This window comes from Dipodomys spectabilis, unplaced genomic scaffold, assembly GCF_019054845.1.
Source record: "Dipodomys spectabilis isolate Male_0828 unplaced genomic scaffold, ASM1905484v1 ptg000024l, whole genome shotgun sequence".
Classification (NCBI taxonomy): Eukaryota; Metazoa; Chordata; class Mammalia; order Rodentia; family Heteromyidae; genus Dipodomys; species Dipodomys spectabilis.
In genome coordinates, this window is record NW_024870701.1 from 12,422,069 (window position 1) to 12,566,247 (window position 144,179).

The 144,179-nt window shown below is 38.6% G+C and overlaps 1 protein-coding gene and 1 non-coding gene across 3 annotated transcripts; both read right to left on the minus strand.

The window, feature by feature from the left end:
• Positions 1–9,250: 9,250 nt before the first annotated feature.
• Trappc8 (trafficking protein particle complex subunit 8) lies at positions 9,251–88,647 on the minus strand. Of its 2 annotated transcripts, XM_042675083.1 has the most exons (30): positions 88,115–88,647; positions 80,634–80,828; positions 73,835–73,918; positions 70,023–70,112; positions 67,497–67,671; positions 63,471–63,624; positions 61,652–61,745; positions 59,147–59,403; positions 58,403–58,518; positions 57,685–57,835; positions 56,122–56,222; positions 54,245–54,350; positions 46,757–46,888; positions 43,145–43,369; positions 41,917–42,025; positions 39,225–39,419; positions 38,711–38,841; positions 37,379–37,453; positions 36,525–36,651; positions 33,873–34,027; positions 28,924–29,366; positions 26,993–27,140; positions 24,841–24,937; positions 22,882–22,944; positions 22,733–22,791; positions 20,915–21,088; positions 15,699–15,800; positions 12,755–12,900; positions 11,449–11,538; positions 9,251–10,649 (listed from the first exon to the last, which is right to left on the minus strand). In XM_042675083.1, the coding sequence occupies exons 1-30, from the start codon at positions 88,269–88,271 to the stop codon at positions 10,415–10,417; spliced, it is 4,386 nt and encodes a 1,461-aa protein (XP_042531017.1). In that variant the 5' UTR covers positions 88,272–88,647; the 3' UTR covers positions 9,251–10,414. The 2 variants fall into 2 exon arrangements, with proteins under 2 accessions (XP_042531017.1, XP_042531019.1); XM_042675085.1 differs by lacking the exon at positions 73,835–73,918 and having other exon boundaries at positions 88,115–88,646.
• Positions 88,648–133,551: 44,904 nt separating this feature from the next.
• On the minus strand, positions 133,552–133,659 carry LOC122104483. The gene has a single exon (XR_006146943.1). It is a non-coding gene; the product is annotated as a small nucleolar RNA U13 (small nucleolar RNA).
• Positions 133,660–144,179: the final 10,520 nt, after the last annotated feature.

Genomic DNA, 144,179 nt, shown 5'->3' on the forward strand with positions numbered 1-144,179 from the left:
AGTGGACCTAACTTGGTTAGCTACCGACAACTTGTGTGACCATGAACATTTAGTTAATAATAATAGAATAACAAAAAATAGCTACCAAATTAGCTTAATATATACCTAAGTCTATATTGAATACCTTGAATGTTATTAATACATGCAAATAAAATATAAGAAATAACTAATTCTTATAGCAATCCCAACGAAATCTAATGCATCCATTTTTATTCTCACAATACTTATTTTTGCTAGAACAAATGAAAACTTTAGCTCTATCTGCTTTATGAGCGTTTTTGGAGAAATTTAAAATCCTCAAGTATCTCATTTTAGGCAATAAAATATAACACATAAATGCCAGGACTAGAAATATCTCAGAATAGCATAAGATTTCCTCACATAAATTAATGTTTCACCTATTAGTATAGATGAACTCAAGTAAATATAATACAAAAGAAGCATCTTAGGAAACTGGAACAGGGTTTGACTTGTGACAGAGACTATAAGAATATATTTTACTTCATTAAAGGGAGAAAAAGAGAGAAATATTAAAATCTTAATGTAATATGCAGAAGTATTGGGGTCTCCAATAGCACAACATCGTCTCTAAAATTAAGTATTTATTCTTTTCATTTTGCCAGCAAATCAATGTTGTCATGGTTTCCCAGAATACAGAAATAAAGTTAACCTTTGAAAATTCCATTAAACCCCATCATTATATATAAGTCCAACCTGCTTTACAATAAATGGCAAAGCTCTAGCTGTAGACATTTTTATTTAAATGAGGGGTTGAAGATGTAGAGGCAGAAAGATGTTACCCAATGTAAGAATCACCACTGACAGTCCTATAAAACTACATAGGTTAGGGGCTGGGAAGGTGGTTCAGGGGTAGAGTGCTTGCCTTGCATGCATGAGGCCCGGGATTCGATTCCTCAGCACCACATACACAAAAAAAGCTGGAAGTGGGTACTATGGCTCAAGTGGTAGTGTTAGCCTTGAGCTGAAGAGCTCAGGACAGTGCCCAGACCCAGAGTTCAAGCTTCACGACCAGCAAAAAAAAAAAAAAAACTACATAGGTTAGTGAGAGAAAAGCATGACAAACACAATCAAAGGTTTACATAGCACAGGAGTCTTCAGAAGTGCAGAGAAAAGACCCAGAAAAACCTCTAGTCTTATGCTTTGGTTGGACAGCCATATAGTAAGGTCATTGGGCAGAGTCTTATCTAACTGTAAAAGACTGACAGGTACCCAGCAAGACTTGTCTGTTCAGATTCTTCTGGTCTCACCGGGTAGCATCTCTTCTTCCAGGCATAGAACAGGACACCTGTCAATGAGGATCTTTAAGGGAGAAACTCAAAGAGTAAAAGTTTTAGGCTTTACAAGTTCATGCTTGTATGCCCTGCCTTTGCTGAGGGGATCACTTCTGGGGAGAAAGAGGAGAAGGAGAAGGTCTGAAAGGTCTTGCTTAAATGTCCTTCCAGTCTCCCTCAGCACAAAGAACTCAGCACTGTAGGCCTCAAGGGCATACAGCAAAGAATATGTCCATCCAGAGAATCAGGATATAGTTTATGGAAACATTTTACCAAAAAAGTTGGAAATTAAGCATAGATATGTTGCTGTATAATTGGCTATATGAATTCCACACACTCAATGATAAAAATTTAAGCAAACTAATTAGTCAGTGCGTATCCTATGAAACTCCTGAAGGGAGGGGTTGGGTTTGGAGGGATGCAGGAGAGGAATGAAAAGGGTAACATCATTATACTTCAAACTGATTTGCTGAATGGTAACCCTTTTGTACACCTACTTAGAAATAATAACACAATTTAAAATTTTTACATAAACTACAGTGGGTGAGAGAATCAGTTCAATGTTATAATATTGTCTGTCCACATGCTTTAGGAAGGAAGCTGAGGAAGCTTGTGTGAATGGATCTAGAACAAGTGGAACAGATTGGATCTGGGTTCATGAAGTTTCTTCCTCCTTAAGCATAGGGAAAAAAATCATTTCACTTAAACCCAAATCTAAATAAAACTATCCCTGTTCATGAGGGCCCTGATTGTAATGGGCTAGCCAAATGCTACTTTTGAAAGAATATGAGGTTATATCTAGATTTAGTACATGTTGTTCGATGAGTGCAAGGTCTATAGTGGTGGCTCATGTGTTCTGCACAGTGGATTCTGTATCCATGGGGCCTGAGTCAGTGGATTAAATACATTGTGGATGATAAAGTGTGTCCATGCTAAACATATGACATTGGGGTGTTATTAGTCCCTAAAAAGCAATTATTCACATAGCACTTACCTTACCTTGTGTTGGTTATTATAGTAGCCTGAAGATGATTTACCTGCACAGGAGAATGCATATCAGTTATTTGTAAATACTACACTATGTAATATAAGAGACTTGAGTAATGCATATGTTGGTATCCACAAAGGTGATAGCATTGGAGGCTTAAATTATATGTCTGACCTCCTGCTCGGCAGTGTGACTCAAGTGGTAGAGTACCTGCCTAGTAAATATGCTATCATCACCTAAAAATTAACATAAAATTCATGCTTTAATTTCTTTAGTTAAGGTCAGATTTTTTTTCTTTTCTTTTCTTTTTTTTTTGCTGGTTGTGGGGCTTGAACTCTGGGCCTGGGCACTGTCCCTCAGCTCTTTAGCTCAAGGCTAGTGCTCTACCAATTGAGCCACAGAGCCACTTCCAGTTTTCTGGTGGTTTATTGGAGGTAAGAGTCTCACGGACTTTCCTGCCTGGGCTAGCTTTGAGCTGTGATCCTCAGATCTTAGCCTATTGAGTAGCTGAGACTGCAGGTGTGAGCCACTGGTGCCAAGTTTCTCTTTCATTTTGAAACTGCATCTTTACTGTGTTTTTTCATTCCATTCCAGAAAAAAAAAAAAGTGTTAAAGATCCTACAAACCAGTCTAGGTATATAACTGTAACAGTAGAGTATGTGTTAGCGTGTGTGAACCCTCTGCACACTTCCCTCCCCAGATCTATAAAACAGGAAAGTTGTCTTATACAGCTACTTAACTTGGTAAGCGTTTAAAATCATCAATAATATCACCCAATTTCATATGAGGAAAGAGTTACACTAAATATAGAACATTTCGAATGCATGCAAAGCCAAAATGGTGATGAAGAAGAGGAAATAAAAAGCTGTGAACTGGTGACAGCCTCTTCAAATAGAAAAGTGTGAATATTTGGAATCCTAGAATTGCTTTATCAGTCATTTGAGGACATATGGACTACCAAACATTTTCTTTCTTTTTTTTTTTTTTTTTGGTGATACTAAGATTTGAACTCAATTTAGGACCTTACACTTGCCAGGGAGGCATTCTACCCAGGCCATCCTGGATTCCCACGCTCCTCTTTGTGTTTTCCTGAGGCACTGGGATGTTAGACGGACCACTCTACCCAGCCATTGTGCTTCTCCTGTGGCTGGGGTGATAGGTACATGCCACCATGCCCAGCCATTGGTGGAAATGGAATCTCAAAAACCTTTTGCCCAGGCTGGCCTCAATCATTGATCTCATGCCTCAAAAGCTGCAAATTACAACTTTGAGCCATCACACCAGGCTTCCAAACAATTTCCCTTATTTGCAAAGACTTTCTGATTATCATCATATAATTGTGATGAAATACCAACAAATCATTGCCTAGCACTAACGTTCGGTTTATGATGTTCCACTGAAGTACATAAAGATGGTTTCTAAGGCTACCCTTATTCCTCGGTTCTTGGCCAGCAATCTTAACAATTGTGTAACATAACATTCTTTTTTTTTCTCTTTAAGATCATACTCTAAGAGTAATTTCTCAGTAAGGTCTTCTAAAAGTTTTTTTGCAACACATTACTCAAGACAGCTTCGCAAATGTCCAGGGGTATCCTCAAGGGACACTATGGCTACTTTCTAGTAAGGGAAAATGTCTCCATTGTTCTCTTGCCTTTTTACAGGCCATGTAAACTAGAAGCATTATCCATGCCTTTGTTTCAGAGTAGCTTTTCCTGATTGCTTGTGTTGTGATCAGCCCTGGAAATGAGAAATCTGTCTCTCTGGCAACAAGAGCTGATTGCTTCCAAGCTACAACAAAGCTGGTGTCTCCCACTATAGAGAAGGTTCCTCAGGGTTGCTTGTAGTCCTTATAAAGATATCTCATAATTATTTTACAAACCATAGTTCAATCTACGTGATCCCACAACTAGTGCAAGCCTGATAACAGGGTCCATGAAATAGGACTTTAGTTTAAATTTGGAGCTATAACATGAGCAATTTCACTCCATATTGTTTTTGTCGACTGCAAATCTTCACTTAAGCCTTGTTCATTGTTACAGTAATGGCAGTTTGGGGGCCACAAAAAAAAATTTTGGCTGACTTGGTCCAATGTTGGACCATCATGCCACATTCAAGCTGAAGCTTAAAGCCTGTTCCCTGCTCAAAAATGTCCAAAGATGGGCTGGGAAGGTGGCTCAGTGGTAGAGCGCTTGCCTTGCATGCTCAAGGTCCTGGGTTCGATTCCTCAGCACCGCATAAGCAAAAAGAAAAAAGCCGGAAGTGGCACTGTGGCTCAAGTGGTAGTGCGCTAGCCTTGAGCTGAAGAGCTGAGGGACAGCGCCCAGGCCCCGAGTTCAGGCCCCACGACCGGACCCCAAAAAAAAAAAAAAAATGTCCAAAGATGACCCAGATGACAGAACACAACCCAGATGACCCAGAACAGCCTGCCTAGTTGGGTAACTGGCTGGATGCTAATGGCTCATGCCTGCAATTCTAGCTGCTCAGGAGGCTGATATCTAAGGACTGAGATTTGAAACCAGCCAGAGCAGTGAAGTCCATGAGACTTATCTTCGGTTAACTGGGGGAAAAAAATCCAACGAGGAGCCAGTGGCCCACGCCTGTAATCCTACATCCGAGGGTCATGGTTCAAAGCCAGCCTGGGCAGGAATGTCCATGTGACTTTTTTTTTTTTTTTTGGTCTGTTGTGGGGCTTGAACTCTGGGCCTGGGTGCTGTCCCTAGCTCTTCAGCTCAAGGCTGGCGCTCTATTGCTTGAGCCACAGCACTAGTTTTCTAGTGGTTTTTATTGAAGTCTCACAGCCTTTCCTGCTTGGGCTGGCTTTGAACTGCGGTCCTCAGATTCTCAGCCTCCTGAGTAGCTAGGATTACAAGCGTGAGCCACCAGCACCCACCTGTGAGACTCTTATCTCCAATAAACCACTCAGAAAACTGGAAGTGGTGCTGTGGCTCAAGTGGTAGAGCGCTAGCCTTGAGCTGAAGAGCCGAGGGACAGTGCTCAGGCCCAGAGTTCAAGCCCCACAACCAACCCTCCCAAAAAAAAGGTCAGGGGCAGCACCAAGATCCCAAGTTAAAGCATTCTCCCACCTCCCCTCCCAGGATAATTATCATTGAAGGTGGTAAAGGAAACCTGGTCAAAAACTAGGTTTTAAAAATTGTGACTCTGGGAGGTGGAAAATTCAGCAATGTTAAAACCCAGTCAAAGATATGGTAGACTCAAGGGAGATCTCAAATAGTGTGTAATTCCTTAGAAAGGTAAGTAAAATCAAAGTTCAGCAAAATATGAACAGTACTCAAGAGGGGTGGAATGGGGTGGGGTGAGGGATAGACAAACGAAGAAGAGGGAGAGAATGCAGTCAAGAATCCAAATCTATATCCTACAACATTAAGAAGTGTGAGGAAAGAGTGGGGGTAGGGGAGGGATGAGTGAAAATGTTGAAAGGGGTGACATTGATCAAGATATATTCATAATCTGCTTTGTTAAATGGCAATTTCTTTGTACTAAAAGTTTTTTTTTTAATGATGGATAGAAAGAAAAAAAGGTAAATTCCTTCACTCTTAGGATATTTGACTGTCAAGTCAAAACATCATTCTTACAGTCATGCATTGTTTCCTGAAATTTAGATACAAATGACCACATCTTACTGGAGTCCCTGACAAGCTATCTACCGACACATAGACAGAGTTCTATCATGGGAAAGATGACAAACAGGGATGGTGGGTGACTAGCAACCCCAGTCAGGAAACATATAAACACTGCAGCAAAATAAAGTCCCAAACCTACCTGAGTTACAGAGGCTTTGGGAGACTGAACCAGAATTCTAAAGGACAACCAGGCATTGTTTTAAAGATGTGTTGAGGAACACAATCCAAGTAGAGGGAAGTTTAAGCAAATTAAGGATTAAGGGATTAAGGGAAAATATGAGCTTTGGAGAGGAAAATGTTGTTTTCAAAAACCAGGCATAGAGCACCAGGTTGAGTATGATAGATGAATTGAGGGGCTGGGAAGGTAGCTCAGTGGTAGAGTGTTTGCCTTGCATGCCTGAGGCCCTGGGTTGGATTCCTCAGCACCACATAAGCAAAAAGAAAAAAGCCGGAAGTGGCGCTGTGGCTCAAGTGGTAGAGTGCTAGCCTTGAACTGAAGAGCTGAGGGACAGCGCTTAGGCCCAGAGTTCAGGCCCCACGACTGGACCCCCCCTCCCAAAAAAAAGATGAATTGAAACACCAAGCTAAGATTTACAACGAAAAGCTCAGCAGTAAGTTTAGATTTTCCTTGAGAAAAAAGACAGTTCAAACATGGGAATTAAATTGATCAGATGTGCACTTTAGAAGAATTCTCTGGCTCTAATTTGGAAGCTAGATTGGAGGCACAAAGGGATTACACTTAGATAAAATTTGTAGTAAACTGATGAGTAATAACAGAAAGTAGCATACTGATAATAGCAACGGAAAAAGAGAAAAGACCTATTCAAATGACAGGCGAGACTGTCAATAGAACATAGAGGTTAATTAGAAGTGAATGAGAATTTACAGATGGGTCTCAAGTCTTGGCTTTGGTGTGAAGCTGAATGGCAAAACCACATACAGAGATACGGAAAATAACAAGGACAGCTAACAGGCAACAGAGAAAGAGCTTACAGCTCCAACCTAGGCTTTCATGGGGGAAGAATCAGAAGCTTCAACCACAAGGTAAGTGAGGCAGCTCTGGTGACAGTGAATTGGCAGTAGTAGCCACAGAAGAAACGCATGGTACTCACAACCCTTTCATCTGGACTGGGGACTTGGTGTGGCAGGACCTCCTCCCATATAGCAGTAGAATAAAACAATTGGACATTGGGCCAGGAGATGGCGTATGCATTTTTGTCCATTAGTTCTATATGAAACGACATAAAAGTATTGGTGAGGTCTGAGAATACGCCAGCTCCTTGTTTTTAGGGGTACCTGATCCAAAAATGACAGTTAGAGGCAAAAACTGCATTTTTGTGAATCTCCCTCCTCCCCCAATTTCATTAAGCACTCATGCTACTTTCAACACTTGAAAGGCGTATGTTAGGGACACCCACTATTGACACAGAAGTGCACTCAGTGCCCTCTAGTGGGTACAGTTGGTTTCAAGAATCACTTACTTGGCCTCTGAACCCTTGCAAGCTAAGTGCCATGGTACCATCTACCCTGTCCTTCCTCCTGTCCAATCGCAACTCTACAGAAATTTAGGTTATCTACAGCCGTCTGTTCTACTGTCTAGTTTCCAGTCTTTTGGAATTCCTGCCTTCCCTACCTTACTCTCTACAATGGCTTGCACTACAAGTTTGAGATAGCCCATCACATTTTAGGTTTTTTTCTACTGATGAAAAACTTGTAGAAATATTTTCAAGCATATTGGCCAAAAGCACATATTGCATTTCGGTTCATTTGCTCTTATTATTGACTGGTGTTATTTGGAGATAAATGGTTAGAATTAGGTTTGGACAGCTTACCACATTATCCTAAGGGTAACTACAAGTGAATTCTCTGGTTTTGTCTTAAAATTATGTTTTACTCTCTTTTTTTTTTTTGGCTGGTCATGGGCTTGAACTCTGGGCCTGGGCGCTGCCCCTCAGCTCTTCAGCTCAAGGCTAGCGCTCTACCACTTGAGCCACAGCTCCACTTCTGGCTTTTTCTGTTTATATGGTGCTGAGGAATCGAACACAGGACCTCATGCATGTGAGGCAAGCACTCTACCACTGAGCCACCTTCCCAGCCCCTCCACTCCTTTTTTGAAGTTTATTTTCAGTTTGGAACCATGGCTTAGCAATGATTTCCCTTCAACATGGGAAGGGAAATAATTCTAGCTTGTCTTCTGGCTTCCATTATTGTATTTCTTGTTGGTTGTATGGCTTTAACTCAGGGACTAGACACTGCCCTTGAGCCTTTGTGCTCAAGGCTAGTGCTCTACACTTTAGCCAGTGCCGCTTCCAATTTCTGAGTGGTAATTGGAGATAAGAACCTCATGGGGGGGCTGGGAAGGTGGCTCAGTGGTAGAGCACAGGCCTTGCATGCCTGAGGCCCTGGGTTCGATTCCTCAGCACCACATAAGCAAAAAGAAAAAAGTCAGAAGTGGCGCTGTGGCTCAAGTGGTAGAGCGCTAGCCTTGAGCTGAAGAGCTGAGGGACAGTGCCCAGGCCCAGAGTTCAGGCCCCACAACCGGAACCCCCTCTCAAAAAAAAAAAAAAAAAAGAATCTCATGGGGAGTTTTCTGCCCAGGCTGGCTTCGAATCATGATCCTCAGATCTCAACCTCCTAAGTAACTAGGATTACAGGAGTGAGCCACCAGCATCTGGCTCTTCCATTATTTTTATGTCACTTATCAGTTGAATCAGTGCTAAGTAACTAAGCATAGAACATTTGCTTAGAAGTATAAAGCTCTGAGTTTGGTCCGTAGAACAGGAAAAAAAGTTTGTCTGCATTCAAGATAGCTTCTTTTCACTATCTTTCTTGTGGGCTTACTAAACTTCTTAAATCTATAATGATATTCATTTTAGAAAATGCTTTAAGACTTTCTTACTGAGTCCAGAAGTTTTCTTACTCCCCCCCTCCATCTTCTTCCTTTTTCTCTCCTTGCTTCTATTTAGATCAATTTTCCATGGCATATGTTTTTGTTTTTTTTTGTTTTTGCCAGTTGTGGGGCCTGACCTCTGGGCCTGGGCACTGTCCCTCAGCTCTTCAGCTCAAGGCTAGTGCTCTACCACTTGAGCCACTGCGCCACTTCTGGATTTTTCTGCTTATGTGGTGCTGAGGAATCAAACCCAGGGCCTTATGCATACAAGGCAAGCACTCTACCAGAGCCACCTTCCCAGCCCAGCATATGCTTTTTAACTTGAAAGCACATCAAAGCTGTAGGCTGCTTTATCCCAACTGAGTAAAGCCAGAGAAGTCCCAGATACTGCTCACTAATTGACAGATTATATTGATAATTCTTTGTTTTTAGGAAGATGTTTTCTCACACTTTGTTCACACTTTTGACTTCTCTTAATCAGGAAGGCAAACTACCCAGTCTGCCATAACCAGTATCAGAGTCTACAATGCAGTTATACACAACAGGCTCACTCAGCTCTGAGCTTCCTTTCAATTATGATTACTGGTATCAGAAATGATTTTTTGAAACACAAAGTTATTGCTCATGCATAACAAGACCAGAGACCTCTAAAACCAGATTCTGCTTCATATTTGGAAACAATGACGATAAAGCTTTCACAGGAAACTTCTGGTGCCTGCTACATATGGTTGGCATTTATTTTAAAATAAAGAATATATTAAGTACTCAGAAAACCAGATTTTAAAAAAGGCATCTAAATAAATTTATACAGTGAATAGCATGTCTTTATTCTATTTACAGTACATTTGTTATAAATATAATACATTTTTGAAAAGCTTATTTTTAATTAACTGGAGTAGATTTATATTTTAAACAGATCAACTCAATTATTAAAGTTATATAATAAAGAATATGATTTTAATGACAAAAATCACATATTGTGAAGTAGTGGGATGAACGTGAGATGACTGAGGGAAAAAAAGTTAAATTTCCTTTCAAAGCATCAGAAAAAAAATGTTTTCTTTTTACAAACATATGTATAAGCCATAGGGATTACCAATAGTGGAATATGAAGATTTTGCAGCCAAAGTTCAAAATGGGTTTTAAAGAACTGCAGAGTAAGACAGGAAAATCTGTATATAACACTCTAGAACTTCACAGTAAAGCTGGAGTTTATAGACTATTGGCTTAACGGGAGTACTGCTGACAAGGCCTTCCTTCCCCCAAATCATCTCCATTCTTAATGTTCATATACCATTTGATAAGTGTAACAGCAGACTTAGATGGTTTTTAAGACGGGACTTAATAAGGTGCATGGATATGCTGAAATTCTGTATTATGAACATGTAAATTATTACCAGATTTGGTTTAAGAGAAAAAAAAATGTGAGTACTCTCACTCTGATGTGCTTTGCATCATCAACCAAATGACAAATCAAAGTATTCTGCAGTGATGAGACAGCATCCTCCCTCCAAGAGCAGGTAGGCATTTCAAACACTGCCACAAAGCTAACTCAACCAAGTTTAACTGATTCTTGTGAATTTCAGTATCAGCTTGCAGGATGTCAGATATTATTGATGATGATCAGGGCAGGCATGGAGTTCTGCTGACTTGTTTCAAACACTGTAACTTGGTCCGATAACTTGGCAAATACCCTAGGAGTTCCAAGGTTATAAACACCTGTATGAACAAAGCATGCTTTCAGTTGCAAACTGTGAATCTCCTGGCTTTTAAGCTGAAGTTTATATTGTGTCTGTCCAAGCCATGTGAATGATCCATGGGTTTCCAGTGCTTCTGGACTAAAGAGGGAAGGACAATGATGATAAGTTGCAAGATTTTCTCTTTGTAACTTTTCCCTCAAGTCCTATTACCATATTTCTTTCATCCAATACTTCTAGGAATTACAGAGCCAATTGTTCCTTAATAATAAAAACATATTACCCATTGTTAATCTATTGTTACTATTTACTCATGTCAACAGTTAATCACATATTAACAGGTACTATTTTCTAGGAACAAGGCTAAGAGTGAATTATTTCATTTAATGCCCACAATAGCAGCTAATAAATGATGGTGCCTAACTTGAAACTTGAGCTTTTACCTTTTTGGTTATTTATAGATATGTGTAAGCAAAAATACTTAATGGAAAAAGAAAAAGCGATACAATATCAACCAATAAGGTATTAGTTTATGATATACATAATCATAATAATAAACAATATACACATTATATACATAGATGTATCATAATCATATCTATATTATGCTTGGATTTCAGACAAATACCTGGGTATCATGTAATAATATCCAATATATTCATCAAATTATTTTTCTAAGAATCAAAAAATTTCAGAGTGCCAAAAAACATTTGACTCTAGGAGTAGCAGGTTTGGCAGTATCGATCTGGATTTTTTTGGTTATATATTACTTTATAATCAAGGAAAAAAACTAATATTTAGTAACACCACATGAAAAATTTGGGCATATATAAGTATTCATGTTAGACAATTACTAACACAATATGAAAAGCATTAAATTGTTCTCAAAGCACTAAAAATCTTAAATTTCAAAATAGCTTCTTACTGCATAATTCTTTACCTTGTTGTTTTATGCCGAAGGTCAACTATCACATCTACGTCAGCCTTAGAACAGTTAGAAAGTAAAAGGGTGACTGGAACTAAGCAAAGGCTATAGGAGAAAAATTAAGAAGGTCAGCTGTGTATTTTTTTCCTTAGAAATAATTTTTTGGAAAATAACAGTTATGAATCTCTACAAGAATAAAAGTGCCTTAAAAACAAATTCAAGTATGGAAAAAATAAGAGTTCTAAAGCCATTCATTATACTTTCCTTATTTTGTAAATAAAAGTATTATACCTTGTTTTCAGATACTTCCATGTTCAGTCCTGATTCTGTCCAACTGCTATACTTTAGGTCTGATCAATCCTGACTCACTTCACATAATTTCCTATGTCTAGATCCTATGGTGCTTTCTAACCCCAATAGAATAATGGGAGGAGCTTGTACATATCCCAGCTTCTAAAGTCCAGTCAAGGTTTTAACCACTAAGGTTGAAAATAAGAACCATGGAATCAAGGAAATTCATGAAGTACTTGCTTGATAAGACAAGTATGATAAATATGGATGAAGCAGAAAAGTGAATTAAAATGAAATGTCATGAAACCAAACATGCGCATGAAAGTATGTAAAGTCAAGACAGGTTCAATAAGGGAAAAAAAAACCACAAAAACATCCCCTCCCCAAATGTGGCTGCACATTATATATACCTGGATCTCTTCAGAAAATTCAGATGCATTGCTTTCTTATTGTCAGACGCAATGAATACTTTGGTCCAGCTACTATTTAACCTTTAACTTGACTACTTATCTCTCTTGAACGTTCTCACTCAACCTTTGATGTACTACTTTCTTTTTGTTAGTCTTTCCTAATTCTTTAACTGTTTCTTTCTGGCCAGACTTCCCCTGGTCTCCTCCTTCCCTAGTCATCTCTCAAAGGTCATTTTATTCACCACCTCTTATTGGTCTATCCCTACTGTGCCTATCCTAAGTAAATCTGCCAGTCATGACCTGGATTGTCTCATACAGTCTGGTTCCAGTGAGATTTCCCTCAATCTTATCCTGTATCTTCAAAGTGACCACCTTTGGAACGTCACTTATTGAAGACTTTATTTTTAGAACTTAAGTACTCTTTCCCTAGTTTTTAACTTAATGATAAACCTACTCCTCAAAAGGAAAGTTGGCAATGCAGAGATGGCTCAGGCAATATCCATCCTTAACCACAACTACAATATCTACTGTAACTTGTAGTAAAAGGTAAACTACTTAATATTTGGGTTAATGCCATATCTAAAAATAAAAATAAAAAGATAGATAAATAAACCTCAAACCTTTTTTGGTGAAATGGATGATTAAATGATTCTGGGTAGTGAAGACTTGTTTTAATAATATTAGAAAGCTGGTCTACTGATGGTCTTGAGGAAACCGTAGAATTTTCTGGCCTGAAAAACTTTAATAGTTCCATTTCTGGTGGCTCCTGAGAAAAGACAAGAAAAGGTTCATGACAATAATAATACTTTCTTGCTTTGCTTTTTTATAGTATAAACCAACAAAAGAAATTATAACTAGTAGATTAAAAAAAATTGAGTACAAAAGTTCAATCTCCCATTAGCAAGGCTAACTGGAGATTCTGATTTCCAATTAACCAGCAAAACTTGGAAGTGGAGCTGTAGCTCAAGTGGTAGAGAATTAGCCTTAAGCACAGAAGTTCAGGGATAGTGCCCAACCCCAAGACTGGTACACTCACACATACACACATAAATTAAATTTTTAAAAATCTTCAATTAACCAACATGAACTAGACGCAGAGGTATGCCTCTACTGATATAACACTAGTTACAAGTGCCAGCTGTAAGAATAAAAACAAAAGTAAGAGACCATGAGGCCCTAACTTCAAACCCTGATACCAGTACAGGGGATTAACAACAGCAAAAAACAACCAGTACTTTTCCTGTTATTATTTAAACAGTTCAATATATACTCTATGATAGATACCATGATCTGAAATTATTTAAGCATTTTCCACTGTAGTATAGGAATTAGAATTCAGGTTCTAGCAATTTAACATACCAGTTTTGTGATCTTAAGTTGCTTAATACTGTAAGACAATTTCTTTATAATTTTCCCTTATAATTTCCTCATTAAATGGGGTTGATAACTGGTAATTTCAAATTGTTGATGTGATTATTATCCATTAAATTACTCAGGACTTATGTTGTAGATATTCAATTGTTATACATCTGTTTTAGTTGAAGATCTAAAATTGACTTTAAATTCCATTTTGAAAATGCAATGAGATTACCTATATTAGCTTGAGATAAATATGCCTGTACAAATTCAGTCAAGAGGGAAATGGCAGTTAAGTAACATTGCCAAATAATCTCTCCTCATAGGAACACCAACTTGAACAACTATTCTCACACCAGACTACCACCAGAAGAGCTAAGGAAATCAGGACTGGTGGCACCACGGACTTGTTCACACCAGCATTATTACAAACAGGCTGGCAGGTATAGAACAAGGATGGAGTTGGGAAACAGAGGGGGGAAAGTATGTGGCAGGTATAGCTGCAGTCGTGGGAATTCCTGAGGCAAATAGGAATCTTTCAGCCAACTGGATCATACCACTATCTAACAGAAACTCCCAACTGCAGTCAAAAGATAAGCCCAACCCTGCCACACCCTCAGGTGTGTCTTGGAAATCTTGGCATAGACTTTAACTGTGTGGGTCATGCAATGTTAGAAAAACCAGAACCCTGCACTGCATCACTGGTTTGAGAACTATATTGATTGAGAAAACAGCAGCCTGTTGGGAGGCAGGAAGACCTGAAGGGCATTGCAACTCAACTGAGGCCAGGAGAGGGTGAGGGGGGTGAAACAGAGTCTGGGAGGTTAGGAGGGCAGTGCCTGGGTGCCATCAGAGGAATTTGTAAATTTGAAGCTACTTTCCTGTCTAGGGTTCCTGCTCAGACTTATAGGAATTGAGTGGCCAATTTGCTATTGAACTATACCTCTAATACATAGTCCTTACTGGCTTAACTGGCTCAGACTTAAAAAGAAAAAAATGTGCTTCAAGGAAGAGAGCCCACTCTTCTCCTTCACAACAACAAAAAAATATAAACTATTTGCTTGACAAATAAATGCAGTGGATGATACTGAATAATGCTGGATAGAAAAAAAGCAAATGGTTACAGGATATAATTGAGATATCTGATCACACAATAGTACTGCATCGATGCCAAACTTCCTAAATGTGATTATGGCTATTTCACATTATGTAAGAAACTGTCTTTGTTGGTAGGAAATACTCAATGAAGTATTTAGGAGCATATGTTAGCAGCTTTCTTGAGAATAACTGATTGAGATGGACTGGGGGAAGAAATTAGAACGTAAAAGTCTAAAATAAATAATGTTAACATTGGTGAACCTAAGTAAAAAGTATAATGGTAGACACATCTATATTACTTTGTAACTTTTTCTGTAAGTTTGACAATTATTGCAAAATAAATGTTGCCAAAATTAATGTCAGCATCACAAAAATTATTCATAAAAACATTATAGTATTACTGTTTGAATAAATGTTATTGAATTTTGTTCCAGTATACTTTGAGAATCAGCACAATTAAATAGTATTTTAGGAAAAATAAGAAATTATATCAAGCACAACTCCAGAGGCAACCCTTTACATTTTATAATATGCCCTTTCGAATTTTGCAATGGGATGGTCCTGTTACAACAAATAAGAAAATAGTTTCCTTCTCAAGTAAATTTAATGCTTTGAAATTATGAATCCTTGATTTTATATAGAATATACCTTCAGAAGCCCCAAGGTCATAAATACATCTTCATACAGTTACAGAGGTAATAATTTTTTTATTTTTTTATTTTTATTTTTCGTCACTCGAGGGGCCTGAACTCTGGGCCTGGGCGCTGTCCCTCAGCTCTTCAGCTGTAGACTAGTACTCTACCACTTGAGCCTCAGCCCCGCTTCGGGCTTTTTCTGCTTATGTGGTGCTGAAGAATCGAACTCAGGGCCTCATGCATACAAGGCAAGCACTCTAACACTGAGCCACCTTCCCAGCCCAGAGTTAATAATTTTTAAAACAATTTCAACTCAGTTCTGTATCTAATTTTGCCACCAATGTCTTCCCCAATTCCCAATATAAAAGCCTGAATCAAACAGGAACATTTGAAACTACAATAATCATCCCAACAGCTCTCCACATATAAAACAACCCCTCCAAGTCCACAGCAAAAGCCCAATCTATGTTATTACCTGTTTCTGACGATATGAAAAGGCTTCTTTTCCTATAGTATGAAGAATAACATGATGCTGACCTTCCAAAATAAGCTGCTTACTGTCTTCTACAACATATGCCTAGAAAATACAAATCCAAGAAATGTTACTCTGCTTGGTGATACCCTAAAAAGTAACCAACTCAACCTCTGATGAAAGACAGAAATATAAAGGTTAAGATCTATCAATTGTCACTATTGGCTATAGCAACATTTCAACTTCATTTATTAATTTAATCATGTATTTAAAAAAAATCTATTTTGACTCACCGTAATTCAGTTGGCCTAAATTTAAAAAGACAAACTTGAAATCTTTCTTAATCTCTTCCAAATTCTTATGAAACCACTTCAAAAGAATTGTACGGGGGCTGGGAAGGTGGCTCAGTGGTAGCGCTTCCCTTGCATGCATGGGCCCTAGGTTCGATTCCTTAGCACAACATAAACAGAAAAAGTTGGGTTGGAAGTGCCTCAAGTGGTAGAGTGCTCGCCTTGAGCTGAAGAGCTGTGGGACAGCACCCAGGCCCAGAGTTCAAGCCCCATGACCGACAAAAAAAAAAAAACAAGAATTGTGTAAGGGCCCAGCTATTTTTCTTTACTGGTCTGCAAATATAAAAGCAGAAGGTTTATTCTTATATTCTTTGGTTTTTGCTTTTAAGCAGTACAGATGTTTGAATTTATGCCTTCACATTTGCTATGCAGGTGGCCTACCAGTTGAGCTACATCTCCAATACACTTTTAATATTCTTCTAAAATGCCTCAGGGTTAATTACATAGCAAAGAAAAATTAGTGAGTATAATCATAAGTTCTATGAGTGAAAATATCAAATCCTTGTGGGACCTTAAACATATAAACATATGCTTTTAGTTTTTGATTTTTTGAGACGAGGTCTTAATATACAAGCCCAAGCTGTGATGGAACTGGTCATGTTCTTGTCTCTGCCTCCCAAGTACTGAGATTACATGGATCATCATGCCCAGACTAAATCAAATACTTTTTTTTCTTGCAATATATAGTGAACCAATTTCATCTATACTAAAATGCTTGTTCTAGTTAATAAATCTTCTCCATTTTGAATTGCTTTTGTTCCTTAGAAAGATACCTGCAAATTGGCTGGGCATTGGTGGCTCACACCTGTAATCCTAGCTACTCAGGAGGCTGAGAGAGATCTGAGGATCACGGTTCAAAGCCAGCCTGGGCAGGAAAATCCATGGATTCTTATCTCTAATAAAACCACCAGAAAACTGGAAGTGGTACTGTGGCTCAAGTGGTAAAGTGCTCGCCTTGAGCTAAAGACAGCGCCCAGACCCAGAGTTCAAGCCCCATGACCAACAAAGAAAAAAAAGAAAAAAGAGAAAAGAAGAAGAAAAATATCTGCAAATGGACTTAGTTTTTGTCATATATAACAAAACAAGGCAATATAAGGCTTAGTTTAATGAGCTCAATTTATTTACATGATTAGATGCAATAGACAAAAATTACTAGACAAAATAGCTTCTCCATTCTTGCTCACTTTCAATTTCTGTACTTCTGGACTAGTAAAAGCTTACCATCTAAACATGTACTTGAGTAGTGATACACTAAGACCTAGGATAACACAGGGCCTACTCAGATCCATTGTGTAGAACTCAGAAATAAGAGACTTACACAGCTCTTGCATGACCTTTAATCAGGAGGGGAAGGAAGTTGATAAATAAGGTCAAGGGATGACAGACATATTTCCCAACAATCCCATAAAAGGTTTAGATTTTTTTTTAAAAAAAGATTCTTCTTTTTACCCAACACTAAGAGTTGCACTATAATGTTTTTTGTTGTTATTGTTAACCATGTTGTCCACTTCTGTATTTTATTCCAACAATTAAAATATGGTGGCTTCAAGTCTTTAATATAGGTACTAGTAGCTACCAATTTTTATACTCCATTTTGCAATTCACTCAAGATCTTGCTTGGCAGCCAAGGAACATTACTATCATAGTTTTCTTCTTCATGTGATCAGTAACAATAGTTATGGGTGAGAGTCACTATTTAAAAGATAAACCTTTTCTTCCCAACAGCATTATTGTGCATTTAATGAACACAGCATACATTTCTCAAAAATCTGGTTTTTTTGTGGGTCATGGGGCTCGAACTCAGCCTGGGCACTGTCCCTCAGCTCTTCAGCACAAGGACAGTGTTCTGCCACTTGAGCCAGAGTGTCACTTCCAATTTTCTGGTATTTTTTTGGAAATAAAAGAGTCTCACTGACTTTCCTGCCTGGGCTGGCTTTGAACCGTGATCCTCAGATCTCCGCCTCCTGAGTAGCTAAGATTACAGGCATGAGCCACCAGTGCCCAACCTTCAAAATCTGTTCTTAAAAAAAAAAGTAAAGTAGGAAAAAAATGAGGGAAGGGGGGTAGCAAGTTTGTTACTGTAACCCCTCCATACATCACCTTGAGAATAAAAAAAGTTACATTCAAAAAAATAAGTACCAACATTAATATGGCATGAACTATTGGTAACAGCCAAGAATCTATTGCCCTTATGTAAAGGCTAGCGGTTTACATTAGGTGCACTGCTGTTGAAGCATTTAAGCATTTAACTCCACACTTAATATTTTTAACATAAAGTATTTCCTATAATACAAGTGTCAATTTATATAAGTAGTATTTCATTTGAAATTCATGCAAAGCCAATATTGTTTCAAAAAGTTTATTTGTATCTCTAATTTTGTTTTTCTTTTTCCTGTACTATGGATAAAACCCAGGTCTTCTTTTACTAGACAATACTGTTATCACTGAGCTAATCCTCAGAAGAAAAAAAAAAAGCTTAATTTGAAACAGAGTTTGATAAAAGAAATGCTTTAGAAATATCTGAATCAATTTAAGACACAAATACTGATCATCTATTACGGGTATACTGTACTGACTTTTGTACCAGATGACACAAAGTTAAAAACCTCTCAGAATTGAGGTGAATATTCACGGACAACCACCTTAATTTCACTGTATTGTCATATTTTAAAAAACAGTTAACAAGGCTGGCAATGCGGCTTATTGGTAGAGTGCTTGCCTACCATGCATGAAACCCTGGGTTCGATTCCTCAGTACCACATAAACAGAAAAGGCAGGAAGTGGTGCTGTGGCTCAAGTGGTAGAGTGCTAGCCTTGAGCAAAGAGATACTCAGGGACAGTGCTCCAGGCCCTCAGTTCAAGCCCCAAGATTGGGGAAAAAAAAGTCAGCAATGAATAAATACAAAGCTCCTCTGGTCAGCCTCAAAACTTGCATTCTGAGCCTTTTTTTTAAGGGTCCTGGGCTTAACTCAGGGCCTAGGCACTGTCCCTGAGCTTCTTTTGTCCAAGGCTAGAGCTCTACCACTTGAGCCATAGCTATACCACTGGCTTCCTCTTTTTGGTAGTTTATTAGAGATGGAGTTTCACAGACTTTCCTGCTAAGGCTGGTTTCAAACCATAATCCTAAAATCTCAGATTGCTGAGTAGCTAGAATTACAGACATGAACCACCAGCACCTGGCTTGATCTACCTTTTCTTTTAAATGGTAAAATTGTATTTCCATATAACTGGGGGAAATGAGCAAAAACTAACAATTTCAGAATTATTTAAGAATTATGAATAATTTATCCGGGAGGTACAATAATACCATGGAGTTATATTAGATGAAGTAGCTACAGCTCAGTGGTAGAATACTCACTTTACATGTCTGATATCCTAGACTCAATTCTCAACACTGAAGAAATAACAACAATTAAAAAACCTCCTGTATCTCAAAGTTTTTACTCTGCTAGAAGTACATATAGAAGCATTCAGATAAAAGTACATATAAAAGCATTCAGATAAAAACGTCATAAAAATGCATTTAACATGTAAAGGCCCTGGGTTCTATCTGACACATTACAGAAAAAAACAGAAACAAAACAGAAAGCTGAGGTTATAGCTTAGTAAGAAAAACAATGAGTACTTAGGATTCATGAGGCAAAAGAAAACAACAATAAAAATCTACAGCAGGAAGTGACGCTGTGACTCAAGTGGTAGAGCACTACTAGCCTTGAGCTGAAGAGCTCAGGGACAGTGCCTAGGCCCAGAGTTCAAGCCCCATGACTGACAAAAAAAAAAAAAGGAGTTTGAGGCAAGCCTGGAATAGCTAGACCCTCTGTCAAAAAATCTACAGCAAACAATAATGCCAAAAATGGGAGGGGGGGAGAGGAAGAGGCAAATAAATAGAAAACACATGAATACAACAAATTAATGGCTGTTGGAACCAGAAGGCCCTGGAACTTATTAAGGTACATAGGAGTTTATGGTGCTGTTACCTTAAGGCTTTGGAATATTTGGAAATGCTCAAAATAATAATACTTTCTTTCATGGAGCTTTCTCTGCCCATAATATAGTCAATAGCACATAGAAATAACAGTAGTACATAGAAGAATGTCATCCAATTTGAATGAATTATTTTCTTAGGAAAAACTAAAAATAAACATCATTATATGACTGTTAAAAAGTTATAAAACAATTTCAGTGTTGAAACAAAATTGAAGCAAAATATAAACAGCAGTATACTTTTTTAAACTTAAATATCAAATATCTAAGCCAGGAGTAATGTCACATACCTGTAATCCCAGCACTTGGGAAGGCAAAGGCAATACCAAGAATATGATGGCAGTATGTATAAGTCAGCAAGGCCCAACCCGTCTTGAAAAATAATTAAAGCCAGAATGTGGTAGCTCATGCTTGTACTCCTTAGTGAAATAGTAGACTGGGATCTGAGGATCACAATTTGAAGCTAGCCCAGGCAGGAAAGAAACTTGAGACTCTTACCTCTAATTGATTAGCAAAAAGCTAGAAGTGGAGCTACGGCTCAAGTGGTAGAACATTTACCCTGTGCAAAAAAGCTCAGAGACAGCACCCAGGCTCTGAGTTCAAGCCCTAGGACCAATACCAGTACCAAATAAATAAGTAAATAATTTTTAAGTAAACAAGCAGAGCATTCACTGGTGGTTACTCTTGTAATACTAGACAGCACATACAAAAAAGTTTGCTAGACTCCACCCCAAATAAAACAGCAAAAGACAAGGCTGGAGATGTGGCTCAAGTGGTAGAATGCTAGCTTAGCAAACCTAAGGCCTAAACTTAAATCCCACAACTGCAAAAACAAAGGAAATCATTTATTAGTGAAACTTACTCGAATAATGTAGCAGCACATACCTTCCATAATATGACAATATTCAAATCCACCTCACTGCACTTTTGAATCATCCTCATAGCCTCCTCTGCTGAATGTTTTCCTGTATTCACAGACTGTTGAGTTTGTGGTTTTTTCAATTCAGAGGATAAACTTCGAAAAAAGAAATCTGCACATGGACTTGTTGAACTTATTATCTGTTAAGAAAAGCACATGTCTACATAAATGTTTTACATGTAATCTTATATTAAATTAAATACATTTCCTGCCACAATTCATAATTCTCTAATTTATATATCTCCAAGTCAACATTTCTCAATAACTATTGTGACTGAGTATGGAAGGTCATTTGAATGTATAAGAAATTTGGTAAAACTTTCTGAGTATCTTAAAAGCTGTCACCCCAAATTAATCTACACCCCTGTGACCTATCAAGTATCCAGGAAGGATAAATAAAAAAATACAGAACATAAATAAGTTACTATTAAAATAACAGTAGTATTTCTCATTCAAATACTTTTAGAATACCACATAATACACAATGAAACAATGCAAACAGTTGCAATAGTTGTTTTCATACATTAAATTGACATATAAGATATTCAAACTGTAGAATTTCCTTTAAGAGAATATTTAATCTCAATAAAATCTCTATACTTACAATCTTATAAATTACAAGGTACATATTATATATATAATACCCTGTATATTTTAAAATGTATTATATAAATATATATATATATATAAATAAACAAGTAAATAACAAATGTTAACAAATATATACACGGACATTTTTTTGTTGATGCTTGCCCTTGGCCTTTAACTCTGGGCCTGGGCAACTAACTGTCCCTAAGCTCCTTTTGCTCAAGACTAGCAAGCACTCTACCACTTGAGCTACAGCACCACTTCTGGCTTTTTCTGTGATTAACTGAAGATAAGAATCTCATGAACTTTTCTGCCCAGGTTGGCTTCGAACTGAGATCTTCAGATCTCAGCCTCCTGAGTAGCTAGGATTACAAGTGTAAACCATCGCCATGCAGCTATATATGGACTCTTCAATTAAAAAGCAAAAAGCCAAAACTAAGAGATGTAGCTTCAGTGGTAGAGTACCTACCAGCTTTGAGTAAAAAAGCCAAGTGAGAATGCAAGGCCCTGAGTTCAAGTCTCAATGATGACACACACAAATAACCAAAATAAAGAAAAACCACCCCACTGCTTAGGTGATTCTCATGCATAATGATGGTAAGAATACTTTGGCCTTAGACAATATTTTTAAAGTTACAAGATGCCCTTATATATCTAACTTATTATTTGCATGTTAGAACCATCTGAAATGCTATAATCTAAGAAATTAAAATCTATATATTCCACTGTGGATATTTCCTAAAAGAAAGGTTTCCTCATTTAATTTTATCCTCAAAAAATTTTAAATCCCATGGTCTATACTTATTTCATTTGATATATTTTTTAAAGTTAATTTGAAATAACAAAACTAGCGCAATTTAGGAGCCAGCTATGGTAGCACACACCTGTAATAAATACAAGCACATAGGGAAGAGGATCAACAGTTTGAGGCCATTAAATGATATATTTTTGGTTTATTTTGGAGACTGAAGGCAAAACTGAGATGTTTATCCTCCAAAGGATTAATAAAGAATCCTCCAAAGAAGTAATAGCTAATAAAAGAAATGGTTTTTTCTTTTTTTCATATATTTTTGTAACTTTACTCAAAAGAAGTAAATTATACAGAATCCAGCTGAGATTTACACCATTCTGGTAAAAATAGGTTGGTATATCAGAACTAAAACTTTAAAATCAAATGCTATTGTTTATTTTTATACCTGTTCATTTCCAAAGATGATATCTGCAAAGGTATATTTTTCTGCAGACTGTGTAGCAGCTAAAACACAAAAGAAAACAAACTAATCATATCATTGCCATAAAATATAACATGAACAATCATGAAAGTGGGAAGTTAAAATGGATTTACCTTCTTTACATTTTACTGCCTTGAAACAAAACTTTCCCTTCTCTCTACTAGCAAGTTTGGCATCTAGGAATAAACAAGAAAGGTTCAAAGATTATTCTCAATTTATGACGTAGTAAAGCCTAAATCATTATTCAGATCTCTTTAGGCAAATTAGAAAACTATTCAAATTATAAATATTTAATTAAAAAAAAAACTTCGCATTCATTTCAGCGAAATAAATCTTCACTGAACTCTTTAAAAGAATAAAAGTCAGAGGAAGTGGCGCTGTGGCTCAAGTGGAAGAGTGCTCACCTTGAGCTGAAGAGCTGAGGAACAGCGCCTAGGCCCAGAGTTCAAGACCCACTACCGGGGGGTGGAGGGGGAAAGTTTTGGGCTACGAAGGTGGCTCAGTGGTAGAGCGCTTGCCTTGAATGCATGAGGATGCATGAGGCCCTGGATTCAATTCCTCAGCACCACATAAGCAGAAAAAAGCCAGAAGTGGCGCTGTGGTTCAAGTGGCAGGGCACTAGTCTTGAGCTAAAGAGCTGAGGGATAATGCCCAGACCCAGAGTTCAGGCCCCACGACTGAAGAAAAAAAAAAAAAAAAGAATAAAAGCCTTGCACGCATGAGGCCCTGGGTTCGATTCTTCAGCACACATAAGCAAAAAGAAAAAAAGCCGGAAGTGGCGCTGTGGCTCAAGTGGTAGAGCGCTAGCCTTGAGCTGAAGAGCTGAGGGGCAGCGCCCAGGTCCAGAGTTCAGGCCCCACCACTGGAACCAAAAATAAACAAACAAACAAGCAAGCAAGCCCTTAAATTCTCAAAATAAAGATTAATATGAAGCTAAGGGTTTAAATGTTTTTAGGTCTCTTGAAATGTATTGTATAATTCATACTAGTAATAGCCAATATCACTTTGCCAGCTTCACATCAATCTAGGTATTCTCGTATCACTGACAGGATGATAAACTAATAAAAATGTCCTAGAAAACAATTTGTCAGTATATATAACAAGAATGTATATTCTTTTGTTTCAAGTATGGAAAAAATTCTTTTGTGTAGGTATGAAAATAATAAAGCTAGTTGGAACATAAGTTTAGCTACAATTGAAAACGCAACCAGCAAATGGTAATGTCTATATATTTCTAATTTGGTTTGGATTTTTAAGAGTGATCATGTACTCAGGCATTGATTTTACAAATGGCAAAAAAAGAAAAAATACAAGTACAAAATATGATAACCAGAATTTTTTTTTTTTTGGTCCAGTCATGGGCCTGGGCGCTGTACCTCAGCTCTTCAGCTCAAGGTTAGCGTTTTACCACTTGAGCCACAGCACCACTTCTGGCTTTTTTTTCTGCTAAGTGGTGCTTAGGAATCAAACCCAAGGCCTCATGCATGCAAGGCAAGTGCTCTACCACTGAGCCACCTTCCCAGCCCGATAACCAGAATTTTTAAAAATGGAAGACTATATAAAAATAGGTAACGATTTACAGACACATAAACTATTAAAAACACAACTGAAGGCTTAAAAACATTTAATTCCAAGCTGCACACAGGAAGCTCATGCCTGTAATTTTAGCTAACCAGGAAGCTGAGACCAGTTCAAAGGCAGTCCAAGCAGAAAAAGTCTAAGAAACTCCATCTATCTCAAAAACAGCAAAAAACTGGGCTGGAGCTTGGTTCAAAGAATACCAGCTGTGAACAAAAAAGATGAACAAGTAAAGCCCTAAGGTCAAACCTAGTAGTAGAAATAATAATAGGAAGAAGAAGGAAGATGGAAGGAGGAGGAAAGGAGGAAGGAGGGAGGAATGGAGCAAGGGAGGGAGGGAGGGAAGGAAGGAGGAGGGAGGGAGGGTAAAAGGAGGAGGAGAAGGAGAAGGGTTATAAGAAAGGAACCAATAATTTTATAGCCTGGTACTAATTCTGCAAAGTCAAGCAATGACAATATCAGAATTTATTATGAAAAGAGGAAAAGGCACAAACCTTTGTTTTCAGAGAGATTTACAGATTTCTGTAGGCTCCAGTGCTTGCTACTACTTGATACTTGAGCTATATGGAACTCCTTAACACCTGCTTCACTCTGTCAGAAAGAGAAAAGTTTTCAGGATTTTTGAGCACTAACAAAGTATTTCAATAAGAATAAAATTCAGATGCTACAAAGTCACTAACATTAGATGAAATTTTAATTTTTAAATTCCTCTATAACATTTCAAAACAGAGAAGTCAACATTTTACTCAAGAAGTATTTTTTTTTGGGGGGGGGGGGTCCGGTCGTGGGGCCTGAACTCTGGGCCTGGGCACTGTACCTCAGCTCTTCAGCTCAAGGCTAGCGCTCTACCACTTGAGCCACAGTGCCACTTCCAGCTTTTTTTTTTTTTGCTCATGTGGTGCTGAGGAATCGAACCCAGGGCCTCATGCATGCAAGGCAAGCGCTCTACCACTGAGCCACCTTCCCAGCTCAAAGAAGTATTTTTAACTATTATGTACACCCGGTGGTAAATTTTAAAACACCGCACTCCATGACTGAAATACATACAAGTGATTAGCAGTAGTTAATAGCGCAAAAGTTATTTCCAAATGATGGTGTTTTTTTATTTCCTTTGATGGTTCTGAGAGATAAATTTTTTTTTTTTTTTGGCCAGTCCTGAGGCTTGAACTCAGGGCTCAGGTACTGTCCCTAAGCTTCTTTTGCTTAAGGATAGGACTCTGCCACTTGAGTCACAATGCCACTTCTTGCCTTTTCTGTATATGTGGTACTGAGGAATTGAACCCAGGACTTTATGTACACTAGGCAAGCACTCTACCACTAAGCCACCTTCCCAGGCCAGATAATTCATTCTTAGTAAATTAAAAAAATAAGAAACTTTCCAGATATCATGGCATACCCAGTACTTCTTAGAAGGCTGAGAGGTTCAAGGCTAACACATGCTATTTAGTAAGACCTTGTCTTCTTCTAAAAAATTAAAAACCTCATAGAAGAGAGCCAAAGAATACAGTCAATGCACATAAAGTTACTTAAACAGTGTATAACTTTTATTCTTCTAAATAGTTTGACATTAGAAATTACTGAGGTACTCTTGACTAACAACTTTGATCTCCTGGAAGCATGAGCCCTATAATTTCAATTATCCTTTAAAAAGTGACTTACAAATTTATAAAATTAAAACAAGTATATAACAGAAGTAATAAGTAACACTTCAAATAAGTTGAATCAATCTGAGGCTAAGGTCCTATACTTATGAAACCACATTCTCTTTTTTGGGAATATTAATTTTGGTATTTCGAGGTCACGAACATACATGACTTTTATAGATCACTATTCAAAGCCTGAGGCAGGAAAGTCTATGAAACTCTTATCTCCAATTAACTACCAAAAACCAGGAAGTGGAGCTGCTGTTCAAAGTGGTAGAGTGCTAGCCTTGAGCAAAAATGCCTAGGAACTGTGCCTAGGCCCTGAGATCAACCTCCACCAATGACAAAAAAAGAAAGGAAGGAAGAAGGAAGGAAGGTAGGAAAGAAGGAAAGAAGGAAAGAAGGAAGGAAGGAAGGAAGCAAGCAAGCAAGCAAGCAAGGAAGCAAGCAAGGAAGCAAGAAGAGAAATGAAAAATAGTAGTGCCATAAATATATATGTTTAGATTACTAAGTTAAATACAGGATATGAAATCCTAACAGTACCTCATAAATTTAATCAGATAAGTAGAACATTATTGATTGTGAGACTAGAAAGTACTTTAATCTGTTTTAGATTGTATTATTGGCATCTGAGATTATACATATGAACTTATACTTTCATTTGGAAAGAGACTAATAAGAGAAGGGTGTAACTCAAGTGGTACAGTCACTTGCCTACCAAGTAAACCCAGGATCCTGAGTTCAATCCCCAATACCACAAAACAAAACAACACTTCCATGAAGAAAACTTGAATGATTTTTTAAAATAAAACCACAAAGCTGATGGAAAATTAAGAGGTTTTATACATGAACATTCCTAACTTATTAGCTTATTAGATCTGGTAAAGAAGGAGAGGACCCAAACTTTTACTAAAAACAAGGCATATTAAAAAAATAAAAAAAAACAAGACATATGCATTTAATATAATTTAAAAAAACAAAATTCAGCTCTGAAATAACTTACAGTATTAGTATTTTCCACATCCACAAAGACTAGCATATTGCCTCCTCTGCCTTCTTCATCTTCAAGTGAATTACTTCGGCACACAGTGGCTCTAATATTCAAAGATCGACTAGTACAAATAACTGCAGTGTGTCTTAATATTCTGTGTCTGAAGAAGAAAAATATGCAGATTTAATCTAAAAGCCTCTCCTAATATTATGATTCCCTTAATTCAAATAAAAAATATAAAACTGATAACTCAGGATTCATTCAGAACTCTATAAAAATCTTTCTTTTCAATTAGGAAGGACCTGTTAAGTTTCCTTGACTCCTGGTTTTTCCCTTGGTCATAAAACTCATCTATGTAATATATGAAAATAACTTTCATGTAGAATGTCTTGATTATGCATTTTTATTTGAGTACAGTGTTAAAGTTGCTGAAATGCGACAAGGAAAAATATAAACTTAAACTTGATATTCATAGCTCTCAAGCACTTAATTTTACATTCCAAAGATACAATTCCCCTTACTTCTTTCACACAAAATTTACCTTGTGGCTGAACTCAATGTTCAGCTCATAATAACTTTCAAACCTTAGTTTATAAGTAGAGCTACTTTCTGTAATAGCTAAGCCCTGCGTACTTTATAGTACATCCTGTAGTCCTCATTGTCCTTGGTAGCTCATTTCATCACTTACCATACTCCATGAAGCTTTCTTGGTCAGAGTACTCTTGTCTATTATCTTAAAAATTAATATTTAGCTGGGTGCCAGTGGCTCACACCTATAATCCTAGCTACTCAGGAAGCTGAGATCTGTGGATCATGGTTCAAAGCAAGCCAGGGCAGGAAGTCTGTGAGACTCTTATCTCCAATAAACCATCAGAAAACTGGAGTGGCACTGTGGCTCAAGAGGAAGAGTACTTGCCTTGAGCTACAGAGCTCAGGGACAATACCCAGGCCCAGAGTTCAAGCTGAATTGTCATGACTGACAACAACAACAACAACAAATTTAATGAGACCTAAAAGGTATCCATACTTACAAATACTATTTTTTTCTTCACATTGTTTCACAAAAAAATACTTATTTTATTGAAGAAAATAAATGTAGCAGAAATATTCCTGGTTAACTTTATATAGTTTTTTTTTTGGAGGGGAGCAGTATTAGCACTAGAACTCAGAGCCTTGTGCTTGCTAGGCAGACACTATCACATGAGCCATGTCCTCAAACTTCCCAGTTAATTTTGTAGACAATGTGAAAGTGACAATGGCACTATCATAAATAAAATGTTCTGCCATGCAATGTGAACTTCTGGCTTTAGTCATAGTCACTGCCTACTCTATCGCCCACCACTCTAAGTTATCTGTCCCCAAAACAGATACATGCATTGTTTTCCACACATTCTGCATAGAAACCTAAGGTAAACAAAATAATTTACTATGAAAGGACAGCTGCAGGTAGGTTGGTTCATATACAAATGATATCATTTTAATTGATGGTACCTATTAATTTCATTAGATGGTAACTTTGGCCATAGTAATTAATTATATCAAAGAAAAATGGAGTCAGATGCAACGGAAAAGTTTAACTTTTTCCGCTCTTGGTTGTCTAAATTTTAGTTGTGTTTGGGACTTTAGATGTAAACATTATACATAATCTTGAAGAGGGTAATTTCTTAACAATGATGTATGAGTATCCAATTATACAGACTAAATTAAGCAGTGTATGTAAAGCTTAAATTTTATTTTTTAATTATTTTTTAAATTTTATTTTATTGTAAAAATGCTGTACAAAGGAGTTATAGTTACATGAGTAAGGTAATGAGTGCATTTCTTTTCAAGGATTATTACCCCCTCCTTTGTTGTTCTCCCACTTTCCCCTACCTCCCCCACCTCTCTCCATCCTCCCTCCCCCAAAGGTAAAGGTTAAATTTTAAAAGATTTATAATACTCACTGTATTTTAGGTTGCTTTTTAACACTTTCATAGTAAAACAAAAAGTTGATTTCATGGACACCTTCTTCATCTGGCCCACGTAACCACATTGGTAGCTGGACTGAAGCTCCAGGTAGAAGAATGGTGTCAGGAAGGGGTACAGGAATCACTTCTGGTTGACTTCCTATGCCAATGCCAAAGTCTACAGAAGAAGCTGATGATATGAGGGCTGTACACACAGAGGTAGAGTCTGTCACAACAGTCTTATAAGCACTACAGTTTTCAGAGGCAGAGGGGCTCAGTGGTGTTAGAACAGCGGTATTACCACCAAAAGTAAAGAACTCTGGACGCTTAGAAACAACTTTCAATCCTGTAAGAGGGCATTTGCTGACATTGACAAATTCCACATATGCTTTTCGGATTTCTCCACAGAGGAGCCCTGTAGGAAAATGTATAAAGAACACCTGCATTGGAGGAAAAAAATATTATTATATTGTCTGTCAAAAATTATGGACCTCTTATAAGTAACACTTTTAAGATGCTATTATTGGGGCTGGGAAGGTGGCTCAGTGGTAGAGCGCATGCCTTGCATGCCAGAGGCCCTGGGTTCGATTCCTCAGCACCACATAAAGCAAAAAGAAAAAAGCCGGAAATGGCGCTGTGGCTCAAGTGGTAGAGCGCTAGCCTTGAGCTGAAGAGCTGAGGGACAGTGCCCAGGCCCAGAGTTCAGGCTCCATGACCGGACCCAAAAAAACAAACAAAAGATTCTATTATTTCTTTAACTAAATAGAAGTTTACAATATTTCACTGCCTTTCATACCTTTTTAGATACATAGAAATTAACAATCCCATTTTAGAAAATAGAATGAACAGACACCAATATTACTTTGCCACTCAGATTTTGAGTTATGAATTAAAGTTAAAATATCAGCAACAGAAAGGCTAATATGTCAACACTTTCACAACTTTGTAGATTACAGACAAGTAAAACATGGCTACGTAAATTCAATAATAAACTCTCTCATAAACCTTATTACTGTTGACTTAAAAGAATGACCCAAGTTATACACTAATAAGATGAAAAGATTTGCAATGACTCATGAAGACAATGAATATACAAATCCAGGAGCCTATATTCCTAATTTTAAAATCCAAAAATTCCAAATAGCCTCAGGCTTTTTGTAACTCATGTAGTGGCCAAACTTTGTCTAACTATTGAAAGCTTTCTTTTTTAATGCTAGTCCTAGGGCTTGAACTCAAGAACACAGGCACTGACCTTGAGATTTTGTGCTCAAGGCTAGTGCTCTATCACTTGATCTATCACAGTACTACTACTGGCTTTTTGTTAGTTAATCTGAGATAAGAGTTTCAAAGACTTTCCTAACCAGATTGGCTTCAAACCTTGATCCTAAGTTTTCAGCCAGAGTAGCTAGGATTACAGGTGTGAGCCACAGAAGCTTTTTCATTGTGAATAAAAACTAAACATACATTATATTTAAAACTATTTTGACAATTGTCTTTAGATCCTCACACTAATGATTTATAAATGCAGTTGAGTATAAAACAATATAGAGCTTGTACTAAAAAAAAATCCATCCTAGCACTCACAAAAAAAAAAAAAGGGTTGTCGGTCTTAAAATTCACCTCTACCACCACCCCTCACAAACAGTTCATAAAAGTATATTCATATGCTTTAAATTAAGATAAAGTGTTTAGGTCAAATTGATTTATTTATTCTTCACTATACAAGCATTTTTATTTAATCAACCAAACACTAGTTTTTATCACGTAAACTAAGAAGTTAACTACTCTAAAATACCCTCTTCAAAAAGAACTACAAAGTTAAACACAAAATAAAGACTACAAAAAACAAAATTAATGTAAATGCAAAGACTGCCAATTTTTAGAGCAAGCTAGTATGGCACAGGAAGATCTCAAGTTCCAGGCCATCCTGTGCTTTGTGGTGAGTTACAGGTCAACATGGACTACGCAGCAAAAGTGAATAAATAATAAATAAACATACAATATAAATAATTATTAATTAATTAATTAAACATACAAAAACCAGTTGGGCACTTGTGGTTCACATCTATAATCCTAACTACTCAGGAGGGTTAGATCTGAGGATAGTGGTTGAAAGCCAGGAATAGTGTCGAGGCCCTAGGACAGGCACACAGGCACACACAGGAACATGTACTGCGCACACACGCGCACACATACACACATATACACATACACACACAAAGGTACCATTTGGAATATAGATATGCTATTTTAAAATTTTGCTTGCATTTTTCACTTTCTGATAATCTATTGCTTCTGAAAATAAGAATGAGTAAGTTTTACTTTCTTCCTTAAAAAAATATTTAAGGTGGGGAATGTGGCTCAGTGGTAGAGTGCTTGCCTTGCATGCATGAAGCCCTAGGTTTGAGTCCTCACTACCACATACACAGAAAAATCCGAAGTGGCACTGTGGCTCAAGTGGTAGAGCATTAGCCTTGAGCTGAAGAGCTGAGGGACAGTGTCTAGACCCAGAGTTCAAGCTCCAGGACTGCCCCCTCAAAAAAATTATAATTAAAAAAAGGTGGCTGGGAAGGTGGTTTAGTGTAGAGTGCTTCCTAGCATGCATGAAGCCCTGGATTCCTCAACACTATATAAACAGAAAAGGCTGGAGTAGTGCTGTGGCTCTAGGGGTAGAGTGCTAGTTTGGAGCCAAAAGAAGCTCATGAACTGGGCCCAGAACCTGAGTTCAAGCCCCAGGACTGGCAAAAAAAATAATTTTTTTTTTAAAAAGATACTATCTGGCCCAACTTTTCTCATGCTGTCAGTGAAAATTTTCCTAGACCAAATAATCTGCCTAAAATACTTAAAAACATATGATTTGAGCATTGCTCTGAAAAAATTAGCTCTGAAAAACATTATTAATTCTAATAATAAAAAATACATTAAAATAGTTTAATAAAAATTACAAACTAGGAGAATAGGTAACAATTCATATTTTCCTGTCTTCTATTATTTTAACAGTTTTTCCCTGCCGTGATTATAATACTCTCATTTAAATATATATTCTTATAATTCCTACCTACACAATTTCAAATACATTACAAATGTTTGAAGCTATCTCAGGCAGAAAAGCCCATTAACCAGCAAAATTCCAGAAGCAAAGCTGTGGCTCAAGTAGTAGAGTGCTAACACTGAGCAAAAAAAGCTAAGAGAGAGGGCTGCGAAGGTGGCTCAGAGGTAAAGTGCTTGCCATGCATGCATGAGGCCCCGGGTACGATTCCTCAGCACCACATAAACAGAAAAAGCGATTCCTCAGCACCACATAAACAGAAAAAGCGGGAAGTGGAGCTGTGGCTCACGTGGTAGAGCACTAGCCTTGAGCTGAAGAGCTGAGGGACAGCATTCAGGCCTAGAATTCAGGCCCCACGACAAAACAAAAACAAACAAACAAAAAAAAGCTAAGGGAGAGCTGAGTTCAAGTCCCAGTACTGTGTGCACATGCGTGGGCACACGCACACACTCACCCATGCACAACACTAAATATATATATAAATAAAACGTTTTGATTGCCAGGTGCCGGTGGCTCACTCCTGTGATCCTAGCTACTCAGGAGGCTGAGATCTGAGGATTGCAGTTCTAAGCCAGCCTACGCAGGAAAAGCCGTGAAACTCTTATCACCAATAAACCACCAGAAAACCAGAAGTGGTGCTGTGGCTCAAGTGGTAGATAGCTAGCCTTGAGCTGAAGAGCTGAGGGATAGTGCTCAGACCCAGAGTTCCAGCCTCATGAATGACCAAAAAAAAAAGTTTTGATTAGGAAGTCTCAGTAAATATAAGTATACTCAATGATAGCCTTCCCTCAAAACCCATTACTGCCACCACCACCACTTCTACCCACCTTATTTTTCCATGTATAGTATAATTCTATTTATAACTATTAAAACTATACATAAAAGGCACAAAAGTCTGAGAACATAAAACATATCACTAGCACCTTTTGGAGGTAATCTGCCACTTATTAATTGCCCTACTAGGTAGACTTGAAGATGCAAACAGAAAGGCCTACTTTCCATGTTCACATTCCAAGGTGGGCCAAATTTCTCTTCCAGAAACTTGAAAATTTAAACGGCACAAAGAACAGAAGTTACAGGTATATCAGAGCCTAGAAACATTTTCTCTTAAACTTTCTGAAGTTGCCATATCCATCCTCTCTTTGATATAATAGTTTCTCTGAAATATTCCCATGTACTTCAATGAAATAACCTTTCTCTTTCTGTGGTTATATTCTCTAAGATCTCTTGCAACTAAAACACTTTTAATTCATACTGTATGAAAGTAGACTAGGATAGAATAAGGAAGAGAATATTGGTTCTATATTGCTTTAATTTTTTTTTTTTGTTTTTGGGTCTGGTCATGGGGCCTGAACTCGGCCTGGACGCTGTCCCTCAGCTCTTCAGCTCAAAGCTAGCGCTCTACCACTTAAGCCACAGCGCCACTCCCGGCTTTTTTTCTTTTTGCTTATGTGGTGCTGAGGAATCAAACCCAGGGTCTCTGGCATGCAAGGCATGCACTCTACCACTGAGCCACCTTCCCAGCCCCTGCTTTAATTTTTTAGAAAGTCATTCACATGTTATTTTTATAAGTAAGGAAACAAGAATCATTGATTTTAATTATCAGAATATTATTCTAAGTGTTAATTTTTTTTCCCCCAATAGTGGAGATTGTACCTAGAGCTGCAAACATTCTAGGCAGGACTCTACCACTTGAACCATGCCTCTAGCCCTAAGTTAACATTTTAAGGTTCATATTTCATAACCTGGCTGCGATTTTCAGGACTGCCTTATATTTATGAATTACACCTAGCTAACCATAGCTAAACTATGATATAAAACTGTAGCTCAATATACTATCAAGCAACTACAAAATTAAAAATTAAGTCCAAGATAATTTTTAAAAGGAACGAAATACCTCCAATAGTGGCATTTCCTCAGTGATTATAGGATCTAAACGTCGATCAGGACCATATTTAATAGATGTTTTCTCTTCTTTTGTGTTGTTAAGTCGAGGACCTTGAATTTCCAAATCCTGTCTCCCTCGGACTGACATACTCGAGGAATGTTTCCCTAAAAAAACTCAAAATCAGTTCCCCAAAATAATTTGATATGTTAATGAATATAACTTAACTTGAAAATATCGATACAGTAAGTTTCATGTAACTGCTAGAAAAATTCTAAACATACAGATTAACATAATTAATCAAAGAACTAAGAATATTGTAACTCCATCTTTAATACACCTATCAGATGCTACTTACCTTCTCCTTGTGTTTTAGATTTACTTATGTTGCAAAAACACCACCTCACTAAATAGGAAGTCCTTTGAAACCTATTTTTTAAACCACAATGTTTATTAAACAAAAGACCAAGAGAACAGGTATCTTGAAAAAATTGTGTGAATATTTAAATGAAAAAATATAAAACACATATTTAATCATGTTCAAATGTAACCAATTTGAATTACTTCTGAATTATTGAATTAGAAATAACTACATCTTCTCAAGAAACTAAATAAGAAAAGTAAATCACAGTACAGACAATAGTAACTTACTTAATATTTTTGAGATTTTTTTTCTCAAGGGCTTCCATGAAGAATTTGCATGGAAGAAAAAAGCTGGGCTATGCAACTCTATCTTTCCTGCAAGATTAGTCAAAGATTGTAATATGCAGAAAGGCCTTGTGATTATTCAAAATTGGATACATAATGCAGCATTTCCCAACTTTGACTCAGATCTTAATTAGCATTTTACACAAAAATGAAGTAAAGGATCATGAAAACTCTGCTTATGGTACATTTTATATGCAATCATGGAATCCTCCAACTAATGTCATATAATAACATACATATTTTGGTATCCTAAATAACTATCTGTATTTTACTGACAACTACAATTCTATAGTACTAGTTCTAAATACTTTTATGTATTAAGTTGGAAAAGAGTTTCAAAAAAGTTCTTAATATCTAGTTATCTTGCTTTAAAAATGTAGTAATTCCCCATGCTCGTCAATGGCTCCTGCCTGTAAACCTAGTTATTTAGCACACTGAGATAGAGAGGATTACAGTATTAGGGCAGAAAAGTCTGCAAGACTCTATCTCAAAAGAAGTTGGGCATCACAGTACAAGCATGTATCTAAGAAACAAACACTGAAAATATGCAAAATACTATAGTCTGTTTTGCTGCAAAATTTTATTTTAGCTAGGCAGGCAAGTAGAAAAATATTCAACGAAAGTTTGAAAGAATTAAGTTTTTCAACTTGCCATTACTAACAATTTTATAAATGCTACCTTCCTATCTATTAATGACTACTCAATTTCATTTGTTACAAAATAAGATGCAGCTATTAAAATGAAGTGTTGGAAGCACAGGAATTTATACTAAATTCCCTTCCTAGCACTTTTCAACTTATATTCCTTGAACTACACATACTAATTACAAAGTATTAATAGATCTCGAAGCATTCTTTGAATTGAAAATAAGCAAATTACCTAGCTAATTATCTTGTAGTTTTAGCCCTCAAAAAATTGATAAAGCAAGAGGGCACCTGTGGCTCATGTCTATAATCCTAGCTACTCAGGAGGCTGAGATCTGAGGATCAGGGTTCAAAGACACCCTGACAGGAAAGTCCAGGAGATTCATTCTCCAAATAACCAAAAAAGCTGAAGTGGAGTTGCAGGTGGTAGAGCACTAGCCTTGAGCTTGGAAGCTCAAGGACAGAGAGTACCCAGGCCCTGAGTTTAAGTCCAAAGACCAGCACAAAAAAAGAAAGAAAAGTTTCTAAGGTATATGGCAACCATACTCTTCTTTAGCCCAGAAAAACTGAACTTGAAGTTTAATGTTAATACTTTTTTTCCATTACTAGAGTTTGAACAAAGAACCTCATGCATGCTAGGCAGACACTTTATCAATCAGCTACATTCCCCTACTGTTTTTTTTTTATTTTGAGACAGAATCTTGCTAAGTTTTCCTAGCTGGTTGAAACTTGTACTCTTCCTGCCTCAGACTCATCAGTATTTGGGATTACAGTGTGCTTTACCACATCAAACTTCAAGTATTTAATATTCAATGATATAGAAAACTCTGGTCTTGTTCCATGTTTAACTACAAAAATATATTCAAAATGTGTGGTGTGACAGCATGACTCAAGAGGTAGAGCCCATGCTTGACAGACTTATGGCCCTGAGTTCAAACCCTAACATCATCAAAATAAATATTTTAAAAATGAAAAATGATTTTTGTTCTAGCTGCAGACATAGCAGACATTTAAGTAAATAGGATTTCTTTAGTTAGAATTAACTAAATTAGGAAGAATAACAGAAAAGAAAAATACATAGGGTAAAGCCAAACAACTACCAAAAGAAGATGTATCAAAAAAGAATAAAGTTAACTTTTAGCCATGGAAGAAGTTAAAACAATATAAATTAGTTATTCTTATATCTGTCCAAATATCTGTATCTAACGGTATATTAGACCTATTTAGAAAATTGCTTAATTTCATTCAATGTATTTTATACAATGACTGAAGAATTAGTTTTCTGATTGTTTAGTAATGCTGTTATCTTTACCTGTGTGACATCCAGGGAGAGCACCAATGCCATCTACTGTCATGGAGCCCTGAATAGTGCCAAGATTATAAACAACTCCCAGAATATGCAGCTCTCCTATGTGATGGGGAAAGAGCTTTAATCTTGCCTGTGGAAATATTTAAGTCACTCTCATTATGTTTTCAAAAGATCTTAAATAGTGCAATACCTAAATTCTGTAACGTTACAGGAATACTACCCTATGACCTAAACTTTTTTCTGGTCCATTGTAGGGCTTGAACTCTGGGCCTGGGCACTGTCCCTGTGCTCTTCAGCTCAAGGCAAGTGCTCTACCACTTGAGCCACAGCGCCACTTCTGGTTTTCTGGTGGTTAATTGGAAAAAAGAGTCCCATGGACTTTCCTGCCCGGGTTGGCTTTGAACTGCAATCCTCAGATCTCAGCTACCTGAGTAGATAAGATTACAGGCATGAGCCACCAGCAAACTTGACCTAAACTTTTAAAACACCAATTTTTCTTATTGGAAAGCATCTGGGTTATAAGAAATTCTCTAAATCTAATAGTTATAAGGTTAGGTACTCAATGATGCTTTTAATAAAAATCAAACTATTCTGTTAAACTAAATATTATGTGAATTTACCATACTAACACCAAAAAAGTAAAAGTTTTCACCAGAAATCTTAGAAAATTAAATCAAAGGCCACTATTATGCTTCTTTCCCTATCAATTTCTTCCTGAGCAATTCTAGTTCCCTATCTTCCAAATTAGTTTTTAATAAATATTAGAATATACAACATCTGAATAGGTTAAACTGATTTTCAAATGAGTTTTCAGTTTACTTAGTAGAGAGGGAAAAGAAAACTGATCGAATAATTACCACTTTAGATTCTTCACTATTAATTAAGAATTCTGAAATAACTTCAGTTCCAATCATTTCAGGTTGACTTGTAACCTAAAAAACAAATTGTTTAAAAATATGCATTCTAATGAATATCAGAGTTTTAGCATCTTTATAGATTAATACTTGAGACAATACACTAAAATCAGTATCTATAGGTTTTTACATGTGCCATGCCATATGCAAAGTATTTATTTCAACACTTGAAGACAGTGATGCTGTGCTAAGTACTTGATAGACATCTAGTTTTCATTTTGTTAGGACCAACTAAACTGAAGTCAAAGATTCAGCTACCAAAAGAATAAAAACCCCAATAAGTCCAATTATTCAGTTAACCATGGCCAAAATAATTTTAGTAATAGACATTTGTAATAAAGCAAATTTTGCCATTTTTTGCTCCAGCCTCTTTTGCCACATTGGCCAATTATATTTAGAAAAGGTAGTGGCAGCCTACGCATGATACAGAAAGATAAACAAAAAAGGTGGGAGAATGAAAGGCCTGCTTCTTCTAGCACAAAGAGAAAAATGTCTCTGTTTAAATAGCAAAGCAGAGGTAAGTGGAAGTTCATTAAAAAATCTGGCTGGATATGGAGGTTCATGTCTATCATCCCAATTACCAAAGAGGTGGAAACTGACAGGACTAGCTGGGTATAGTGGCACACATCTGGCCATCCTAGCTATAAGGAAAGTACAAATAGGAAGATGATGGTCCAGGCAGGACTAATCAAAGCATAGGATGTAATCTGAAAACTAGTCTGCAAATATGTCTTAGGTGGGTCGAGCGTAGGAAGCATGATGCCCTGGAACCATGAAAGAAAGGAAAGAAAAAGGAATCCAGAATAAGGCTCAAAGATCATGAACGCAAGGCCAACCTAGGCTACAAAGCAAAAGCCAATCTCTCTCTCTCTCTCTCCCCATCCATATATATATGTACATATGTGTGTGTGCGTGTGTGCGTGCGTGCATGCGTGCATGCGTACGTGTGTCTCCCCAGTAGGCTGAGGATGTACCTCAGTGGTAGTTTACCTAACATGAACAAAGCCATGTGTTTGACCCACAGTCCCAACAAATTAAAAGTAATTCACCACAAAATTACCTCCTTAAGCATCTAAAACATCTACTAATGCCTAGAATAATTTATGAATCATCTATGACAGGATTATGTAAAGATGAAATATTAAGACATTTTAGTAATAGAAAATGCATATTATATTGTACATATCGTACAGAAATCCCAAATATAAGCAAAAAATAAGCATCATAGAGCTATAACTGAAATATTCTTATTGCAAATACCTTTTAATAACTTACTAGTTCTTTAATTTCTTCATTATCTTTTCCACTGACATCTTTAGGCTGAAACTTCCAGACCAATGACAAATCAGTCAATAAAAGTGGAACTTTCAAAGGATTTCTAAAAGCCACTTCTACTGTAATTGGTTCTATGAAAGAAAAGTCTACATTAATAACTTTATAAAACCTCACAACTCACCCCAGGCTTTAGAATCCTAATTAACTATACCTTGCATTCTTTTTCTGCATTTCTTTCACCACCTTATTTATACAGGTCTATTTACTCAAAATTCAGTTACATCTTGTAGATGTCCCCAATTTCTCTATACGAAAGTAGGTCATTCTCTCCTTTTACTTCAGCACCACATTATATAGACTTATATTGGGTTCCCAATGTTTGATACTGTAAATGGAACTCAGTAACTTTTAAGTTTCTAACATCTTTTAATTACCAGTCTCTAGTAATACATGACACACAGTAACTTATCTTGAATCTGCTGTAATAGAATAAATAAGAAATCAAGTATATCACCTTCTACAACTGCAAGTGGAAATCTGGAATTATCTGAATAACTGTTCAAACAGTATTGTGTTGGATGAAAATTAGATGGAATTATTCCTTTGTTAACCACAGCCACAACATGTTCCTCAAGTTCTCGCCATTGCTGAGAGGATTCACAGTCATATTCTTGATCAAGACTTACATGAGTAGCTGCTTGCTTTTCTCCTAAAATAAAGAGGGGAGAGTCTCACAATTAAATACAAATTTATGAACATTAGTCCTAAAGATGCACTGTACTCATTAACTGGTATGTTGACTTGAAACCTGTTAGTACAACTACATAATTTTTTTTTTAATTTTTAAGAGATTTTTGGATAATTTTCAGTACTGGGGCTTGAACTTAGGACCTCAAGTTGTCACTTGGCTTTCTTGCTCATATCTGTTGCTCTACAACCTAAACTATCCATTTACTGGAATAAACAAATCTTTGCTAAAAATACTGATATTTTTCTGACTCTAAAAAAACTTCTTTGCCTTTACTTCTACAAGTTTTATATGAAATATTCAAATATGAATTATTCTTCATGAAGGCTACAAAATATATATGTAGCCTATGATCTGTCCACTTTTACCACATAATTCTATAGGCCATAAATGGGCCTTTATAGATAGAGCTGATGTTTTCTGCAATCCTTCCCAATCTTACTCTCACTCCCACAGACACACTAAGTGTATAGCTCACCATTCACATTTTAAAATTTTATTTAAAAACTATTAAATTTTATTTTAAAACTTAAAATTTCATGTATATAACAAAGCATAGAATTAGTTTGTTTGAAAATCACACTGTAGATGAAAATTTCACTCAATATTGCCCATAATGAAACATGCTCAGTAGTTATTCATTATGTGAATAAAACAAAAAATATATTGGTTCAGTCTCCATTAGGAATTTCAGTGTTTAAAATAAAAAAAAAAACAACTTTTCTTGCTATTAAAAATAATGCTAAACTGGGCACAGTGGTTCATGCCTGTAATCCTAGCTACTGCTACTCAGCAGGCTAAGATCTAAAGATCACAGTTCAAAGCCAGACTGGGCAGGAAAGTCTGTGAGACACTTATCTGCAGAAAACTAGAAGTGGCACTGTGGCTCAAGTGGTAGAGCACTCACTTTTCTCTGAAGAGCACAGGGACAGTACCCAGGCCCAGATTCAAGACCCACAACCAACAACAATAATAAAAAATAATAGTAATGCTAGCTTAGCATTGTTGGTTAATCTCTAATTGCTGGTTAAATGGAGATTAACCACCATAAAGCCAGAAGCAGAATTGTGGCTCAAGTGGTACAGTGATAGTCTCGAGCTAAAAAATTCTCAGAGAACACCCAGGTCCTGTGTTTAAGCCCCAGGATCTGTGTCCATGTATGTATGTATGCATGTATGCATGTATGTATGTATGTATGTATGTATGTATACATACATACACCCACATGCACACACATGGAGTTACTAACATGATATAGTTTTTTTAAAAAGACTGACTTTCATGGAGAAATACTGATTAACCTCAAAGTAACAAAATATCTAGATCTACAGGTAGATCACCTGTAAACCTAACTACTCAGGAGGATGACATCAGAGGATCACAGTTCAAAGCCAGCCCAGACAGAAAAGGTCATGAGACTCTTATCTCCAATTAACCACCAGAAAACCAAAAAATTAAAATTAAAAAAAAATCTAAAATTAAAAAGTTTACTTCAGGGCTGAGAAGATGGCTCAGTGGTAGAGTGCTTGCCTTGCATGCTCAAGGCCCTGGGTTCGATTCCTCAGCACCACATAAGCAAAAAGAAAAAAGCCGGAACTGGCGCTGTGGCTCAAGTGGTAGACTGTTAGCCTTGAGCTGAAGAGCTGAGGGACAGCGTCCAGGCCCAGAGTTCAGGCCACACGACCGGACCAAAAAAAAAAAAAAAAGTTTACTTCAGAGGCTGGGAAGGTGGCTTAGTGGTAGAATGCTTGCCTAGCATACATGAAGCCCTGAGTTCAATTCCTCAGTACCACATAAACAGAAAAAGCTGGAAGTGGCTGTGGCTTAAGTGTAGAGTGCTAGCCTTGAGCACAGAGAGGCTGTGGGACAGAGCCAAGGCCCTGAGTTAAAGCCCCAAGAGTAACCAAAAAAAAAAAAAAAGTAACCTCTTGTATGATTAATGAAAAAATATAAAAAGTAACCATAAGAAATAACCATTCCTTCTTGTATGTACATTTGAGATTTTAGATAAGAAAGGTTAAAGATATTTATCACAGTATGACTTTATAAAAGCAAAAAAATATCTAACTGTAACAGAATGTTAACATACTTTACATGCACTTTGTGGTATATCTTACAAACATCAAAAATATTTTCCAAGATTATATAATATTTCTCGATATTAAATGAGAGTAGCTGTTTGATTTTAACTATTTTGTTTTTTTTTTAGTTGTCTGGCTAAAAGGAAAAACATTATAATGGTTATTTTCAGATGGCAGATGATATAAATTATATAATTTATAATTATATAATTTTATATCATTTTATATAATTTTATATAATTTATAATTATATAATTTTATATCATTATATAAAATTATTTTCATTATCCAACTACACATCATTTTTATTTAATGCGGAAATAAAACACTGAAACAATCAGTCATTACGTAACTAGGCCAAATGAAACTTTACTTACCATCTGCTGGTCGTCTATCATGGCCAAAGAAAACCCGTGTTGCGGAACTGTTAATATATGGTAAAGGAAGCTGTGGTAAAGGGCCATCTGGTGAGAGCTGACTAACGTTCTGGGAGAAATATAAAAGAAAAAAAATGAATAGATTTTTAAGAAAACTACATTTTCTTGAAATATGTTTATTTGTAGTACACAAAGTATTTAAAACATTCAGTAGGAATATTAGGACATATAATTAATAATCTTATTTAATATCAGTCATCAAATTTTACAACTTAGGAGACCTTTAAATACTATTATTCTTCCTCGAGAAAACTTCCTAAGGTTACTCTAGTTAGCTCCTGTTAGATGTTATTTTGGTACACATTTTACTTCCTATGACTCATTATAGCATCCTATTAGCCAAAATTCTAACCCATTTGATTTTAAATTAATAATGTATAAGAGAGTAGTCATTATCTGCAGGCATGCTATAAAATATAATCCATTCACAGGCCTTGGAGTGAAGATTACAACTTATTTTTCCATGTAAAAATCGTTTTCATTCCTGATCTCTCTGCTTCAGTGACATATTCTATCTGTTTTTCTGGATTACACAAATACTTCCCACATATCCATACTCCCTCAACTTTCATAAGGAAAAGAAATATATGCATCCAGGGCTGGGAAGGTGGCTCAGTGGTAGAGCGTTTGCCTTGCATGCATGAGGCCCTGGGTTCGGTTCCTCAGCACATAAACAAAAAAGAAAAAACAGGAAGTGGCGCTGTGGCTCAAGTGGTACAGTGCTAGCCTTGAGCTGAAGAGCTGAGGGACAGTGTCCAGGCCCAGAGTTCAGGCCTCACGACCGGACCAAAAAAACAGAAAGAAAGAAATATATACATCCAAAGGATGGTAACAGAACCTACCAGTTTTACGTAAGACTAATGTGATTCTGTAAAGAATATGATAAAGAATTAGTTCAGAAAATTTATATTTTATTCTTTTTTTAAAGATTCCAAGAATAGCCACAAATCAAATGTTTACTGAAATATTAAAATTCTTTCTGTAGAAAGGGCAATGCAATTTAGATCTGACAAAGAAAAGTAGCCTCTTATCACTTTAATGACAGGTAGTTCTATATATTCTAATAAAGTCATTTTATTATGCTTCCAAAAATAGCAATAAATTTTTTTAAGTAAAAAAAAGAACTCAAATACAATTTTAATATTTGTTTTTGAAAAGAAATACTCACTTTGTAAACATAAAGATATTCTCTGAGGAAGGCTCCTTGTTGAGTGGCAGACTGTTTACTTTCATTGATTAGAATGTGTCTAAAAGCAGATACAGCATTATCCAGTTGTCTAAGAGTATAGGACTGACGCCCAATTGTAAAGTTAATGTGATCCTCTGCAAGGGACCAGCCTTTTCCTTTGTAAACTTGCATAGCTTGACAATAACAGCGTAAAGCATGTTTTTTCTATAAGAAAAAAAAAATACAATACTATAATAGAAATTTGTCTCGAACTAGAAAAAAACACAGACACATACACACATGCAGTCTTCCTCTAACAAAGAAGGGATAATGAGCAAAATAAAACTAACATTTATGGCAATCTCTCATGCCTATAATCCTAGTTATTCAGGAGTCTGAAATCTAAGGATCATAGATTGAAGCCAGTGTAGTCAAGAAAGGCCCTGAGACTCTTAATTCCAACTAAACAGCAAAAATCTGGAAATGGAACTATGTCCCAAGTGGTAGAACTCTAGCCTTGGGCAAAAAAAGCTCTGACAGCACGAGGCCCCAGGACCAGCACCAAGAAAAAAAAAAAGATTAAGTTTCCTAGGACACCTTTAGTATTATATTTACATTATATTTACGGTACAGAGGAGCAAGGAATGTGAAGAGAGATACCAATGTATCTTGACTATGTAACTCCACTTCCTTAAGGAGCATCTTACAAAGGTCACTTGCACAAGACACCACTCCCCTCTCAATCTGGCTTTATTTCAAATTCTTTCTGAAAAAAGGGAGGTTATGCATAAACCAAACAATTTTCAACATATAAAATAGTAGATTTTGCTAACATGATGATGAATAAAGCTCTTATTCTGCATCTAGATGCACACTGTGTTTTCAAACAAGTTTTCTACAAAGTAAAAAAAAAATTTTCAAACTTTTCTTCCTTGCCTACAACGAAAAATATACATTGAATTTATATGGCCATATATACCATTTGACACTGTACAGATTTACATACACCTAAGTCAACATTATTTTCCTATATTAAATTTCACATACTGACCCAGACATACTAGCCAGTGCTGCGGCCACCATGTAGCAGTGCCACTGTTCAGACAAAGCACTAGGCTGGTACAATATTGAAGAAGACTCCTTAGCAAATTAATAAGGTTTAAAAATGGCATGATGTAAGTAAGATTGTCCAGATTTTGTATTGAAAAATAATCACATATATAATCTCCTCAGCTCTCTCTTATTTACTACCTTTATAATGCCCTTATTTGGTCAAACTCATAATGAAAAAAAAAATTCAACTATTAACAAATTCTGAGGCAAGACAAGCAAAACAGCACAGACTCCCAGCCAGAGAGGACCAAGAGAAATGGAATTACTATCATCTCTACTCTCTCTACTCATCCCTACTACTTAACCAAACAAAATCCCTACCAAGAAAAATGTCAAAAAAGTTAGTGCTTCCAGGCTGTCCAAACAAAATCCCTACCAAAAAAAATGTCATAAAAGTTAGTGCTTCCAGGATGGGAATGTGGCTTACTGGTAGAGTGCTTGCCTAGCATTCATGAAGCCCTGAGTTTGATTCCTCAGTACCACATAAACATAAAAGCTGGAAGTGGTGCTGTGGTTCGAGTGGTAGAATGCTGGCCTTGAGCAAAAGAAGCTCAGTGACAGTGCACAGTCCCACGACTGGCAAAAAAAAAAAAAAAAATTAGTCTTCTTAGACACAAGTTGACCTTAGAATTATATTTATTCTATGTTCACTGTCTTCTAAGGAAGATACTGTTCTTACCAATTTCAATAGGACATACGTGAGCTTTGCCAGTAGATGTGCATTTCTAGTCAAATTCGCAAGTTCCACAACTGTCTGTGAAACAGGTTTCCTAGGTATGGGATGTATACTGTGGTCAGAAAACAGCAAACCCAACTATCCTGGAAACATTATCCCCACAGGGTAACTATAGAGTTAGAAAGGATTATAAAGTCAGAAAGCAAAAGTATTGGAACCTACTACAAATGTAGTATTTTTAACTTGTTAGCCATTTCTTAGAACTATTTTTATGGAAGGACTGTAAAAAATGATTATTTCCATTATAAAATCTGAGAAATTAATTCATAGAGTATATCAACTATAAAAAGATACTTTTAGAGGTCTCTTTTGGTGCCACTACTGAGGCTTGAAATGAAGGCCAAAATGAAATTTTATGTTCACATTCTAAAGGATTTTTTATACTGGGCACTGGTGGCTCATGCCTATAATCCTACTCAAGAGGCTGAGACTCAAAGATCTCAGTTCAAAGCCAGCCTGAGCAGGAAAGTTCCTGAGACTCTTATCTCCAATAAGTTATTCAGAAAAAGCCAGAAGTAGCTCTGTGGAGTTGAGTGCTAGCCTTGAACACAAAGAGTGCCAAGGTCCTGAGTTCAAGCCCCATGACCAGCAAAAAGTAAATAAAGGATTTTTGATTTAGCATTCAGCAAGTCAATATATTTTTAACTTTCTACAAGTTTCAAATATAGAAAGAAAATCCCAATCTTAAAATGCTGTTTTATTTAGTGTATTTTTGTGTGTGTTTGCCAGTCCTAGGGCTCTACTTCTAGCCTTTTTGGTTATTAATTGGAGAGAAGAGCCTCAAGGGCTTTCCTGCCCAAGATGGCTTCAACCATGATCCTCAAATCTGAGCCTCCAGAGTAGTCAGGATTACAGGCATGAGCCAGGAGTACCCAGCAAAAATCAGAGTACTTTTATATGAAATTGAGAGGGACTTTTTTACATATTATTTAATTTTATCTTTATTTATATATATATATATATATATATATCTTTGTATACCTTTAGATCTCTGAAATAATGTTTATCTTAAAACATTAGTATGACTAGTTAATTCAGACATGAAAAATGTTTGCATATATTAAAAAAACTAGTATGAGAGCCACGAATATAGCTTGAGTACTTGCTAGCATGTATGAGGTCCTAGCTTCAATCTCCAAGTACAACTGAAAAGATCAAACTCAAACATATATACTAATTAAATTTTCTAAGATCCTGATAATTGGTTACAGGATCAAAAGCTCATTAATAGACAACATCAGTTAGATTTCATGGGTGTATATTTAGCACCTGGTACAGTCCCTGGAACACAGAGTTATTACTCAAGTCTATATTTCTACTTATATAGACCAGTATTAAAATGATGACCTGGTTTGCAGCTTCCAGCAAATCTTTCTACAAGTAACCTATTTCTACACATTAACTATTTAGTCAACACCACTACAAAGTACCTTAGGAAACACTAGATTAGAGCTGAAGTAGAGAGGAGCAAGAACATCTGTCTTGAATACATAGTGCATCTGACCCCTCACATGTGTGATTTGATTTAAAAAAATCAATTTTATAAACATAAAAACTGAATCCCAGAAAATTTAAGTCATTGGACCAAAATTAAGATGTGAGTACAAGATTCAAACCCTTGTCTAAATACACAAATCTCATGTCTTCATAAATACATCATCTCAGAACAAAATTTATTTCAACATTTAGGATTAATATTAAATCATAAAAATTAATGTTATAAAATAAATTAATAACTTTTTGTTTAAAAAAAATGTGCTCACCTGTCCTGCTTTACTAAACCGGTGGCCTGCCAATATCATGTGAAATGCATATTTTCTAACCATGGGACTCTTCATGTTTATAAAGCAATGTGCCGCCTGTTCCAAAAGAAGTGCACTTCGAAGATCAGAATCCTAGTGAATGTTTAAAATAAAAAACAATTGTTTTACAACATTAAAAATTGAAAGACTACTGGTTAAAAAACATGTACTTTCTTAGTAAATAGCATAGCCAATGTTTAACTTTCTTAGTATATAGTGTAGCTAATGTTTAACTTAAGACTATATGACAGAAGACATAAAGAGGGAAACAAATCTTAATTCTTTCTTCCAATAAGCACAAATTTTGTTTATAGACGCTCCAAAAAGTTGATTCTCTTCTACTTATAAAAGCCAAATACCTGGTTATGATATGTACTATCTAACAAATTTATAAAGGACGGCAATTTTAAATGGCAAAAACTATATAAACCAGAAATTGAACAAGGCATCTGATTAAAACTAAGCCACAAAACAGAGCACAGGAAAAAAAAAAAAAACAAAAACACACACACACATTTGTTTAATTTCTCCTGTTAAGTTACTCTATGACTTTCACTAGTAAATTTCAATCCACCCAATTAAAAAAAAAAAAAAAGGATAGAACAAAATGTGTCCAGATTATGAAGTAATCTCATCTACTACATTATTCTCTATAATGTTTTCTTCCATTTAAGGGAAACCTCAATTTTTACTATAAGCTTCCCCTTCAAAGACCATCTCTTCATCTGCTAATTGTACACTATTAAACAAAACTCAAATTAGTTTCTTTCTTCTCAACTAATCCTTATAACACAGATCTACAAAAAAGCACAGACTACATTAACATCACTAATCTTGAGAACAATCTTTCAATTAAGTCATCACTTTACAATAACAGAGAAAGTACTTAAGTTGCTGATTAAGTATCAACAACATTTTCACCAAAACTTTCTCTAGGTTTTCAGCTATTCTCAAGCTGAACTTACCATGCCCTTCCATGTGCTCTGCTGCCATTATTATCCCCAGGGAAAGTAGAAACAGAAAACATTGACTTTAAGTGCAATAATTTAAACAACTTTTAGGTACATCAAAATGTGTTCACAGACCATTGATTTTAAACTATCTCTATAGCAACCTGAAAATTATTAGAGCTGAAACAGACCTTAGGAAACAATCTAAAAAACATTCAGTAAATGACAGCTACTATTACTTCAATCAGCTTATAATCAACTGATATTTTTTCATGATCAGAAATTATTTCTCTAGGAATTAAGATACAAAAGCTAGTAAATAGATGAACCAAGAAGATATCATTAATGAGTGCTTCTTAACCTAGGGTTTGCACATCAGAATTACTCAGCCTACTTTTATTTAGCATATTTTTAAAATACATTTTTCAAACAATAAAGAAAAAAGTGAATGTCTTTCTTTTCCATCACATGCTTCAAATCATTTGCCACAGGTAACTACTGTTTCTTCTTCTCCCTCTCTTCTTCCTTCCGTCCATATACATATGTGCTAATATGTCCTTTTTATTGCTTAAATACACACATTTCTTCACATACAATTGTACTATACAAAGTATCTTGTTTTTTTCAACTTAATATCATGGACAACTTTCCAAGTTATCTACATCTGTCATTTCTTTTAATCTATAGTATATTCCATCATGTAATATACTTATTAATATAGTCCTCAATCAATTAAATATTGCTTTAATATGTACCTCTATATAAAAGCCTTTTGAATGTTTAATTTGTTGTAGTGCTAGGATTGAATGCAGACCTTGCACGTCTTAGAAAAGCACTATGCCACTAAACTACATCCTTATTCTAAGTTTTTTGACACAGTGTTTTGCTAAGTCTCTCAAGGCTAACCAGGACTTCACTATTTGGCTTCATATTAGAAATCCATCTCCTTCTGCCACACAGGTCCTAGGAATTACATGTCTGGCTATAAATTTTTTTTTGAATAATTATCCAGAAATTTTTATTAGATAAATTTCTACCAGCTGAACCATTTAGTTATGAAGACTATATATGTATATTTCAAATTCAAATCAATGCAGACTGCTACCAAAAGTAGCACAAATATATTCTCTCACTATCAGAGAATAAAGCTTTGTTTTCCATTCTTTTCAGCAAAAAATCTTTAATTCAGTTACTTATATTTATCTGTTTTTATTGTTATTGTAAAGGTGATATACAAAGGAGTTACAGATACATAAGTCAGTTAAAGAGTACATTTCTTTTTGAACAGTATCATTCCTTCCCTTGCTGTCTCTCAGTTTTCCTTTCCATCCCCTCCCACAAATTGTATAGTTCATTTTCAATATATGTCTAGTGAATATCATTGCTGCATTTGTTCACCCTTTGCCCCACCCTTTCTGCACCTCCTCCTTACCTTCCAAAGGACAGATAAATGAAGAAACAAAAGGAAACAAAAACAAAAACAGCAACAAAGAAAAAATTCTTGTTTCCATTTCCTGGAGTTCATTTCGATAAATATGATCATATGTACATAACTAATGAGCCTTTGTTATCCTCTCCTAAGAATATCCTCCCCTTTGGTCTCACTGTTTGAATACTTAGAGATCTGTATAATTTATCATGTCCCAGTGCATTTTTTTTCCTTTTACTATTCAGTGTGTTTATTTGTAGATTTATAGGCACATTCTAGTTACCACAAATGAAGGAAACTATGCAACCTATGTTCCTTTGGATCTGGCTTACTTCACTTAATTTTTTCCAAGTCTTTCCATTTCCTTACAAATAGTACAATATCATTCTTTCTGATGGATAAGTAGAATTCCATTGTGATTATACACATTTTATTCATCCATTCATCCACTAAGGGGTTGATTCCGTATCTTAGCTATGGTAAACAATGCTGCAATGAACATGGTTGTGCTGGTAGCCTTGTTTGTGGTCTATGTGATAAATGCCTAGGAGTGGAATTGCTAGGTCATAGGGAAGTTCATTTAGTCTTTTGAAGATTACATCAAACTGTAGACTTTCTGCATGGCAAAGGACATAGCTATCAAGATAAATAGAAAACCCACAAGATTTTTACCAGTTATACATCAAAGGCCTCATAGCTAAAAAAAATTACCCTCCCCAAAAGAAACAACAACCCAATTAATAAATGAAAGACTTTTAAAGAAAGATTTCTAAGAAGTAAGAATGACCAATAGACACATGAAGAAATGTTCAACATCTCCAGCCATAAAAGAAATGCAAATCAAAAAACAACATTGAGAGTCTACCTCACCCCAGTCAGAATGGTCATTACTAAGAAAACTAACAATAAGTGTTGGTGGAGATGTAGCCAAAAAGGAACACTACTGTACTATTAGTTGGAATGTAAACTTCTTCAACCACTCTGGGAACCAAAATCTTTTTACTTCATTACTAGTAAGGCTTTTGATCTTTTCACATGTTGAGACCTTTGCATTTTTTTGTGACAATTAATTGTCAATATTCTTTAATATCCATTTTACAAGTATTTCTTCCAAGTTTTGACATGGAAGAATTCTTTTGTTACCAAGTGAACTATTTTCTGCTTCTATAACTTTAAAATATTGCATCATGAATCAGCCAGGGTGACACCTGCCTGTAATCCAAGCACTCTAGAGGCTGAATCAGAACAAGTTCTAGACCAGCTGGCTTAGAAGTTCTAGACCAGCTGGCTTACATAGTGAGCTTTATCTTAAAAACAAACTAAAAAGGTATTGTACCTTAAGAAGGAAATTATCAAATTAAGAAGGAAAATTATCATTCTTAAATTTAAAAAAATGTTCTACTAGCATTTTCTTCAAGACTCATATTGGGCGGCTGTATTATAATGACGTCTGTATTTACACATATTATCTAATAAACAAGGTAACCAAACCAAATATTCTAATGAACTTTCACACTGATTTATTTTTATTTTTTAAGATTTTGGTGGCACTGGGCTTTAAACTGACAGATACTTTACCACTTGAGCTATGTCTCTGCCCTTCTGCACTCATTTTATTTTCCTGCACTGATTTTTAACATTACCTTAATTGTAGTTAGTATTTAAATTCCTACTCTATTGATGTATCTATTCTTATCACTGTGCCAATTTCTATAGTCCATATTTTACTACCTAAATAGCTCTAATTACTATTTATTTTGGAATTTCATTTAGCTATCAAGTTTCCTGTTTTTGCTGGTGTTCTACCACCTGAGCCATGCCTCCAACTCCTAGTTTCACAATTTTTTTTATTGTGAGTAGTTTCACAATTTTTAAGTCCTATAAATGTCTTAATTTTATTGTTAGCATGTATGCACATACACATACAGTTTATTGCTATAGAGCTTCATTAAACTACAAAACCTGGATAGGTAGCAATCCTGGCTGTTTCAATTAATTAAAATAAGGAATGTGCCCTAGTTATCTGGCATGGCTGTAAATGATCCCAGAACAACCCAGCTCATAACCAGCATAACAAGCTCTCAGACCTGAAAGTCCACATCATGTATTAATTTAACTGAAATAACATCTTGATTATTACTAGCATCATTTGCAGACTTGACTACCTTCTAGCAAACATCTCACTGAAGCTTTAGTCTTCATTGCATCCTTTAAAGGTAATACCCAAGGTGGAAAAAAATTGTTTTGAAAAAATGAAATAGTAAAAACTGCCACCAACGTTGATAACACTTCCTGAAGTGATAACACTTCAGGAAGAACTCAAGCTTACTCAGATTACTGGTGTACTATGGAGTTCCATGCCAACCTGCACTATACAAAGAGATCAAAGACCCTGTCTCAAAAACAAAACTATGAAAATTGTGCCCTAATCAAGTGATAATTTGAACAAAACCTGAAAGACAATAATAACTTAAAATATGGAGATACATATATAGGAAAACAAGTTATCTGAATAGAGGCCTAGTTATAGTTCCAGGGAGTCCTCCAATGAGTTCTTTAAAGTCTACATATTAGAAATTGAATCCTCAATAGGATGTGGTGCCTAGAAAGATGTGATTAGGACATAAGGACTCTGTGCTTAGGAGTGGATTAATGTTATTAACAATGGAGTGGAACACTGGCTGAATAAATCTGTTATAAAAGTGAGGTCAACTCTTCCTTCCTCTCTTGCCCTTCCTGCCTTCCATCACATTCTAATGTCATGATCTTGGAACTCCCAGCCTTTAGAAAAATATGCCAAATAAACGTTTACTGTTTATTAATTAGAAGTCTACACTATCCTGCTTTAGCAATACAGAACAGACTGAGACAAGCTTCAGTAACACTTGCACAAAAATGCAGATGAAAGCCAGGTACCGGTGGCTCACTCACGCCTGTAATCCTAGCTACTCAGGAGACTGAGATCTGAGAATTGAGGTTCAAAGCAAGCCCAGACAGGAAAGTCTGTGCGACTCTTAACTCCCAATAAACCACCAGAAAACCAGAAGTGGCACTGTGGCTCAAGTGGTAGAGTACTAGCCTTGAGCTGAAGAGCTCAGGGACAATGCCCAGGCCCAGAGTTTAAGCACCACAACCAACCAAAAAAAAAAAAAAAAATTTGCAGGTGAAACCAAGTATAATAGTGCAGATTATAATCTTAACCAGGAGGCTGAGGGAGTTAGAGGAATGTTAAGCAAATACAGCCATATTATTCATTGTATATTATATCAAAACTGAACCATATAACTTGAGGCTAAGAATGAGAGAAGGGAAACTGGAGAGAATGATAGAAGGAGTTAACATGGACTAAGATGCACTGTACCATAACCTGACTTATGGCATTGAAACCTCTTTGGACAACTCCGTAATTAAAAAAAAAAAATAGTGAAAAGAGAAAGAATGAACTAGCCCCTTCCCCCACCCACTAATCCAAGGGCAGGAAATGTCAAAAATACATTTCCCAGACTTTCATGATGCTATTAATCAACCCGAATGGAGACAGCAGAATTTGAAAAGAGAAGGAATGACAGAAAATACCAAGGTTATAATGTAGACAGAACAATTTGCTTTGAAGAACTTTTTTTTTTTTTTTTTGCCAGTCGTAGGGCCTGTATTCTGGGCCTGGGTGCTGTCCCTCAGCAATTCAGCTCAAGGCTAGCACCCTACTACTTGAGTCACAGCACCACTTCCAGCTTTTTCTGCTTATGTTGGTACTGAGGAATGGAACCCAGGGCCTCATGCATGCAAGGCAAGCACTCTACCACTGAGCCACCTTCCCAGCCCTTTAAGAACTTTTATTTCCATATGTGGGTAGAAAAACAAAAGCATCTAAGCAACAAAAAAAATTATTTATGTTCCTAGATCACAAAACTTTGATATTTGCCAATATCCCTAAGCTAAAAAATAGAAATATATTCAAACCTAAAATGAGATTACTTACTCTAACAGAGAACATCAACATACTCTAGAGTCCTCATGTAGCTCTACCAAAGAGTTTATGTCTGAGACCTGGTCATACTTATTGCTTAGTTTCTATGTAATACCAATTATTAAGCAATTTATTTATCACTCTTTATCCTAATACATCTCACAGGAATTTCTATAGTTAGTGGATCACGCCTGTAGCTACCCAGGAGGCTGATCTGAGAATCATGATTCAAAGCCAGCCCTGGAGGAAAGTCTGAGAGACATTATCTGCAATAAACCACCAGAAAACTGGAAGTGGCTCAAGTGGGAGCCTTGAGCTGAAAAACTCAAGGACAGTGCCCAGGTCCAGAATTCAAGCCCCATGACTGACACACTGACACACTGACACACACACACACACACACACACACACACACACACACACACACACACACACACACAAAGAGATTAAAAATTCTTCAATGACTGTGTCCATTTTATATTAGGAACAATCCACATGCATACTGTTTTAAATATTGTTGTATACAGAATAGAACCTATGTTATAAATGATGTCTAATACATGTTTATGGTTAGCAATGAAAGGCAATTTTATAAACAAATAAATTCTATTTGTAAAAACAGTAACTTGGTGGGTGTGATGATACATAACTATAACACTATCTACTCAAAAGGTGAAGATTGGAAGGATGATGGTACAGTAAGACAAAAAGTTAATGAGACCCTATCTTACCAAACAAACTGGTTTTAACAGTCAGTTACATCTGTAATCCTAGTTGAGTGGGAGGTATTGGGTATTTTATAAGGAGATGGGTTTCAGGCTGGCTTGGGGAAAAAGCAGAGACCCTATCTAAAAAATAACCTTAAAACAAAAAGAGCTGGAAGTGCCACTCAAGCGACAGAGTGCTTGTCTAGTAGATGCAAGGCCTTGAATTCAAATGGCAGTAGTACAAAGCAAAACAAAAACAAAAAAGAAATTCCGCAAATCACTAAACCAGCCACATTACAAATCCCAAGAAGAGACATAATTTTATGTTTTAAACCCCTTTCCTTATTTATAGAATAATGACTAATACTAATTAAATCAAATACACAGTTTCAGTACCTCACTTGTCAACCGTATAAGGAGAGCTGCAGCCTCTGAGTATTTGCTCTGGCTTTTTAAAATTTCAGCACTAAGTAATACACATCTTTCAGCCAATACCATATTCCTAAAATAAACAAGAAAAACATTATCAACACCATAAAATTGCTTAATACACCAAAGTGTATTCAGCAAGACTCTAATTATGGAGTTTGAATAAAAACTCTCTAATTACAGAGTTTGAATAAAAACTCTATTTGCTTATTGTCCACCTACCAAAAAAGCTAAAAAAAATTGTCATAACCAATCAAAGCATTTAATTTTGTAGTAAGACTACAATGTAAAGGCATATTTCCTCTATACAAAGAAGTCAGAATCAACTAGTATCTCTGAACTATCAGTAGCTAATAAAAATTCTTTTAAGCAATCCCTTCTCACTCATAAGTTACTAGTTACTCATAAGTAACTCCTAAGTTACTCATAAGTAACTCTGGTTACTTATGTTTCATTAGGCTGATTACTTTTTTTTATTTAATTTTATTGTCAAGGTGATGATGTACAGAGGGGTTACAGTTATATGTGAGGTAGTGAGTACATTTCTTATCGAACTTGTTACCCACTCCCCCTCATTTTTCTCCCACTTTTCCTCCCTCCCATCCCCACCAAGTTGTATAATTCATTTCCAACATATTGTCTCATGAGTATTGCTGTTGCATTGGTTAGCCCTTTGTCCTTTCTCTCACCATTTTGTTGTTCCCCTTCCCTTCCTTTTAGGAATAGGCATTTTTCCACTAGTGGTCACTGAAATATCTCAACTGGAGACAGCATGGGACCAATGTGACTAATGATATCTCACTCTTTTTCTTTTTCTTTTGTAAGAACATAGAATCAGGACTGGGAAGGTGGCTCGGTGGTAGAGGGCTTGCTTGGCATGCCTCAAGCCCTGGGTTCGATTCCTCAGCACCACATAAGCAGAAAAAGCTGGATGTGGAGCTGTGGCTCAAGCGGTAGAGCACTAGCCTTGAGCTGAAGAGCTCAGGGACAATGCCCAGGCACAGAGTTCAAGCCCCACTACCGATCAAAACTAGCCTTGAGCTGAAGAGCTCAGGGACAATGCCCAGGCACAGAGTTCAAGCCCCACTACCGATCAAAAAAAAAAAACAAAAGCTAAAAATTGCCAGCTCCAGAAATGTCTTCAGGGCTATCAAATCTCAAAAAGACCTTCCTGGGCTGGGAAGGTGGCTCAGTGGTAGAGCGCTTGCCTTGCATGCATGAGGCCCTGGGTTCGATTCTTCAGCACCACATAAGCAAAAAGAAAAAAAGCCGGAAGTGGCGCTGTGGCTCAGGTGGTAGAGCGCTAGCCTTGAGCTGAAGAGCTGAGGGATAGTGCCCAGGCCCAGAGTTCAGGCCCCACGACCGGACCCCAAAAAAAAAAAAAAAAGACCTTCCTCCTAAGGTCTATTTAAAAAAAAAAATATGAACCTTGTATAACAACCTCTTACAAACCAGCTTATAATTTCCATATAAGCAGTAAGTTCTAATTAAACTATTTATACAAAATACTTCTCATTTTCAACCCATAGGGTATTATTTAACTTTATATGTTTTGCCTGATTAACAAGAAAGCTTCAAATGGCCAACTTTTGGCTTGACAAATGTCCCCAAAATTCAGATCACTCTCAATATAATGTATTATTTCAACATTAAACATAACAAATTCCTACTTCACAAATTCAAACTACACAAGGTATCAACAAAGAATGTAGTAAAATACAAATTCTTCATCTCAACTTCTGACTACAGTAACTTAAGAATCTAGAGAATGACAAAGAACCATTTATAATAATGTGTCAAATTTACCTCTAAATGGGCAAAATAAAAATATTGTAGCCACCTACTTGCAGATATCCCTGTATGTCTGAATTGCTGTATCCATATAATGAGCTGGGTATGGCCGAGGTGCTCCTGGTTGAAGAAAAGCTGACACTGCTGCCATTTCCTAAAAGAAAAAAAAACGTAATTTATATTACTTCAAAAAGGAGAAATAAGCTGGACACCAGTGGCTCACACCTATAATCCTAGCTACTCAGGGGCTGAGATCTGAGGATCATGGTTCAAAGCCAGCCCGGGCAGGAAAGACTGTGAGACTCATCTCCAATTAACCACCAGAAAACTGGAAGTGGCGCAGTGGCTCAAGCGGTAGAACACTAGCCTTGAGCTGAAGAGTGTGGGGACAGTGCCCAAGCCCAGAGTTCAAAGAAAAGATAAGATTAAGGCTTAAATTCAGTGACAGCTTGGACTACACAGCAAATCCCTGTCTCAAAAACTAAAAAAACACACAAAAAAAATGAGAACTCCAAAATGACCTAATAAACACCAAGTGAAATAAGCCTTGCTTACGATTTCTGATACATGTCTTTTCCTACTCTAGTTTTTCAATGAATAGAGGACAGGGCAATGATAGGATTGTACAGAAAACAATATACTCACGTATCATTTAATAGCAAGGAAACATTTTAGAGAAGTTCCTCATAAGGGAAATCTGTGCAGCCATCATAGGATACTTACAAACACTTATACAGTTATGATACCACTAGGTGATATGTATCACTAAGTGACATAGCTTTATGAGACAACCATTATACACACGGTTATACTGTGATTACATTTTCCCAACATTTTCTACTATCTGTTAAATACTATATTTAACAAAGGTAGCAGCTCTATGACAGAAACAAATTTAGCACTTCAAAATAAATTCCTATTTACTCTAACACAGTATATGTACAACCTGAAAGCAATTGTAGTTTATAAAAGCTGTCTTAGGTCTGGGAAGGTGGGTCAGTGGTAGAGTGCTTGCCTTGCATGCATGAGGCCCTGGGTTCGATTCCTCAGTACCACATAAGCAGAAAAAGCCAGAGGTGGTGCTGTGGCTCAAGTGGTAGAGCACTAGCCTCGAGCTGAAGAGCTGAGGGACAGTGCCCAGGCTCTGAATTCAGGCTCCATGACCAAAAAAAAAAAGCTGTACTAAATGTAATAAGCATTTTGAAAAAGGGTGAATTCATCTATGCAAATGAAATACAAACATAAACATTAAATGGTACCTTGAAAGAGGACCTATATAATCTGAACAGGCAGCTTAGAATGTCTGGGAGGCCTCTAAGGGAATACAAAAAAATACCAAAATGTAAATAGTTGTGAGAGTAGAAGTGAAAAAGAGGACTCCTATCTAATGAAGTTACCGTGTGGGTGAACATGCCTTAGGATCACAGTTGGGTGGGCAGGGCTCAATGGGACTCCTCTCAATAGGAAGTTCATATCTAGCTTTATTTTCTTAAAATGCTCCCAACAACTAGGGATGTAATAGTTCAGTGGTAGAGCATTTGCCTAGCATGCATGAGGCTCTTGGGTGTGATCCCCAACACACAAAAAATAAAAAATAAAAGTAAATAAATACCAACCAAGGCACCAGCTGCATAAAGCATTGCTTGATCATTAAGAAAATCCTTCTTTGCAGTGTGGTAACAATTATAAGCCAAATCATAATGTTGCACCAAAAAACATAAGTCAGCCATTTTCCTGATCTGAAGCTCTGGTGCTTCTGGTGGATATCTGCAAATATAAAATAAATGAAGAAAAGAATTATAATTTATGACCCACAATATCATTAAATATAAACTGTATAATAAGCTATTTAACTATTTAAAACATGAGGAAAATTAGTCCTATTTTACAAGAATTCTATCTCCAAGGAGAATATCAGTTTTCAAAACTACTTAAAAACATAAAGCTAACTTAATTTATAAACTTGACCAGTACATTGGTGTGATGATATACACCTGTCATCCCAGCCAATTGGTAGATATGACAGGAAGAAAGCAATCTAACATCAGCCTGGGCAAGAAAGTCAAGACTCCATTAAAAAAAAGTGAAAAAAACTGAAGAAAAACATAGCTACTGGCATGGCTCAAGTAGCAAGCATAAGGCCTTGATTTTAAACCCAAGTACCACTACAAAAACAAAAAAGTTTACTTTTAAATGTCCAATTCAAAATTCTAAATTAAATCATTTACTTATCACCTGAGATTTAACAATTATGAAACTGAGAAACACCTATTTTTTTAAGGATCTATAAATAAAAAATCAGAGTTAAAAAGAGAAAAAAAGTATTTTACTCACAGCAACCCAGATGTATTTTTCAGTTCATTAATGCTCTTTTCTGGAACTTTACTTCCACTAAACCATTTTTTAGTTGCAGAAAACAGAGATCGACTCAATCCTTTTCTTGATATTAGCTAAGAAAAAATATTGTTAACAAATGTAAGTATGTTGGCTTGTTTTTTATCAAAAGAAAAAATTAACTTTAAAAAGCTTGAATAAATATATTCATTTTCATTATATCTATTTTTTAAAAAAATAACTTCCAGAATTGAAACCTTTTTGTATAACTACTTAAAATAATAATAAAAATGATTTAATATGTGAGTAAAATACTAACGAAAACGAGTAAGCTTCTTCTAGGGCTGAACATTTCATCACTGCTAATAATTTTAGTTAAGTTCTTAGTATCAGATTATTATGAAACAAAAAATTTTAAAAACCTTTAAATAGTTTATAATACTACATTCTTAATTTCACTATTTACCAAATTTTTTTTTTAAAATCCAGCTGGGTGCCAGTCGCTCACGCCTAGAATCCAAGCTACTCAGGAGGCTGAAAGCTGAGGATCAAAGTTCAAAGCCAGGCAGTAGAGTCTTATCACCAATTAACCACTAGACAACCAGAAGTGGCCCTATGGCTCAGAGGCAGAATGCTAGCCTCGAGCAAAAGAGCTCAGAGACAGTGCCCAGGCCCTGATTCAGGCCCCATGACTGACAAAAATCATCATCATCATCATCATCATTATCATCATCCAAAACTTACCTGATCATTTAATTGCCGAATGGTTTTCTCTATATGAGGTAAAAGGCCACGAAATGTAAACTCTTGTATAAACTGTCGAATTCTATCATGATCAGTAAGAGTTAAACATGCACCATGAATTACTCCAGTATTTGCTTTCTTTGTTTCATGTAATGATGAAGCAGATTTGACATGATCTTGGCCATCCATGCTATTGGAAGGATCACTGGATTGGTCCAATTGAAGTGGGTGGGCTCTGAAGTTATTTGGTAAGCCATCTACTGAAAAAACACCTTTATTTTACTCTCAGAATTTAAAAAAAATTGATAATCCTATCATACAACTGAAAATGATGAAATCCTTTCTGTATTATCTAATAAGTCTACTGAAACAGTAACATCAACATTTTCATCTCTGAAATTAAAGGGATTAAATCAATACTTAACATATGTATAATAGAAAATGAATTCAGCCTACAATCCTAGCTACTCAGAAGGTTGAGATCTGATAACTGACAACCCATGGTTTGAAGCCTGTCCAAGCAGAAAAGTCTGTAATACTCTATCTCCAATTAAACAGCAAACAGTAGAGGTATGGCTCAAATGACAGAGTGCCAGTCCTGGTTGAAATAAGTTAACGGAGAACTTGAGCATCTGAATTCAAACCCCACTAAGGCATAAGAAAAAAAGAAACTCAGCAAGCTGCGAATGTGGCTTAGTGGTAGAGTGCTTGTCTAGCATGCATGAAGCCTGGGTTCAATTCCTCAGGACCACATAAACAGAAAAGCCAGACATGGAGCTGTAGTAGCTCAAGGGGTAGAGGACTAGCCTTGAGCAAAAGAAGCTCAGAGACAGTGCTCAGGCATTGAGTTCAAGGTCCATCCATGACTAGTAAAAAAAAAAAAAAAATCAGAAAAAAAAAAAAGAAAAAAAGTCCAATTTAAAAATAAATTCTGTTGCTCATGCCTATAATCCTACCTACACAAGTGGCTGAGATCTGAGGTTCATTTCAAAGCCAGTCCTGGCAAGAAAAGTCAGTGAGACCTGAGCTGTGGCTCAAGTGGTAGAGCACAAAAGAAGCTCAGGGACAACACCTAAACACTGATTTGAAGCCCCAGGACTGGAGCATACATGCATACACACAACGTTATAAAAACAATATAATGAATTATTTAGTGTGAAAAACACAAAACACTAAGAAAAACAATCCAGGCATGGTGATAAACACCTTAATCCCAACACTCAGGAGGCTGAGACAGAATTAAGAGTTTGAAGTAAGGACCCAAAGGTGTGGCTCAAGTGGAAGAGCACCAGCCTTGAGTGAAAAAGCCAAGTGAGAAGTAATGCTCAGTTCAAGCCCCAGGGCTAGCACACACACACACAAAAATTAAATAATAAATAAATAATTTAAGGTGAGTTTGAGCTACACAATGAGTTCCAAAATTAACAATAGCTATTCAGGTGGAGAAAAAAAGGACAACAGTTCTAGGTTAGTGCAAACTAAAAGTATACCCCTAGTTCAACAAAGGAAGTTGGCAAAAAAGGGGACAGAGGGACTAAAGTCAAAGAGTACAAGTATGGGTCTTGAGTTCAAAACCCCAGTACCAAAATCAAACAAAAAAAAAACTTTAAAAATTTTAGTTATTCACTTTCCTCTCTAGGATGGAAACCTGAAACCATGGTCCTCAGATCTCAGCCTCCTGTCTAGGATTACAGGTATGAGCCACTGACACCAGGTATAATTTTAAGCAGCAGTAAGATGTTTTCATCCTTCCATTTAATTGATTTTTTTATCTTTATAAATGATTCTCTCTTTGAGGATAATTTTTTTTAGGGAAATGGAAATTATCCTGCTACTTGAAATGTGCATCCTGTGACTGTTAAAAAAGAATAAGCATCACTATAATGTTGATATAGCTTAAATGCACAAAAACAGGAAAGAAAAGAATGGGGTTTTTACACCTGCACAAAATGAAATGTAATAGTTATTTAAAATAATGAAAATACTTAATGACATGGGAAATGAAATATGCTAAAAAGGAATGTCAATCTATAAAAATAAAGGCATGTACCACATACAAACAAAAATTTTGTTATCACACCAAATTACAGAAACATAGCTCCCTAGATTATGTAATTACATCTACAATTTTTTTAAAGAAATGCAATACATTGCTATCAGACAACATATTTTAAATATTTAAAAAAATTAAACTCAAAACCTAAATAAAACCTTCAGGAAAAAACCCTGGCACCAAGTATGATGGCACACACCTATAATTTCAGCATTTGAAAAAATGAGGAGTGGAAATCACAAGTTTGAGATCAGCCTGGGCTATATATGTTCCAGGCCACTCTAACTACAAAGTAAGTCCCACGTCTCAAATAAAACTAAAATAAACTAAAGTGACAGAAAGAGCTAACCTGGTTGCTATTTTTGTGTTATAAAAATTCCTTCACCTTTTATCTAATAAAGATTAGCATGCTTTTAACAATATATTTTCAATCAAAAGAAAAGTACTAAGACCTTTGACTTCATTATCTAATCCATCCAACGAAAGCAAGTTATTATCAGAACTCTTATTTGATGTTATAGTACAAGGGCCATCTTCATATGATTCCTATCAAAAAAAAAAAAACAACAAGCATTAGCAATTATATTTAATCAGGTTTAAGACACCATGAATCTATCAATAACTGTTCTACTCACTGCTGGCTTCAATTATTTGCTAAAGCACTACTATTTTTTTTTTCTAGTCTTCTAAATTCCTAGCTTTTTCTCTGTATCTTATTCTGTCATGCCAATCCACACCTCAGTGTATATATTGATATATGATATGTACACATTCAATCACATATATATCCACAGATACTCAAATACACATATACATATGCCTATTAATCTTAAGGAATAATGGCAAGAGAATGTACTACCAGACTCAGGCAGGAGGAAAAAAGATAACAGATCTCCTGTCTTGAACCCAAGGCACCTAGGATGTAGCAGTGAGTTCTGAATAGACTGAAATCTATAGTATTTATTTCTACAAAGGCACTGGTTTCTCAATCAACAAAGAAAACTAAAAATACTTAGTCTACTCCATAAAATGAGCAAATAAATACAACGTATTATTCTGAGTATTAACTTCCTATATTTTGAAAGTTATCTTAAATAGTAAACTGATATGGTCACCATCTCCCAACAAAGGACCAATGTGAACAATGTAAACAAGCAAAGAGAGAAAAAAGTTTTTTCTGGTCATACAAGGGTTTGAACTCAAGGGCTATGCTTGCTAGGCAGGTACTTACTACCTGAGTCACATCCCCAGTCCTTTTATTTTAGTTATTTTTTTCAATAGGACAGCCAGCCAGACTGGACCACAATATTCCTATTTATACTTTCCAAGCAGCTAGATGACAGGCACATGCCATTGCACCCAGCTTCTTACTGGTTGAGGTGGGGTCTTGCTAACTTTTGGCTAAGAATTGCAGCAATCACAATCCTCTCCACTGTTGCATTCCCAATAGCTAGGATTACAGACATGAGCTTTTCGGAAATAGAATGGGTCACTTAAGGGAAATGGCAAGTAGATGAGTCATTTATATAGGTTTGTTTTATTTGTTTGTTTTATTTATTTTTGTTTGTTTGAGACAAGGTCTGGCATTTAACAACCAAGGGGGCATACAACTGTACTTCAATTGTTTGAAAGATTATTAAATCTTACTACAAACCCATTCAGCTAACAGATAAATCATTAATAGTAGTCTAGGACTCACTTAAGGAGTAAGGAAGAAAGAAAAAACACTCCCTAAAATTCAAAACAAAAAATATATTCACCCACTCTAAAATGTAGCCATAGAACATGTCTGAAATGCAGGAAGTCCACAAAAATTATAAAAACTAACTATAAGCATCCATAATGAACTAAATGAACAAGTCACAATTTCTATTCTCTGTATGTCTACCCAAGTCTCATTGAATTCTTACTTTGAAATTCACTTTTCATTTCTTTTTAGGGGAAAAGATGAAGGAGTGACACTGATCAATATGCATTGTACACATAATTTGACATGTTAAACTGAAATCCCTTTGTAGAACTAAAGAAAAATGTGATTTGAAGAAAACTTCAGCACAAGAAAAAAAGAGCAACTAAGAGTATACTTGAAAACAACTGTAGCTTTTGAAACACTGAATTAAGCACTCAGAGCTGACAGAATAAAACTAGCCAAAGTCTACAATATAAATATTAATAACTATATGACTAAATCAATATGTAAACAATTGTACTTAAAGTATTGTCATAAAACTAGAGCATAACTTCTATTATTTGCTTAGTTTTTACATATACCTGATTTTGAATACTATTTTTCTGAAGATACTGACTCCACGGATCTGGTATCTGTTCATCTGATGCTCGATTTGATGTTCGAGAATTAATTTTAAGTAAATAGCAACCCTGAGTTCCATATTTCTGTTTCATTTCTTCATAAATTGATTCAGCTCTAAAATTTTTTTTAAAATGAAAAAAGTGTTTTAGTAACCCAGGATCAGGCTTTAGACAATAACCATAAAATAATATAAAAACAATACTCCCAAAATAGGCAAACAGAAAACTGAGAATTATTTAAATATTAAAACAAAAATCATGATCCTTACTGAAATTTAAATTTTAATTGAATTGAGAATTACATTTTAAAGGGCAATTACCAAAGTATATTTCATGAAACAAAACTCTTCCAGATAATTCTATCTGTTATCCAAACAAACCATTGAACTAGTTGGTTAATCTAGTTTGGGAAAGATACAGAAACAAGTTTCTTTTTAGCACAGACCATGTATGAGCTTTCCTTGTGCAAATATACAATGCCATACTCTAGACAGCAGCTTCCAAACTTGTGTATCAGAAGTTTTTTCTGTTAACTATGGAAACTAAGCATAGGAAATGTAACTGAGAGATTTCTTACTTATCAGTAAAGGGCCAAAACAGAAAACTGTACCACCAAAAACAGGACACAAGTTCAAAGTAACAAAGAGATGGAAAACTGAACGAAAGCAACTAAAGCATTTATAACATAAAATTTACTCCTTTGTTGTGAGTTTTATAGTAGCTGAAATCATGAGATACTCCTCAGAAGCAGCAAAAAGCATTCTGATTTCCATACTTGAATAAAACAAAACCATGCTAAATGGTAGGGGACAAAATAGTTCAATTGAAATAAGGCAGCCTAAGAAATAATCAGTGCAACTTAGGAAGTGCAGTTTTGGTCTCTAAAGCTAACCCTGCATAAAGCTAACCCAGTTTATTTTTCAGTAAACCAGTCACTTGGTGGAAAAAATAAAAAAGGGAAAAAAATGGAATATGAAAGCTTATTCAAATGAAAATGCTGATACTAAACAAGTAAGCCTTGCAAACTAAATCACATTATGCCTTATTACAAGCATCCTAATAAAAGCTATAAAAATATACAAAACCAACAAAAATATGTATATAAATATACACACTCAAGTACAATAAACCAAACTCTTGCTCACTTTAACAATGATACTGCTATGGGCTGGAAATGTGGCTTAGTGGTAGAGTGCTTGCCTAGCATGCATGAAGCCCTGGGTTCGATTCTTCAATACCACATAAACAGAAAAAGCCAGAAGTGGTTCTGTGGCTCAAGTGGTAGAGCACAGAGAGGCTCAGGGACAGTGCTCAGGCCCTGAGTTCAAGCCCCAGGACCAGGAAAAAAAAAAAAAAAAAGATAGTACTAAACATTGAGTCACCAAAAATTTGTAATTCCAGCTACTCAGGAAGCAAAGGTTGGAAGAACACAATTCCAGTCTAGCCTGGACGTAAAACTCAGCAAGACTCCGTTTCAACCAATAAGCTGACCATTATGGTACCTAGCTACACTGAGGCAAAGGTAAGAGGAATCAGGTCCTGGTTGGCCCCAAGCAAAACTTAGACTGGAAAACAACTAAAAGCAAAAGAGGACTGGGGGAAGGAGAAAACATGTCTCACACAGTAGAGGGCCTTCCTAGCAACAGTGAAGGCCCTGAAATAAAACCCTCGTACAAAAAAAACCCTAAACTAATACTTGAATTACTACTTAAATCTTCATCACAATCATATTCAACTGACAGAAACTAATTTAGTAACCAGTTCTTTTTATTTCTATTTATTGCATATTTTATCCAACAAGTTAAGAAAAATCCTAAAGATGAATAACTGGTGAATAAAGATAGTAGTTCTTCAGGTCTACTGAGCTTAATTTATTGAAAAATGGTTAGAGATCTAGGCATGGTAGCTCATATCTATAATCCCAGAACTCTGGAGGCTGAGGAAGAGTCTCCAGCCTAGACTGGCTCTTATTTGATCTTCTCAAACATAACAAAATCAGTTTTTAAAAAATGCTAAAGGTGCCAGGCACTGGTGGCTCATACCTGTAATCCTAGCTACTCAGCTTAAGATCTAATGATTGAGGTTCAAAGCCAGCTCAGACATGAAAGTTCGTGAGACTCTTATGTCCAATAAACCACCAGAAAACTGGAAGTGGCACTGTGGCTTAAGTGGGAGAACGCTTGAGCTAAAGAGCTGAGGAACATCGCCTAGGCCCAGAGTTCAAGCCCCACAACCAAAAAAAAAAAAGGGGGGGGCTAGAGGCTAGCATAATCCAAACATAATGGTTTGTGTAATTTTAAAATTGCATACACCAAATGTCACTAAAATATCAATTAATTCTGCTGTAGGCAGATTAAATGGCTAAATGCTTGCCTAGCAAGTGCAAAGCCCTGAGTTCAAAGTCCAGTAACACCAAAAAAAGATTAATTTGATCCACACCTTCAAACAATGGCCAAAATAAATTACAAAGCCATAAAGGGAAATTAATGTTCATAATCTTTTTCAGGAATTTATTTAGTTATTTTGAAACAGAGTCACACTACATAGTCTAGGCTGGCCAGGAACTTGCTATCCTCCAGTCTTCATCTCCCAGGGCTTGGATTTTAGGCATATACAACCATGCCTAGCTATTCTAGTTTTTAAGACAAGTTGTTCATGAATCTCAAAGATAAAAGTATTATTGCAAACCACCAATAATGAATAGTAAAGAGAACATAAGAATAAATGCTTGGTTGTTTTTGAGACTGTGAAGAATATCAAGATGAAAAAAATATATTAAGTACTGAGATCATGGTTCGAAGCATGCCTGGGCAGGAAAGTGTGTGAGACTCTTATCTCCAATAAACTACTCAGAAAACGCAAAAGTGGCACTATGGCTCTAGCCTTGTGCACAAAGAGGCTCCAGGACAGATCCTAGGCCCTGAGTTCAAGCACCAAGACCAGCCAAAAAGAAGGAAAAAAAATTACTACATCTCAGAAAGCTGAGACATGAGGATTATAGTTCAAAGTCAGCCCAGGCAAGAAAGTCTATGAGATTCCTATCTCCAATTAACCAGGAAAAAAATGGAAGTGGAACTTTGGAGTGTCAGCTTTGAGCAAAAAACGCTAAGAGCAAGTACCCAAGCTCTGAGTTCAAGTAGCAGTACCAATACACACACACACACACACACACACATACACACATTAAGTAACAAAAGGTGAGCTTGCAAATGTCAAAGAAAAAAAGTTAAAGGGAAAACTAAGAAAAAGAAAAAAATAATTTTATATAAAGAAGTAACAACCAAGACCTACAGATGTAAATGACAAGCGCTTTCAAACAAAGATTATACCATATATATTGAAAACAAATTTAGATAAGCAAATGAAATTAACATTAAATGAATGAACTGTTTAACATAACTACATTACAATTTTTTTTTTTTTTGCCAATCCTGAGACTTAGACTCAGGGCCTAGGCACTGTCCCTGAACCTCTTTGTGCTCAAGTGTTCTACCAATGGAGCCACAGTACTGCGTCAGGATTTTTCTGAGTAGTTTATTGGAGATAAGAGTCTCATAGACTTTCCTGCCCAAGCTGGCTTCAAACCATGATCCTCAGCTCTCATCCTACTGAGTAGCTAAAAACAAAGGTATGAGCTATCAGCATCCAGCTACAATAAATTTTTACTCAAGATTTTTTGGGGGTGTGGGTGGGACTGCGTGGGTTTGAACTCAGGGCCTCACACTTTATTGCTCAGCTGACACTACCATTTGAGTGGTACCTCCAATCCTGCTTTTTGCTGGCTACTTTAAAGTCAAGGTCTCCCAGACTTTTCTGCCATGGCTAGCCTTGAACTGCCATCCTGATGTCAACCTCCTAAGTAGCTAGAATAATAGACATGAGCCCTGGCACCAGGCTTTTTTATTAAAACCCAAATTTAAGCAAGCCATCTCCAAATTAATGTTAAATCTTTAGTATGAAAAATTGAAATAAAAAAAGAAAACTTACCTCTGTTCATCTCCTGCACTTACATCATGTAAAAGTACATAATATTTAAGTGTATTCGGTATAAACCACTTAGGGTAGGAATAATCATTGTTGTGCTGAATCCGATGCTGTTCTTGTGACAACTTTGAAAACTGTTCCATAGGATCAGATTCACTAGATGATACTACCAACATACCTTGTATACCATATTAAGGAAATTATCACTTATCACTCAATGATAGCTTATTAATACAAACTTGAAGGAGGCATTTTGTCAGCTAAAAAAAAGTCACATTTCACAGTTTCTCACAGATAGCACAAAATAATTTCTCCACTACTCTGACATAATTCAAGATTCAAAATCTTACAGGATATTTTACTAAAAGCTTTTATGTCACTTACATATTCAATAAGTAGATGTACAAAATGAGCAATATCAGAATTCTACAACTATTAACATGATGAAGCAATGTGGCAAATCTTGCTCTTCTCCATTTTGTGTTAATACAGTTTCATGCTTTATATTGCTTTTTCACTTTTCTCTACAACTTTATTAAGAAATTTAAAAAGCCATAATCACCAAAGGAGGACAAAATGTTTACTAAACACATGAGAGATTATTTTTAAATCTAACCTTTAGAGTAAGCAATTAATTCTGAGGCAATCACTGAAGTGGTTAGCACTGACCATTCACTTTCTCTTTCTAAAGTGCTTTAAAAACTTACTAAACCAGGTACACACCTATAATCTCAACACTCAGAAAGCTGAGGTAAGCTGGCCACAGGTGGATCACACCTGTGTAATCCTAGCTACTCAGGAGGCTGAGATCTGAGGATGCAGTTCAAAGCATGCCCAGGCAGGAAAGGCTCAAAGCCAGCCCAGACAGGAAAGTCCATGAGACTCTTATCTCCAATAAACCACCAGAAAACCAGAAGTGGCACTGTGGCTCAAGTGGTAGAGCACTAGCCTTAAGCTGAAGAACTCAGGGAGAGTGCCCAGGCACAGAGTTCAGGCCCCACAACCGACTAAAAAAAAGAAAAGAAAGCTGAGGTAGGAGGACCTAGTTAGAGGTTAGCCTGAACTATAGGGCAAGCTTCAGGTTACAGCCTGGGTGACAAAGAAAAATCTTATGTCAAAAAAGAAAAAGAATAAAGCCTTAAGGTACACTTCAAGAGTTTAAAGAGCCTGCCTAGCATGATACCCTGAGTTCAATCCCCAGATTATCAAAAAAAAAAAAAGAAAAAGAAAAAAGAAAAGCAAAACAAATGTATTACGTATAAAATATTCAAGTTAAAGAAATAAGAAAAATAAAAGGCAAACTCTCAGTTGTCTTATTTTATAATCAAAACTAATCAAAATTCATGATGGGTACTAGTAGCTAATCCTAGCGACTTAGGAGGCTGAAATCTGAGAATCATAGGTAGAGCCAGTCCAGGAAGACAAATCTGAGATACTGTTATCTCCAAGTAAGCAATATAGCGGTGGAACTGGAGGCATAGCTCAAGAGGTACAGTGCCAGCCTTGAGTGAAATAAGCAAGAGCATGATGCCCTAAGTTCAAGCCCTAGAAGTAACTCAAGAAAAAAATAATCAAACCTTAATTTATTATAGCAGTTCTGTATCAAGGACACATTTAACAAAATGATGGAGTTCGAAATGTGGCTCAGGGGGCTGAGAAGGTGGTTCAGTGGTAGAGTGCTTGCCTTGCATGCATGAAGCCCTGGGTTCGATTCCTCAGCACCACCTAAGCAGAAAAAGCCAGAAGTGGCGGTGTGGCTCAAGTGGTAGAGCGCTAGCCTTGAGCTGAAGAGCTGAGGGACTGTGCCTAAGCCTAGAGTTCAGGCCCCACAACTGGCAAAAAAAAAGAAAAGAAAAGAAAAGAAAGAAAAAAAGAAATGTGGCTCAGGAGGTAGAATGCCAGACTTTGAGGAAAACTATCACATGCTGAGTTTAGTTCCCAGTCCTAGGGGGAAAAAATTACCATAAGAAAAAAAAATTTTTCATCATGAAAAAATTAACTTCTTAGACAGTCATGGTAGTACAAACCTGCATATCCCACTTAGTGAAGCATGGTAGTGCAAACCTGCATAACCCATTTAGCATTGTAGAGGCTGGAGGAGCCTAAGCTCAAAGAATACCCCAGGCAAAGTTAGCTCAAAAATAAGAAAATAAAATTTCTCCATTCTCAGCAGGTGCCAGTGACTCACATCTATAATCGTAACTACTCAGGAGGTAGAGATCTGAGGATCATGGTTCAAAAAAAGCATGGGCATGAAAGTCTATGAGACTCTTATCTCTAACTAATCACCTAAAAGCCAGAAGGAAAGCTCTGGCTCAAGTGGTAAAGCACTGGTAAAGCACTGTCCCTGAGCAAAAAAGCTCAGGGACAGCACCCCAGTCCTGAGTTCAAGCCCCAGGACAGGGAGACCCACAAAATATTTCCATTCTCTATGGCTTCTCAACAAATTTGCTTTCATTTTCCTATTTCTAAAATTAATAGCTTCCACTAATACCTGACTTTAGGAGAACTCAAAAGGTTAAAGGATACATGCTAAATAGTGGTTCAGAAATTCATGATCCGATGATGGCATTGACTGAAGGAAGGTCTCTCTGTAAGACTCAAACCATGGAGTTGTAGCTAAAATTAATATATAAAACAATTAAAATTGCCCAATGGAATCCGTTTACAACAGACAAAATTTCAATCCCACATTCCTAAATGATATGAGAGATAACTTTTAGCAGCGATTAAGCATTTTTCACCTGTGCTTTAAGATGTATGCATATATGTGTGTGTGTATATATATATATATATATATAATTTAAGGTATTCAAATATATTCATACATAGAAATTTTTTAAACTAAGTTATTTCCAAACCAAACCTATACAACCAATTATCTACTAATGATCTAACATTATTTATTGTGCCTCTGCTCCACTAGCCACTGTCATAAGCAGATCCTTTTTATAAATACCACTTTAGAACACTGGTTCTCAACTGAGGTTGATTTTAACTCCCAGGAAATATCTGGCACTATCAAAGTATTTTTGGTTGTCACAACTGATATGAAGGTCATGCCAACTAGTTCCTAGGAAAAGGGGTCAGGAAAAAAACAAAAGCAAAGAATTAGCTAGCACAAAATGTCAGTGAGTGTATAGCTGACAAATTCTACCTTACATCTAATTACTTGAATGTGACTATAACAAAGCCTCTTTAAAGAGAATTTCTAAAGATACTTACCTTATAAACTAAATACAGAAAAACATATTCACTTTATTGAACAATTGTGTATAATGTGATAAAAATGTCAACTCTCTTGCTATATATTAAGTAATTTATATACATCTATTCTTGCTTTATTTGAAATTATTCAAATTTGATTTTAGAAGGTTTAACTATCCAAGTTAAAGTTTCACTATAACACTCCACCTTAAGTAATTTATGCTACTTATACTTCAACTGCTGCAAATAAGGCGCATTTGTTTTCTGCTAACATTATAAATATGACACTGTGACTAGAAGAGTTGAAGAAAAAAGCCCTTCATCAAGACCAAAATGCTTATTTATTATACAAAAAAATTGGAAGTGGCACTGTGGCTCAAGTGCTAGCCTTGAGCTGAAGAGCTGAGGGATAGCCCAGGCCCAGAGTTCAGGTCCCACGACCGACCAAAAAAATAAATAAGTAAATAAATAATTCCAACAAAAGTTTTATGGTAATTATGAAGCTTATTATTATAGCATTTTCATGTTCTCTGCTATTAAAAAGGAAAAATACCAAAAACATTATATGAAAATGGTAAATATCAGAAAATATACAATCATATCTGTTACACTAGAAAACAAATTTCCTCCCCAACCAATACCATATATTGTCCCACCAAATCAGTCAAACATTCTCTTGAAGGCAAATTAATGTAGATTTTCATTTAGTACCAACTACAAGGAAAGAGATAATGAAATTTTGGTTAAGTAAAAAGGTACTTCCACAAAAATGAGGAAATAAGTATGCACCTCTATCTATATTATTTTTTTTACCTTTGGCTTCATTGCTGACTAATTTTTTTTTTTTTTGGGGGGGGGGGTCCAGTCATGGGCCTGAACTCTGGGCCTGGGTGCTGTCCCTCAGCTCTTCAGCTCAAGGCTAGCGCTCTACTACTTGAGCCACAGTGCCACTTCCAGCTTTTTTTTTTCTGTTTATGTGGTGCTGAGGAATCGAACCCAGGGCCTCATGTATGCAAGGCAAGCGCTCTACCACTGAGTCACCTTCCCAGACCGAGCTAACGAAATTTAACAAACTGTAGTCATATAGTTTCATACTGATTCATAGAATTGAGACTTCTGAATTTAAAAAAGCAGATCTTCCAAAACACTTATTTTTTAAAACACTATTTGTAGTAACAAAAACTAGAAAACCCGTATGCCATCAGAATGAGACTGGTTAAATAAACTATGATACATCTGTAAATGCTACAGGATGCAGCTATAATAGAGAACAAAACTGTCTCTCTCTTTGGACTGCTAAAATGTTCTTTTGGATATATTAAGTGAAAATAGCCAACAGCAGAACAGTATATTTTTCTGTAAGAAAAGAAAAAAACATGGAAGTGGCACTATGGTGCAAAGTAATAAGAGCACTAGCCTTGAGCCAAAAAATCTCAGAGACAGCACGCATGCCCTGAGTTCAAGCCCCATGACTGATAAAAAAACAAAAACAGAAACAGAAAAGTGTAGAATTTCATTGCTGGGCACCAGTGGCTCAACTTATAATCCTAGCATCTCTGGAGGCTGGGATCTGAGGATCGTTCATGGTTCAAAGCCAGCCCGGGCAGGAAAGTCCATAAGACTCTTATCTCCAAATAACCACAAGAGAAACTGGAAGTAGTGCTGTGGTTGAAGTGGTAGAGCACTAGCCTCAAGCTGAAGAACTGAGGGACAGCACCCAGGTCCAGAGTTCAAACCCCACAGCCAACAAAAAAAGAAAAGAAAAAAAAAACGAAGAAGGAAGAAGGAGGAGAAGAAGGAGAAGGAAAAGGAGAAGGAGAAGGAGAAGAAGGAGAAGGAGAAGAAGAAGAAGAAGAGGAAGAGTCAAATCTAACACATTTGAGCTGGGAATGTTGCTGAATAGTAGAGGGCTCAGCCAACATGCATGACCACCTTGGGCTCAATCCCCAGCACTGCTGGGGGGGGGGGGGGGGGTTGTAAACTAATACAATTAATTATCTAAAAGCATAGAAGAAAAAGAAGAAAGGCTATTTTAAAAAAGAGAAAGGACATGGACAAAGATTAGACAGGGCTGTACCTATGTTTCAATTTGATTTTGGAATTATATAAATATATAAATTAAAAAGAAAAAATACACATACAGCTAGGCACTGGTGGCCCACACCTGTAATACTAGCTACTCAGGAGGCTGAGATCTGAGAATTGCAATTCAAAGCCAGCCCGGGCAGGGAAGTCCGTGAGACTCTTATCTCCAACTAACCACCAGAAAATCAGAAGTGCCGCTGTGGCTCAAGTGGTAGAGCACTAGCCTTCAGCTGAAGAGCTCAGGGACAGCACCAAGGCCCAGAGTTCAAGCCCCACAACCAACAAAAACAACAAAAAAACTCCACAAAAATACATACATACACTAGTTCTTAAATTGAAATATTAACTTCCAAGTTCTATTGTAAAAAGATACCAGATACTCAACTAAATATGAAGAACAAAGGAAAAACTTACAATGAATTTTCTGTTTAGAAATGAATTTTCATCCTTCAGATAGGTCATATTCAGGGTAAGTAAAGTTTCCCCCTTCCATGTTTCCTTGAGGGGCTGTAAAAGTAAATATGTGGTTCCTTTGTCCTCCTCTAATTTCACAATGGAAATAATCTAAAGACTTCTATATTTTTTAATTTTTCAAATGACATTTTTTGTAGAAAGTAGGAAAACTAAAACCTTTTAAGTGTATTATGCTACAAGAAAGCTTAGAAATAAATTTTTCCCCTTAAAAATCTCATGCATTTTGAGATAAATCACTATTTGGCCCATGAGCCTTTCCATTTCTACCTATACAGAACATACTTTTTCTCGGTAAGGAAGGATGCTCTCTTTTATTATCAAAGTAAGATGCAGCTCAAACTATACTATTCAAATACAATGCCTATTTTTAGCAGAGGATACAAATGAAGAATATGCACAACAGATGATTAATAGACAACAGGATTAAGACAAAAGTTGAACAAGCCTTATCAGACCTCTTTTCAGAGAAATACGACATATTAATTGTGACAAAGTTGAAAAAGTATGAAAAAGGGAATAGACAAAGAGTAGAGTGGGAACAATCTAGAAAACTGAGAACCCACAATAAGAAATACCTGTGCATAATGAGGATTCTTTCATTTCCATCAAAGTGTCTTTCCAATTACTGTACCAAGGAACACTAGCCTTAATTGACCGATCTGATAAAGAAAATATGGTACTGTTAAGCTAGGCTTATGAGATAAGTAACATTTCTTAAACACAATGGGTGAAAAGTATGCTGATTCACATTAATGGCAAAAAAGCAAACTTTTGGACATAAAATTAGCACCTCATTAAAATAGATAAAACTGTTTTTAAAATAACCGCCAGAGTATTATTCTGTCATAATGTAATTTCATTCAAATGAATTTAGTACTTCATCATATCTTATTTCCAGTTTTCAAGGTCGTAAAAAATGCTGAGATCTAGAGTAATATAGCTCATATGCTTAGCAAGCATTGCTTAATCCCCAGCACCAAAACAAATTTTTAAAAAACTCAAAGAAGCTGGGCGTCGGTGGCTCATGCCTGTAATCCTAGCTACTCAGGAGGCTGAGATCTGAGAATCGCAGTTCAAAGCCAGCCCTGGCAGGAAAGTCCCTGAGACTCTTATCTCCAATAAGCCACTAGAAAACCGAAGTGGCCCTGTGGCTCAAGCGGTAGAGCGCTCACCTTGAGCTGAAGAATGCAGGGACAGCGCCCAAGCCCAGAGTTCAAGCACCACGACCGACAAAAAAAAAAAACTCAAAGGAGTGTTGTAAGTTAACACCAAAGAAGTTGTAAAAGTAATTTTCTTTTGGCACATAGTTGATCAGAGTTCAACTACAGGAGTGCTTTTAATGGCAAAAAAAATAGAAAAAAAAAAAATACAGTAACTTCTCTATAAAGAGATGTTGTAGGGCCCCAGGATTGTAAACAATGTAATTATAGGGGCTGGGAATATAACTCAGTGGTAGAGTCTTGCTTAGCATGCATGAAGCTCTGGGTTCCATTCCTAAGTACCACATAAACAGAAAGCGCTGGAAGTGGAGCTGTGGCTCAAGTGGTAGAGGGCTAGCCTTGAGCAAAAGAAGTTCAGGGACAATGCCCAGGCCCTGAGTTCAAGCCCCAGGACTGGCAAAAAATAAATAAGTAAATTATAGAGAATTTCTCAAAACTGAATAGAAGCTACATTTTTCCTATAAACTATCTACTAAACCACTTGAATAGAAAGGTAAATAAGGGCATTAGCATATAGATAACAGGAAAAGATTCAAGAGTCTTTTGCAATAGAACTAAATAGTGCCAAACAAAAGAATTGTAAATAATAAAAAGTGAAATAAAAACTTAAGACTCCCTCAAGCCTATTCATAACCTCACCACCAAATAAGGAAGTTCACTAACAGATAAACTTTTCTTCTGCCCAATCAGGGGTCAAATATCTGAATTCAAAAAAAAAAAAAATGCCAACATGATACCAACATGAAAGACACCAGAACTGAAAAATAATTATGAATGAGAGAAAAAATAGGACAGAACAAAATCTAAGATCAAAATAGAAACCAATCAGAATGTATTAATATCCTAGAGTTAAGGTTCCACAAGAAGAAACAAGAACAGGAAGGCACAGAAAACGGTAAATCCATAAAACTCAAAAGGGGATAAAAGGAGATAGGTTTACCAAACACTAAAATTTCAATGGAAGAGTCAGCAGATAAAGCTAAGAATATTTCCCCAGAAAATAAGTAACAAAGAGAATTAGACAATATTAGAAAAAGAAGTCAATTATGATGTCACATGCCTTAACCTCAGTACTCAGGAAGTGGAGGCAAGAGGAATAGAGGTCAATACCAGACTGGAGTACGTGGTGAGATCTTACCTCAAAAAAGTAACAATAAGGTTCTCAAAAAAATAACAATAGGATAAATTCTACTCAACTTCCAACAGTAGTTCCTCAAAAAATAACAATAGGATAAATTCACTTAACCTCCAACAGTAGTTTCAAAAAGAACAAGTAAAACAACTTAGAATACAAGAACAAACATAAGAAGCCAAAATAAATTTCAAAGCAGCAAGAATAAAGAGTTGCTAAAAGCTTCTAAAAATTGGAGATAGAGGGAATAAGTATCGTAAAGCATAAAGCTTAAAAATACTAAAAACTAGAAGAAAGTGGAATGATTCTGATGGAAATGATTTGTAGGTATACAACCCATCAATTAACTATATAATAACATAAGAAAGAACTTTTCAAATAGTTTATCTTGCATATACTTTTCTCAAAAATGCCACTTGGAGAAGATCCTTCACCAAACCATGGAATACATAAAAAAAAATATGAATGAAAGACTATAAAGACAAAAGGAGACCTAACTCAATGGATTATCAGCCTTGGGTTAGATCAGCACTGCAGGTGAGGAGGCGAGGAGGGAGCAAAAGAGGAAGAAAGGGAGAGAATCCCCAGGATGACAGCTGTGGAGCTTGCCTTGAGGTAACTAGTTCAAGATAAAGTACAACATTAAAGTACAAGATAAAGTACATTACCTCCCCCCATGAATGTTTTAAAATTTTTTTTCCTAAGTACTCTCTCTTCCCACCATTACTTTTGCCAGTGTTAGGGATCCAATTAAGACTCTTACGGTAAGCATGTATTCTATCACTAAACCATATTCTCAGTCCAAAAATATTTCTTTTAATAAAACAACAGATATACATAAAATACATGACCCTTTGGAGAACCATAAAGCATTAAAATTAAATCCTTCACCAAGCTGAAGGACATGGCTCAAGTGGTAGAGCACCAGCCTAAAAAGTACAAATCCAGTTACCATTAAAAAAAAAAAAAAACAAAAAAACACCCATTTTGCTCTCCCCCCCAAACCAAATTTCCCTTCACTGGGGGATGATCATCCTGAAAATACATAGAATATGGAGAAAAAGAATACTTCTGAAAGACACCTTGATAAATTGATTGATATTAACTTGACAAATTAAAAATCCCACTGTGGAAGTTTCAGAGAATAAAATGAACTGTGAATTTTTTTTAAGTCAATTACCAACAGGCTTATGCCTATAATCCTAGCTACTTTGGAGGCTGAGAAAGAAGATCACAGTTCAAAGCCAGCCTGGGTAGGAAAGTCCACAAGACCTTTTTTTTTTTTTTTTTTGTCAGTCATAGGGCTTGAACTCTGGGCCTGGTCACTGTCCCTGGTCTCTTCAGCTCAAGGCTAGCACTCTACCACTTGAGCCACACAGCGTCACTTCTAGTTTTCTAGTGGTTTATTGGAGATAAGAGTCCCACAGACTTTCTTGCCAGGGCTGTCTTTGAACTGCAATCCTTGGATCTCAGCCCCCTGAACAGCTAGGATTATAGGCATGAGCCACTGGCACCTGGCAGTCCACAAGACTCTTATCTTCAATTAACCACCAAAAAGATAGAAGAGCTGTTCAAGTGGTAGAGTACTAACCTTGAGCACAAAAAGCTCACGGTCAGCCCCCAGGACCCAAGTTCAAGCCCCAGGACCAGGATCCTGACCACCACAAAAAAAAAAAAAAAAAAACAGTTACCAACTTCTAAGAAAACAAACTACTAAAAATAAAAAACAAGCCAGGTGCCGGTGGCTCACATCTGTAATCCTAGCTACTCAGGAGGCTGAGATCTTAGGATCATGGTTCAAAGCCAGCCCGGGCAGGAAAGTCTGTGAGACTCTAATCTACAATAAACCACTCAGAAAACAGAAAGTGGCACTGTGGCTCAAGTGGTAGAGTGCTAACCTTGAGCTGAAGAGTACAGGTACAGCACCCAGGCAGAGAGTTCAAAACCGGCAACCAACAAAAAAGAAAAAGAAAATACTGGTTCACAATGTTTAGTCATAATACTGTAAACAGCGAATATTAACCAGAAATGATAGAAACTACATTAAAGAGATAAAGAGGACGAGAGTAACTATGCTAAGTCTTCCTTATTACTCAAAATAAGAAGTCCATAAATAAAATTTTAAAGTGACTAAGTCTCAGCAGTATAAAAATATTAACTAGAACAAACACATGCAGCAGAGAATAATACTAAGGGAATAATTACTAGAGTAAAGAATAGAATCACTTTTGTTTTTACCATATGCCTTTTCAGTACTATGTCATTTTAATAAATTGTTTAAAGGGAAAGAGGCTTTAAAAGTCAGGAGGGAGAGCAAAATGGGTGTTTTGTTTTTTTTTTTAATGGTAACTGGATTTGTACTTTTTAGGCTGGTGCTCTACCACTTGAGCCATGTCCTTCAGCTTGGTGAAGGATTTAATTTTAATGCTTTATCTGGAGCATAAAAAAGATACTTTATCAGGTAGACACATGCCAGAATTCCATGCCTCAGGAGACTGAGGAAGGGGGATCTTGAGTTCCAGGCCATCCTGGGCTACATAATAAGTACTAGGCCAGCCTGAGCTGCATGGATAAACTGTCTCCAAACACCAGAAAGGAAGAGGAAAAAAAAAAAGAGTCATTTTGCATAGATGACAGGCAATGCTTCTCTGTGTTTCTTAACATTTCAATGTATGCCATATCTCTATTATAATGTCTTGGGATTATAACATATCTAACTTATCTGGTTTTTTTTCTTTTACTAGATTATAATCTTATAAAGCACATCTTATTCATGTCTGTATCTGAATGCAAAATAGGGAAGAAAATCAAAATATTTGTTACATAGATAATAAAATGTTTAGACCTTACAAAATAATGACAGTATTAAAGGTCTGAAAGAGGTCTTAAGAAAGGCCAAATTGTCTTGTTCTTGGAGCTGGAAACAAAGTCTGGGAAACACTAAATGACTTGCTCAAGATGTCTAAATAACAAAGGATATGGTAGTAAGAAAACTTAAAACTCCAGCAACTGACTCACTGTGATTCACACTGTAACAGTGATGACTTAGAAACAAAGACTCAAATTATGTTTCAATTACTTTACCACTCTCTCAGCAAAATATTTAATTTTTTATTTTCTTGAGACAGGGTCTTACTGTATAGCCCCCATCAGCTCTAAACTGGACATCCTCCTATCTCAGTCTCCCAAGAACTAGGATTATAGACATATACCATTATGTCAAGCTTATGAAAATATTCAAATTTTTGCATCATTTTAACATGATGACAAAAACTGATAAAAATACACATCTTCAAATTCTGATGCTTTTGATTAGTTAAGGTACAACATTCTAAATTGAAAATTATGAGTCTAGGACACAGCTCAGTACTAAAGTACATGTAAAGCCAGGCTCATGCCTGTAATCCTAGCTACTCAGGAGGCTGAGATCTGAAGACTGTGGTTCAAAGCCAGCTCAGGCAGGAAAGTCCGTGAGTCTCTTATCTCCAATTAACCACCAGAAAACCAGAAGTGGTGCTGTAGCTTAAGTGGTAGAGTGATAGCCTTCAGCTGAAGAGCTCAGGGACAGCACCAAGGCCCAGAGTTCAAGCCCCACAACCGACAAATAAATAAAGTACATGTATTAGGACCCCAATTAAATCCTCAGGACCAGAAGATAAAAATAAAATTATCAAGTTAACCTATGTTACCGGAACTAAAAATATTGGCAAGAAAGAAGACTAAGTATAGGATATTTAAATTAAAAATTCTACAACAGGGTGGGTGGGTGGGAGATGGGAAGGGATGAGAAGGGGAAACAAAGGAGGAGGCAACATGCTTGATAAGAAATGTACTCACTGAACCTTGCCCATGTAATTGTAACCCCTCTGTATGGTATTTTCACAATAAAAATAAATAAAATAAAAATTCTACAATAAAAACCTTACAAGTACAACCAACTAACTCTGTAATCTAAAACATGCTATTTAAGTTCTCTGTATATAGTTAGGAAAACCTATAAATATACAATTACACTGAGTGCCAGGGATTCACGCCTGTAATCCTAAACTCTCAGGAGGCTAAGATCTTAAGATTGTAGTTCAAAGCTGAACTGGACAGAAATTTCATGAGACCTTTTTATTACCTGAAGTGGGGCCATGGCTCAAGTGGCAGAACACCAGCCTTCAGTGAAAAAAACAGTGCCTTAGGCCCTGAGTTCAAGCCTCTATAATGATTTTTTGAAAAAGAAAAAAAAAAGAGGTACCAAGACATTAAATTATAAATTATATAGAGCTAAAAATATTGCTTTAGAAGGCTGCTAAATTTTGTAAGGCTACAAAGGTAATGTATTCTTAATCTTTTCCTTCTAAATCTCTACTTATGACTTTAATAACTGGAAAACAATCACATCAATATTGTTAACTCATTCTACATATTTATGTATTATTTCACTTTTTCAGTCATTTCATGAAAATTTACCATTTAAATCAGATTAAGAAGCACTGATAAAAGATTATGTATTTATGAAAGAAAAAATGTTAATTAATGGTTTTTTTTAAAGCGCTTATATATATATAAGAGATTCTTATCTCCAATTAACCACCAGAAAACCAGAAGTAACGCTATGGCTCAAGTGGCAGAGTGCTCACCTTGAGCTAAAGAGCTAAGGGACCCAACCCCTTGTGGGGGTTCAGGCCCCACAACCAACAATAACAACAACAAAAAAGAAAAAACTAAACACAATTAAAAATATAATGAACTTAATACTATTTAATTACAATATTACTTCATAAAATAAACTGTCTACTTTTTTCATTAAATAGATGTGTTTATCATACATATATGTTCTAGTTATGATTTAGGTGCTAGAATTAGAAAGAACCAAAATTCCTGCTATTGCCTTCAAACACTGTTCTATATTCCCAGACTCCTGCCTTCTGTGTGTACTCAAATATTTGCTGAATGGTTTCAAAGTCACCGAATTATTTCTTCTAACAAGAAAAAAAATTCATTTAAAAAATAGTAATAAACCTCATTACATACCACTGATGTTAAGGTCATAATCTCCCGCCGTAATCACATTAGCTACTAATCCTTCTGCAGGCTGGCTGCCAGAAACAACATCATTCAAAAGCTTTCGAATAGCTGCAGGCTGAGGTGGTTGGGTAATAATGTTGCTTACTGCTATCTTCAAATTTTTGATTATGTGGAGTTGATTATTAGGATCTCTCATATGAACTTTAAAAAAAAAAAAGAGAAAAAGACAGCTTGAAAATAATCATATACAACGCATACCAAAATCAAATTAATATCAGACTAAAAGGATGTTCAAATCCACAACTAAGAATTTCAAGTGGAACATTACTTCAGAAATATAACTGTTTTACAACACATCCTTAAATACCAAAACAGCCTAAAGTGCTTTCCTTTCATGCAATGCTATTGCTCCCAATTTTGCTACTGTAGGTCCTTTCCTTTCTTGTATGTTTATTAGAGTTGCCAAAATGCAGCCACCCCCTCCCCCGCCATGACAAATCTCTAATTCTTGCCTTCACTAGGGCTTGTCTGACAGGTAAGGTCTATGATAAAAATAATGAAAAGAGTACAGGGCAAGAAAGAGGGGAAAATGCTGCATGTTAGCTTTCTTATTGTCCCTAGTCTTTTCCGCATGCTTAGTTCCTATTTCACATCCTAACAAATCAAACCCATTATGGTAAAGAATGTTGATACTGGGGAGGCTGGGTATGTGCTGGAACAAGTGGTATGAAGTACCTTCTGCTAACTTGTGCAGTGAACCTAAAATTGGCCAAAAAAGTCTTTTTTTTTTTTTTTAACCAAAAAAAGAGTCAATACCCAGATCCCTTCTCCCTCCTCAAAACCCCCTGCCCTCCTCCCGGTTATAGTCATTACTTTGGTCTAAAAGATGTAAAACCAATTGTTCAGGACTTCAGGATTAGGAACTGGTTCTGAGGTGGCTGTGGCACACAGCAGCAGTCTACAGTAGAAAATGTAAGCATCTTTTTTCATATAATGGATAGTGTCCAAAGTAATGTCAGAAGCAGTCTACCATACTTATTAAGGACAGAGTTTTTGGAGTCACACTTTAAATTCAACTAGGTTACCTTGCATAGCTTTTCTGTGCTTCCACTTCCTCTTCTGTAACATGTGATTAATAATACCTACTTCTCTGGGTTATTTTAAGGATTTGGGTCATAAGCATAAGCGCTGAGCACTGCGCCTAATGACAAGTGCAACAGCAGTTACATGATACATTATTCCAACCGTATCATGAGTGATCATATACAGAGGCAACTCTGGAGAACTGGCTGGGGTACCTACTCATTTAAAAAAAGACAACTTTCAGTGAAAAAGTACTTTATAATTATTAAGCTGTTTTTGTTTTTTGAGACAGCGTCTCACTACATAACTTAGACAGAACTGGAATTTATCATGTAGCCCTAGTTCAAATAAGGTTCAAACCTCCTACCTCAGCCTCCTGCATACTAGGATTGCTGTCAAATGACACACTCCTGCCTTGTATTAATAATTGTTTTGTGAATTATTTCTTCAAACGTTTCATACAATATTTACCGTGCCTTTCATTTAAATAGTTATAAAATGCCATTCATATATTTAAGGCAGTTTTTTGTTTTTTGCTTTAGAGACAAGAGGCTTACCATGTAGCTTAGATTGGCCTTTGAACTTTTAATACTCCTGACTCAAATTCCTAAGTGCTGGGATTACAGGGATAACATGCAGCTCCCCAGAAGAAACTTAAGGTTCAGGTTTACTTATATTTTAAGTAGTTAAAAACCTAAGAATAAAAACATGGGCTGGGAAGGTGACTCAGTGGTAGAGTGCTTGCCTTGCATGCATGTAAGCCCTGGGTTCCATTCCTTAGTACCACATAAGCAGAAAAAGCCAGAAGTGGTGCTGTGGCTCAAGTGATAGAGCACTAGCCTTGAGCTGAACAGCTGAGGGACGGTGCCCAGGCCCAGAGTTCAGGCCCCACAACCGACCAAAAAGTTCAAACAACAAAAAACCTAAGAATAAAAAACAGCAAAAAAAAAAAAAAAGACTTGTCAAGTGGATTGCGGAAAAAAGAATTGTCTAAATTTCTCGTGCTTTGTTAAATCCTAAATTTTTTGTAAAAGCATAACTCTAAAATACTAGATGACATGAATATGTGCACACGTATATATACATATATATACAAGAAGTATATATGCAAACTCCATTCATAGTGCCTGCCTACATTACAGAAAAGTGAAATGAAACCAAGGAAAGGTAAACAGGAATTAAATCTTACCAATGATTGCTTTGTTTTTAAAAAGAAAGATTTTTTTTTTTAAAGCCAGTATGACAAAGGTTTGGTTTTGGTTAGTTCTAGAAAGTAAGGAATTCAACCTTTCTTTTATTGTCTGCATTGTTCTAGAATTGTTGGGTGTTTTTCATTTAAATAAACACAGACTTCTCCCCCTAATTAAACTTCCTATTGTAATTATGTAACAAAAAATAAAACAAAAAATTCAAAAGTACTATGGTATATATCTGATACTTTTAAGATTACACAATATTTTTATTGAAATTGGCTCATAATTGTCAACTAATGTAAGTAGCCATGTGCATATTAAACCACTTTGTGGGTTGGGACATAGATCAGTGGTAGAGTGCTTGCCTAGCACATACAAAGCCCTGGGTTAGATTCCTGGCACCATGAGGAAGAGGAGTAAATTTTACTCAAAACTTTGGTGGTAGAAAATGCTGAAATGTGCCGGGCGCCAGTGGCTCACATCTGTAATCCTAGCTACTCACGAAGCTGAGAACTGAGGATCTCAGTTCAAAGCCAGCCCAGGCAGGAAAGTGCATGAGACTTTTATCTCCAATAAACCACTAGAAAACTGTAAGTGGCGCTGTGGCTCAAGTGGTAGCGTGCTGGCCTTGAGCTAAACTCAGGGAGAGCGCCCAGGCCCAGAGTTCAAGCCCCACGACTGAAAAATAAAAAAGAAAGAAAGAAGAAAGATGCTGAAACGTAATTATTTGGTTACACCAGCATAGAGGTTAAGTTTTAATAAAATGTGTTAGGCTGGGGATATAGATCAAGGAGGGTCAAAATGTTCATAACTAAAAGAAAACTAGAAGCATCACTTCAAAAATACTTTCCTAGTTTACCAAATTTTCCTAGTTCATAGAAACGAATCAAGCTTTATGTAAGAACTACATATAGTCTTTGTAATCTCCTACATAAATGCATTCAATTTTAAAATAGTAATATACACACTTTTAAAAATTAAAGCTACATGCTTTAAAATTTAGTGTTTGAGATTTGCTTAAAACATGTAAAGGATATGTTGAAATATGTTTGCAGTAATCAAAGAACTATTACAAAGCAAATTTATACTAATACTACTCTGTGAAGCAGAAGACCAGCGCAAATTCTTCCAGTATTAGGAGACTGGAGAATCCAACTCAAGGGTAGAGTGCTTTTCTAGTATGCAGGAAGCCTTGGGTTCAATATTCAACACCTCAAAGGAAAAAAGGAAGTACCAGGGTCACAAAAATGTGAACATAAGTGTCAAACACTTACTAATAATATATGAGTATTTTAATGTATTTCATTAATATATTTAATTTCAGATTTCAAAAATGTGTCTAAGGAACCCAAATGGCCCTCTTCATCTAATACATCAAGCCTAATTTCTATTTTCAAGATTCTTTTTTTTTTTAATTTAATTTAATTTTATTTGTGAGGAGTTACAGTTACATGGGCAGGATAATGCGTACATTTCTTACCAAGCATTGCAGCCTCCTCCTTTGTTTACCCTTCACATCCCTTCCCAGCCTCCCCCCTCCCCCCCTAATCCCAATCCTTCTCCTCCCCCCCCTTCCCCCCTCCCCCCCCCCCCCCCACGCACCAACGTTGTAAAGCTCGTTTTGGACATGACAACTTGTACTTCTCATTGTTGCAACAGGTCCACCTGTATCCTTAAACAAGATCTCAATTTGTTCTAACAGCCTTTTCTTCATTACAGCTTTAAACTGTGCATTTTTTCCACTAAATCCTAGTCTCCTGAAATTACCTGGCACTGTATTTGCCAACACTGATCTCAGTACTCAAAGCTAAATTTTACCCTAACAGCAACAGCATACCCACAGTCTAAAAATGGAATTTATCTAAATTTATTTTAACATTTCCTTTGCTCTCACAGGGTAAGTTTAGCTTGTTTAGTTATAGATGTATACTGTCTGAAGTGATACTCTCATGCCTTACTGCCTAAAGGAAAGCTATCAATGAAAAATCCCCAAAGTCAACGCAATTTTAAACAGTCTGAATGGGTTCCCTCTGACAAAAAAAAAAGCCAGAGCTGGAGATATAGCTCAGTGATACAGTATTTGCCTAAAACAAAACAAAGGAAAAAGTCTACTAAAAACAACAACAAAAAAACTATTTTTCTCTAAATGTTTAATGCCACTGTCATCTTTATTTTAAATTTTATATCAGGTCCTAACAATCCTCATCAATAACATAACTCACTGATCTCCCCAAATTTCATAATCTTAATATGACTACCTCACATTTATCACTAGATATGAAATCCAAAATCCCTTTCCTATAATTCAAGGACCTCCTTTAATTAGTAATTCTCAGAGCAGTTTCTCTACTGCTTCCAACCACTTGATGGTAATTTATACCTTTTGACCTTACCATTATAACACCCCCTCCCCCACATACACACATTCAAAAGGGAATGGCTGCCCTATTCCTTTTATGACTTCCCTATTTATTACTAACATGCAACTCATTATATTCCTTCCCTACATCTTTCTGGGCTGCAGAGGGAACTCAGAAGTATGTTAACAGCCTTTAGCACTGTACTGTCCAGTACAGAAAGCATCAGCTACACATGGCTCAGTAATTATGTGTATACTCTAAACTGAAATGCAATGTTAAGAGTTAAACACACTAAATTTCAAGATTTAGTAATAGAACAAATGTAATATAACCTGCATTTATTTAGCCATACTGGTTTTCAACTCAGGACTTGTGTTTTCTAGGCAAGCACTCTATACTGAAACCAAATCTGTAAGCCTCTTTTTCACTTTTTTAATGTTGCTTCTAAAATTTTAAACTATTTATGACTCTATTGGATAGCACCGCTTTTCAGTATCAATTTTAAGTATTGCCAGGATGATCTGATGATTCAGATCACAAAGTCTTGTCTTTCTCAGATATAAGAACAGTGGACATGGGGCTGGGAAATTGGCTCAGTGGTAGAGCGCTTGCCGTGTATGCCTGAGGCCCTGGGTTCGACTCCTCAGCACCACATAAGAAAAAAGCCGGGAGCTGGGAAGGTGGCTCAGTGGTTAGAGCGCTTGCCTTGCATGCCTGAGGCCCTGGGTTCGAGTCCTCAGCACCACATAAGCAAAAAGAAAAAAGCTGGAAGTGGTGCTATGGCTCCAGTGGTAGAGCTCTAGCCTTGAGCTGAAGAGCTGAGGGACAGTGCCCAGGCCCAGAGTACAGGCCTCACAACCGGACCCCAAAAAAAAAAAAAAAGAAAAAGAAAAGAGCCATAAGTGGCGCTGTGGCTCAAGTGGTAGAGGGCTAGTCTTGAGCTGAAGAGCTGAGGGACAGCGCCCAAGCCCAGAGTTCAGGCCCCACGACCAGACCAAAAAAAAATAAAAAAAAAGAACAGTAGACAGTTAATATTTCCTCTATGCTTCAGTGCCTTCACAATTAAAGTGACAATAATAAGTGGGATGGGATTCATAGAAAACTAAAAGACAAAATACATATAGAACAGGTATCAGCGTTATTATTTGGTTTTTGTTCGAAAGAGCATACCTATAGAAGTCAAACTCACTGTCAAGTGTTTGCACTTTTTAAGAATTTAGGAATGTAGAGAATCTTGTTCTTAAATGTACAAAACAGTACAATGTGGAAGGAGCTAAATTAATGCCTAAAGTACTGGCTGAAGAAACTCTTCAGAGTTCTCAAACTTTGTTTTGATAGCTCCTCTTTTAAATACAAAAGCAAACATGTAATGAAGCTATTTTAAAGACTGCCTATGCATGTAAATATGAATATGTTCAGTTCAGCACTAGTTCTTTTTTTTGAGAAATCACCATAACCAAATAGCTATCACAGTCCTTTATCTAAGAAGTTAATTACAGAATCCTTCATTTTAGAAGAAACTTCACTTGCTTTTTTTCCTACATGTCAAAGATACTGGCTAAATAGTGTTTGGAGTACAACTTGGACTACACTTGGAATAATAATTTCAAGTCCATTTTGACTGATCTTTTTTCTTTAATAAAGAATCTAAAGGTCTGGCTAAAGGTATGACTCAATTGACAGCACCAGCCATGAACTAGCAAAACTAGCCAGAGATGTCATGAGTGCTGGAGGAAACACACACATAAAAACACACACACACACACTAAAGCTGCAGAAAATAGGTAATTCCTCAATGGATACTTCACACATAAACACACACACACACACACACACACACACACACACACACACACTAAAGCTGCAGAAAATAGGTAATTCCTCAATGGATACTTCTTCCAGTGAAAAACCTCTATTAGAAAAGTCAAGTTTTGGGGCTGGGAAGGTGGCTTAGTGATAGAGGGCTTGTCAAACATGCATGATGCTCAATATCACATACACAGAAAAAATCCAAAAGTGGCACTGTGGTTCAAGGTAGAGTGCTCGCCTTGATCAAAAAAGCTCAGGGACAGTGCTCGGCCCTGAGTTCAAGCCCTACGACTAGCCAAAAAAAAAAGGAAAAAAGAAAAAAGATGTCAAGTATTAGAATTTTTCCGTCCCTACAAATGTAGGTAACTCTAAATATCTACATTAACTTAGCCACTATTTTTCCTGACTTTCTCACCCTTCAGGCAAAAGGTTGTTACAAGCTTTTTGTATAAAAAAAAAAACTTTTCATTGTTTGGTTGGGACTTTAAGCACAATGCTGGATACTTAAGAAAAAGTTCGGATGTTAAAAGAAAAAAAAAAGTAAAAATAGCCTACAGAGATGAGCCTCACTGCTAGGTGAACCGCAGGACAACTCTCAAAGTTCAGTTTGACACGGGGGTGGGGTGCAGATGACAGATCCAACTGCCTGTTACACCTGCAAGGAAGAGGCAGCCTCTTTCCACCTGAGTTGCCTTGCAGCCGTCTTAATTCCTTCCTATGGCTGATGACCACAGTCTCCTCCGGGGCTCGCTGTCTTATTAAGAGGAAGCAACAACAGAGCGACTAGAAAATGCGGGATGTTAGGACCACGCCGCACTGACCACCTCATGCCCGGCCCCTCCGCCACGCCGCCACCCGGGGGGGGGGGGCACCGCGGGGCCGCAGCCCCCGACGCCGCCGACGCCGCCGCCGCCGTACCGCGTCCACTCCGGGATGTAAACACCGCCCGACGCTCTCCGGCCTGCCCCGCCACTTGCCGCTCCCGGGCCACCACGTCGCTTGAACCCCGTGGGGGGGGGGGGGGGAGGAGAACAGCACATACCCTCGGAAGTGAGGCGAGAGAAGGGCTTCAGCAGCTCCGCGAAGCTCAGGTGATTGAGACGCGTGAGCCGCTCGGCTTCGTCGCTGCACAGCGCGGCCACACAGGGGACGAAGGAGTCCGGGATGAGCTCCTGCACTGATTGTACGCACTGGGCCATCGCCGCGGCTCAGACGACCGCGGCGCCCGCCCTGCGGCCCTCCCTCACAGCGGATCCCGCCGCTGCCGCAGCTACCGCCGCCGCGCGCCCGCCAGCCCGGCCGGGCGGCGCCCCACACAGGAGCCCGCAGACGAGTGGAAGCCACAGACGCCGCCGCTTCGGCTCCCCGGAGCACCCAGCACCCAGCCCTCCCCGGCACCGCCGCTCCTCAGCGCACTCCCTGGCGTCTTCGCATTCTACCCTGACAGGTGGGGACGCCGACAGCCACCAACTTTTAGTCCTCCTGACAGTAAAACCTTGGTCACGGCCCGACCGGAACCGCCATGTTTAGGCCGAACCCTGACCCACCGGCAGTACTCCTCCCGACAGCCCCCGCGCTAGACCCTCACGTGACCCTGTCAAAGGAGCGCCCCGGGGGCGGGGAATACAACGGAGGCGAAGGAAGTAGAGGCCGATTGGGAGTTTAAAACCGGAAGTAGCGTGATGGGTGGTTCCTTAGAGGGGCGTGGCGGGGTCGGAGAATGCGCGCGGTGGGCGGAGCCAGGAGGGGCCGGCGCACCTCTTTGGTTGGATTGTGGGCGGGGTGTCGGAAAGCAGCTGCCTGCGGTCGGGCTGTACCTGGCTCTGAGCAGGTGCAATGACTTGTAGAGGCTCGCTCTCAGGCCAGTCTTTTGTGTTGCCCCACAGACTCGACGTGGCTGCGATTCGTCCTGGTTACTAACTCTTTTCCCCCACTACCCCACGAAACAGCAAAGGGCACCTGCTCTGAGAAGAAGGGAAGCTGCCTACCAGATGCTTGGACACCCAACTCCCTCTGGGCTGCCTGAGATGAACTGTATCCTTTGAACACAATCATGGCTGTTTAGAAACGGATTCAACCACTGAGCAGAAAACTGTGCCATTGTGGGTGCTCCTGTTAACACGAGTGTAAGGGGAAAATCCTGAGCTACGACTGCCTTTTGGTCCAAGGGATTAGGTGTGGCCTGAGAGCATCCCCTTACACTCTGCTAGTGTTTGCTTCATAGTGGTGGAGGTAAGGGAAGTCAGTATTTATATGCTATGTAGAGTCCTGAATTGGTTTCCATTCCTGGTTTGCATTTTTTAGAGCTTCTATAAAATAAGTAGAAGTGAATGGAAGGAATTTTACTGTATTGTGTCACCAATATAAGGACAGGCAAATTGTAACACTGTATCTTGGTTTTGAGGTACGATGATTAAAGAGGCTTCCCAACATTAGGCTCTCATATTGTAGGACCCGTTGGCACTCTGGTATTTACCATGGTAAGAATTTGTGACAGATAAGGCAGAGTTGAGGTATTGATAGGCCTTGCTCCTGTGAACTGAGAAATGGGAGGTAGGGAAGGACAACTGAACCCAGTAACAAAGACACATTAGTCATAGATCAATTTAGGAAAGAAAACTAAGGATCTAGAAATTTGTTTCCTTAAAACTATCTATACCTTCCATCCAGGGAAGTTAGAATGAACTTGTGACTTTGAAATTATGTAATCATTTAATCACAATCAAAAAAAAAAAAAGTCATTGTGGAGGGTCAGAAACGTGTCATGGATTTTACTAGTCATTTATAAGGGCCTATTATTCTATTCTGGATTGTATACTGCAGTAAGAAACAGTTCCAATTACAGTGTTTTGGTAATTTATTGGAAATAAATGTCTCAGGGACATTCCTGACCAGCCAGGCTTTAAACCATGATTCTCAGATCTTGGCCTTCTGAGTAGCCAAAATTATAGGCATGAGCCAATAACACCCAGCATATACAAGAATTTTTAATAGATGAGTTCCAGTGCCTCCAAACAAGAACTCTGTCTTAAAGTATTGTTTTGAATTGTTTAAAATGTTTTAATATTAGGGAAAAAGCAGGGTAGTCTCCTCTCTCTCACTACACACATACATGCACACTCTCCCTAAAAGAATCAAGAACCACTAAAGTGTGATAGATTTTACCACCTGTAGTCATCACCTTACGTAGCCATCAGTTGGCTTTTGGGTGTTGTTCTTCATGCACTTGCTCAGATTAAATGGATGCAACAAAGCTAATGGAATATTTTATGTTCATTAAAGATATAAATAATAAAAAAAAAAAACTATACCTTCCAGAAATGTTTTGTTTTTATGCCCCAGCTCCTGGGGCATAAATATTTTATAATCCCTGTGAATGTTCCTAGTACCAATCCTTCATCCTTTGTGTTCCAGTCCTTCATCCTTAGTTGTATGAGATCCTCATCCTTTGTGAGGATCTCATACAACTAAGTGCAATTGAAATGATAAAACAGAGTTTTTATAACAGGGCTCTGAAATGCAAATATACTGCCTTTCTCTAGTATTTAACTGAAAATAAAAGTTAAAAAGGCAATTTACTTTTTTTTTCTTTTTGCCAGTCCTTGGGCTTGAACCCAGGGCCTGGGCGTTGTTCTTCAGATTCTTTTGCTCAAGGCTCGGACTCTACCACTGGAGCCACAGCACCATCTCCAGCTTTTTCTGTTTATATGGTACTGAGGTATCAAACCCAGGACTTCATGTATACTAGACAAGCACTCTACCACTAAGCCACATTCCCAGCCTGGCAATTTACTTTTATGGTGGAGACAAAACTAGCTCTATTAGACTCTCTGAGGACTTTCAAATATAATTTTGTCTTGCAGAACATAATTCACAGGCCATAAAATCCACAGCTTTCAAGGATATACACCTTTCAGTCAATTTCAGTGTATTCAGAAAGTTGTGCAACCATACTACTTTCTAATTCTGGAACACTTTATCTCTTGAAAAAGAAGACTGGCACTTTACATCCTTTGGACTCATATTGCAACATCTACTTCTTCTAGAATTTCTAACCTAACAACCATTCCTGTGAATTTCAGACTTGTCAGCCCCCCTAATCACCTCATCCATATTTACCCATCAATATATCTATAAGGAAAATACCAGAAGCTTGTGGGGAATGTGGCTTAGTGGTAGAGTTCTCACCTAGAAAGTATGAAGCCCTGGGTTCAATTACTCAGTACCACATATACAGAGAAAGCCTGAAGTGGCACTGTGGCACTAGCCTTGAGCAAAAGAAGCTCAGGGACAGTGCCCAGGCCCTTAGTTCAAGCCCCAGGACTGGCAAAAAAAAATACCAGAAGCTTGCTACAAGTCAGAAAGGAGAACAGGAAGTTTCACCTACCTAGAGACTGAGCTCTAGAGCTGGCCACTTTCAGGCAAAAGACTGGAGTTCAACCAACCTAAGTTTAATTCTGGTAAAGGATTTTAATTCTTGTTAGGGAATGACTTTGACCAGGTAAGTCCATATGTATTATCTCCCAACATTTAAGCCAGAGATCCTCTCATTTTTGGCCATACATTCAAGTGGGAAAATACTGGTATCACCTCTAGTCATGATCCCTTTTTGCCTAGGGCTAGTCTACCCTGCTCCCCAGTCATATTATTAATCCACTGATAGTCAAGGCCAATGGGAGGAAAACAGATGCTGGGCATTTCAGGGGAAGGAGAGGAAGAAAAAGTTTCTCTCATCCATGCACACTTGAGCAAGGAAAAATGGAGCCCCAGTAACAGCTCTTTCAGACAAGTTAGTAGCCTGCCTGAAGATGGAACCAGTAACAAGAAAGTTTTGATCACTTTTCTGAGCCTTGACACAAGCCTAACCTGAAGCTAAAACTACTTCTGCACTGTCCAGTCAAGTGGCCTTCAGTCAATTTGTGGTGTCATTTCAGTCAAATTGTGGTGAGTTCTATCTTTAAAGTATCATAAAGTTTGATTCTAACTGGTTGAATTAAAGATATATCCACATCTTAACCCTGGAGCCTGTGAATATAATCACTTTTTTTCTTGAAAGCGGATCTTTTCAGATATAATTGTTAGAGATCTTAAGGTGAGATCATCCTGTATTATCTTAGTAAACCCAAGTAACAAGTTCCAATGATAAAGGTCCTTATCAGTAAACATAGAACAGAAGGTCATGCTGCAGATGAGACAGAGAGGAGAGAGATGCAGCCAAGAGTTAATGCACACGTAAAACTGGAAGAGACGGAAGGATTCTTCCCTAGAGCTCAGAGACTGTGTGGCGTTGCTGACTCCTTGGTTTCAGTCTTCTGGCCTCAAAAGTGTGAAAGAATAAGCTTCTATTGGTTTTATGTGTGTGTGTGTGTGTGTGTGTGTGTGTGTGTGTGTAGGTCTGGCCTCAAAAGTGTGAAAGAATAAGCTTCTATTGGTTTTGTGTGTGTGTGTGTGTGTGTGTGTGTGTGTATGTGTGTGTAGGTCCTGAGAAGGACCTGGGCACTGTCCCTTAATATTTTTTGCTCTAGGCTAGCACTTTTACCACTTGAGCCACAGCTTCACTTCTGCTTTTTGGTGGATAGATGGAGATCAGAGTCTCACGGACTTTCCTGCCTCTTTTTGTTGGGTCTTCGTCTGACCCACGAAAGACGGAAGGGGTCCAAGGAAAGGTAAGTGCATTGCTAGCCCGTTCCCCAGCCTCCCTCAGCCCGGAAGTCAATCAGACACAGGGGGGAGCCAAATCCAGCAGGTAGAAAACAGAGAGCAGCCCTTTTTAAAGCCAAAAAGGGCGGGTGGCATGGCAAGGGAGGAAGAGGAACTGTCAAGGTCACACCCTATCATGCACCTAAGCCTTCTCGGGCTGGTTAGACAATGATCATAAGGCAAATTGGGCTCTGCCCACTCTATTCTCTCCCAGCGCCATCTTTGCTGCCCATGTGCTCTGCATCTTTTGGCTTTGAACCTTGATCCTCAGATCTCAGCCTCCCGAGTGAGTCTTACAGACTTTCCTGCCTAGTTGGATGTTGAACCTTGATCCTCAGATCTCAGCCTTCTGAGTATCTAGGATTACAGGCTTGAGCCTCTGGTACCTGGCTAATTTCTGTTGTTTTAAACCACCAAGATATTCTTATTTGTTATTATAGGAAGTGTCCTGGACATTTCTTACAAATGGAAGCATATAGTTTGTAACTTACTGTGTCTAGTTTTTTTCACTTAGTAAAATGTTTTCAAGGTCTACTCATGTGGTAGGTAGTATGAATTAGTACTTCATTCATTTGGGAGATAGGCCTAAATAGATCTTGCCTATGGACTGACTGCAGTCTAATCTACACACAATTGACTGCTGTCATATCTACACACAATAGTGCTTCCTGTGAGTAGCTTTACCATACAAATTTATTTCCGTCCTAGTCTATTTTGGCCTTTTTTCTCTTTTTTTGGCAGTGTACTGTTTGAACTGAAAACTCCTTAAAAGTGGCTCATACCTGAAATCTTACCCACTCACAGGCTGAGATCTGAGGATCAAGGTTCAAAGCCAGGCAGGATAGAAGAGTTGGTGAGACTTATCTCCAATTAACCAGCAAAAAGCTAGAAGCAGTGCTGTGCTCGAGTGTTAGAATACCAGGCTTGAGTGAAATGCTAAGGGATAGCATCTAGGTCCTGATTTTGAATGCTATTATCGGCACACACACACACACACACACACACAGAGTAGTAGCCATAGTTGTAGACTATCCAGTATTATTTTGCCTTTTTGAGACAAGGTCTTTCTGTTAGCCCAAGCTGGCCATGAACTCATGTTCCTCCTTGGATTCCAACCTCCTAAGTGCTATGATTATAATGTAGATATTTGCCACCATGCCCAGCTTGGCCATTATTTTTTAAAGCATTAAAAAAGAATCTAAGACTAGACAGGGTTTTTCAAATTGGTAATCCAAACTATTCTGAGTCTGAGGCAAGGGGGTCATGAGTTTGAGCCTAGCCTAGGCAGCATAGCAAGGCCTCGTTTCAAACAATGTACACAATGAAACTCTCTCCTATATAATATAAGCTAATAAGAAATTGTAAAACCAAACTGAACTAAACTAAATTTGCCCTTCAGACAAAGAAAAGAATATTATAGCATATGTGACTGCAAGTAAATGTGGGATGAAGTTCACAGGAGAAAGGGAAGAATTAAGGGCTTCATGGACTAAAACCTAGGATCTGTACCAGCAGGATTCTTTATATTTCATCTCTAACTCTATTTAGTTTCATTTTTCAGGACGTTTTTCTCTACCTAGTGGTGTCTTCCCACATTCTCAGATCATATACTCTTTATTTAGGGGGGTCCAGTCGTGGGGCCTGAACTCTGGGCCTGGGCAGTCCTTCAGCTCTTCAGCTCAAGGCTAGCGCTCTACCACTTGAGCCACAGCGCCACTTCCAGCTTTTTTCTTTTTGCTTATGTGGTGCTGAGGAATCGAACCCAGGGCCACAGGCATGTAAGGCAAGCGTTCTGCCACTGAGCCACCTTCCCAGCCCATCAGATCATATATTCTTAACCTAAAAAATTAAGCAGATATGGAATCTTTTGTTCCCAGCATCCCTGTATCCATCCCAGATAATGCCTCTGCTTTTTTTAAATTGTATCATAGGCCTTCTCTGAACCAATCAATTTCTAGAAGGAATGGTCTATTACTAACTAGGTACAGGTCATGTTTCTGCTTTCATGGGCAGGGAGAAAGGATCTATTACTAGAGCAATAAAGATAGAGAAGTTGACCAACCAGGGCTGGTCCAGGTCACTGGACAGAGACAGTAAAAGCTTATTCTCCAGCCAGTGGAATGAATCCTATAAATCCTATAAACTAATGTCCCACTATTTTTTTTTCCTTCTGGGAGATGTCCTTAGTAAATATCCTCATTCCTGAGAGGGATGAACCAAGTAAGGAAAGTAAAATCTCTTAAAGCTTGTACCCATGTCTTGTTTGCCAATTATAAAGACAAGAATTATTTTTGCTGTTTTTGTTTTCTTTTCTTTTGTTCTGTGTATTTGTCTGTCTTTGGGAGCATACAGGGAGGCACAGAAATGGAGGTTCTCACTGAACACTATATTAAAAATGAACTATGCAACTTGAGGGTGAGTAGGGGAAACTTGGAGCGGGAGGGAAGAAGTGACATTGTCAAAAAAAAGAAATGTACTCTGCACCTGACTTAAGTAACTGTAACCTCTCTGTACTTTTATAAGAAAAATTTGAAAAATTTTAATAATAAAAAAATAGAGGACCTTGGGGCAAAGTGACAAGAATTATCTGAGAGGATTCTTTAGGGTAATTGAATACAAAATCAATGATGGATATACATCCTTTCCGGCTTATTGGCCCAGCATCTTCCAGCATGTCCTCATCTACAGGGTTAAAATCTGGGTTCTATCTACAGCAATAGAGCAATAGTCGGGGGTGGAGGGGCGGTAAAAACCACATTTCTAATGATGTAGTTCAACTCATTGGACTGCCATAAGCAATTTCAAACAATCCTAGTAAGTCTCATAATCACATCTAACTCTGAAGGAGGTTAGAAATTTTGGCTTCTAGGATTCTGTGTCTACATGAAGAGAACCAATGACAAAAATAGCATTTCCATTATTGTTTACCACATATCAGGCATGATGCTTTACTAGAGCCTAGTACTTCTCCTTCTCTCACATTTTCCAGTACAGAAATTGAAGCACAGCCAGGCACCAATGGCTCACACTATAATCCTAGCTACTCAGGAGGCTGAGATCTGAGGATCATGGTTCAAAGCCAGTCGGGGCAGAAAAGGCCATGAGACTCTTATCTCCAATAAACCACTAGAAAACCGGAAGTGGTGCTGTGGCTCAAGTAGTAGAGTGTTCACCTTGAGCTGAAGAGTGCAGGAACAGCGCCTAGCCCAGAGTTCAAGCCCCACAACCAATGAAAGAAAGAAAAAAGGAAAGAAAGAAGCCGGGCACCGGTGGCTCACGCCTGTAATCCTATCTACTCAGGAGGCTGAGATCTGAGGATCGCGGTTCAAAGCCAGCCTGGGCAGGAAAGTCTGTGAAACTCTTATCTCCAATAAACCACTAGAAAACCGGAAGTGGCGGTGTAGCTCAAGTGGTAGAGCGCTCGCTTTGAGCTGAAGAGCTGAGGGACAGTGCTCAGGCCCAGAGTTCAAGCCCCACAACCAAAAAAAAAAAGAAAGAAAGAAAGAAAGAAAGAAGCTGAAGCACAGAGCAGTTGATTAGCTTCGAGTAAGTTGCTTTCCCATAGAAATGTTCTTGTTTTGAGAGCACCTACACAGATTTTAGTTTGTAGTAATATACAATGCTTTAGCAAGATGTCTGTCACTTTGATGACTTACTTACCTTTCCCAAATTATCATATTCTTTATGCTTAGAACATTAGAACTAGGGCTGGGAAGGTGGCTCAGTGGTAGAGCCCTTGCCTTGCACGCATGCAGCCCTGGGTTCGATTCCTCAGCACCACATAAGCAAAAAGAAAAAAAGCCGGAAGTGGCGCTGTGGCTCAAGTGTTAGAGCGCTAGCCTTGAGCTGAAGAGCTGAGGGACAGTGCCCAGGCCCAGAGTTCAGGCCCCACGACTGACCAAAAAAAAAAAAAAAAAAGAACATTAGAACTAGAAAATTTCTGTTCATTTAAATGTGGAGATCTGAGTCTTTGCACTTTCCACTATGATTAAATTTCACTTATTTCAACAGCAGATGGTGCTATTGAGTATTGGCGTCTAAAAATAAGAACTAGGATTCCCAGTTATGTTATATAGAAGATACTTACCTGTCTATGAAAGCATTGGGAGTTAGAAGACGCCTTAAAAATATTTGTAGAATATGTATGAGTCAAGCAGACCAGGTCAGATAAGGTGATGTTAGGAAAATGAACCCTAAGATATGTATTCAAATGTTTTTTTTTCTTTCATGCATTTGTTTCTAATGCATTTATAAGATTATTTCTTTGTTGCTTTGTATGTCCCTCCCCCACAGTATAACCCCTGCTTTCACTGTATTTGATGTCAGTATAATTTGTGGAGGGGAAGGGGAAAAACAAGTCGTTTAAATAAGAATACAGGTGGACCCGTTGCAACAATGAGAAGTACAAGTTGTCATGTCGAAAATGAACTTTACAACTTTGGAGGGGGGGAAGGATTGGGTGGGGGGGCGGGGGGGGGGGAGGCTGGGAAGGGATAGAAAGGGAAAACAAAGGAGGAGGCTACAATGCTTGATAAGAAATGTACTCATTATCTTGCCCATGTAATTGTAAGCGCTCTGTAGAGTATTTTCACAATAAAAAATAAATAAAAATTGAAAAAAATATTTGTAGATTAGGGGCTGGGAAGGTGGCTCAGTGGTAGAGTGCTTGCCTTGCATGCATGAGGCTCTGGGTTCAATTTCTGAGCACCGCATAAGCAGAAAAAGCTGGAAGTAGCAATGTGGCTCAAGTGGTAGAGCACTAGCCTTGAGCTGAAGAGCTGAGGGACAGTGCCCAGGCCCAGAATTCAGGCCCCACAACCGACAAAAAAAAAATTGTAGATTAAAGGTTTATTACTCTGAAAAATTTTGTGCTAGGCCGGGCATGTGGCTTAGTGGTAGAATGTATACCTATCATTCATGAAGTCCTGGGTTCGACTCCTCAGTACCACATAAAAAGAGAAAGCCAGAAGTGGCACTGTGGCTCAAGTGGTAGAGTGCTAGCCTTGAGCAAAAGAAGCTCAGAGACAGTGCACAGGCACCCAGTTCAAGCCCCAGGACTGGCAAAAGAAAAAAAAAAGTGCTGAATTATTCTAATACACTAAAAAAAAGTTTTAATACATAACTCATAGACTAATATAACTTAGTGGTAGTGTGTGCCTAGCATGTACAAAGCCCTAGGTTTGATCCCAAGCACTACAAAAATAAATTTTATATATATGTATATACACATGCTATAGCTCAATGGTAATGTGTGTGCTAAGTGTGCACAAGGCCCTGAGCTCATTTGCAGTCTCTTTCTTTGTCATACACTCTCTCTGTGTGTTACACATACACACACACACACACACATACACACACACACACAAACATTTTTCTTTCTTTTTTTTTTTTTTTTTTTGGGTCCGGTCATGGGGCTTGAACTCTGGGCCTGGGCACTGTCCCTCAGCTCTTCAGCTCAAGGCTAGTGCTCTACCACTTGAGCCACACAGCGCCACTTCTGGCTTTTTTCCTTTTGCTTATGTGGTGCTGAGAAATCGAACCCAGGGCCTCACGCATGGAAGGCAAGCGCTCTACCACTGAGCCACCTTCCCAGCCCCACATTTTTCTTTCTTAATAGTGCTGGTGGTCAAACTCAGAGCCTCGCAAACACTAATCAAGCACACTAGCAACTGAGCTGTATCCCTCCCCAGTCTTACCCACACATTTTATTTTATATGAAATATTAAGATGATGTGTTAAAGTTGGAGATGGAGATATGGCTCAAATGATAGAGTGCCAGCCATGAGCAAAAATGAAATGCTAAAGCTAAGAGCACATGCCTGTAATCCCAGCACTCAGGAGGCTGAGGGAGAAGGATTGTGAATTTGAGGCTGTCCCAGGCTAGAGAACAAGTTCAAAGCCAGCTTGGACTATATAACAGCACTTTGTCTCAAAACTCAGAAATGGAGAGCCTGGTACTGGTGGCTCAAGCCTATAAAACTTACCTACTCAAGAAGCTGATATCTATGGGTAGTGGTTTGAAGCCACCCTGGGCAAGAAAGTCTCTTATCTCCAGTTAGTCCCCAGAAAACTAGAAGTGGTACTGTGGCTCAAAGTGGTAGAGTGCTAGTCTCCCCATCCCCTCCCCCCAAACCCTGGGGACTGAATTCAGGGCTGGTGCACTGTCCCTGAGCTTCTTTTGCTCAAGGCTAGCACTCTACCCCTTGAGTCACAATGCCATTTCTGGCTTTTGCTATTTATGTGGTTCTGAGAAATCGAACCCAGGGCTTTATGCATGCTGGGCAAGCACTCTTCCACCAAGCCACATTCCCGGTCCTAGAGTGCTAGTCTTGAGCAAAAAAGCTCAGAGACAGCACCAAGGCCCTGACTTCAAGTCCCACAACCCACCAAAATAAAAATCAGAAAAGGAAGAGAAGAAGGAAGAAGAGGAAGAGACAGCAACCACCTTTAAAGACTACAATACCAAAGACTGTGGATTTCATATAAAAACAAATATACCAAAATGTAGATCAGTTGGTTAGAATTTAACAGCAAAAAAATAAACCCTCACATTTAAGTATAATTGGTCTTAGTGCAGTGACACAAAATAATAAATGAGCCGGACACTGGTGGCTCACGACTATAATCCTAGCTACTCAGGAAGCTGAGATCTGAGGATCGCAGTTCAAAGCCAGCCTGGGTAGGAAAGCCCATTAGACACTTATCTCCAATAAACCACCAGAAAACCAGAATTGGCACTGTAGCTCAAGTGGTAGGGTGCTCACCCTGAGCTGAACAGCTGAGGGACAGAGCCTAGGCCGAGTTCAAGCCCCATGACCAACAACAACAACAAAAAATTTAATAATAAAATAATAAATGAGGAAAAAGTAGTCTCTTCAACAAATGATGGAACAACAGGATAACTACATGCAAAAGAATGTACTTGGTGAGCGAGGTAAGCCAAGAGTAGAGACAAACAGCACATGATCTCCCTGATATCTCCAAAATGCAAGGAGCTACAACAAAGTAAACAGGGCTTGAGAAACAAAGGATTCCACTCATTTTGTTGTATGTTTTTGACTATGGTATATAGATATAGATATATATAGATATATGAGCACATCTGAGGGACTAGGAGGAGGACACAAACAGAGAGAAACATCCAACAGAGGGGCCATCAACTGCGCTGGACATTGATGAAAATGAACTAAGCAACTCAGGGCAGCGTTGGGAGGGAGGGAATACAAGGGAAAGAGGGAACCGCTTATACTGAACAAAAGGAAAGAAATGTACATATCACCCAATGTGGAAGAAATAGTTGTATTGTCAAAGCTCATAGAACTCACAAGCTTTATAGACTACGATAATGACAATTTGCCTCATGAAAGTTAAAATGTGTTTGTGACTTTAACTTAGTATCACTATCTCACAATACTGTGAGATTTGTGAAATTTATGTAATCACTTAATTTCAATAAAAAATTATTAAAAAGAAAAAAGAATGTACTTGGGGCTGTGGCCTGTAACTTACTGGTAAAGCACGTGTCCTAGTATGCACAAAGCCCTGTATTCAATCCTCAGAATTGAAAAGAAAAATAAAAAAGAAATAATGAAGTTGGACTCTCTACTTCACATAATTTACAAAAATTAAAACTTACCCAGTGTCTCACTCCTGTAATCCTAGATACACAAGAGGCTATCTGAGGATCGAAGTTCAAAGCCAGCCCAGGTAGGAAAGTCTATGAGACTGTTATCTCCAAGTGGCTCTGGGGCTCAAGTGGTAGAGTGCTCGCCTTGAGCTGAAGAGCTAAGGGACAGGGCCCAGGCCCAGAGTTCAAGCCCCATGACCAATTAAAAGAAAAAGTACCAAAGATGTATATGTAAGAGCTAGATCTATAGTACTCTCAGAAGAAAACATAGATGTAAAGCTTATAACCTGATATTAGGCATTCCATATGACAACAAAAACTTGAGCAACAAAAGAAAACAAAGGCCAAGAATTGTAGTACACACCTGTAATCCCAGAACTTCAGAGGCAGAGGCAGAGGCAATAGGATTGCATATTTGAGACTAGTCTGGACTCCATAGCAAGTCCCATACTAGATTAGAATATAAGGAAATTCCCTGTCCCAGAGAAAGATGGAGACAGAGAAACTAAACATCCTTCGACTTAAAAAAAAATAGTGCTGGGACTGGGAAGGTGGCTCAGTGGTAGAGCACTTGCCTTGCATGCATGAGGCCCTGGGTTCGATTCCTCAGCACCACATAAGCAAAAAGAAAAAAGCCGGAGGTGGCGCTGTGGCTCAAGTGGTAGAGCACTAGCCTTGAGCTGAAGAGCTGAGGGATAGCGCCCAGGCCCAGAGTTCAGGCCTCAGGACCGGACCCAAAAAACAAAACAAGCAAAAAAAAAAAAAAATAGTGCTTCAAAGGACTTTATCATGAAAGTGAAAGGACAATATAGAGAATCAGACAAAATGGATTTCAGTTGTGTGTCTGATATGATTTGATGAAAAATATAAGTACTAACATTTGAATGCCAAAAATACAGGAAATATACATTCTAGGAAAAAAAGTCCTAGAATGTGTAAAGAACACTTAAAACAATAATAAGAAGCCCAGTTAAAAGTGGCCAATGATTTGACTATACAGTTCTCCAAAATAACAGTAAGCATGAAAAGATATTTGACATCATTAGCCAGCAGAGATATCAAAATAAGGTACCATTTCACATCCTAAGATTGCTTTAATAGAAAAGAAAAGAAGCATGGGTACAGATGTAGAGATACCACTATATATGCTGACAAGAATGTAAAAATGTTTACATCTGGAATTACTGTACAGTTCTAATTCTACTCCAAGACTAAAGAGTAATGAAAACATATAAGTGGGGGAGTAACAAGTTCAACAAGAAATGTACTCACGGGCTGGGAAAGGTGGCTCAGTAGTAGAGCTTGCCTTGCATGCCAGAGGCCCTGGATTCGATTCCTCAGCACCACATAAGCAAAAAGAGAAAAGCTGGAAGTGGCGCTGTGGCTCAAGTGTTAGAGCGCTAGCCTTGAGCTGAAGAGCTGAGGGACAGCACCCAGGCGCAGAGTTCAGGCCCCACGACCAGACCCCCCCCAAAAAAAAAAGAAAAAAAGAAATGTACTCACTACCTTATGTAAGTGTAACCTCTATGTACATCACCTTGAAAATAAAATTAATTTTTTTAAAAATTTATGAGGGACTGGGGGCATGGCTTAAATAATAGAGTACCTCATCTAGCAAGCGTAAGGCCCTGAGTTCAGTCTCTAGTACTGCCAGAAAGAAAACAAGGAAGGAAAGAAGGAAGAAAGGAAGGAAAGAAAGAAGGAAGGAAAGAAGGAAGGAAGGAAGGAAGGAAGGAAGGAAGGAAGGAAGGAAGGAAGGAAGGAAGGAAGGTGGGAGGAAGGGAGGGGGAAGGCAGGGAAGAAAGAAAGAGGGAGAAGGAAGGAAGGAGAGAGAGGGAGAGGAGGAAGGAAAGTGAGAAGGAAGAAAGGAAAAGAAGACATGCTTACACTAAAACAGTACATAATGGTCATAGTAGCATTATTTACAATATCCCCAAAGTACACGCAACTAAACACTCAGTAACTGATGAAAGGCTAAATGAAATGTTTTATTTCCACAGATTATATTTATGAATAATAAGAAATAACTACTAACCATACACAAATGAAGCTTGAAATCATACCAAATAGAAGCTAGCCTCCAAACACAGTATATTATGATGTCATTTATTTGAAATATCCAGAATAGATGCATTTATAGAGACAGAAGATAGATCAGTACTTTCCTACAGCTAGGAATGGAAGGTCAGGAGATGGTAGATTTGAAAGAGTTGGGAGGTTAAAGTTAAGTGGTATCAGGTTTATTCTTTTTTTATTATTAACATCAATTAGTTGTACAATGAAATTTCATGTTAAGAATTCCATTTATGTGTACAGAGCTTCTTGATCATAATCCCCTCTCCATCATTCCTCAGAATCAAGTTTCTTGTGAAGAAAATGAAAATATTCTGAAATTGATTATGATAATGGATGCATATCTGACTATGTTAATGTGCTATAAACTATTAATCTGTACAATTTAAATGAGTTAACCATATGGTATGTGGAATATATCTCAAAATATAATTGGAATATCCTGTTATTTAAACCAGAAGATAGATCAGCTGTGCACCTGTGTCTCATACTTGAAATCCTAGGAGGCTGAGACCAGGAAGATTGTTTTTTGAAACCAGCCTAACAGAAAAGTCTGTGAGACTCTTATCTTCAATTAATTAGCAAAATGCTGGGCTGCGGGTGTGGCTGAAGGGATAGAGTGCAAGCTGTGAGCAAAGGGATCCAAGTAAAAGTGCAAGGCCCTGAGTTCAAGCAAGCCCCAATAGTAGAGCACACACACACACACGTGTGTGTGTGTGTGTGTGTGTGTGTGTGTGTGTGTGTGTGTGTGCATATACACAGAGGACAGATGAAAGGTTTTTCAGCTTTTAGATACTCATTTTTCCTTCAGTTATCAATGACTGGTGACAGTCATGTACTATTGAGTTGTGCATTATTGAGTACTATTGTACTATTTAGTACTATGGAAGGAAGGTAGTAAGTCCTAGTGAAGATTTCCCTTGAATCCACTATTGCCTTTTGGTCACTCTCTTTTTACCTGGTTACATTTCATTTGCTTAACATTCAAATCAGTGTCACCATATGAAATGCTACTCATTTCATCACCCACAAAATGTAAGTAAGTGGATCTGGGGACAAAGATCAAACGATAGAATATTTGCCTAGTATATATGAGCCACTAGGGTCAATCTCCAGTTACATGCACACACACACACATACACGCACACACACATGCACACACACACACACACACACACACACACACACACACACAAACCTTAGCCTGATGTCTAGTAATCTCAGCAACTTAAGAAACAGAAGCAAAGGACTGAGAATTTAAGGCCAGTCTAGGCAATAAGGTCAACAAAACCCTTTATGAAAACAAACAAACAAAAGGGCTGGTGACAGTTCAGACAGAACCTGCCTGTACTAGGCTCTCTTGGTCCAATCCCCAGTACCACAGAGGAAAAAGAAAAAGAATGAAAGAAAGAAAAATAAACGTGTGAAGGATATGCAGAAGTTCAGTTATAGTAAGTAGCTCTTTAATGTCTCATGCCAACATTTTTTAGAAATGATAGAGATTGATAGAGATTGAACAGTGATCATCACACATGCTAAACACATGCTCCTTTACTATGCTCTCTCTGCCTACCAACCATTGCCCCACTTTGAAAAGCAGTTTGGTGGTATAAATCTGGAACTCTGAAAATACAGTACTACTTGAAGTGGTTCCACTGTAGAGAGTTCATCCCACTTAATAGAAGCCAGGCATGATGGAGCACAAATGTTTTTTGAGTATTTTTTTATATGTCAGTCTTCTTAACCCTAGAGTTCAATGAAAGGCCAAATCAGGCCTGATAATCATGGAACTCCTGTTGAGCCATGTGAGGCTGCTCTCCATGGTTCTGAACCATACTTGCACATCAAAATGCAAGCCTACTACACTATTATTTCCTATGTAAATATTTCCCAAATATTATGAAGCAGCATAAGGAAAAGCTGGCAGTGAAAGAAAAATAGAAACAAAGCAGTGGAGATGTTCACCAAAAAGCAACCTCTTAGAGAAAAAACATTTATTTTAAGATACTTTTCAATACTAAGACACAACAATTTGCCCCTCCCATACAAACAGAAAATATAACTGTTGGGGAAGCAGGGCAAGATAACAAATCAGATACTTCTTCTGTTTGACTCTATGAATGAGGAGAGAGAGAGTGACCAAGGAGAGACTACATTTCAAAGACAGAAACAAAGGAAGGGCATCAGGAATCATGAAAAAGGAAACGGGACCGCTGAAAAGCATGGAGAAACAGGTAATGGGGGGAAAAACATAGAAAATGGTTTACAGTTTTGACCCTAGTTCCCCAGGGCAGGAAGAATTCCATACTCTTTTCAGTGCAGAATTTTCTGTGTTTGCTTCCCCCTTCTCTAACACATTTGGGGATACCCCAAGCTTTGAACTCTGCTTCCGCTGAAGGCACACACTGGAGGGTGGACTATATAGGAAGTGGAATTCTACCCGCCCACAGTCTGCAAAGCTCCTTGTGAGCAGCAGCAGCTTCTAGTTACAAAAAGAAAGGGAAGCTTCTAAAGTGAATGTAGTTGTTCCTGTTATAGTGGCTTGTTTTCTCCTTGCTGAATGGTGCTAGAGATTTAGTTCTCAAGAAACAACTGTTCACAAAGAAGTCAACATAATAAACTGGAAGAGTTATCCATACCAATACAATCACAGATCTCAACCTAGAAACACAAGAAAGAAGAAAACAAAAGGTAATAGGATTCCCCCAAAAGTTTGTAGCACAATAACCAAATCCAAAGAAACTAAAATGCCTGAAATGTAAAACAAACAAACAAAAAAAGTGTGTGGGTGCTATCCCTGAAGTTTTTGCTCAAAACTAACTTGAGACACACCTTCACTTCTGGCTTTTTTTTTTTTTTTGGTAGTTAATTTGAGATAATAATATTGTGGGGGCTGGGAAGGCAGCTCAGTGATAGCATACTTGCCTAGCATGTATAAGACCCTGTGTTTGATTCCTCTGTACCACATAAGCAAAAAGAAAAAAGCTGGAAATGGTGCTGTGGTTCAAGTGGTAGAGTGCTAGCCTTGAGCAAAAGAAGCTCAGGGAAAGTGCCCAGGCCCTGAGTTCAAGCCTAGGACTGGCAAAAAAAAAAAAAAAAAGGTATTACAGACTTTACTACCGAGCTGGCTTTGAACTGTGATCCTTATACTCAACCACATGAGTAGCTAGAATTACAGGCATGAGCCACCAGCACCTGGCTTAAAAGACTACTTTTAAAAATGATCAGTGATACCCAGTGTCAGTGGCTCATGTCTGTAATCCTAGCTTTGATCACAGTTCAAAGCCAGGCCAGGCAAGGAAAGTTTGTAAGACTCTTATCTCCAATTAACCACCAGAAAATCAGAAGTGGCACTGTGGCCCAGTGGTAAAGCGCTTGCCTTGAGCTGAAGAGCTCAGGGAGAGTGGCCAGTCCCAGAGTTCAAGTCCCACAACCGACGGAGAATTTAAAAAAAAAAAAGATCAATGACTAGGCATGGTGGCTCAAGTCTGTAACCCTCCCTAGTTAGGAAGCAGAGAACAGGGAAATCACAGAAGCCAGCCAGCCTAGGTATTAAAACGTTTCCAAGATTCTATCTCAACCAGTAGCTGGACTCCTTGGCGCATGCTGTCATCCTCGGTGACACAAAGAAGCGTAAGTAGGAGAATCATAGCCCATTTCAGCCTGGGCATAGAACTCAGACCCACTTCCAAGAAAACAAAAGTGTAAATGGCCTGCAGGTGTGACTCAAGTGGTAAAACACTTGCCTATCAAGCATGAAGCTCTGAGTTCAGTCTCTAATACCACACACATACACACATACACACACACACACACACACACACGATCAATGACCTCCAAGAGGGCTCAAACGAACAAATAAATGGGGAAGGAATGTGGCTTAGTGATAGAGTACTTGCCTTGCATGCACGAAGCTCTGGGTTCGATTCCTCAGTACCACATACACAGAAAAAGCCAGAAGTGGTGCTATGGCTCAAGTGGTAAAGTGCTAGCCTTGAGCAAAAAAAAAAGCTCAGTGACAGTGCCCAGGTCCAGAGTTCAAGCTCCAGGACTGGCAAAACAAACAAACAAATGAATTAATAAAGTTTCATTTACAAAGTCAGTGTTTTTAGTAGATACCAGGATACTCAGATATTTTTTCTGACTTTTTGTTGTTGTATTTTCTAGTTCTTTTTTTTTTTTTTTTTTTTTGTCGGCCATGGGGCTTGAACTCTGGACCTGGGCGCTGTCCTTCAGCTCTTCAGCTCAAGGCGAGCACTCTACCACTTGAGCTACGGCGCCACTTCCGGTTTTCTAGTGGTTTATTGGAGATAGGAGTCTCACGGTCTTTCCTGCCCGGGCTGGCTTTGAATCGCGATTCTCAGACCTCAGCCTCCTAAGTAGCTACGATTACAGGCGTGAGCCACCAGCACCCGGCTCTAGTTCTTTTTTTTCTTTTTTTTTTTTTTTTGGGTCCGGTCCTGGGGCCTAAACTCTGGGCCTGGGCGCTGTCCCTCAGCTCTTCAGCTCAAGGCTAGCGCTCTACCACTTGAGCCACAGCCTCACTTCCGGCTTTTTTCTTTTTGCTTATATGGTGCTGAGGAATTGAACCCAGGGCCTCAGGCATGCAAGGCAAGCGCTCTACCACTGAGCCACCTTCCCAGCCCTAGTTCTTTTTTTTTAAATACTTAATGTTTTATTGAACTCAGGGCTTCATACCTACGGGGGAGGTACTTTACCACTTGAGTCATGCCTCCAGACCTTCAGTATTTAAATTTTACTTTATTGTAATGATGTACAGAGGGGTTACAGTTACATGAGTAAGGCAATGAGTACATTTCTTGTACAACATTGTTTCCTCTTCCCTTGTTGTTCTCCCACTATCCCTTTCCTCTCACACCTCCCTCAGTCCTCCCTCTCCCCCACCCGAAGTTGTAAAGTTCATTTCCAATATACTGTCTTGTGGGTATCCTTGTTGCAATGGGTCATCCTGTGTCCTTGTTTCAGCATTTTGTTATTCCCCTTCCCCTCCCCAAATTAGACAAATGTATATACAAGATACAAGGTACCAGAAAAGCACAGTGACAACAGGGAATATACCAGAGTGGGAAGAACATACAAATGAAACAAAAATTCACATAGTACATTTAAAACAACGACAACAAAGAAAGACCTCTCGTGTCCCTATCTTGGGGTTCATTTCACTTAGCATCATCTTATATGGTCATATGTACATAGCTTTTGAGCTTTTCTGCTCATCTGATAAAATTATCCTAGACATATACTAATTGTTGCAAATAAGGGAAACCATGGGTCTTACATTTCTTTGGGTCTGGTTTATTTCACTTAATATGATTTTTTTCAAGTCTTTCTATTTCCTAACAAATGGGGTGGTGTCATTCTTTCTGATGGAGGCATGGAATTCATATTTTAGCTATGGAGACTAATGCTACAGTAAACATAGTTGTGCTGGCAGCTTTAGTATGGCCTTGTTTGTGATCATTTGGGTAAATGCCCAAAAGTGGGATTGCTGGGTTGTAGGGGAGCTCTATGAGGAATCTTTTGAGGAACCTCCATACTTCTTTCCAAAGTGGTTGAACAAGTTTACCCTCCCACCAACAGTGCAGTAGGGTTCCCTTTTGGCCACATCCCCTCCAGCATCTGTTGTTATTAGCTTTCTTGATTATAGACATTCTAACTGGGGTGAGGTGGAGTTCTCAATGTTGTTTTAATTTGCATTTCTTTTATGGCCAGAGAAGTTGAGAATTTCTTCATGTGTCTGTTGGCCATTCTTATTTCTTCTTCAGAGAAGTCTCTCTTTAAGTCTTTAGTCCACTAATTAATGGAGCAGTTGTTTCTTTGGGGATTTGTTTTTAGAGGACTTAGTTTTTTGAGTCCTAAGTATATTTTAGATCTGAGACTCCTGTCTGTTGTATAGCTAGTGAAGATCTTCTCTCAGTCCATGGACTTTCTATTGATCTTACTAGCTATGTCCTTTGCCATGCAGAAGCTCTGCAGTTTAATGCAGTCCCATTTGTAAACCTTTCTTTGATTTATTGTGTTTCTGGATCTTCATTAAGAGAATTTCTGCCTTGCCAAGGAACCCTAGAGTTTCTCCTATTCTTCTTGTAATATTTTCAGGGTGTCTGCTTTTACTCCAAGCAGACCTACATTTTTCTAGAAACTTTATTTTTTGACCAGTCATGGGGCTTGAACTTTGGGCCTGGGCACTGTCCCTCAGCTCTTCAGCTTCAGGCAAGCATCTACCACTTGTGCCATAGCTCCACTTCCAGTTTTCTGGTGATTAATTGGAGAGAAGAGTCTCACAGACTTTCCTGCCAGGGCTGGCTTTGAACTGTGACCCTCAGATCTCAGCCTCCTGAGTAGCTAGGATTACAGGTGTGAGCCACTGGTGCCTGGCTAGAAACTTTTTAATTTCATATAGTAAATCCATGTTTTTGTTCAGAATATCTGTTTATTGCTATTTTAATACCTACAGGATCTGTGGCAAAAGCTATTCTGTCATTTGAGTTGTTGGTAATATGCATCTTTTTTCCCACCTTGATCATTTACTAGGGTTTAATTACAGTAACTTTCCTGAAGAATAAGCTTTTATTTTTTTATTTCCACAATAACTGTTTAGTGTTTTCTATTAGATTCATTTCTGCTCTTAGTTTTGCTTTTGTTCTATGTTTCTCCTGGTTGTCTTTCTCCTCCTCCTCTGCTTTCTTCTCCTACTCTTCTTCTTCCTTTTCCTTCTTTTGTACCTGCTAAGATCCTTGATCTTAGAATTTTCTTATATCTAAGAATCTTCCTTTGAGGCTATTATAGTAATGAGGGATTTTTCCACCCTCTAAAGTTTCCCTGGAACAAGCAGATAATAACAGGAAAAAGGCATACAAATGTATTTAACATGCATGGGGGGAAAAATCACTGGATAATATTTGCCTAATAACCAGGGACATTCAGATATTTCTCTGGAGGGGAGCAGGAGCAGAGTGTAAGGGGGTGTTACAAGAAGCAGCACCAGAGGGCTCACTGCTCTTCCTCTTCCTAAATACACACAGGAACAAAAGACCATGTGAAAACATAACATGAATCTAGCCATTACAAACTCTCACCAGAAACTGTCAGCAGGTACTTTAGTCTGGGTTTCTTAGCTTCTAGAACTATGGAAATTTTTTTTCTGTTGTTTAACTCGTCTAGTCTAATTTGTAATATTTTTTCTAATTTGTGTGAATTTATTTTAGCAGCCCAAACAGACAAATAATATTAAGGTATCATATTTCTGATTTCTGTTTCATTCTGTTGTAGTCAGATAACACTTTCTACAAGATTATAATCTTAACCAGGCATGAGCTTATATTGTTGCAAATGTAACCCATTGCCGATTGCTGCTACCTACAGTTAGGGTTTTGTTGTTGTTGTTGTTTGTTTGTTTGTTGTTTGTTTTTTGGTCAAGGGGCTTAAACTCTGGGCCTGGGCGCTGTCCCTCAGCTCTTCAGTTCAAGGCTAGCACTCTACCGCCTAAGCCACGGCACCACATCTGGTTTTCTGGTGGTTAATTGGAGAGAAGAATCATGGGTTTTCCTGACTGGGCTGGCTTTGAACTGTGAGCTTCAGATTTCAGCCTCCTGAGTAGCTAGGATTACAGGCATGAGCCACAAGTGCCAGTTCTGTTAGGGTTTTGATCTTAGAATTTATATGTTATCCCCAGGGTCATAAATTATAAGTATTTATAGGTGGAACCTTTGGAAGATGATTAGGGCATCAGGGCAGAATCTTTAGAAAAGGCTTAGTCCAGTCATAGATTAATATATTAAAGCCTTATAGAGGAAGTGGTTTTATTATAAAAGGAGCTCTGAGCTAAGCTATAACTCGAGCTCAGCAATCTCAGATTTGTCTGACATGGACAGGCTCAAGATTTGAGTCTTAGCACAGCAAAAATAAGACAAGAGCGAGGCATGATGGTTCATACCTGTAATTCTGGCATTCGGGACTGTAAGGCAGAAGTAATATGGTCATACATGTGAGCTCATAATGAGACTCTGTCTCAAAGAAAACAAAAACAAAACCCAAAGCGAAAAACAACAGAACTCTCTGTCACACTTGCTGTCTCTGTCACAGTGGCACTCTGCAAAAGGTTCCCAACAGCAGCAAGATCTCTGCCAGATGTAGCCCTAGAGCCTGCATGACATTGAATTAAACCTCTGTTCTTTATAAATTACCCAGTTTCAAGACTTTCTTATTGCAAGAGAAAATGGACTAAATCACCTACTAAACTCACTAGTTTTTCGAAGACAGTTGCTACTTTATCTGTCAAGCAGACTTGGAATTTTAAATATTTCCAGAGGCTGGGTTCCATTCTTTAGTACCACATAAACAGTGCCTGAAGTAGAGCTGTGCCTCAAGTGGTAGAGTGCTAGCCTTGAGCAAAAGAAGCCCTAGGTCAGTGCCCTAGCCCTGGTTCAAGCCCCAAGACTGGCAGAAAAAAATGCAGGGGCTGGTAATGTGGCTTAGTACTACAGTGCTTGCCTATCATGCATGAAGCCCTGGGTTTAATTTCTCAGTACTACATAAAGAGAAAAGACAGAATGTGGTACTGTGGCTCAAGTGGTAGAATACTAGCATTGAGCAAAAGAACCTCAGGGATAGTGCTCAGACCCTGAGCTGAAGCCTCAGGACTGGCAGGAAAAAAGAAGAAAGAAAACACTCAGATGGCAAAGGACATAGCTAGCAAGATAAATAAGAAGCCCAAAGAATGGGAGACTTTTACTAGGTATGCATCAGACAAGGGCCATATCTAAAATATACTCATAGCTCAAAAAATTAAAGAAACAACAACCCGATCAATAAATAATCTAAAGACTTGAAGAAAGACTTCTACAAAGAAAAAATTGCCAATGGACACATGAAGAGATGCTATGTGCATAAGATCATATAAAATGATGCTTATTGAAATGAACTCCAAGAAATGGAAAAAGGGTTTTTTTTTTATTATTATACTGTTTCAGTTCTTTTTTTCTTTTCTTCTTTCCTTCTTTTTTGGTTTATTCCCTTCTGTCACTGTTTTTGATTTCTGTACCCTTTGTCTTGTATTTGGGGAGGGGGAGGTGAAATCCATTAGACACTAAGTTGGAAATTAACTATATTTTTTTGGGTGGTGGGAATTCAAGAGGGGAAAAACTGGGAGATAATGAGGAAGGGGTGACACTATTCATAAGGAAATGTACTTGTTACCTGACTCGTGTAACTGTAACCCCTCTATACATCACTTTTACAATAAAATTTAAAAGAAAAAGAAAACATGCAGAATATAAAGCAAAATATTTCTGTGGCCTTTACTTTTGTATCCATTGCTTTAGTACATTTGCTAGGTCTAACAGGGATATTATACTTTCTTTGAGGATCAGTTAGTTAGCATTAATAACTACTTTCTTTTTTTCTTTTTTGTTTTGCCAGTCTTAGAGCTTGAACTGAAGGTCTAGCACTGTCCCTGAGCTTCTTTTGTTCCAGGCTAGCACTCTACCCCTTAAGCCACAGCACCACTTCTAGCCTTTTCTGTTTTGTGATACTGAGGAATCGATCCCAGGGCTTCATGTATGCTAGTAAGCACTCTACCACTAAGCCACATTCCCATCCCTAGTTAGCTTAACTTTAAATCAGCCTATCCACGTGGAAGTGACTCTTGCCTTAATAGAATTCTTGTATAGGATGAAGTACATAAATATAGTTTTAACCTTGGCCAGCTGTTGCTGACAGCACTAAATGGTATCAAGTTTATTTTTGCCCCAAGTGAGCAAAGGTGTTCTTACAGGGAGGCATCTCAAACGGGAAACTGGCATGATTTTCTAATGTAAATGTGAGCCATTTGTTTCTTTCGTGCAAAGTTGTTAATTTATTTTGAGATGTTTCTGTGAAAGGAAGAAATGTTCGTAGGTAATTGTTTAAAAGAAAGATCTAGTCAGGCAGCAGTGGCTCACGCCTATAACCCTAGCTACTCAGGAGGCTGAGATCTGAGGTTCACAGTTCGAAGCCAATCCTGGCAGGAAAATCTATGAAATTCTTATCTCCAATTAACCACCAAAAAACCAGAAGTAGCACTGTGGCTCAAAGTAATTGAGTGCTAGCCTTGAGCAAAAAGACCCCAAAGACAGTGTTCAGGTTCTGAGTTCAAGCCCCTTGACCTGTAAACAAGAATGCTCAAGGGTAAGGAGGGATGGGGAAGAATGATGAAAGTTGCAATGACATTGATCAAGATGCATTATTATAAACTACTTTTTGGAATGGCAACCTCTTTGTGCAAGTTCTTTTTTTTTGTTTGTTTGTTTTTTTTGTTTTTTTTTTTTTGGTCTGGTCATGGGGCCTGAACTCTGGGCCTGGGCACTGTCCCTCAGCTTTTCAGCTCAAGGCTAGCGCTCTACCACTTGAGCCACAGCGCCACTTCTGGCGTTTTTCTTTTTGCTTATGTGGTGCTGAGGAATCGAACCCAGGGCCTCTGGCATGCAAGGCATGCGCTCTACCACTGAGCCACCTTCCCAGCCCCTTTGTGCAAGTTCTTAAACATAATTTTTTTTTAATATAAGAATGATCTGAGCCCAGAGATGGTGGCTCAAGCTTGTAATCCTAGCTACTCAGGAAGCTGAGATCTGAGGATTACAATTCAAAGCCAGCAAGGGCAAGAAAGTCTGTGAGACTCTCATCTCCAGTTAACCACCAGAAAACCGGAAGTGGCTCTGTGGTTCAAATGGTAGAGCACTTGCCTTGAGCTGAAGAGCTCAGGGACAGTGCCCAGGCCCAGAGTTCAAGCCCCAGGACTGACAATAAATAAATAAGAAAAGAAAAAAAAAAAAAGAAAAGAATTATCTGAGCTGGGCACCAGTGGCTCGATCCTGTAATCCTAGCTACTCAGGAAGCTGATACCTGTGGATAGCAGTTCAAAGCCATCCCAAGCAGGAAAGTCTGTGAGACTCTTATCTCCACCAGAAAACCAGAAGTGGCCCTGTGGCTCAAGTGGTAGATGCTCACCTTAAGCTGAAAAGCTGAGGGACAGTACCCAGGCCCAGGGTTCAAGGCCATGACCAAGAAAAAAGACCTGACTGGATGTGCTGCTGTAAAACTGTAATCTCAAGCCCTGTGACTCACTCCTATAATTCCAACTACTCAGGAGGCTGAGGATTACAGTGTTATATGGGAACTCAATCGATAAGAAATAGAGAAACCACATCTTGAGAGGTCGAATTAAGAACCTTTATTAGAAAGCCAGTGACTACAGGTGGACTCTTGTCCCAAAAACCTTATACAGTTATTACAGAACTTATAAAGACAAAAAAACACACCAAGGCAGATGTCACACAGTATGGGAACTAGCAAAACTTGTTTTACTAAAGCAAGTTATCTAGGGGGAACAATCAAGGACAACCAAGGGCAAGTATTCTCTGAAGCAAAATTTTCCTGGAGCTAAACAACTCAGAACACACCTGCAATTTAAAGAGTATCATCTTTGTATTGCATAACACCCGCAACCCAGCTGCAGATCAAAGGAAGTCCTATATCACCTCTAGATTTCTTGAGCTTTGTGAAAATTTCCCAGTATCTAGTAAGATGCCAAAATAGCAATGAGGACAAGATGGCATTACCTAGAGCCAGTATCCATATTTCAGCAGTTCACAGCCAGCCTGAATAGGAACATCTGTGAGACTCGTCTCCAATTAAGCACCCAAAATTTAGAAGTAGAGGTGTGACTCAACTGGTAAGAGTTCCAGCCTTGACTGAAAAAACTAAAGTACAATGTTCAGGTCCTGAACTAAAGTGTATGAGTGTGTGATGTGTGTGCATGCCTAAAAGGTTGTTTTTGTTTGTTTGTTTGTAGTGCTTGAATTCTGGGCCAGTGCGCTATCCCTCAGCTCTTCAGCTCAAGGTGAACGCTCTACCACTTGAGCCACAATACCACTTCCAGTTTTCTGGTGGTTAATTGGAGATGAGTCTCACGAACTTTCCTGCCTGGGCTGGCTTTGAACCATGATCCTCAGATCTCAGCCTCCTTAGTAGCTAGGATTACAGGTGTGACCCCCCTTCCCCTCATGCTGAAAAGTTGAAGACCCTCACTTCAATCCTCAGTACTGCAAAAAGAAGGAGGAAAGAAAGAAGGAAGGAAGATCAATGGCCTGATCTAAATGGTTGGACCAAGAATAGGCAGCATTGTGAATTACAAAGCAGGTGATCACCTAGAATAAGATGTAAAAACTACACATATACTACCTTGCCTCCAGCAGTTGATAACATTCTTTCAAATAGCAGCCTGTGGACCACAAACAACAAAGAAAGTACAGATAGGAAGTAGACTAAGAAATGAGGAAGGTCATTTCAGGAACAGGTAAAAAAAAAGAAACCCAAGTACTGACCCAGGATGGAGTTTCCAAAATCGGTGTCCAGCTACATTTTCCAGGTTACAATACCCCAATTGAATTAGTCCCTAATCCATTCCTAGATGTTACAATTTTTGTTGTTTTGTTTTTGATCATACCAAGATCTTACTATGTAGACCAACCTGGCTTGGAACTTAAGATCTTTCTGCTTCAGCCTCCTGAGTATTGAGAATTCTGGCATGTATTGTCACACACCTGACACAATTTGTAATTCTTAATCCAATGCTCTCTATGCAACAGTAAGGGAACTTTAAAAGGTAGGTCAAAGGAAAGTCAAACATGATCAGAGTTGGAACGCACAGGAGTGGATTCATTTTTGCAAGAGCAGGTTGTTATAAAAAAAAATAGGGGGGGGGGAGGATGGGAAGGGATGGGAAGGGAAAACAAAGGAGGAGGCTACAATGCTTGATAAGAAATGTACTTATTATCTTGCTCATGTAATTGTAACCCCTCTGTACAGTATTCTCACAAAAAAAAAAAAAATAGAATGGGGGCTGGGAATGTGGCCTAGTAGTAGAGTGCTTGCCTAGCATGCATAAAGCCCTAGGCGCCATTCCTCAGTAGCACACAAAAAGAAAAAGCCAGAAGTGGCACTGTGGTTCAAGTGGTAGAGTGATAACCTTGAACAAAAAGAAGTTTAGGGACAGTGCCCAGGCCCTGAGTTCAAGCCCCAGTACTGGCATAGAGAGAGAGCGAGACAGACAGACAGACAGACAGACAGACAGACAGGCTCTATCCCAGTCTTCTGCTTTCTTTCTGCACAAGGATGATTTTCTTTCTGTTTCTCTGCATGTTCTGATGTAGCCAGTGTTAGGTTTTTAAAAAGAGGTAGGCGAGGGGCTGGGAAGTTGGCTCAGTGGTAGAGCGCTTGCCTTGCATGCCTGAGGCCCTGGGTTCCATTCCTCAGCACCACATAAGCAAAAAGAAAAAAGCTGGAAGTGGCGCTGTGCCTCAAGTGGTAGAGCGCTAGCCTTGAGCTGAAAAGCTGAGGGACAGCGCTCAAGCCCAGAGTTCAGGCCCCACGACTGGACCCAAAAAAAAAAAAAGAGGTAGGCAAGTAAGAACAGCACCACGCACCTGGTATTCAGGTAAGGGGTAGGTTTATTTAGTAGACGTGCTGGGACCAGGCAGGTATACCAAACACTCCACACTGCATGAGGGTGGCAAAAGGGAGCGTCTGGCCCTGGGTTAGGCCTTATATAGGGTAGGGGCGGGGAAAGGTGTGTCCAGGTAAAGGGAAGTGGGACCAGGTAAGAGGTGGGAACAGGTGGGAGATGTAAGGTCCGCCCCTGGATGGCTAGCAGACTCCACCCTCCACGCAGCAAAGTCTCCACCCATTACCTGCGTTACCTAGGCAACTGGGGCACCTGGAAGAGGTCACATCTGCATCCGCTGAGGTCACATCTGAATTTGATGTGGCCACACCTTTCCCCGCCCATACCGTACATAAGGCCTAGCCCAGGCCCAGAAGCTCTCTTGCTCTTCTAGCTCTCTTGCTCTTCTTTTCTAGCTCTCTTGCTCTTGCTCTTGCTCTTCTTTTCTAGCTCTTCCCTCTCTCTCTCTCTGTTCGTTTCTAGCTCTTGCTCTTGCTCTTCTTTTCTAGCTCTCTCTGCTCTCTCTCTGCTCTAGCTCTTTCCTCTCTCTTTCCTCTCTTTCCCAGCCACGTGGAGTGCCAACCTTGCCTGGTCCCAGCAGGTCTTCTGAATACCTGAATACCACGTGAGTGCTACTGTTCTTACCCCTCTCTCTGCTCTTTTCTAGCTCTTTCCTCTCTTTCCCAGCTCTCTCTCATTGCCAGGCCTTTCTCAGCCATGTGGAGTGCCAACCTTGCCTGGTCCCAGCAGGTCTACTGAATAAACCTACCCCTTACCTGAATACCACGTGCATGGTGCTGTTCTTACTCGGCTACCTCTTTTTAAAAACCTAACAGGAGAAAGGTATGGCCACATCAGATTCAGATGTGACCTCTTTCAGGTGCCTCAGTTGCTTAGGTAACGCAGGTAGTGGGGTCTGCTTGCCATCCTGGAATGGATCTTATAGCCAGAGGCCCTGCCAGGAAGACCTTGACAGGAGCCCTTATCAGCCGGGCATCATGACCCCAAATGACTGGATCTTTTTTTTTGGGGGGGGGGGTCCGGTTGTGGGCCTGAACTCTGGGCCTGGGCGCTGTCCCTCAGCTCTTCAGCTCAAGTCTAGCACTCTACCACTTGAGCCACAGCGCCACTTCTGGCTTTTTGTTTATGTGGTGCTGAGGAATCGAACCCAGGGCCTTGGGCATGCAAGGAAAGTGCTCTACCACTGAGCCACCTTCCCAGCCCCAAATGACTGGATCTTGGTGGCTTTATAAGAAGAGTAAGAGAGACTACAGGACATACATGTCCATGTTCTCTGCCTCTTGCCATGTGATGTCCAGCAACACTTTGAGACTCTGCCAGCAAGAGGGTCATTACCAGATACAGCCCCATGACCTTTACCAGAACCGTGAATTTCTATATAAAATTATACAACCACAACCAGTAGTTGCAGTAATGCAACCTGACAAATACAATCTTACTTTTTTTTTCCCCTCTCTCTTTTTCTGAGACTTAAATTTTGGGATATATTTTAACCCAATATACACATTCTTGTCAATGTCAAACTGAAACAAAATATTTCCTAAAAAATAGTGCTCAATGGGCTGGGAAGGTGGCTCAGTGGTAGAGCACTTGCCTTGCATGCATGAGGCCCTGGGTTCGATTCCTCAGCACCACATAAGCACAAAAAAGCCGGAAGTGGCGCTATGGCTCAAGTGGTAGAACGTTAGCCTTGAGCTGAAGAGCTGAGGGACAGCGCCCAGGCCCAGAGTTCAGGCCCCACGACCGACAAAAAAAAAAAAAAAAAAAATAGTGCTCAAGGGGCTGGGAAGGTGGCTCAGTGGTAAAGTGCTTGCTTTGTATGCATGCGGCCCTGGGTTCAATTCCTTAGCACCACATAGCAGAAAAAGCCAGAAGTAGTGCTGTGGCTCAAGTGGTAGAGTGCTAGCCTTGAGCTGAAGAGCTGAGGGACAGTGCCCAGGCCCAGAGTTCAGGCCCCCTGACCCACAGAAAACAAACAAACAAAACAGCGCTCAATAGCTGGCACTGGTGGCTCACACCTGTAATTCTAGCTACTCAGGAGGCTGAGAGCTGAAGATCGCGGTTCAAAGCTAGCCCAGGCAAGAAAGTCTGTGAGACTCTTATCTCCAATTAACCATTGTGGTTCTAGTGGTAGAGCGCTTGCCTTGAGCTAAAGAGCTCAGGGACAGCCCAGACCCACAGTTCAAACCCATAACTGACCAAAAAAATAAACAAACAAAAAAAGTACTCAACAGAATGCCAGTGGCTCTTGCCTCTAGCCCTGGCTATGCAGGAGGCTGAGATCTAAGGATTTTCGTTGGAAGCTATCCTGGGCAGTAAAGTCCCTGAGACTTTTATCTTCTACTATCCCATAAAAAGCTGGAAGTAGAGCTATGGCTTAAGAAGTAGAGTGCCAGTATTGAGTTCTAAAAGCTAAGGATGGTGCTTTGGCCCCAGTACTAGCACAGGTGCACATGTGTGTGTGTGTTCACACACACACACAGAAAGAGCCAAGATATATTTCTGCTATTTAAATCACAGATACATGGACTGTGAGACCTACAAAGTAGATTTTCTTAAGTGGATTAATCCATGTAAAGAACAATTCCTGACAAGGAGTATAGGTTTAGGGAGTGTAAGCTATTGACTATGAGTGTCTAAGGATACATTAAAAAGCAGTTGTTGCTGGGCGCTGGTGGCTCACGCCTGTAATCCTAGCTACTCAGGAGGCTGAGATCTGAGGATCGCGGTTCAAAGCCAGCCCGGGCAGGAGAGACCATGAGACTCCTATCTCCAATAAACCACCAGAAAACCGGAAGTGGCACTGTAGCTCAAGTGGTAGAGTGCTCGCCTTGAGCTGAAGAGCTGAGGGACAGCGCTCAGGCCCAGAGTTCAAGCCCCACGACAGACCAAAAAAGAAAAAAAAAAGCAGTTGTTTTCCCCCTGCACTTTTTTGATCTGTTGCACCTTTTGTCCCAAGACACTTAATACCAACACAACTAACTGTCCAGAGAATATTAGGAAATCCTAACTTGTCACAGAAAATCCCAAAGACAAAGGAGTAAACATAAGGTTTTTGCCAGCTTTTCCTCACATACAACAAATGTAAATTTTGTACAATAAATTTTATTTCATAAAAAATAAAAATAAAAAGCAGTTGTTCACTGGGTGCTGGTCACTCATGCCTGTCATCCTAAGTTACACAGGAGCCTCAGACCTGGAGGATCAAGGTCCAAAGCTAACCTAGGCAAGACAGTTTGCAAGACTTCATCTCCAGTTAACTAGAAACTTGGCTAAAGTAGAAGAAAGCCAGCCATGAGCAAGAAAGCTGAGTGAGAGAGTAAAGATCTGAATTTAAAACTCTAGCACTGGCACAAAAAATAATCAGGAAAAAGTAAAAATTGTTATGTAGAAAAATGAGTATTATAACTGACTCAGGGATGGGTTGTAAGGTCTTATAGTGTGAGAAGCATTTATTTATGGCTTAGAGATTCTAAGTTTGAATATGCTTGTATACCAGACAATGGGCCAAGAAAATACTTAAAAGAATATCTAAAAAAGAATATCTAGTATCCAAACACCTTTTGAAATTAGTGAAATTATTTTTGAAATAATTGTGATGAAAATGGTCAATTTGCTTCAAACTGGCATCTAAATTGTTACCAATAGCACGGAGCAAGCAACCACTTCACTAAAAGTTCATCTTTGCCAACATATGTAACGTTTCTTTTGTCTTTTTTCCTAGTTCATCTCAACCAGCTGATTTTATTTGGTTTTCATTTACTAACTTGACGAATACCCAGGCAGTGATCCCAGTTTAGGTTTAAACTTTGCTCTAAATGCTTGAATAATGACCCAGATTCTGTCTCCTTAAAAATCACAGCTTTGGCTTGGCACTGGTGTCTCACATTTATAATCCCTACCTACCCAGGAATATGAGATCTGGGGATCAAAGTTTGAAGCTAACCCAACAGATAAATCCAAGAGACTCGTCTCCAATTAACCAGCAGAAGCCAGAAGTGGAGATGTGGTTCAAGTAGTAGAACACAGCCATCATCAAAAAAGACAAGCAGGAAGGTGAGGCCCTGAGTTCAAGCCCCAATACCAGCCCAAATCAAAACAAAAATAGCCTTTATTTTTAGCCTAACAGCAGTCAGTCCCTACTCAAATAGATGTGAGTTTCTCTGTTAGCCAGGGATCTAGAAGCAACCAGAATCTGCTTGGGTCCTCTGGGCACCTGTAATCCCAGATACTTGAGAAGTGGAATCATGAGGCTCTGAGTTCAAAGCCCACTTCTGAAAACAAAAACCAATATAAAGCTCACAAAATAAAGTGAAGTTTCACTGAGAATTTCTCAATGTGGGTGCTTATGTTGGTATCTTCTTTTATATAGTTTTCTCTACCCTGAAAAGAGAGACTAACCAATAAATATTCCATACTAAGAATCTAAAAAAAATCAGAGCTATTCAGTGTGGCTCTAATTGTTTCAGTGGTCCCTTCTGTTTTCCCTCCTTGAAAACAGGCCAGAAACACTTTGTAAAAATTATAGATGTCTAAATGCTAAAACAAGGACATAGGATGACCCATGTCAACAATGATACCCACAAGACAGTATATTGGAAATGAGCTTTACAACTTCAGGCGTGAGTGGGGAGGAGTACGGGAGGTAGAGGAGGGAAGGGATAGTGGGACAGCAACAAGGGAAGGGGTCACAATGATCAACAAGTAATGTACTCATTGTCTTACTCATGTAACTGTCACCCCTCTGTACTGCATCTTTACAATAAAATTTTTTAAAATTATAGATGTCACCAGAACAATTATGTTTATTGCAGCATTATTTATCATAGCTAAGATACGGAACCAACCCAGATGCCCCTCAGTAGATGAATGGATCAAGAAAATGTGGTATACACACACACACACACACACACACACACACAAAATGGAATTCTATGACTCCCAGAAAAAATGACATCGCCCCATTTATTAGGAAATGGAAAGACCTGGAAAAAATTATAATAAGTGAAGTAAGCCAGGCCCAAAGAAACATAGGTCCTATCATTTTCCTTATTTGCAATAACTAATATATGTCTAGGACTAGCAAAAAAGGTCAAAGGCTATGTACACATGACAATAGATGATAAGTGAAATGAACCCCAAGATAGGGACACACGTGGTTTTTTCTTTCTTGCTATTTTTAATGTATTTATAATGTACTATGTGATTTTTGTTGTTGTTGTTGTTTTGGTATGCTCTTCCCCCACAGTATAACCCCTGTTTTCACTGTATTTGATTCCGGTGTCCTGTATCTTGGATATATATTTCTGTAATTTGGGGAGGGGAATGGAAATAACAAAACGCTGAAATAAGGATACAGGTTGATGCCCATGTAATTGTAACCCCTCTGTACAGTATTTTCACAATAAAAAATAAATTTAAGAAAACAAAAAAAAGGATACAGGTTGACCCATTGTAACAATGAAATGTGTAAGACACAATGTTGAAAATGAACTTTACAACTTTGGGGGTGGGAGGAAGTTGGGGAGGTGGGCAGGGAAGGGATGGCAAGGGAAAAACAAAGGAGGGGGGTAACAATGCTTGATAGGAAATGTACTCATTCTCTTACTCATGTACCTGTAATCCCTCTGTACAGTATTTTTACAATAAAATACATAAAATATAGATGTATGTATCTTTTATAATTATAGTGTCATCTTTGTTTTAAGGTAAGAAGGGTCTAGAATTCTGTCTCAGTGGTAAAGGCTCTCCTTGCCTATCAAGAAGAAGGACCTAGGTTCAAGTCCAGTACTGAAATAGGCAACTCGGTATTAGAAGGGTTTTGTCAGGCTGTGGAGCATGGCTCCACTGGTAGAGAGTATCTGCCTAGTAAACATGAGGCACTGAGTTCAAAGGTCAGAACATGGTAAATTATATAGGACTCTAGGTATTCACACGCAGTGAGACCAAAGGAGGATGTTCTTAAGAGAGGAACAGAAAGATGTAAGTGTATGTGCATCTAAATGAACTCCAGGGAATGAAAATGTGGTTTTTCTGTGTTGCTGTTTTTCTTTTCTTTTCCTTTCGTTTATCTGTCTTTGAGAGGGTAAGGGGGAATACAGAAATGGAGGGACAGGGGGCAAGGGGAGGCTGAGAAGGGATGGGAAGGGGAAACAAAGGAGGAGCCTACAATGCTTGATAAGAAATGTTCTCATTATCTTGCCCATGTAATTGTAACCCCTCTGTACAGTATTTTCACAATAAAAATAAAAATAAAAAAAAGAAATGGAGGGACAAAGGGCAAACAAATGCAGCAGTGGTACTCACTAGACACTATGTTGAAAATGAACTGTTCAACTTGTGTGTAGGGACAGGAGGGAAAAACTAGGAGAAAACAAGAGATGGAGTCTCCAGGCGCTGGTGGCTCAAGCCTGTAATCCTAGCTACTCAGGAGGCTGAGATCTGAGGATCGCGGTTCAAAGCCAGCCTGGGCAGGAAAGTCCATGAGACTCTTTTTTTTTTTTTTTTTTTTTTGGGGGGTCCGGTTGTGGAGCCTGAACTCTTGGCCTGGGCGCTGTCCCTCAGCTCTTCAGCTCAAGGCTAGCGCTCTACCATGTGAGCCACAGCGCCACTTCCCGGTTTTTTTTGTTTTGCTTATGTGGTGCTGAGGAATCGAACCCAGGGCCTCTGGCATGCAAGGCAAGCGCTCTACCACTGAGCCACCTTCCCAGCCCTCCATGAGACTCTTATCTCCAATAAACCACCAGAAAACCGGAAGTTTTCCAAAGAGAAATTCCAAAAAGAAATGAATTCTTTACCTAACTGATGTAACTATAATACCTCTATATATCAGTATTTAATAATAATAAAAAGAAAAGAAATAAAGAAGGAAAAAAAGCAAGGAAAAGAGGAAGGGAAAGGGAAAAAGAAAAGAGATGAGCACCAGTGGCTTATGCTTACAATCCTAGCTACTAGGGAGGCTAAGGATCTAAGATCATGATTTGAAGTCAGCCAGGGCAAGAAATTCCATGAGAATCTTATCTCCAATTAACCAGCAAAAAGCCAGAAGTAGAGCTATGGCTCAAGTAGTAGAGTACTAGCCTTGAACAGAAAATGGTAAGGGACAGTACCTGGGCCATGAGTCTAAACTCTCAGAGAAACACACACACACACACACACACACACATACACACACAGTGAAAGCATCTCTCACATGGTGGCAGTCTTTAGCTCTGTGAAAAATCAAGGATATAGGAATTAACTTAACCAAAGAAGTGAAGGACCTCTATGATGAAAACGTTAAAAACCTGAAAAAGGAAATCAAAGCCGAGCTTAGAAAGTGGCAAAAACTCCCTTGCTCCTGGATTGGAAAGATCAACATCATGAAAATGGCAATACTTCCCAAGTACAAATTCAATGCGATACCTATCAATATTCCAACCTCATTCTTCAAGGAAATAGAAGAGGCAATCCAAATTTCATATGGAACAATAAAAGACCCCGCATAGCAAAAACGATCCTCAACAGAAAGAACAGTGCTGGAGAAATATCAATACCAAATTTCAAACTCTACTACAAAGCCATAGTAATCAAAACAGCTTGGTACTGGCACAAGAACAGACCTCAGGACCAATGGAATAGAATTGAAAATCCAGAAATGAACCTACAGACCTATAGCCATCTAATCTTCAATAAGGGAGCTAAAAAAATAGAATGGAAGAAAGACAGCCTCTTCAGTAAATGGTGTTGGCAAAATTGGTTAACTACTTGTAGAAAACTAAAGCTAGATCCTTATATATCACCCTGCACCAGAATCAACTCTAAATGGATCAAAGAACTCAGAGGCAAAGTAGACACTCTGAAAACATTACAGGATAGAATAGGTCTCCTTGGCACAGGTCGAAATTTTCTTAATAGAGACCCAGAAACACAAAAAAATCAAAGAAAGATTGAACAAAGGGGTATGCATGAAATTGCAGAGCTTCTGCATGGCAAAGGACATAGCTAGCAAGATCAATAGAAAGCCTACGGATTGAGAGAAGATCTTCACTAGCCATACAACAGACAAGGGTCTCATATCTAAAATATACCTAGAACTCAAAAAATTAAATCCCCCAACAACAAATCTTCAAAAGAGACAACTGCCCAGTAAATAAGTGGGCTAAAGACGTAAAGAGAAACTTCTCTGAAGAGGAAAGAAGGATGGCCAATAGACACATGAAGAAATGCTCAACCTCCCTAACCATAAAAGAAATGCAAATCAAAACAACATTGAGATACCACCTCACCCCAGTTAGAATGGCTATAATCAAGAACTCCAATAACAACAGATGCTGGAGGGGATGTGGACAGAAGGGAACCTTACTTCCTTGTTGGTGGGAGTGTAAACTTGTTCAACCACTTTGGGAAGTAGTATGGAGGTTCCTCAAAAGACTCCACATAGAGCTCCCCTATGACCCAGCAATCCCACTTTTGGGCACTTACCCAAATGTTTACAAGCAAGACCACACTAAAGCTACCAGCACAACTATGTTTATTGCAGCATTATTTACTATAGCTAAGATATGGAACCAACCTAGATGCCCCTCAGTAGATGAATGGATCAAGAAAATGTGGTATATATACACAATGGAATTCTATGCCTCCATCAGAAAGAATGACATTGCCCCATTTGTTAGGAAATGGAAAGACTTGGAAAAAATTATATTAAATGAAGTAAGCCAGGCCCAAAGAAACATAGGTCCCATGGTTTCCCTTATTTGCAATAACTAGTATATGTCTGAGTCAAGCAGTAAAGGTCAGATAAGGTGATGTTAGGGAAATGAACCCTAAGATAAGTATTCAAATGTTTTTTTTTCTTTCATGCGATTGTTTCTAACACATTTATAAGATTATTTCTTTGTTGCTTTGTATGTCCCTCCCCCATGGTATAACCCCTGCTTTCACTGTATTTGATGTTGGTATAATTTGTTGGGGGGGAAGGGAAAAAACAAATCATTTAAATAGGGATACAGGTGGACCCATTGCAACATAAGATGTTCAAGTCGTTATGTCGAAAACGAACTTTACAACTTTGGTGTGGGGGAGGGGGGAGGAGGATTGGGTGGGGTGGCGGGGGGGGGGGGAGGGGGGGAGGAGAGGATGGGAAGGGATGGGAAGGGGAAACAAAGGAGGAGACTACAATGCTTGATAAGAAATGTACTCATTATCTTTCCCATGTAATTGTAACCCCTCTGTACAGTAGTTTCACAATAATAAAAAAAAGAAATATTACCTAAAGGAAAAACTTAACTAAACATAAAAAAAAAAATCAAGGATAGTTCCTTCTAGTCTATATTCTCTTCTCTGCCTCCTGCAAGAAGTAGGAAGGCACGCTGGGCAGATGAGTAGATGCAGCAAGGAATGGGAGTGACTCAGACACTGGGATTTACCATAAGGATAATTCCATGTGGATCAAAGATACTTAATATGAAGAAACTTAGAAGTTTAAAAAAAAATCTTTTGGCTGGAGCCAGGTGTCAACAGCTAAGGCCTCTAGTCCTACTAGGGAGTTTGAGATTTGAGGATTGCACTTAGAAGCCAGCAAGAGCAGAAAAGTCTGTGAGATTCTTAGCTCCTGTTAACTAGCAAAAAGCCAGATGTGTACAGCACCAACCTTGAGTGGAATAAGCTAAGGGACAGTGCCCAGGCCTTAAATTCAACTCCTAGTATCAGAACACACATACTCACAAACACGCACCCCATACACACAGACACAAAGACACACACACACACACACACACACATCTTTAAAAGATGTAGAGAACTATACACCTATAACTATGCACTGCTGAAAAATATTCTTTGAAAATAAGTATGTACCCAAACTGACCTAAGAAGAGATAATCAATTAAATAAGCCAATATCTTACAATGAGATACAGGAAGCAATCAGAAGAAGTCTTCCAACAAGAAAAATCCCAGGACCAGATGGATTCAGTACAGAATTCTATAAGACCTTTAAAGAGGAACTAATACTCGTACTCCTCAAACTCTTCCAAGAAATAGAAACAGAGGGAGCTATCCCAAACTCATTCTATGAAGCCAATATCTCACTCATCCCCAAGCCAGGCAAAGACCCAACAAAGAAAGAGAACTACAGACCAATCTCCTTGATGAACACAGATGCAAAGCTCCTCAATAAAACTTTAGCCAACAGAATCCAGAAACATATTTAAAAAATCATACATTATGATCAAGTAGGCTTCATCCCAGAGATGCAGGGATGTTTTAGCATATGTAAATCAATAAATGTAATCCATAACATCAACAGAGCCAAGGTCAAGAACCACATGATTATTTCCATTGTCACAGAAAAGGCTTTTGATAAAATACAACATTTATGCTAACAGCCTGGAGAAAATAGGACTAGGAGGAACATTCCTTAAAACAACAAAAGCCATTTACGACAGACCAATAGTCAGTATTATACTTAATGGGGAAAAACTACAACCAATTCCCCTGAAAACAGGAACAAGGCAAGGATGCCCACTCTTACCACTCCTTTTCAATATAGTTCTAGAATCCTTAGCCAGAGCAATAAGGCAAGAAAAAAACATTAAAGGGATGCACATAGGGAAGGAAGAAGTTAAAATATCCCTTTTTGCAGATGACATGTTTTTATACCTCAATGATAAACTCCACCCCCAAACTCTTAGAACCTATAAACTGCTTCAGCAAAGTAGCAGGATACAAAATTAACCCACAAAAATCAGTTGCCTTTCTGTACACCAACAACATACAAGCAGAAGGGAAATCAAAGAAACAACCCTATTCACAATAACCTCAAAAAATAAAATATTTAAGAATTAACCTAACCAAGGATGTAAAGGAACTATGAAAACTATAAAACTTAAAGAAAGAAATCATAGTGAACACCAGGAAATGGAAATATCTTCCATGTTCTTGGATAGGCAGACTTACTATAGTGAAAATGGCCATGCTGCCAAAATTTATATACAAATTCAATGCAATTCCCATTAAAATCTCAATGACATACTTTACTGAAATAGAGAAAACTATCCAAAAGTTCATATGGAACAACAAAAGACCTAGAATAGCCAAAGCAATTCTAGGCCATAAAAATAACACAGGAGGGATCATGATACCAGACTTCAAGCTCTACTATAGAGCCGTATTAACAAAGACAGCTTGGTACTGCACAAAAACAGACCCAAAGACCTATGGAATAGATTAGAAGATCCAGAAATTAAACCACATGCTTACAGTCAGCTGACATTTCACAAAGGAGCTAAAGACATATAGTGAAAGAAGCATAGTCTCTTCAACTACTGGTGATGGGAAAACTGGGCAGCCACATGCAGAAAACTAAAAGTGGATCCCAGCCTGTCACTGTGCACTAACATCAACTCAAAATGGATTGAAGACTTTAACATCAAACCTAAAACTCTGAAACTACTGCAGGACACAGTAGGAGAGACACTTGGGCTTATAGGCTCAAGCAGGAACTTCTTAATTTTTTTTGGGGGGGGGTCCGGTTGTGGGGCCTGAACTCTGGGACTGGGCGCTGTCCCTCAGCTCTTCAGCTCAAGGTGAGTACTCTACCACTTGAGCCACAGCGCCACTTCCGGCTTTTTGCTTATGTGGTGCTGAGGAATCGAACCCAGGGCCTCAGGCATGCAAGGCAAGCACTCTACCACTGAGCCACCTTCCCAGCCCCATGGCAGGAACTTCTTGAACAGAGTCCCAGGGTCACAACAAATTGGAGACTCGACAAATGGGACTACTTTAAAATAAAAAGTCTCTGCACAGCTAAAGACATAGCAGCCAAACTAGAAAGACAGCCAACTAATTGGGAAAAATATGTACTAACTATATATCAGACAAGGGCCTAATATCCACTATATACAGGGAACTCAAGGAACTAATCCCTTCCAAACCTAACAAACCAATCACTAAATGAGCAAGGGAACTAAAGAGAGACTTCTCAGAAGAAGAGATTAAAAATGACAAAGAAACACATGAGAAAATGTTCATCATCCCTGGCTGTAAAGGAAATGCAAATAAAACAACCCTGAGATACTACTTTACCCCCAATCAGAATGGCCCACATCCTAAATTCAGCCAACAACAAATGCTGGAGGGGATGCGGAGAAAGAGGAACCCTATTGCACTGCTAGTGGGAATGTACACGAATTCAACCACTTTGGAAAACAGTCTGGAGGTATCTCAGAAAGCCAAATATAGACCTCCCCTATGACCCAGCCATACAACATCTAGTCATCTACCCTGAGCAACAGGAACCAGAATACAAGGACACATGCACCTCCATGTTGATTGCTGCACAGTTTATAATAGCCAAGATATGGAAACAACCCAGATGCCCTACTATAGATGAATGGATCAAAAAATTGTGGTACCTATATATAATGGAATATTATGCAGCCATTAGAAAGGACAAAATAATGGCATTCACAGGGAAATGGATGGAACTAGAAAAAATTATTGTGAGTGAGGTAAGCCAAATGCAAAGAGAAAAATGGCACATGGTCTCCCTGATATTTATTATTTATTGTGCCAGTACTGGGGTTTGAACACTTTTTCTTATTGTTTTTGCTCAAGGCTAATACTCTACTACTTAAGCCACAGCTCTCCTTCTGGCTTTTTGGTGGTTAATTGGAGATGAGTCTTCTGAACTTTCCTTCCTAAACTGGATTTGAATCACAATCCTCAGATCTCAGCCTCCTAAGTAGTAGGATTACAGGCATGAGCCACTTGTGCCTGGCTTCTAAGTACTAATAACCCATGCATTATCACTAGAAGTCAATGTGCATTTCAAATCTAGTCTTCTAGGGAAAACACGTTTATTTTATTTTATTATCTTTAAGTAGTTGTACAAAGAGGATTTAATTCATCATGTTAGTTTATGAGTACAATGTATCTTGATCAATATTATTCATGTTTGGGCTGGGAAGGTGGCTCAGTGGTAGAGCGCTTGCCTTGCATGCCTGAGGCCCTGGGTTCGATTCCTCAGCACCACATAAGCAAAAAGAAAAAAGCCGGAAGTGGCACTGTGGCTCAAGTGGTAGAGTGCTAGCCTTGAGCTGAAGAGCTGAGGGACAGCGCCCAGGCCCAGAGTTCAGACCCCATGACCGGAAATAAAAAAAAATATTATTCATGTTTTTACATGAAAGAGAAATTAGAATGATACTCCTGTCATTATACCCTGGCAAGTATTTTGGTAGCCACTACTTAAAACCAGGAGTCAGAGAAACTCAAGTCCTTGACTTGGCCAAGAAATGAAGAGGACTCCCTCCCTCCCAGAGATAAGCTGAGGAGGTGGGAGAGAAGCCTTTGGGAATCAAGGCCAAGGTAACACTGCAGTTTGCTGGAGCTCCCAAAGCCTTAGACCCAGTGACCTAGTTCATTGGGGTGGCGGGGGAGGCATGCATAGCAAAGTACAACTGGCGGAGTCCTATAAATGCAAAACACTTCTTGTCTACGTGTTTATATTTGAGATCTGCTTGTACTTTAACCAGATCTTCAGATTAACAGCACAGGTTGCTCTGTCAGAAAGCATGGCTGCACTCTGATGGTGAAATGGGCACTTGTTTTAGGACTTGGCCCTGGACTTGCTCCCAGGGAACTAGGTAGGGAGTCTAGCTCAGCTGACAACAGAAGTCCAGCCAGAAGGGCAGAGGACAGTGTTCTCAGGTAAGGCAACCAGTGTTGAGGAGTCCTCTTTCTTGATAGTGGCCACACTTACTCAGAAGCCTGGGTTTCAGGAGCTGCCTGTCAATCCCCAAGGACAGGACAGGAAAATGCAAGTCAAAGCTTATGTACCAGATTCCACACCCAGTATAGATAGATGGCTTGGAACTGTACTGGGTAGTGTTTGCTGTCTTGATATAAATAACATCCCCTTTTGTTTTAAACAAGGAAGGCTCTGCTTAGGCCAATAGATTTCATGGTATTATTGGCACAGAATGCTTGGAAAGATACCAGGTGAACAACTTTTGCAACACAAAGGTAAAGACCAGCTTCATAAACTAGAGCTAGAAGAGGATCAAGGCGAAACTATGGGCCAGAACTCTGGGTAGGATAAATATGCTACTTGCAGTTATTATGAATCTCAAAGATACTAGTCATATTTGATGAATAACCAATAGTAATAAAGGTATATATCTTTACTCATAATGACCCCTGAAACCTCCAAAATACAAAAGTTATATAAATTCATTCCTCTTCTTCTCTTCTTCCTCCTCCTGTGTAGTACTGAAGTTTGAACTCAGAGCCTTGTGTTTGCTGAACTCCAGCACTAATCTTTTTTCTTTTAATTTTAATTTTTTTTGCCAGTCCTGGGGCTTGAACTCAGGGCCTGGGCACTGTCCCTGAGTTTCTTTTGCTCAAGGATAGCACACTTGAAACACAGCAACATTTCTGGCTTTTTCTGTTTATGTGGTCCTGAGGAATCAAACCCAGGACTTCATGCATGCTAGGCAAGCACTCTACCACTAAGCCATATTCCCAGTCCCATTGTAAGTGTTAAGTAAGTAGTGATCATTCTCAGATAGAAGGTTGAGAATAGAAAAAAACCAGATAATCTAGGTATGGAGCAATACGCCTTTTAACACTTGGGAATTAGGATTGTGAGTTTAAGGCTAGCCAGGGCTACATGGCAAGACCATGCCTCAAAAGTAAAAGATTAAGAGATGGGTGCCAGTGGCTCATGCCTGTAATCCTCGCTATTCAGGAGGCTAAGATCTAAGGATCATGGTTCAAAGCCAGCCCAGGCAGGAAAGTCCATGAGACTCTTATCTCCAATTAACCACCAGAAAACCAGAAGTGGCATTGTGGCTCAAGTGGTAGAGTGCTAGCCTTGAACTAAAGAGCTCAGGGACAGTGCCCAGGCCTAGAGTGCAAGCCCCATGACCAACAAGACAAAGAAGAAGAATGATGAGGAGAGGAGGAGGAGGAGGAGGAGGAGGAGGAGGAGGAGGAGGAAGAGGGATAACTTATGAAAGAAGTAGAACTTTAGGTCTTAAAGAACTTTTTGCTTCTTTTATGCCTGTATTGGGGCTTGAACTCAGGGCCTAGACATTGTCCCCTAACTTTTTTTTTTTTTACCCAAGCATGTACTCATCACTTGAATGATAAAAAAGTTCCACTTCTGGCTTTTTGTTGGAGATAAAAGAATCATGAGGGCTGGAAAGGTGGCTCAGTGGTAGAGCACTCGCCTTGCATGCATGAGGCCCTGGGTTCAATTCCCCAGCACCATATAAGCAAAAAGAAAAAAAAAGCCAGAAGTAGCACTGTGGCTCAAGTGGTAGAGTGCTAACCTTGAGCTGAAGAGCTGAGGGACAGCACCCAGGCCCAGAGTTCAGGCCCCATGACCGGACCCCCCCCCCCAAAAAAAAAAAAAAGTCTCATGACCTTTACTGTCTGGGATGGCTTTAAACTATGATCCTCTGATCTCAGCCTCCTGAGTAATTAAAATTACAGGCATGAGCCACAGGTGCCTGCCACATATGGATTCTTATTTTACAGAAAGACCTTGTGAAGTAGGTACTTTTATCCATAGTCTACAAAGAAGGAAACTGGGGCTAAGGGACCTGTGTCATATATTACTTGGCCAGTAAAAAGTGGTGAGGGTTCAGAGCCATAGATACATTCCTTCCAAGTGTCTCTGTGTGTGTGTGTGTGTGTCTCTCTCTTTTTCTAAGAGGGAAAATGAGGCCACAAAAAACAATGAGAGCCCTCTAACCAGATTGTACAATGTGATCCAGTTCAAGGAGATGTGACAATAGAAGATATGTTTGGAGGCGCCACACAGCCTTGTTTACCAGGAGTATGGGTTCGGGGAAAGTGAAAAGTGACATTGCTCTAAGGAAGGAGAAAGTTAGTGAAAGGCCTGAAATTTAAGAACAAAGAGCAGTGGGCAACTATTAATTTGGCCTCATTCTTTTGTGCCTGGATCTCAGAAAACAGCATGAGCCTCTGAGTCCAGGGTTGTGCTCTCTCAGGTTGCAAGGTCAAGATATTTGAGTCTAAAGGAAAAGAGGGAAAAGAAAGAGCCTAAAGCAGAAAGCATAGATAAACTGCAACCAGGAAACCAAACCTGAGGTGCTAGGGTAGTGCAGAGCAAATATCAAGAACTTTTAGAGTTGTCTGAGTTTAAATCTTAGCTTTTCTACCTACTTAGCACGTGGCCTTGACCCAGTCACTTATCTCTCAGATAGTTTCCTTACTTGGGAAATATGACGCCTTTATGGTGGATTTTGTTGTTGACTTGTCCAAATCCTTTCCACCTTAGGGGATCCATCTAAGCAAATCATGAAAAATCCCATTTTCTCAGCTAACGAGTGGTCTGGGGATGGCTAATGAAATATACAGAAGGTGCTATGGAATGAATTGTGCTTATCCCAACTCATGAGTTAAAACCCTGCATGTGGTAGTATTTGCCGAAGGGATCTTCTGAAGCTGATAGGTTTGGGTGAAATCATGAAGGAGGGGGCCTCATAATGGTATCAGTACCCTTCTAAGAAAAGATACTGAAAACTTCTCTCAAAACTGGAAGAAAGCAAAAGAAGGGGTGACATTGCCTAAAAAGAAATGTACACATTACCTGATTTATGAAATGGTAACCCTTCTGTACATCATCTTTACAGTAACAATAGAAAACATTTAAACCTAAATTTCTCTCTTCTCTTTCTCTCTCCCTCCCTTCTTTCATCACCCCCTCTCCCATATGAGGATATAGTAGAAGATGGCCTTTTGTATGCACAGATGAAAGACTTGTAGACTCTGGAACTGTGAGAAAATAAGTCTGCCAGACATGGAGATTAGACTTCTGTTCCTAGTGCTTTGGAGCCTGAGGCAGGGGCCAGGTTGGGCTACTTACCTCATTCCAGGCCAGTTTGGGCTGTGATAACCTGTCTCCAGGAAACAAAAGAGATTAGAGGGTTTAAGGAGGAGTAACCTAGAAGATAAATTTGATCAGAGTCCATGATATGAACGTATGTAAATATAGTAATAAAAACCTTTTATGCAGTCTATGTCTGCTAATAAAAATATTAAGGAAGAAACATGAATACATTTTCATTAAAATAAACTACTGTTTGCTGTTTAAACAACAGGTCTAGAATCTAGGTTCTGGTGCTTGAGATGAATAAAGTGAAGAGCTTCATCTGGGAAAGCTTTTCCTTTCTCTATTAGAGGAGAATTGTAAGATGTTTGTTGTTATTTTCTCAGTCATACATTTTAAAAAAATGCAAGTAACTTCAACCGTCACAAGCAGTGCTCACACCATCACTGAAGTCACAGAATTAAAGAGAATCAAGCACTAAAAATGTGGCTGAAGTAGTAGAATACTTGCCTACTAAGTGCATGATCTGAGTTCAAACTCTAGTGTTTCAGGTAAAATAAAATAATAAAAATAAGACAAAGAGAGTTGCAAAGAAATGGAAAGGAAACCCTGATCAAACTATGCCTGAAGTCAATGGTATACTATTTATTGTACCTGCTGTTATATGAATCAGTACAATTTCCTATTCTTTAAGCAAAGCTGTTTTTGGTTTTCACATCAGAAGGTTAATGAACTGACTTCATAATGAGATGTGAGGGAGTCATATATATGACACAATGTGTGAATACCCAATCATTAAACTCATGAACCGGGCTGGGAAGATGGCTCAGTGGTAAAGCGCTTGCCTTGCATGCCTGAGGCCCTGGGTACGATTCCTCAGTACCACATAAACCAAAATGAAAAAAGCCGGAAGTGGCGCTGTGGCTCAAGTGGTAGAGTGCTGGCCTTGAGCTGAAGAGCTGAGGGACAGCACCCAGGACTAGTGTTCAGGCCCCACGACCGGACGCAAAAAAAAAACAAAAAAACTCATGAACCAAGAGGATCTTCTTTAAGTAAGCTTGAATCAGGTTTCTGTTATTTGAAGATTATAGCAAGCTAGCGTTATTTCATAATAACGCTAAGATTAAAAACTTAAATAATTGAATATCTTTGTCCAGTGCATGACATATATAAATGATAACTATTATTATTTTAGGCCAGTGGCAAATTTGTCAGGCACTCCTTGTAGTGACCCTGACTGGGAATCTATTAGGAATCTTCAGCTGAACTTGGTAGCAGGCACTATTATTTTTTTTTATTTTTTTGGTCCGGTCATGGGGCCTGAACTCTGGGTCTGGGCACTGTCCCTCAGCTCTTCAGCTCAAGGCTAGCGCTCTACCACTTGAGCCACAGCACCACTTCCGGCTTTTTTCTTTTTGCTTATGTGGTGCTGAGGAATCGAACCCAGGGCCTCAGGCATGCAAGGCGAGTGCTCTACCACTGAGCCACCTTCCCAGCCCCAGCAGGCACTTTTAGTAGCAGCTCCTCAGAAGGCTGAAGCAGAAGGATCATTTGAGCTCTGAAGATTCAGCCTACTCAGCATAGCAAAGTACATCAAAGAAAAGAAAAGAGCTGGAAGCATGTCTCATGCCTATAAATCCTAGCTATACAAGGGGCTAAGATCTGAAAGGATGGAGATTCAAAGCCAGCCCAGGCAGAAAAGTCTGGTAACACTCATATCTCCAATTAAGCACTGAAAATTCAAGCTAGAAATGGAGCTGTGGCTCAAAAAATGGAGCAAAAAAGTTTATGAACAGTGCTTAGGCCCTGGGTTCAAGCCCAGGACCAACACACACACACATACACACACACACACATACACACACACACACACACACACACACACACACACACACACACACAGAAGGGAGGGAAGGGAGGGAAGGAGGGAGGGTGGGAGGGAGGGAGGAAAGAAAAGAAGTTCTGATTAGTAAAGGAAAATCAGTCTCTGAAAAAGAAAGAAGACTGAAATATAAGTAGAGAACTTGCCTGGGATTTGGCCCTGGAAAACCAGAATTTAGATTATGGTAGACAGGGAAGAAGCCAGCAGAAGAAACAGCAGAACTGACCTAGGTGTTAACAACCATAGTCTCCTTCCTTATTTCTAGTTTTCATCTAGGGACTTTCCTATCCTCCTAGTAAATCAAACAGCTCGCTCAGTTTTAGAAACATTCTTCAGTTCTTCTCTTGCTCTCAGTAAAATTCCTTTTAAAGCCGGGCACTGGTGGCTCATGCCTGTAATCCTAGCTACTCAGGAGGTTGAGATCTGAGGACGACAGTTCAAAGCCAGACCAGGCAAGAAAGTCCATTAGATTTTTATCTTCAATCAACCACCAGAAAACTCCTGTGATAGAGTAATAGCCTTGAGCTGTAGAGCTCAGGGACAGTGCTCAGGCCCAGAGCTCAAGCCCCACAACCAAAAAAAGCAAAGTTCCTTTTATATAAGTTCTACTTCTATTCAAATGGTATCACTATTTAAACAGGCGAGTACTAAAATTAAACTGGCTTATTTAGATCTTATCCAGTTGTACAGTTTACATATTAAAAATGGCTTAATTGAACATTTAATTGAACATTTCAAGCAAGATATCTGGAACTTCATCACTTCTTTGTCAGTGGAAGCAATAAAATCAGAAGAAAAAATATGTAGTCATGTCCATGCTAGCAAACAACCATACAATTTTCATATTTCAAAAACTTTTCTTTCACTAAACACAGAGAAAATTCAGAGACCTAAAATATCCTGTGTTTACTTATTTGTGTTTTTCAAAATGATTTACCTAGTACTGTCCATGAAATCAGAAGATGATTTGGAGTAACTTCATCCAGAAAGTACTTCTGCTGTCTCTGGCTGGACAAGGAATTATGGGGAACATCTTTGTTCTTGTGAGAACTGTATATATTTTTTCCATGGGCCCTGAGAAAAAAACCCTCAGACATAGTCCTTATTCACTTGGTTTCCTCAAATACATTACTTATTTGTAGCAGAAAGATCACAGATATAGCCACAGACCTTAATTACCTAAATTTTCTAGGTGATGTGGGTTGTAAAATTGTAGTTTATCTGGGAAGAGTGGCTCAAGGGCTTTCCATCTGCACCACCTGTCTCCTCAGTATGGTCCAGGCCACCACCATCAGTCCCAGAACCACCCTGTGGGAAAAACTCAAACCAAAGGCTGCATGGCAAGTTCTTCCCTATAAAAAAAAAAAAAAAAAAAAAGATATCTGGAACTTGTTCTAAAATCACATTATTTACTAGATGGCAAGCAATTTCTAAACAAAACTAAGGTAGCCAGGAAGATAGTTGCTCTAGGCCACAGGACAGCTCTTCCTTGAATTGTTGTAGCTGGTAATCATTAGCTAGTATGCATGGTATGATTGTTGATGTTTTCTATTTTTGGCAAGTTGTTCTTCTCAAGTCTGAAAACTATTCAGTCCTTGAATGTTTATGAAATCATTTCCTTGTTCCTAAGAAATATGTAAAACAGATTAAATGAACAATTATGATCCTAAAACAAAACATTAGAAAATCTGCAACATTTAAGGATGTTTCTGGCAGCATCATTTATGTTAGCAAAACAGAAAATAACCAAATGGTCAATGACAGGGAATTAGTTAAAGCAATTATGAGGTTTGTAAATAATGCCATTAGAATTTAGGGCAAAATTCTATAAATTCAGATAAATAAATAAAAATATGAGCCAATATAGGCAATTTATATAATACACTTGTGAATATGGGAAGACACTTCTAACTTTGACAGTAATGGCTTTAAAAAACTGTGGGGGATCCTGTGCTAAAGACCTAGGGAATCATGCTAGGTGCTGGTGGCTCACACCTGTAATCCTACCTACAAAGGAGGCTGAGAGCTGAGGATCCTGGTTCAAATGAGACTCTTATCTCCAATTAACCACCAGAAAACTGGAAGTGGCTCTGTGGCTCAAGTGGGAGAGCACTAGCCTTGAGCTGGGACAGCACCAAAGCCCAGAGTTCAAGCCCCACAACTGAACAACAACAAAAAAAGAAGAAGGGAACCCCCAGCAAAGTATGGAGGTACTGTGATGCAGTGCTGGTTCTCAGCTGGAACAGACTTTTGCAAATATATGTGGGATACTTCAGAACAGCCTCTAGAAATTCCATGGGTAAGCTGATGGACAGAAGAAAGACTACATGAATGATTATGGGCTGAGAAGAATCAAAATTTGAATATGTCATATGAGGTTGTGTGTGTGTGTGTGTGTGTGTGTGTGTGTGTGTATGTGTTGTACTGGGGCTTGAACTCACTGGTGTCCAACTTCATTAAGTTTTGTAGATAGATAAAATTTTGGAAGCTGGGAGCTGGTGGCTCATGCCTGCAATCCTATCTACTCAGGAGGCTGAGATCAGAGGATCGCATTTAAAGCCAGCCTGGCCAGGAGAGTCTATGAGACTCTTATCTCCAATAAACCACTAGAAAGCTGAAAGTGGCACTGTGGCTCAAGTGGTAGAGCTCTCACCTTGAGCTGAAGAGGTAAGGGACTGCACTCAGGTCCAGGAGCAAAAAAAAATTGGGGGGGGGGCAGGTGCCAGTGGCTCACACCTGTAATACTAGCTACTCAGGAGGCTGAGATCTGAGGATCACGGTTCAAAGCCAGCCTAGGTAAGAAAGTCCATGACACTCTTATCTCCCATTAACTACCAGAAAACTGGAGGTGGCTCAAGTGGTTGAGCGCTAGTCTTGAGCTGAAGAGCTGAGGGACAGTGCCCAGGCCCAGAGTTCAAGCCCCACGACAGGAAAAAAAAAAGGAAAACTTGCCACATTTTTACTTTTCCCATAATAAAGTTTTCACTACATAAGTACAAATAATGTATTGCAACATGTTAGAAAAGTACTTTTTTCAATCTTTCTTAAATAAATTAGATTCTGTTGGTTTATGAGATGGTATTGAGCCAGGCATGACAGAATGTGGCTATAATCCTAGCACTATGGAGGCTAATGAAGGAGGACTGAGTATTTGAAGGAGGACTGAGTATTTGAGGCCAGCCTGGGATACAATGAATTTGAAGCCAACCTGCAAAGCTATATGGCAAGACAAAAAAAAAAAAAAAATTACTGAGAGGAAAAAATAAAGGGAAGAAGTGACACTGTTCAAAAAGAAATGTACTCATTACCTGACTTATGTAACTATAACCCCTTTTTATATAACTTTTACAATAAAAATAATAAATAAATGGTAAAAAAAAAATAGCTATTAACAGTTTCTTAACACAGGATATACCAGTGTCTCACGCCTATAATACTTCTCAGGAGGCTGAGATTTGAGAATCATGTTTCTTTTCTTTTCTTTTTCTTTTTTTTGTCGGTCATGGGGCTTGAACTCTGGGCCTGGGTGCTGTCCCTCAGCTCTCTAGCTCAAGGCAAGCATTCTACCACTTGAGCTACAGTGCCACTTCCAGTTTTCTAGTGGTTTATTGGAGATTGGAATCTCATGGACTTTCCTGCCCAGATTGGCTTTGAACTGCGATCCTCAGATCTCACCCTCCTGAGTAGCTAGGATTACAGGAATGAGCTACTGGCGCCCGGCAAGAATCTTGTTTCAAAGCAAGGCTGGGCAAACAAATCCTTGGGGCTTATCTCCATTTAACCAGCAAAAAGCCAGAAGTGGAGATGTAGTTCAAGTGGTAGAGCACCAGCCTTGAGTGAAAAAGCCAATTAAGAGCTCAAAGCCCTGAGTCCAAGCCCCAGTACAGACCACAAAAATAACAAAATAAAAGCCGGGTGGTTCAAAGCCAGCCTCAGCAGAAAACTCCGAGAGACTCTTATCTCCAATAAAGCACTAGAAAACCAGAAATGGTGCTGTGGCTCAAGTGGTAGAGTGCTTGCCTTGAACTGAAGAATGCAGGGACCAGTGCCTAGGCACAGAGTTCAAGCCACATGACAGACCAAAAATAAATAAATAAATAAAAATAAAAAGATTTTTTTTTAAAGACCTTGTGCTTAGAATGTTAGACCTATAAGTCTGGGTGAGATTAAATCTGCAATTGGAGAGACAAACAAGACTCTTCATTTTCACTTAGTCTTTGGCATTATACATTTGTTCATTTTCAATATCAATAACAATTTCAAAATCTGAACTTGTGATGACTGAACAATGAACAGTGAGTCTGTTTAACAGCATTGCAGTAAAGCCAAATGAATTCATTTGCTGACTGTTCTTCCCGGTAGCTGACATAAGCCCATTACACCTTTACCTCTGAACTATATTCTAAGATAAGTCATAGCTCAAGCAATTATTCAAGCTGAAAGTTCAGTTTTGGATTTTAACTGTGTTTTTGTTTTTGTTGGTCACGGGGCTTGAACTCTGGGCTTGGGCGCTGTCCCTCAGCTCTTCAGCTCAAGACTAGCGCTCTACCACTTGCGCCACAGTGCCACTTCCAGTTTTCTGGTGGTTTATTGGAGATAAGAGTCTCACAGAGTTTCCTGCCTGGGCTGGCTTTGAACCATGATCCTCAGATCTCAGACTCTTGAGTAGCTAGGATTACAGGTGTGAGCCAATGGCACCCAGCCTTTAACTGTATTTTTTTGTCTTCTTTTTTGTCTTTTTTGTAGTAGGGATCAAACCCAGGGTGTTGCATTTGCTAGACAAATGCTTTGCCACTGAGCTACATCCAAGCCCATAGTTTTGGATTCTTATGAATGCTTGTTGATTAATATAGGAAAAACTCCCTCATATCCACTCATGAGTGCTTTATATATCTTGCCTACAAAAGCAGTATATCCAGTTGAATTACACAACAGTTGAATGGTGCACCATATGACTCATATGACATTATCCAATATTGGAGAATTACTTCATTAATTATTTTTATTTTTATTTTTTTGGTCCAGTCATGGGGCTTGAACTCTGGGTCTGGGCGCTGTCCCTCAGGTCTTCAGCTCAAGGCTAGCGCTCTACCACTTGAGCCACAGCACCACTTCTGGCTTTTTTCTTTTTGCTTATGTGGTGCTGAGGAATCGAACCCAGGGCCTCAGGCATGTAAGGCAAGCACTCTACCACTGAGCCACCTTCCCAGCCCCACTTCATTAATTATTGATTGAACAAAATGGTTAAGAAACTGTTAATAGCTTTAGAGGCATGACCCAACTCAATAAACCCATCCTATCCCTAATTACTGCTTCAGATCTCAGCCATATGCTATATAGACCATTCTTATTCTGAGACTAGATATGACCCAATTCAACCTAATAGAAAAGTGTTGATGAGGATTTTTTGAATTGAATATCTAATAGCCATTCTATTTCTAGGTGATCCTCATGGGCTTGAAAGTCTATCATCATCAGAAAAAAAAGGTTGTTTAATAGATAGATACAGGGCTGAGAATGTAGCTTAGTTGTAGAGTGCTTGCCTAGCATGCATGAAGCCCTGGGTTCTATTTCTTAGTGCCACATACACAGGAAAAACCAGAAGTAGCACTGTGGCTCAAGTGGTAGAGTGCTAGCCTTGAGCAAAAAGAAGCTCAGGGCAGTGCCTAGGCTCTGAGTTCAAACCCCAGGACTGGCCAAAAAAAAAAAAAAAAAAAAAAGGAATAGATAGATACAGCCCTTATGAGAGGACTCCACAATGATATTCACCCCAGATCTGGCCAAGGAGGACATTGGATAAAAGCGATCCTCCTGGAAGACAGCAGCAGGGAATAAGAGGAATAGAAAGGTCAGGAAAGACACTCAGGGTCAGAGCATCAGATGGTCAGTGAGAGTTCCTAAGGGCCTCTGTGCAGGCACAGTTCTCTGCTATTCTAACCCCCTGGACATGATTGTGTCTTTTGGAACAGAGATCTGTAAGGTGTTACCTAGGCTCTCATTGTCCAAACCCCTCCCCCACCAGCCCAGTACTGGAAATCGAACCTAGGGTCTTACACAAACTAGTTAAGTGCTCTATTATTTGAGATACATCTCTAGTCTTTCATTTTCTTTTTAAGATAGAGTCTTGATAAGTTTGCCCATTCAAGATCCTCCTACTTCTACCTCCTGAGAACCTGAAATTACAGACATGTACAAGCACACTTACCATTTTCTGTTTTACGGGGTGAGGGATGGGAGTGGAGTTTGAACTCAAAGCTTCACACTTACTAGGCTGGCCTTGAGCAACAATCCTTCTTCCTATGCCTTCCAGTAGCAGGGATAATAAGCATGCAGCACCACACACAGCTTATTTATTGAAATGCCCAGGGCTGGGAAGGTAGCTTAGTGGTAGAGTGCTTGCCTAGCATGCATGAAACCCTGGATTCCTCAGTACCACATAAACAGAAAATGCTAGAACTGGCGCTATGGCTCAAGTGGCAGGGTGCTAGACTTGAGCAGAAAATCTCAGAGACAGTGTCCAGGCCCTGAGTTCAAGCCCCAGGACTGGCATAATACTAATACTAATACTAATAGAGGTTTTCCCATGCTATCTTCAGACCATAGTTCTGATCTCAGCCTCTCAAGAGCCATTACACCCAGCTCCAAATTTAAATGAGTTATCTGTTCTTTCAGTACTGGGGTTTGGGGAGATGAATTATCATTCAGACATAGGTCCCCAGAGGAGCATATCTAGAACTGATAAAGATAATAAATAGCACAATAACCCAATTGCTGGATGTGGTAGTGGTGGCACATCCTGACTGGATGCATCTCATCTAAATGCCATCATTTATGAAGACATGTATGTGTATGTAGTGACTGTTGCCATATATCACCTATGTTCTCTCCCTTCACAACCAGGCACTCATTTCTGTAAGCCACTTGGAGGAACATGTGCTAATAACTCATAGCCAAGTCTACTTTAGGAATTGTCCAGTTTCTGAATTACCCCTATCCTTAAAGAAACTTGTGCCCCACTCTCGGGGCTTACTCACAGGGGTCAGAGGCATGAGGGAAGAGGAGGCATAAAACCTCAGTAAAGTCCGACTGAGGGTCATCTCTAGCTCACTATGGTAAATGACACTTCCTCAAGCAGGAGGATTCAGATCCAAGGCCAGCCTGGGCAGTTATTGAGACCGTATCTTAAAAGAAAACCACAAGTAAAAGAGCAGGATCATGGATCAAGTGGTGGAGCACATGTCTTTTGGCAAAACTTCAAGTCATCCTCGCTCCATTTTCTCCTGAATAACAAAGGCTCCTCTCCACACATCAAATACTCAATCTTGCTTTGAGAAAAGATTATGACAGGGAAGCTGCTGCTGAATTAAGAAACAGAAAAACCTCAGACATCCTGGATCCACAACCAGTGTATTCAGACCAGTGTATTGCTTTTCAGTAAGAAAGAAGACACATAGGGATGTTGGGGGTGAGTAGACATCTCCATCAGCAATGTTGTAGTGGTTTGTGCTATAATTCCCAGACTTGGGAAGCTGAGGCAGGATGATCATGAACCCAAGGCCAGTCTAGATATCGTAGTGAGATCCTGTCTTAATAAAATAAAATAGTGTCCATCAACTCTGCCCCAAGGCTACAGAGGCAGCCACGCTTTTCAGGACAGTGATCTCACTAAATGTCCATTTCACATTCAGCTGTTGCAATCAAGAGCTCTACACTCTGGTCACAGGAATTATTAGAGCGGCCAATGAAAATTTGCAGGGGGGTCAGAAGGGGAATCTCTGCCGTGGTAAACAGTGATGATCTTCCCACTTGCCAAAGGAGGAGGTGGGCATGGAGGAGGCAAGAGAACAGAACATGAAAACAAGAAACAAGAACAAGAGAACAGCTGGGAAATGATGCTGAATACCTTGGATGGGGCAGCTGGCACTGCCCATGGATTTGTGGCCACCTCTATACCACTGGAGTCAGTATGAGTTGGACTGTCTTTGCTTACAGAAGACAACAGGAATGGTTGCAATTTTGAAACCAATTAGATCCTATTGGTTTAAAAAAATACAAGTGCCAACTTCAGGTTTGTGTGTGTGTGTGTGTGTGTGTGTGTTTCTGTGTCTGTGTCTGTGTGTCTGTCTATGTATGTCTGTGTCTCTGTTTTGAGACCAGGTCTTGCTATATGGCCCAAGTTGGCCTCAAACATGATGATCCTCCTGCATTGGCATCCCAAGTACTTGGATAATGAACCTATGCCACCAGCTAATTAAGCTATCTTAAACAAAAGAAAAACTTTTTGGAAAATTAAGCTATTTCACTGAATGCAAGGTCAGAGTTACAGTTAGCCTCAAAATATGTCCAACATGAAACATTATATTGAAGAATGTGACTGCACACCTCTTTTGAATTGTGGATGACATAGAGAAATGAATTTATTTCTCTCTCTCTCTTTCTCTCTCTCTCTCTCTCTTGTTTCTTCCCTTTTCTATCTTTTGAAATCTTCCTGCCTGCATTTCAAAATTTCTACAGAATAGACTTAGTCCAACTGGGTCAGATAGCTGCCCTAAGCTAATAAACAGTGATTGGTGCTGAGGGAGGGAGGTCAGGTTCAAGGCCACTTCTAGGAAAGTGATTAACCCCTTGATCTGAAAAGACAGAGAGGGTAAGGAGAATAATAAGAGGAAAAGACAATTCAGCGGGGTTCCCATGGGCATCAAAGCAAGGGAGTGAGTAGGAGAAGATAAAAGCATTTGTCAAAACTGGGGTATTGGGCTGGGAAGGTGGCTCAGTGGTAGAGCCCTTGCCTTGCATGCATGAGGCCCTGGGTTTGATTCCTCAGCACCACATAAGCAAAAAGAAAAAAGCTGGAAGTGGTGCTGTGGTTCAAGTGGTAGAGCGCTAGCCTTGAGCTGAAGAGCTGAGGGACAGCGCCCAGGCCCAGAGTTCAGGCCCCACGACCGGAAAAAAAAAATGTGGGATTATTTATGGATCATTCTTTTAAAGGCAGTGTTTTAGAACAGAAAATGGAGTATAACAATTAGAAAGGGAAACGTTGCTGTCACACACATTCATACCCACATCCTGGTTGTCCTATTTATAAGCTGCATAGTTATTTAACTTCAAATGGAGAGAATAACACTTGTCTGATAGTGAAGGTTGAAGTCTACTAACCTGTGATAAACTTTACACCATATTGATGCTAGTAATTGCCCTATAAGTAGGAGCTGATAGTATGTATACTTTTTTAAAAATAATTTTATTGTTATTAAGGTGCTGCACAGAGGGGTTACCATTTCATAAGTCAGGTAATGGGTACATTTCTTTTTAGACAATGTCAACCCTTCCTTCACTTTTCCCCAGCTTCCCCTTCCATCCTTGCCCACAAGTTGCATAGTTCCTTTTCCATAGTGTCTACTGTGTACCATTAAAGTAAGGAGGCCAAGTCTGGCCTGTGCCATATTGGCCAGATGGTGGAT

Excerpts from the sequence above, each read along its gene's own strand:
- Trappc8 (XM_042675083.1), bottom strand. The coding sequence starts at position 88,271 with ATGGCCCAGTGCGTACAATCAGTGCAGGAGCTCATCCCGGACTCCTTC. Across the intron at positions 37,454-38,710 it reads ATGAAGAAATTAAAGAACTA|GTTACAAGTCAACCTGAAAT; the intron begins GTAAGTTATTAA and ends TTTGTTTTTTAG. Across the intron at positions 11,539-12,754 it reads CATCCATTTCACCAAAAAAG|CCTTTGCTTAGTTCCAGTCA; the intron begins GTTTGAGGTTTA and ends TTTCTCCTATAG.